The 144,179-nt window shown below is 44.1% G+C and overlaps 5 protein-coding genes and 1 long non-coding RNA gene across 8 annotated transcripts in view; 3 read left to right on the plus strand and 3 right to left on the minus strand.

Annotated features, from left to right (window-relative positions):
- Window positions 1-31,825: 31,825 nt before the first annotated feature.
- LOC308408958 lies at window positions 31,826-32,808 on the minus strand. The gene is made up of 3 exons (XR_013973882.1): window positions 32,642-32,808; window positions 32,300-32,477; window positions 31,826-31,927 (listed from the first exon to the last, which is right to left on the minus strand). It is a non-coding gene; the product is annotated as an uncharacterized lncRNA (long non-coding RNA).
- A 22,359-nt stretch (window positions 32,809-55,167) lies between these two features.
- polr2b (RNA polymerase II subunit B) lies at window positions 55,168-87,780 on the plus strand. 2 transcript variants are annotated; one of them, XM_080901802.1, is made up of 25 exons: window positions 55,168-55,303; window positions 57,156-57,228; window positions 65,279-65,429; window positions 65,830-65,942; window positions 66,026-66,245; window positions 66,443-66,601; window positions 66,781-66,945; window positions 67,024-67,220; window positions 67,308-67,427; window positions 67,595-67,781; window positions 67,882-68,025; window positions 68,111-68,250; window positions 68,331-68,442; window positions 69,634-69,788; window positions 69,885-70,083; window positions 70,176-70,344; window positions 70,420-70,516; window positions 70,589-70,683; window positions 72,403-72,653; window positions 72,727-72,816; window positions 72,999-73,106; window positions 76,071-76,184; window positions 76,263-76,423; window positions 76,529-76,724; window positions 86,552-87,780. In XM_080901802.1, the coding sequence occupies exons 1-25, from the start codon at window positions 55,285-55,287 to the stop codon at window positions 86,639-86,641; spliced, it is 3,525 nt and encodes a 1,174-aa protein (XP_080757928.1). In that variant the 5' UTR covers window positions 55,168-55,284; the 3' UTR covers window positions 86,642-87,780. The 2 variants fall into 2 exon arrangements, with proteins under 2 accessions (XP_080757928.1, XP_080757927.1); XM_080901801.1 differs by lacking the exon at window positions 86,552-87,780 and adding an exon at window positions 85,904-86,499.
- Window positions 87,781-92,212: 4,432 nt separating this feature from the next.
- igfbp7 (insulin-like growth factor binding protein 7) lies at window positions 92,213-100,607 on the minus strand. The gene is made up of 5 exons (XM_080901783.1): window positions 100,154-100,607; window positions 99,646-99,763; window positions 96,766-96,856; window positions 96,565-96,691; window positions 92,213-92,524 (listed from the first exon to the last, which is right to left on the minus strand). Exons 1-5 carry the CDS (start codon window positions 100,572-100,574, stop codon window positions 92,502-92,504), a joined length of 780 nt encoding a protein of 259 aa, XP_080757909.1. The 5' UTR covers window positions 100,575-100,607; the 3' UTR covers window positions 92,213-92,501.
- Window positions 100,608-106,827: 6,220 nt separating this feature from the next.
- Window positions 106,828-116,639, minus strand: cox18 (cytochrome c oxidase assembly factor COX18; the record flags this gene model as incomplete). Its single annotated transcript, XM_080901179.1, is given in 8 exon segments — window positions 106,828-107,262; window positions 110,837-110,944; window positions 111,021-111,136; window positions 111,589-111,743; window positions 111,853-111,953; window positions 115,841-116,158; window positions 116,162-116,222; window positions 116,500-116,639. Coding segments are annotated over 8 exon segments (1,161 nt in total). The 3' UTR covers window positions 106,828-107,100.
- A 6,983-nt stretch (window positions 116,640-123,622) lies between these two features.
- On the plus strand, window positions 123,623-135,418 carry selenot2 (selenoprotein T, 2). Its single transcript, XM_080900363.1, has 6 exons — window positions 123,623-123,867; window positions 124,310-124,420; window positions 124,491-124,617; window positions 127,266-127,353; window positions 134,664-134,793; window positions 135,173-135,418. Exons 1-5 carry the CDS (start codon window positions 123,644-123,646, stop codon window positions 134,783-134,785), a joined length of 672 nt encoding a protein of 223 aa, XP_080756489.1. The 5' UTR covers window positions 123,623-123,643; the 3' UTR covers window positions 134,786-134,793; window positions 135,173-135,418.
- A 1,406-nt stretch (window positions 135,419-136,824) lies between these two features.
- The window catches only part of rnf4 (ring finger protein 4), an 8,321-nt gene continuing 966 nt past the window's right edge, over window positions 136,825-144,179 (plus strand). The window contains exons 1-7 of one of the 2 annotated variants that reach the window (XM_080901895.1): window positions 136,825-137,084; window positions 140,238-140,330; window positions 140,440-140,581; window positions 141,537-141,628; window positions 141,777-141,789; window positions 141,881-141,992; window positions 142,194-142,245. In XM_080901895.1, the coding sequence (XP_080758021.1) occupies window positions 140,319-140,330; window positions 140,440-140,581; window positions 141,537-141,628; window positions 141,777-141,789; window positions 141,881-141,992; window positions 142,194-142,245 (423 nt within the window). In that variant the 5' untranslated portion in view covers window positions 136,825-137,084; window positions 140,238-140,318. The remainder of the gene's footprint in view (window positions 137,085-140,237; window positions 140,331-140,439; window positions 140,582-141,536; window positions 141,629-141,776; window positions 141,790-141,880; window positions 141,993-142,193; window positions 142,246-144,179) is intronic. The other variant, XM_080901894.1, reaches the window with a different exon arrangement.

A 144,179-nucleotide genomic window follows, 5' to 3' on the forward strand; every position in this document is an offset into this window, starting at 1 on the left:
GCTTGGAGCTACCTGCCAGAGAGCAGCAGGTAAGCGCATGGTCCCTCCTGCTAGCCCTCAATGTCTACGTGTATTTAAAATTGAGAGGTGGGCAACGATGCCAGGGGTGGGGTGTACACCCTGATGGTACTTTGGACTCCGTGTATCGTGCCCACCCCCAAGATCCTATATGTATGTGTAATGAGAGTGTGAGTAATGTGAATGTCTAAGTTGTGGGATAAAATTGAGGCAGAGGCAGCCAGAAGGGGACAGAGGGGGGGGTAGCCTCCTCTGCACCCTGGTGACATACCCCTACTCCAAGGCCCTGCATGTGTGGGTGGTTGTGGTAGAGCGGGAAGAGGGCGGCAGCTGGAGATGGGGAGGGAAGGAAGGGAGGGGCAAGTGACCCCTCCCTGGGGCCAGCTCCCCCGCTGACCCCAGTAGGCACCCCCATACTCCGCGACCCGCCAGGGAAAGGGGGCCCAGGCCCATCCAGACCGGGCCCAGTGCAGCAGCGCCGCCCGGCCCCACAGAGCCCGGGACAGTCCACCCAACCCCACCACAGAGAAAACTGCACCCACCCCACCAGCCACTCATCTTCCAGACTACATAAGACAATAAACACCCAGGCTGAGATCTTCCTCCACCTCTCCTGTATCTCCCCCTCCTGCAGAGGGAGCTCCTGAGGAGAGGAAAGCTCCTGCAAGATGTGACAATCTCCCCCACCAGTTGAAGAGCCCCCCAGGTGGCTCGACGCACCGGCGGCACCCTGCTCCAGGGCTGGGCCCCCATGCACCCACCCGCCCACAACCCCGGCAACACACCAACCAGGACCCAAGCCCCCGAGGCCCGGTCCGGGTCCCAGCCCAGAGACGGAGCGCCCCCAGAACCTCACGCCCATCCCGGACCCACCCAGGGGCAGCCAGGCTACCAGGTCAGTAACCCACGTCCGTCAGCACAGACCCTCCCCTAGCCCCGCTGCACGCAGCCGCGAGGAAACAGTCACCTGAGAGTCAACAGATCCCCTAACCGGACATGACCGCTACCCCGGGTTGAGCCCCCCAAGGAAGATGCCTCCGGGGAACCCCCCGACGCCCTAAGCCTGTCCCTACCCCCACACCAATCACAACAGTGAAGGCGGGACCAAACTATGACCCCCCACCCCCACTAGGTGATGGAGCTGATCAAAGGAGCCCAGAGCAATTGATCTGATGTGGTGGCAGAGGCTGTATCAAGACTAATGTAATCTAATAGATAATTTCTATATTGGTTAGAATTAAGATTATTTTTATTTTTCCAGTTCATGAGGACTGTTTTCTTGGCTATGCATAGGGCAGTGAAAACCATATGGGCGATATTCTTTTCTGAAGTGACATTATCTAAGCTGCCCAACAAACACACTAAGGGGGAAGTTGGAATGTTACATTTCAGACACTTCGATAAGTCTTCACATATCTCGCGCCAAAACTTCTGAACTGGTGGACAGAACCAAAGAGCGTGGATATAATTGTCCGGTGAATTGGTTTGGCAGTGTGAGCAGTTGTTGGTAGACGTAAAGCCCATCTTGAACATCCGATGACCTGTATAGTGCACTCTATGTAATATTTTGTATTGAATTAATTGAAGACTGGGATTTCTAATTAGATGAAAGGTTTTTAAGCAAATCTGAGACCAGAAGTTTAGGTCTAAGTTAACTGATAAATCCGCTTCCCATTTTGCAATAGGAAGTGATATTGATTCATCTGTTTTAGAAAGCATTCTGTATATTTTGGATAGTAATTTGGGGGGTTTAAGAGTAAGAAATTGAACCACACTTGGTGGTGTTTGTAGTTCAACTTGACCCGGTTTAAATTTCTTTTTTACTATGGATTTAATTTGTTGATATTCTAAAAATCTTTTCTTGTTGATCCCATATTGTGTAACTAGTCCGTCAAATGAAATAAATTCTGTTCCTTCTAGTATATGTTCTAAATATTTGATTCCTTTATCACTCCAATCTGAAAAGTTTATCATATTATTGTTTTGTAATATGTCAGGGTTGTTCCAGATAGGTGTACGTTTGCATGGGATTAATGAAGACGCCGTCAATTTTAGAAACTCCCACCATGCTGTCAGAGAAGAGCTGATGTTGATGCTTTTAAAGCATTCATGTCGTTGGATGTTTGAGCTGATAAATGGTAGGTCTGAGATCTCTAGATTATTGCAGAGTGCTTGTTCTACATCTAGCCAAGGTTCATCTAAGAGGGTGTGTTTTAGCCATCCTGAGATAAACTGAAGCCTGTTGGCTAAGAAGTAGTGCTGAAAGTTAGGCAGTTCTAGTCCTCCTTTATCCTTGGTCTTTTGTAGTGTTTTTAAGCTTATACGTGGGGGTTTATTTTTCCAAAGGAATTTGGACATACATGAATCTAGAGATCTGAACCAATCTTGTGGTGGTTTAGTTGGGATCATTGAGAATAAATAATTTATTTTTGGTAAGACCATCATTTTTATAGCGGCAACCCTTCCCATGAGTGATATGGGTAGACATTTCCATCTAGCCAGATCATCTTCTACCTTCTTTAAAAGTGGGATATGGTTTAATTTAGTTAGATCTGCAAGCTTGGGAGAAACATTAATACCTAAATATTTTATATTTCCCGATTGCAGTGGTGTAGAAGAGGAATTATGGAAGGAGCAATTAATCGGTAGGACTGTAGATTTTGACCAGTTAATTGAGTAATCTGATATTCTTGCAAAAGAGTTTATCAATTCAATCACCCCAGAGATATTGGTTTGTGAATTTTGGAGAAAGAGTAACACATCATCCGCATAAAGGCTGATTTTATGTTCCACGTTCTTGCATTTTATGCCCTTAATTACTGAATTCTGTCTAATTGCTGCTGCTAGTGGTTCAATAAAAATTGCAAATAGTGAAGGGGAGAGTGGGCATCCCTGCCTGGTGCCCCTCAAGAGACAGAAGCTGGAGGATGTCTGGTCATTTGTTCTAACACAAGCTGTTGGGGAATTATATAATATTTTTAACCAGTTTATGAAAGAGGATCCAAAACCAAATTTGTGTAAAGTTGCAAATAGAAATTTCCAGTTAACTCTGTCAAATGCTTTTTCTGCGTCTAGAGAGAATATTGTAGTTTCTAGGTTTTTACTGTATGAGTAGTCTATCAAATTAAGTAATCTACGTGTATTTGTTGATGAGTGCCTACCTTTTATGAAACCAGTTTGGTCAGGATGAATTAAGAAGGGGGTTATTTTCTCCAGTCTCTTTGAGAGAGCTTTGCAGATTATTTTAAGGTCTACATTTATAAGGGATATTGGACGATAGCTTGAGGGATATACAGGGTCTTTGCCTGGTTTTAGCAGGAGATTAATGTTTGCAGAATTCATATTTGATGGAAGTCTGCCCTTTTCTTTAATTTCCAACAACGTTCTGTAGAAAACTGGTGCTAGAATCGACCAGAATTCTTTGTAGAATTCTGCAGGAAAGCCATCTGGACCTGGAGCCTTATTATTGTGCATACTTATCAGGGCTTCCTGGAGTTCACCTGGTGTCAGTGGTGAATCCAGTGCCATTGCTTGAGTGTCCAATAATTTTGGAAGAGTTATGTTGTCCAAAAACTGATCAATTTCTTTTTTAGATGGGTTTATTTGTGGTGAATACAACGTTTTATAGAAATCCCTGAAAATGTTGTTTATTTGTATCGGTTCATATAATGTGTTCCCAGATGAATCTTGAACAGCACATATAGTTGTTTTTTCTTTATTTATTTTTAGCTGGTTTGCTAGAAATTGACCGGATTTATTACCATGTTCATAATTTTGTAGGCGTAGTCTTTGTACTAAGAATTTTGTTTTTTTTATCAATTATCTCATTTAATTCTAGTTTTGTTTTGCGTATTTTGTTCAATGTTTCCTGATCTTGGTGGGACGCGTAGGCTTCTTCTAGTGATTTGATGTTTTTTTCTAATTCCTGAATATTTTTGTTTTCTTTTTTCTTATTATGTGATGAGAAAGAAATTATTTTACCTCTCATCACAGCTTTCCCTGCTTCCCATAGAACAGAAGCTGATGTTTCGGGAGTGTCATTATAGTCCAAATATGAAGTCCACTCTTTTTTAAAATATTTAATAAAGTCTTCATCTTTAAGTAGTGATATATTAAATCTCCAGTTTTTTCTTGGCGTAGTATTATTCTTGTGCATTAGTGTTAAAGATACAGGACCATGATCGCTGACAGCTATAGGGTGAATCTCAGTGTCTGAAATGTCGTTCAGCAGTGAGCTGCTGACCAAAAAATAATCCAGACGAGAGTAGGAGTGATGGACATGTGAGAAAAAAGTATATTCCTTACTGGTGGGGTGAAGGGAGCGCCATGCATCGCAAAGACCAAAGTCGCTCATATATTGTTTGATTATATTTGTGGACTGCCAATTACGCTGAGTTCCCGCTGTATTGAGCCTATCCATGTCTTCATTTAGTCCAAGGTTGAGGTCACCTCCAAGAACAAGTGTGCCATCTAAGTGTTCAGAGAGTGCACTGAAAAAACCGTGAAAGAATGAGGGATCATCAACATTTGGACCATATACACTTGCAATACATAGCTTTTTATCACGTATAGATAGTTTAATGATTAAGAATCTGCCCTCTGGATCTATAACTGTATCGATTACTGTGAAATTAATATTTTTATGTATTAAAATTGCTGCTCCCCTTTGTCTAGAATTATAACAAGCTGAGAACACATTGGGAAACTCAGGTGTTTTAAGTTCATTCGAACCTCTAAGAGGTCTGTGGGTCTCTTGTAATAGGACAACATCCGCCTGTAGTTTTTTGAGTTGGTTAAATATTTTTAACCTCTTTTCTCTGGAGCCAGCTCCATTTATATTCCATGTAATGAACCTCAGTGTACCCATAGATGTTTGTGTATAACTAGGGATGTATGCTGTGTGCGTCGCTTAGACAGGTGGAGAGAATACGTCACTTGTTCATAAATAAAGAGAAGGAGAGAGAGAAAAAATGTGTGGCGAGATGCTCCCTGAGTCTGACTTTGTGTATGCATAGTTACTAATATGAGTAGGCTTGGCTTAAGTGTGTGTGTATCTTATATGACTGTGTGCGCTGTCTGACTGATGTAAATGTGCTGCCGTTGAGCGCATGGTGCGTATGTGTCGAAATAAAGGATGTTTGTGGATGAGTGTCGAAGCAGGTGATCGAGGCAGTGAAAGGAATAAAGAAAGAAACCAAGGACAGGGGTGAGCAGCATAAAACCAAGAGGGGGAAAAGAGAGGAGGAAAAAAAAAAAAAAAAAACGAGAAGAAAAAAAACGAGAAGAAAAAAAAAAACAGAAACAAAACGTAAACATTCCAATTAAATCACTGACGGAGAGTGACGGTGTTAATTCTGCTATGAAATCACACTTTAAGATGCGATTTGATACTGGTAAGTTAAACAGATGTTAATGCAAGTTAGTGTGAGTGGATAGGGAAATGGTGTAGCTGATTCTTATCTGGTGTGAGGTTAATACAGCCACGGAGTGATGTTGGGGTCGCGGTGGAGCTGTCCGTCCACGTACAGCCGGTCCACAGCGATGACAGCGCGGGAGCCCTTCTGGATGAAGCCGCGTCAGATTGGGAAAAGGACCCTGCGTCGTTCCAAGATCTCTTTGGGGAACTGGTCGTTCACGCTGAAGTCCGTTCCTTTTAATTCCCTGCCGCGGCTTTTCACATGTTGCTTTTGTTTGAAGTGGCCGAATTTGGCCACGATAGGACGTGGTCTCCCGGCCGTAGCCCGAATGGGGCCGAGGCGATGTACCCGATCAAAGACGATGTTCTTCACAGTGTCCTCCGGCAGCTTCAGGTGGGTTTTGATGAAGCTTTTTACCGTGGTCTCCGCGTCCTCTCCAGCGGCTTCTGGAATACCAGAAAATACCCGATTATCACGCATGCTACGAGCTTGTAGATCGATAACTGTTTCTTTTATTTTTTTATTTTCTCTATTGAGCTGGGTAACATTATCTGTGAGACATTTCACCGACTCCCTTAGCGTGGCATTTTCAGCAGCAAGCGTTTCCACCTGCTGCTGGCTGTACTCCAGGGATTCTCGCAAGCATTTAAATTCTCGGTGAAGAATCTCCACCAAGGACAGCCTTGCGTCGAAACTGGACAATCGCTTGTCGATTGACTCCAATATGTTGGCAATATCTTTGCCGGCTGGCGATGTTGAGCCGGGGAAATCTGCCGGGCGTTGTCTTTTCGACGACGGCGTCTCAGCTTTGGCCGGGGAAGCTGCACACGGGGTCTTCTTCATCACGAGATCCTGAAAGCACTGATCGATGTAATCTTGGAGAGTCTCTAAACTCTCCTCGTTGTTCTCCAGGGTGTTGGAGATTATTTAGACAAATAGTGTTAGTTATAAGACAATTGATAAGTGTATTTGGTAATGCTGAAGCTTAAATGAATTTGTTCAAATCTAAACTACCATTTGCTTTAATTTTCCGCCAAAATCTCCGGCGTCTGACGTCAGTTACAACATGAGTCGCTTACCTTGTCCGTCACTTCCGTCATTTACTCACCTGCTGCCCGTCCTCCTGTCTCCTGTCCTCCTGTCTCCTGAACGGCCCTTGTGTATTGTGGATCGCATCAGCCAGCAACACAAGCCCTCGTGAAATATAGGTGGCCTCAGACAGCAGCGCAGGCCCTGCTGTCGTGAAGTGGGCCTCAGAGGGAGCACTAGCTATGGTATAATGTGGATGGCCTCATTCAGTAGCACAGGCCCTGTTGTAATCAGGATGGCCTTATCTACCAACACTGTCCCAGGTGAAATGTGGATGGTAATGGCCAGCACCACAGACCTTGGTGTAATGTGGATGGCCTTAGCCAACACCACTGGCCCTGGTGAAATGTGGATGACATCGGCAAGAACCAATGGCCCTGATGTAATGTGGATGGTTTCAGCCAACAGCACAGTCCCTGGTGTGGTGAAGATGGCCTCACAGGGAGCACTAGCCCTGGTGCAATGTGGATGGTCTAAGCCAGCAATACAGGCCCTTGTGTATTGTGGATCACATCAGCCAGCAACACAGGCTCTGGTGAAATGTGAATGTCCTCAGCCAAAACCCTGGTGTAATGTCGATGGCATCAGCCAGTAGCACAGGCCCTTGTGTATTGTTGATGGCATCAGCCAGTAGCACTGTCCCTGGTGTAAAGTGTATTGCCTAAGCCAACAACAGTGGCCCTGGTGAAATTTGGATGGTATTGGCCAGCACCACAGGCCCTGGTGTAATGTGGATGGCAACAACGAGTAGCACTGTCCCTGGTGTAATGTGGATGGCCTCATCCAGCACCACACGCCCTGGTGTGGTGATGATGGCCTCAGCCAAAAGCACTGTCCCTGGTGTTATGTGTATGGCCTCAGCCAACAACAGTGGCCCTGGTGAAATGTGGATGGTATTGGCCAGCACCACAGGCAATGGTGTGGTGAAGATGGAATCACAGGAAGCACTGTCAGTGGTGTAATGTGGATGGCCTCAGCCAACAACACTGGCACAGGTGAAATGTGGATGGTATTGGCCAGCACCACAGGCCCTGGTGTAATGTGGATGGCCTCATCCAGCACCACACGCCCTGGTGTGGTGATGATGGCCTCACAGGAAGCACTGGTAGTGGTGTAATGTGGATGGCATCAGCCAGTATCACAGGCCCCTGTGTTTTGTGGATGTCATCAGGCAGAAACACAAGCCCTGGTGAAAAGTGGATGGTTTCGGACAACACCACAGGCCCGGGTGTAATGTGGATGGCCTGTGCCAGTAACACAGGCAGTGGTGTGGTGAAGATGGCCTCACAGGAAGCACTGTCCCTGGTGTAATGTGTATGGCCTCAGCCAACAACAGTGGCCCTGGTGAAATGTGGATGGTATTGGCCAGCACCACAGGCCCTGATGAAATGTGGATTTCCTCATTTAACACGACTGGCCCTGGTGAAATGTGCATGATATTGGTCAGCACCACAGGCCCTTGTGTATTGTGGATGGAATCAACGAGCAGCAGAGGCCCTGGTTGGGTGAAGATGGCCTCAAGGAAAGCACTGTCCCTGGTGTAATGTGGATGGCCTCAGCTAAGAACAGTGGCCCTGGTGAGATGTGGATGGTATTGGCCAGCACCACAGGCCCTGGTGTAATGTGTATGGCCTCATCCACAAGCACACTCCATGGTGTGGTGAAGATGGCCTCTGTCATGAGGCTGAACTGAGGGTGACACTGGAGACTGAACTGAGGGTGACTCTGGAGACTGAGCTGACAGTGATACTGGTGACTCTGGTGACTGAACTGACAGTGACACTGGTGACTCTGGAGACTGAGCTGAGAGTGGCTGCGGGGTAGCTAACCGAGCTTAGAGTGGCTGCAGGGTAGCTAACCGAGCTGAGCGTGGCTGCTGGGTGGCTAACCGAGCTGAGCGTGGCTGCTGGGTGGCTAACCGAGCTGAGGGAGGCTGCGGGGCGGCTAACCGAGCTGAGGGAGGCTGCGGGGCAGGTGACACTGGGAGCTGAGCTACTGGAGACACAGGTGACACTGGTGTACTGGGGTGAAGGCAGCGAGGATGCAGTTTCTCTCTTAAGGGAGGATCGAATGATTTAGTGATAAATCTTGATGGGAAAGGATGTTGATGCTGAGAATACCAGGCAGCGAGGGATTCCAGGAGGGTAGCTGACCCTTCCTTGCCTGGACCGCCCATGCCAAACAGTTCGAAGCAAATCCTGGCCCTCAGAGCTGTTATTAGTTGTTTTAATCTGTTAATGTCCAAAAAACCAGCTGTGCAGAGGGTGGAAGACAAAAAGTTGTCGAAAAAGACCACCTGAATGAGTCTCTTGGGGGTGTCCTCAGCGTGGATTACGCCCCGGCAGTAATTCCACAACTGCGCGAGATACTGAGACTGTGAGTCCGCAGGATCCATTTGATGGTTGCGTCGTTCTGTCATGTTTGGCTGTGTGGCAGGCGGGCAAGCAGGAGTGGTGGATCCAAAATGCAGGACTCAGACACAGAAGTTCAACTTAAAGAGCAGCTTTATTGCTGGAAACCCTCTTACTAACTAAAGGCATCAAAAGACAAACAAAAACGCTGGTGGACTAAAACACTGAAGCAGAAAACACTGAACTGGAAACAAAACACTGAACTGGAAACAAAACACTGGCAACACGGAGGCAAAACACACACACAGCTTGTTGAGGGTACGACGCAACACTGACTCAGAGAAACACAGGGTCTAAATACACTGGGAAGTAACGAGGAGAATGAGACACAGAAGGAGAGCACAGCTGGGGGAAATTAGAACTGACGAGACAAGCAAAGCAGGACACATTCACATAAGTCACGGACCTTCAAAGTAAAACAGGAAGGATCACACAGAGACGCGAACTTGACACCGTGGAGACAGCAACTAAGAAACACAGAGACATAAACCATAAGGCAGAGGACTCTAAGAACCGATAGACACGGAGGGGAACTCAAACATGCAGACACAGACTTACAGAACAGAGGGGACACAGAGAAACGAGAAGGGCAAGGGATCGAAACTAGAAACCATTGAATACCTCAAACCAAGTACAATAATACAAAAATCACAAAGAACTAGTGTATTTTCGATGGCATCAGCAAGCAGCACAGACCCTGGTCTAGTGAAGATGGCCTCACAGAAATCACTGGCCCTGGTGTATTGTGGATGGCATCAGCCATCAACACAGGCCCTAGTGAACTATAGGTGGCCTCAGCCAGAAGCACAGGCCCTACTCCAATGTGAATGGCCTCAGCCAGTAACACAGTCCCTGGTGTAATGTTAATGTCTTCATCCAACCCCATGGCCCCGGTGCAATGTGGATGGCCTCAGCCAGCAGCACAGGACCTGGTGTAATGTGGATGGCATAATCTAACAACACTGGCCCTTGTGAAATATGGATGGTATTGGTAAAGCACCACACACCCTGGTGTAATGTGAATGGCCATAGCAAACACCACTGGCCCTGGTGAAATGTGCATGATATCGGTCAGCACCAGAGGCCCAGGTGTAATGTGGATGGCATCAACGAGCAGCAGAGGCACTGGTGGGGTGAAGATGGCCACACAGCAATCAATGTCCCTGGTGTAATGTGGATGGTAGAAGCCGGAATCACAGGCCGTGATGTAATGTGGATCGCCTCAGCCAAAAGCACAGGCACTTGTTTCCTGAAGATGGCCTCACAGGAAGCACTGTCCCTTGTGTAATGTGTGTGGCCTCAGCCAACAACAGTGGCCCTGGTGAAATGTGGATTATATTGGCCAGCACCACAGGCCCTGGTGTAATGTGAATATCCTCAGCCAGTAGTAAAGGCCCTTGCGTTTTCTGGAACGCATCAGCCGGCAACACAATCCCTGGTGAAATGTGGATGGTATCATCGAGTAGCAGAGGCCCTGGTGTAATGTGGATGGCCTCTTCCAACAGCACATTCCCTGGTGTGGTGAAGATCGCCTCACAGGAAGCAGTGTCCCTGGTGTAAAGTGTATAGCCTAAGCCAACAACAGTGGCTCTGGTGAAATATGGATGGTATTGGCCAGCACCACAGGCCCTGGTGTAATGTGGATGGCATCATCCAGCACCACGGGACCTGGTGTGGTGATGATGGCCTGAGAGGAAGCACTGTCCGTGGTGTAATGCGGATGGTATTGGCCAGCACAACAGGCCATGTTGTAATCTGAATGTCCTCAGCCAGTAGCACAGGCCCTTGTGTACTGTGGATCGCATCAACCAGCAACACAAGCCCTGGTGAAATGTGGATGGTATCAACGAGTAGCACAGGTCCTGGTGTAATGTGGATGGCCTCATCCAGCAACACCACAGGCCCTGGTGAAATGTGGGGTTTTTCGGCCAAACACAGGCCCTTGGGTAATTTGGATGGCTAGCAGCACAGGCCCTGGTCTGGTGAAGATGGCCTCACAGGAATCACTGGCCCTGGTGTATTTTCGATGGCATCAGCAAGCAGCACAGACCCTGGTCTAGTGAAGATGGCCTCACAGAAATCACTGGCCCTGGTGTATTGTGGATGGCATCAGCCATCAACACAGGCCCTCTTGAAATATAGGTGGCCTCAGCCAGCAGCACAGGCCCTACTGCAATGTGAATGGCCTCAGCCAGTAACACAGTCCCTGGTGTAATGTTAATGTCCTCATCCAACCCCATGGCCCCGGTGCAATGTGGATGGCCTCAGCCAGCAGCACAGGACCTGGTGTAATGTGGATGGCATAATCTAACAACACTGGACCTTGTGAAATATGGATGGTATTGGTAAAGCACCACACACCCTGGTGTAATGTGCATGATATCAGCCAGCATCACAGGCCCTAATGTGGATGGCATCAACGAGCATCAAAGGCCCTGGTGGGGTAAAGATGGCCTCACAGGAAGCACAGGCCCTGGTGTAATGTGGATGGTAGAAGCCGGCATCACAGTCTCTGGTGTAATGTTGATGGCCTAAGCCAACAACAATGGCCCTGGTGAAATGTGGATGGTGTTGGCCAGCACCAGAGGCCTTTGTGTAATTTGAATGGCTTAGGCCACCAGCACAGGCCCTCGTGTGGTGAAGATGGCCTCACAGGAAGCACTGTCCCTGTTGTAATGTGGATGGCCTCATCTAACAACACTGTCCCTGGTGAAATATGGATGGTATTGGTCAGCACCACACACCCTGGTGTAATGTGAATGGCCTTAGCCAACAACACTTGCCCTGGTGAAATGTGGATGGTATTGGCCAGCAGCACAGGCCCTTGTGTAATGTGAATGTCCTCAGCCAACACCACTGGCCCTGGTGTAATGTGCATGTCCTCAGCCAACAACACTGGCCCTCTTTAAATGTGGATGGTATTGGCCAACACCACAGGCCCTGGAGTAATGTGGATGGCCTCAGCCAACAGTACAGGCCCTGGTGTAATGTGGATGGCATCAGCCAGTAGCACAGGCCCTTGTGTATTGTGGATGGCATCAGCCAGTAGAACAGGCCCTGGTGTAATGTGGAGGGCATCAACAAGCAACAGAGGCCCTGGTCGGGTGAAGATGGCCTCACAGGAAACACCGTCCCTGGTGTTATGTGGATGGTAGAAGCCAACAACATTTGCCTTCGTGAAATGTGGATGGTATTGGCCAGCACCAAAGTACCTGGAGTAATGTGGATGGCCTCAGCCAATCAGTACAGGCCCTGTTGTGTTGAAGATGGCCTCACAGGGAGCACTGTCCCTGGTGCAATGTGGATGGCCTCTGCCAGCTACACAGACAGTGGTGTGGTGAAGATCGCTTCACAGGGAGCACTGGCCCTGGTGTAATATGGATGGCATTGGACAGCACACACTCTGGTGCAATGTGAATGGCCATAACCAATACCACTTGATCTGGTGAAATGTGCATGAAATGGTTCAGCACCACAGGCCCAGGTGTAATGTGAATGTCCTCAACCAACACCACTGGCCCTGGTGTAATGTGAATGGCATCAGCCAAAATCACAGGCCCTGGTGAAATGTGGATGGTATCAGCCAGCAGCACAGGCCCTGGTGTGGTGAATATGGCCTCACAGGGAGCATTGGCCCTTGTGCAATGTGTATGGCCTCTGCCAGCAACACACAGTGGTGTGGTGAAGATGGCTTCACACGGAGCACTGGCCCTGGTGTAAAATGGATGGCCTCAGCTAACAACACTGGCCCTGGTGAAATGTGGATCGCATCAGCCAGCAACACAAACCCTGGTGAAATGTGGATGGTATCAACGAGTAGCACACACCCTTGTGTAATGTGAATGGCCATAGCCAACACCACTTGATCTGGTGAAATGTGGATGATATCGTTCAGCACGACAGGCCCAGGTGTAATGTGAATGTCCTCAGCCAAAACCACTGGCCCTGGTGTAATGTGGATGGCATCAGCCAGTAGCACAGGCCGTTGTGTATTGTGGATGGCATCAGCTAGTAGCACTGTCCCTGGTGTAAAGTGTATGGCCTCTGTCAACAACAGTGGCCCTGGTGAAATGTGGATGGTATTGGCCGGCACCACAGGCCCTGGTGTATGGCCTCACAGGGAGCACTGTCCCTGGTGCAATGTGGATGGCCTCTGCCAGCAACACAGGCAGTGGTGTGGTGAAGATGGCCTCACAGGGAGCAATGCCCCTGATGTAATGTGGATGGCATCAGCCATTAGCACAGTCCTTTGTATATTGTGGATGGGATCAGCCACCAACACAGGCCCCGGTGAAATGTGGTTGGCCTCAACCATGACCACAGGCCCTTGTGAAATGTAAATGTCCTCAGCCAGTATCACTGTCCCTGGTGAAATGTGGATGGTATTGGTCAGCACAACACACCCTGGTGTAATGTGAATATCCTCAGCCAACACCACTAGCCCTGGTGTAATGTGGATGGCATCAGCCAGTATCACAGGCCCTTGTGTAATGTGGATGCCATCAGCCAGTAGCACAGGCCCTGGTGTAATGTGGATGGCATCAACAAGCAACAGAGGCCCTGGTCGGGTGAAGATGGCCTCACAGGAAACACCGTCCCTTCTGTTATGTGGATGGTAGAAGCCAACAACATTTGCCTTGGTGAAATGTGGATGGTATTGGCCAGCACCAAAGTCCCTGGAGTAATGTGGATGGCCTCAGCCAATCAGTACAGGCCCTGTTGTGTTGAAGATGGCCTCACAGGAAGCATTGTCCCTGGTGTAAAGTGTATGGCCTCAGCTAACAACAGTGGCCCTGGTGAAATGTGGATGGTATTGGCCAGCACCACAGGCCCTGGTGTAATGTGAATGTCTTCAGCCAGTAGCACAGGCCTTTGTGTATTGTGGAACGCATCAGACAGCAACACAAACCGTGGTGAAATGTGGATGGTATTGGACAGCACCACAGACCCTGGTGTAATGTGAATAGCCTTAGCCAACACCACTGGCCCTGGTGAAATGTGCATGATATTGGTCAGCACCACAGGCCCAGGTGTAATGTGGATAACATCAATGAGCAGCAGAGGCCCTGGTTGGTTGAAGATGGCCTCAAGGGAAGCACTGTCCCTGGTGTAATGTGAATGGCCTCAGCTAAGAACAGTGGCCCTGGTGAAATGTGGATGATATTAGCCAGCACCACAGGACCTGGTGTAATGTGGATGGCCTAATCCAACAGTACAGGCCCTGGTGTGGTGAAGATGGCCTCACAGGAAGCACTGTCCCTGGTGTAAAGTGTATGGCCTCAGCCAACAACAGTGGCCCTGGTGAAATGTGGATGGTATTGGCCAGCACCACAGGCCCTGGTGTGGTGATAATGGAATCACAGGAAGCACTGTCCCTGGTGTAATGTGGATGGCCTCAGCCAACAACACTGGCCCTCGTGAAATGTGGATGGTATTGGTCAGCACCACACACCCTGATGTAATCTGAATAGCCTTAGCCAGCACCACTGGCCCTTGTGAATTGTGCATGATATTGGTCATCACCAAAGGCCCAGGTGTAATGTGGATGGCATCAGCATGTAGCACAGGCCCTGGTGTGGTGATGATGGCCTCAGAGGAAGCACTGGTAGTGGTGTAATGTGGATGGCATCAGCCAGTATGACAGGCCCCTGTGTTTTGTGGATGTCATCAGGCAGAAACACAAGCCCTGTTGAAATGTGAATGGTTTCGGACAACACCACAGGCCCGGATGTAATGTCGATGGCTTCTGTCAGTAACACAGGCAGTGGTGTGATAAAGATGGCCTCACAGGGAGCGCTGGTGTAATGTGGATGGCATCAGCCAGTAGCACAGGCCTTTGTATATTGTGGATTGGATCAGCCACCAACACAGGCCCTGGTGAAATGTACTTGGCCTCAGCCATGACCACAGGCCCTGGAGAAATGTAAATGTCCTCAGCCAGTATCACAGGCCCTGTTGTAATGTGGATGGCCTGATCTAACAACACTGTCCCTGGTGAAATATGGATGGTATTAGTCAGCACCACACACCCTGGTGTAATGTGAATGGCCATAGCCAACACCACTGGCCCTGGTGAATTGTGCATGATATTGGTCAGCACCACAGGCCCAGATGTAATGTGGATGGCATCAGCAAGTAGCACAGGCCCTGGTGTGGTGATGATGGCCTCACAGGAAGAACTGTCCCTGGTGTAATGTGGATGTCCTCATCCAACAGTACAGGCCCTGGTGTGGTGAAGATGGCCTCACAGGAAGCACTGTCCCTGGTGTAAAGTGTATGGCCCCAGCCAATAACAGTGGCCCTGGTGAAATGTGGATGGTATTGGCCAGCACCACAGGCCCTGGAGTGGTGATGAATGAATCAAAGGAAGCACTGGAAGTGGTGTAATGTGGATGGCCTCAGCCAACAACACTGGCCCTGGAGAACTGTGGATGGTATTGGCCAGCACCAAAGGCCCTGCAGTAATGTGGATGGCCTCATCCAGCACCACAGGCCCTGGTGTGGTGATGATGGCCTCACAGGAAGCACTGGTAGTGGTGTAATGTGGATGGCATCAGCCAGTATCACAGGCCCCTGTGTTTTGTGGATGTCATGAGGCAGAAACACAGGCCCGCGTGTAATGTGTATGGCCTCAGCCAACAACAGTGGCCCTGGTGAAATATGGATGGTATTTGTCAGCACCACACACCCTCGTGTAATATGGATGGCATCAACGAGCAGCAGAGGCCCTGGTCGGGTGAAGATGGCCTCACAGGAAACACTGTCCGTGGTGTAATGTGGATGGTAGAAGCCAACAACAGTTGCCCTCTTGAAATGTGGATGGTATTGGCCATCACCAAAGGCCCTGGTGTAATGTGGATGGCCTCAGCCAACAGTACAGGCCCTGGTGTGGTGAAGATGGCCTCACAGGAAGCACTGTCCGTGATGTAAAGTGTATGGCCTCAGCCAACAACAGTGGTCCTGATGAAATGTGGATGGTATTGGCCAGCACCACTGGCAATGGTCTAATGTGAATATCTTCACCCAGTAGCACAGGCCCTTGTGTATTGTGGATCGCATCAGCCAGCAACACAAACCCTGTTGCAATGTGGATGGTATCAACAAGTAGCAAAGGCCCTGGTGAAATGTGGATGGTATTTGCCAGCACAACAGGCCCTGGTGTGGTGAAGATGGCCTCAAGGGATGCACTGTCCCTGGTGTAATGTGTATGGCCTCAGCTAAGAACAGTGGCCCTGGTGAAATGTGGATGGTATTGGCCAGCACCAAAGGAACTGGTGTAATGTGGATGGCCTCATCCAACAGTAGAGGCCCTGGTGTGGTGAAGATGGCCTCTCAGGAAGCACTGTCCCTGGTGTAAAGTGTATGGCCTCAGCCAACAACAGTGGCCCTGGAGAAATGTGGATGGTAATGGTCAGCACCACAGGCCCTGGTGTGATGATGATGGAATCACAGGAAGCACTGTCCCTGGTGTAATGTGGATGGCATCAGCCAACAACACGGGCCCTCGTGAAATGTGGATGGTGTTGGTCATCACCACACACCCTGGTCTAATGTGAATAGCCTTAGCCAACACCACTGGCCCTGGTGAATTGTGCATGATATTGGTCAGCAGCAAAGGCCCAGGTGTAATGTGGATTGCATCAGCAAGTAGCACAGGCCCTGGTGTGGTGATGATGGCCTCACAGGAAGCACTGTCCCTGGTGTAAAGTGTATGGCCTCAGCCAACAACAGTGGCCCTGGTGAAATGTGGAGGGTATTGGCCAGCACCACAGGCCCTGAAGTGTGGTGATGGATGAATCAAAGGAAGCACTGTCAGTGGAGTAATGTGGATGGCCTCAGCCAACAACACTGGCCCTGGAGAAATGTGGATGGTATTGGCCAGCACCACAGGCCCTGCTGTAATGTGGATGGCTTCATCCAGCACAACAGGCCCTGGTCGGGCGATGATGGCCTCACAGGAAGCACTGGTAGTGGTGTAATGTGGATGGCATCAGCCAGTATCACAGGCCCTGTATTTTGTGGATGTCATGAGGCAGAAACACAGGCCCGCGTGTAATGTGGATGGCCTCTGCCAGTAACACAGGCAGTGGTTTGGTGATGATGGCCTCACAGGAAGCACTGTCCCTGGTGTAATGTGTATGGCCTCAGCCAACAACAGTGGCCCTGGTGAAATATGGATGGTATTGGTCAGCAGCACACACCCTGATGTAATGTTGATGGCGTCAACAAGCAGCAGAGGCCCTGGTCGGGTGAAGATGGTCTCACAGGAAGCACTGTCCCTGGTGTGATGTGGATGGTAGAAGCCAACAACATTTTCCCTGGTGAAATGTGGATGATATTGGCCAGCACCAAAGTCCCTGGAGTAATGTGGATGGCCTCAGCCAACAGTACAGGCCCTGTTGTGGTGAAGATGGCCTAACAGGAAGCACTGTCCCTGGTGTAAAGTGTATGGCCTCAGCCAACAACAGTGGTCCTGGTGAAATGTGGATGGTATTGGCCAGCACCACAAGCCCTGGTGTGGTGATGAATGAATCAAAGGAAGCACTGGCAGTGGTGTAATGTGGATGGCCTCAGCCAACAACACTGGCCCTGGTGAAATGTGGATGGTATTGGCCAGTACCATAGGCCCTGGTGTAATGTGGATGGCCTCATCCAGCACCACAGGCCCTGGTGTGGTGATGATGGCCTCACAGAAAGCACTGGTAGCGGTGTAATGTGGATGGAATCAGCCAGTATCACAGGCCCCTGTGTTTTGTGGATGTCATCAGGCAGAAACAAAAGCCCTGTTGAAATGTGAATGGTTTCGGACAACACCACAGGGCCGGATGTAATGTGGATGGCTTCTGCCAGCAACACAGGCAGTAGTGTGGTATAGATGGCCTCACAGGGAGCACTGGCCCTGGTGTAATGTGGATGGCATCAGCCAGTAGCACAGGCCTTTGTATATTGTGGATTGGATCAGCCACCAACACAGGCCCTATTGAAATGTAGTTGGCCTCAGCCATGACCACAGGCCCTGGTGAAATGTAAATGTCCTAAGCCAGTATCACAGGCCCTGTTGTAATGTGGATGGCCTGATCTAACAACACTGTGCCTGGTGAAATATGGATGGTATTGGTCAGCACCACACACCCTGGTGTAATGTGAATGGCCATAGCCAACACCACTGGCCCTGGTGAATTGTGTATGATATTGGTCAGCAGCAAAGGCCCAGAGGTAATGTGGATGGCATCAGCAAGTAGCACAGGCCCTGGTGTGGTGATGATCGCCTCACAGGAAGAACTGTCCCTGGTGTAATGTGGATGTCCTCATCCAACAACAGTGGCCCTGGTGAAATGTGGATGGTATTGGCCAGCACCACAGGCCCTGGCGTAATGTGGATGGCCTGATCCAGCACCACAGGCCCTGGTGTGGTGATGATGGCCTCACAGGAAGCACTGTCCCTGGTGTAATGTGGATGGCCTCGTCCAACAACACAGGCCCTGGTGAAATGTACTTGGCCTCAGCCATGACCACAGGCCCTGGAGAAATGTAAATGTCCTCAGCCAGTATCACAGGCCCTGTTGTAATGTGGATGGCCTGATCTAACAACACTGTCCCTGGTGAAATGTGGATGGCCTCGTCCAACAACACTGGCCCTGGTGAAATGTGGATGGTATTGGCCAGCACCACTGGCCCTGGCGTAATGTGAAAGTCTTCATCCAGTAGCACAGGCCCTGTTGTAATGTGGATGGCCTCATCTAACAACACTGTCCCTGGTGAAATATGGATGGTATTGGTCAGCACCACACACCCTGGTGTAATGTGAATGGCCCTAGCCAACCCCACTGGCCCTGGTGAAATGTGCATGATATCTGTCAGCAGCCCAGGCCCAGGTGTAATGTGGATGGCATCAACGAGCAGCAGAGGCCCTGGTGGGGTGAAAACCACCAGGGCCTGGTGGTGAAAACCATCACAGGCCACAACACCAAGAAAAGCACAGTGGGGGGGACTGTGGAGAAGGCAAACGAACTCAACAACTTCTTCAACAGGTTTGACCAGCCCACAACCCCCCCACCCTCACCTTCACTACAGAGTCCTCTCCCCACTCTCCTGCCTCCCTCGCTTCCCCCCCCCCCCTTCCTGACACCATGACACCCCCCTCCTCCAATCCCTCTCTCAGCAGCAAGACATCTCCCCCCCTCTCCTCCTCCCAAACATCTCCCAGTGTCACAGTGGATCAGGTCAGGAGGCAACTGAGGAAGCTTCGCCCCAGAAAGGCAGCAGGCCCAGACAAGGTGTGTCCTAGGATGCTTAAGGCGTGTGCTGCTGAACTTGGGGAGCCGCTACAACGAGTCTTCAACCTCAGTCTGCGACTGGGGAGAGTGCCCGCCCTATGGAAGACATCCTGCATCGTCCCGGTCCCTAAAAGGAACCGGCCCAATGAGCTGAATGACTTCCGACCGGTGGCACTGACGTCACATCTTATGAAGACTCTAGAGCGGCTCTTCCTCAACTTCCTCCGACCACAGGTACAACATGCCCAGGACCCACTACAGTTTGCATACAAGGCGGGTGTCGGAGTGGAGGATGCCATCCTGTACCTCCTACACAGAGCCCACTCACACCTGGATGGGGGAAAAGGCACGGTCAGGATACTGTTTCTTGACTTTTCCAGTGCCTTTAATACCATCCGGCCCAGTATGCTTCAGGAAAAACTGAACAGGATGGAGGTGGACCCCTGCCTGGTGGCTTGGATCTCCGACTACCTCACCGACAGACCACAGTACGTCAGGCTGAAGGACATCACGTCTGACACAGTGGTCAGCAGCACAGGAGCACCACAGGGAACTGTGCTGTCCCCTCTTCTCTTCACCCTGTACACCTCTGACTTCTGCTACAACTCTGAATTATGCCATATTCAGAAGTTTGCAGATGACACGGCCATCATGGGGTGTATCTGGGATGATCAGGAAGAGGAGTACAGAAGTCTGGTGAGGAACTTTGTCGCATGGAGTCACACAAACCACCTGCAACTCAACACCTCAAAGACTAAGGAACTGGTTGTGGACTTCAGGAGGTCCAGAGAAGGTCCACTGCCGGTTCAGATAGAGGGGGAGGAGGTGGAGGTGGTCAACAAGTACAAGTACCTCGGGCTGTGGGTGGACAATAAACTGGACTGGTCATGCAACACAGAGCACCTGTATAAAAAAGCCCAAAGCCGACTGTACTTCCTCAGGAGGCTGAGGTCTTTTAACATCTGCAGGAAGCTCCTGAGGATGTTTTACCAGTCGGTGGTTGCTGGAGTACTTTTCTATGCTGTGGTGAGCTGGGGGAGCAGCACAGCAAAGAGGGACTCATCCAGGCTGGAGAAACTGATCAGGAAGGCTAGCTCTGTGGCCGGCATGAAGCTGGACACTATGGTGACAGTGGCAGAGAAAAGGACATTAAAGAAACTGCTGGACATTATGAACAATGCCAGGCATCCTCTGCACACGGCCATTAACAACCAGAAGAGTCTGTTCAGTGACAGGTTGCTTCTCCCCAAGACAAGAACTAACAGACTTAAAAACTCCTTTGTCCCACACGCCATCAAACTGTTTAACTCCTCTCTGGAGGGGAGAGGGAGGGGAAACAGGAAACAGGAGGACAAAGGAGGGGGGAACAACTAAGCTGTAGTGCTTCTTCACCTCACTGTACAATACCTTGTGCAATACTTTTTGTAAATAGTCAACAGTGCAATAGACTCAATACTTGAAATGTGCAATTCACTTGTATTTTTATTTTTTATTCCTATTTATTCTATTTATCCCCTTTGTATATTTTATTTATATTTGTCTCTGTATTTATATGTGTGTGTGTGTGTGTGTGTGTGTGTGTGTGTGTGTGTATATATATATATATATATATATATATATATATATATATATATATATATAACAATTCTGTAACTGTAACTTCGGTCGTTGCTGTGCTTTTTTTGGAAGTCGAATTTCCCAGAGGAACCCACCCGAGGGATTAATAAAGTTCTATCTTATCTTATCTTATCTTATCTTATCTTATCTTATCTTATCTTATCTTAGCCAACACCACTGGCCCTGGTGAAATGTGGATGGCATCAACGAGCAGCAGAGGCCCTTGTGGGGTGAAGATGGCCTCACAGGAAGCACTGTCCCTGGTGTAATGTGTATGGTAGAAGCCGGCATCACAGACCGTGATGTAATGTGGATGGCCTCAGCCAACAACAGTGGCCCTGGTGAAATGTGGTTGATATTGGCCAGCACCACTGGCCCTGGTGTAATGTGAATGTCCTAAGCCAGTAGCACAGGCCCTTGCGTATTGTGGATGTCATCAGCCAGCAACACAAGCCCTGGTGAAATGTGGATGGTATCATCGAGTAGCATAGGCCCTGGTGTAATGTGGATGGCCTCATCCAACAACACTGGCCCTGGTGAAATGTGGATGGTATTGGCCAGCACCACAGGCCCTGGCGTAATGTCAAAGTCTTCAGCCAGTAGCACAGGCCCTTGCGTATTGTTATCACAGGCCCTGGTGTAATGTGGATGGCCTCATCCAGCACCACATGCCCTGGTGTAATGTGAATGGCCTTAGCCAACAACACTTGCCCTGGTGAAATGCGGATGGTATTGGCCAGCAGCACAGGCCCTGGTGTAATGTGAATGGCATCAGCCAGTATCACAGGCCCTTGTGTTTTGTGGATGTTATCAGGCAGCAACAACAATTCCTGGTGAAATGTGGATGGTTTCAGACAGCACCACAGGCCCAGGTGCAATGTGGATGCCATCAACGAGTAGCACAGGCCCTGATGTAAAGTGGATGGCATGAGCCAGCAACGTAGTTCTGGTGAAATGTGGATAGCCTCAGCCAGCAACGCAGGCCCTGGTGAAAGGAGGAATCACCCAGCAGCACAGGCCCCTGTGTGGTCAATATGGCCTAACAGGCAGCACTGGCCCTGGTGTAATGTGGATGGCCTCAGCCAACAACACTTTTCCTGGTGAAATGTGGATTGTATTGGCCAGCACCATAGGCCCTGGCGTAATGTGCATGTCCACAGCCAACACCACTGGCCCTGGTGTAATGTGGATGGCATCAGCCAGTATCACAGGCCCTGGTGAAATGTGGATGGTATTGGCCAGCACCACAGGCCCTGGTGAAATGTGAATGTCCTCAGCCAACAACACTGGCCCCGGTGTAATGTGGATGGCATCTGCCATGAACACAGGCCCAGGTGAAATGTAGTTGGCCTTAGCCATGACCACAGGTCCTGGTGAAATGTGAATGTCCTCTGCCAACACCACTGGCCCTGGTGAAATGTAGTTGTCCTCAGCCATGACCACAGGCCCTGGTGAAATGTAAATGTCCTCAGCCAGTAGCACAGGCCCTGTTGTAATGTGGATGGCCTCATCTAACAACACTGTCCCTGGTGAAATATGCATGGTATTGGTCAGCACCACACACCCTGGTGTAATGTGAATGGCCTTACCCAGCGCCACAGGCCCTGGTGTAATGTCAAAATTTTCAGCCAGTAGCAAAGGCCCTTGTGTATTGTGGAACGCATCAGCCAGCAACACAAGCCCTGGTGTAATGTGGATGGTATCATCGAGTAGCACAAGCCCTAGTGTAATGTGGATGGCCTCATCCAACAACACTGGCCCTGGTAAAAATGTGGATGGTAACCGCCAAAACCACAGGCCCTGGTGCAATGTGCATGGCATCAACGAGTAGCACAGGCCCTAGTGAAATTTAATTGGTCTAAGCCAGCAACACAGGCCCTTGTGTAATGTAGATGGCCTCAGAAAGCAGTACAGGCGCTGGTGTGGTGAAGATGGCCTCACAGGAAGCAGTGGCCCTGATATAATGTGGATGGCATCAGGCACTAGCATAGACCCTGGTCTGGTGAAGATGTTCTCACAGGTAGAACTGGATCTGGTGTAATGTTGATGGCATCAGGCAGTAGCACAGGCCCTGGTGAAATGTGGATGGCATCATCCAGCAACACAAGCCCTGGTGAAATGTGGATGGTTTCGGACAGCATCACATGCACTGGTGTAATATGGATGGCATGAGCCAGCAACGCAGGCCCTGGTGTAATCAGAATGGTATCAGCCAGAAGCACAGGCCCTGGTGTGGTCAATATGGCCTCACAGGGAGCAGTGGCCCTGGTGCAATGTGGATGGCCTCAGCCAGCAACGCAGGCCTTTGTATATTGTGGATGGGATCAGCCACCAACACAGGCCCTGGTGAAATGTAGATGTCCTCAGCCAGCAGCACAGGGCCAGGTGTAATGTGGATGGCATCAATGAGCAGCAGAGGCCGTGGTGGGGTGAAGATGGCCTCACAGGGAGCACTGTCCCTGGTGTAATGTGAATGTCCTCAGCCAACACCACTGGCAGTGGTGTAATGTGAATGGCATCAGACAGTATCACAGTCCCTTGTGTTTTGTGGATGTCATCAGCCAGCAACACAATTCCTGGTGAAATGTGGATGGTTTCAGACAGCACCACAGGCCCGTGTGTAATGTGGATGGTATCATCGAGTAGCACAGGCCCTGGTGTTGTGATGATGGCCTCTTAGGAAGAACTGTCCCTGGTGTAATTTGGATGGCCTCATCCAACAGTACGGGCCTTGGTGTGGTGAAGTTGGCCTCATCCAGCACCAAATGCCCTGGTGTGGTGATTATGGCCTCACAGGAACCACTGTCCCTGGTGTAATGTGGATGGCATCATCCAACAACACTAGCCCTGGCGAAATGTGGATGGTATTAGCCAGCACCACTGGCCCTGGCGTAATGTGAAAGTCTTCAGCCAGTAGCACAGGCCCTTGCGTATTGTGGAACGCATCAGCCAGCAACACAAGCCCTGGTGAAATGTGGATGGTATCATCGAGTAGCACAGGCCCTGGTGTAATGTGGATGGCCTCATCCAACAACACTGGCCCTGGTAAAAATGTGGATGGTAACCGCCAAAACCACAGGCCCTGGTGTAATGTGCATGGCATCAACGAGTAGCACAGGCCCTGGTGAAATTTAATTGGTCTAAGCCAGAAACACAGGCCCTTGTGTAATGTAGATGGCCTCAGAAAGCAGTACAGGCCCTGGTGTGGTGAAGATGGCCTCACAGGAAGCGGTGGCCCTGATATAATGTGGATGGCATCAGGCACTAGCAAAGACCCTAGTCTGGTGAAGCTGTTCTCACTGGTAACACTGGATCTGGTGTAATGTTGATGGAATCAGGCAGTAGCACAGGCCCTGGTCTGGTGAAGACGGCCTCACAGGGAGCACTGGCAGTGGTGTAATGTGGATGGCCACAGCCAACAACACTGACCCTGGTGAAATGTGGATGGTTTCAGACAGCACCACAGGCCCGGGTGTAATGGGGATGCCATCAACGAGTAGCACAGGCCCTGATGTAAAGTGGATGGCATGAGCCAGCAACGTAGTTCTGGTGAAATGTGGATAGCCTAAGCCAGCAACGCAGGCCCTGGGGAAAGGAGGATGCATCACCCAGCAGCACAGGCCCTGGTGTGGTCAATATGGCCTCACAGGGAGCACTGGCCCTGGTGTAATGTGGATGGCCTCAGCCAACAACATTTTTCCTGGTGAAATGTGGATGATATTGGCCAGCACCACAGGCCCTGGCGTAATGTGCATGTCCCCAGCCAACACCACAGGCCCTGGTGAAATGTGGATGGCCTTAGCCAGCAACGCAGGCCTTTGTATATTGTGGATGGAATCAGCCACCAACACAGGCCCTGGTGAAATGTAGATGTCCTCAGCCAGTAGCACAGGCCCTGTTGTAATGTGTATGGCCTCATCTAACAACACTTGCCCTGGTGAAACGTGGATGGTATTGGCCAGCAGCACAAACCCAGGTGTAATTTGAATGTCCTCAGCCAACACCACTGGCCCTGGTGTAATGTGAATGGCATCAGCCAGTATCACAGGCCCTTGTGTTTTGTGGATGTCATCAGCCAGCAACACAAATCCTGGTGAAATGTGGATGGTTTCAGACAGCACCACAGGCCCGGAGGCCCGGGTGTATTGTGGATCAGAGAAGAAGAGCAAACCCATCATCCTGACTGATCGGATGAATGGCACTGTGTTTCCAACAAGCTGTGCATGTGAAGAAAACTTTTGAGGAGAACTGAGGAGACTGTTGGAGTTTGACATTTGCCACCTTTGGAGTAAAATGGCAAGAAGAGACAGTGGAACACAGGACAAAGCTGAAGGAGAACTGCCGGCTATTGGACTGTTGAAGTGGGAGAGGATAACAGAGTGAGAGGACAACAGACAACAGAGAGGAGTGGTGAGAACACATAGGAATTTTGTTATTCAATGTGGGAAATCAAAATTTGGGTTAGCAAACCTGGGGAAAAGAAAACTGACTGCTTAAGTTGGAAAATTGAGAAGGAGTCTGAAACACTGCAAAAAAGAAACATACAAAATCACACACACAAGCAGAACATGCATTAACCCTACTAACACTTCCAAACACAAAATAACTCATGAATATTAGACAACATCTTAAGCGTGTGAGTCTGTTTATCATCTTGTCCAAGTCACTTAGTGTGATGCAAAAACCAGTGGACTCATAGCACATTAGTTAAGAAATGATCAAATAATAGCAGAGAAATGTGTAGGAAAGGCAGCTTTAAGAACAAGCTTGTTAACTTTCATCAGTGTTAAAATAGTGTCAATTTAGCAGACACTTGTTATCAAATGCTGAATTTATCCAATGCAAAAAATTGACTCTCTGGGTTGCAGGACAACAGTTTAACTTTCGTGGGAAAAAAGATTCTGGTTTGACCAACCAGTGATCAGACAATAAATTTAGTTGTTGATATAGTAAATTGGGAGATGCTTCCTGCTTGATTGATGCAGCACAAGTAATTTACTGTATGAGGGAAATTGTCTTTTGGGATACATTTTGAACATACATTTCTGTTGCCCTGTCATCTTAGTGGGTTAATAGCTGATATGCAAATTAGTTGATCGTTCTTAGATTAATGAAAGGTGATTGAATTCTAGCACGAGTGAATGGGATGTGTTGGAGTTTGTTGTGTGTTGAGTGGAGACTCTAAAACACTGAGTTTCCTGTTTTGATGTGCGAGTGAATCCTGTACCTAGATACACAACTCTGAATACGTCGGAACAAACTTCTTTTGTGAAGTTCATGACAACATGTCACATGTTTTATGATGACGGAAAAAGAAAAAGGAAGATTGAATAAAATAGATCTGTGGCCTAAATGAGTGAAAAGCACAGACCTGGGGATTAAACTCATAGCTAATAAGACTTTAGGCTTATGTTGTGTGTTGTGCAGCTGATGGTTGGTTTGGAGTTAATCTAGCTGATGATTTTTCTTTTGTTGTGAAGTTGAGCCTGCCAATTAGTATGATGGTATGATAAACCATGCTAATGGTATGATTTACCCTCCTGAGATGAGGAGCTTGTGTCATGACTTAACAAGGCCTTTTTATTTTGATACTTTCACAGTGCACTGAAAGTTTTGTTTGATAATCTCTGTCATTTGAGCAGATCTGCACGATTAGAACAGAAAGCGCTGTACGACACGTCGTCGAGGAAATTGTTACAAGTGAGTTTCTCCACATTAAAATGGGCTCAGGAGAAAGCCACTTATTTGGGACAATTAGAAAGTAAGTTCCTGTCCAAAAAGGATTCAGCGATGTAATCCAAGCTAAAGTTCTTCTTTTTCTTTTTGAAATGACGTCATTTTGCTGAGAGTGGAAACTAAATGCAACAATGGGTTCCACTATCAGCAAAGAAAGAAAGAATGAATGTATGAATGAATGAATGAATGAATGAAAGAGAAAAAAAACTGACTGACTGGTAAAAGCTGACAAAAGCTGACAAGACTTTACTGATGTAACACGACTGTGCGAAGTTAACCCCCACCTGACAAAGGTGCAGATGAAATCTATGTGTGTTTCCTTTTACAGGAGCAGAAAGATGACAGCAACATTCGAGGTTGCGTGATCATTTAACCTTTTAAGTGCCACTTTCTGTGTCGGTGCATCTACCAGGGGTGTTATTCACTACCTTGTGTTGCTCACAGAGGAAACTGTGAGAAAGTGTGTATACATCTGCGCAGCGCTAACTTTTGCATTTCTTTTCTACAGCATTTCAGTTCTTCATGTGATTTATACCAGGACAACTGGTTGATGGGTTTTTTTTACTACAGGATTTCTGGGTTTATGTGTGAAGAAAACTGTGTTTACAGGTTATGAGTGGTGATGCTGTTACACTGTGTTGTTGGGAAAATGTGAAGGTTACTTTGACAATGTGAATAACATGTGAGAAATTTCCTGTGTTGAAAACTAGTGTCACTTCTTTCCACAGCTATGGATGGCTAACTTTATGGTCTTTTTATGGCACCCCTGGAACCTGTCGACCTGCGTCTGACCAACGATGGTCACTGTGTATTGCTAATGTTTGTTTTTCTATGACTGCATGTAGAGGATTCGGCAGAAGCGGACAAGTGACATGAGAAAAACAAATAGGAGATGCAGTGTTTATGGAAAAGTTTAATATGGAGCTCATTAGCTGGCCACTTTTGAAGCTCCTAGTGATATATGAGTGGAGTGACTTTGCTTAAGGGAAGTCACCGATTACATTAATGTTGACTGAGTACATGGGATGATCCATGTCTGAGGCAAATTAGGGTAATAGTTGTAGTTTACTGATTTGAGAAAACCTGCACATGACACTTGTCTTGCTGATGTTGAATGCTTATTGCTCTTATGATACAATTGTTTACAGGTATGAAGTTTGATTTCACTTCCAGATTTTGCTTTCCAGGCCATGATGGTGTGTATGCAGGCTCCTGGGAGAGCAAGGTGTTAAGCAAACTTAATATGCAAGACACACTAATATCTTTTATTGCAGGGTTACGGAGCTACTCCAGCGGAGATGCCCTGATGTTGCCTGGGACATGATCTAGCTAACCTTTTTCTTTAAGACAGGGATCCAGGTTTGATGAGTTGACGCGTGGGAGTGTCCATGCGTCAAGAGGTGGAGTCCAAGGATTAACATTAAACAATGTTTTCTATTATTGTTGCAGTGATTTGTGTGATTAACCGTTTATTTACAGGTATTAAACCTATGCAAGTGGTGCATCCATGTTCAGATGAGGCTTTGATGGCCTATAAGTGAAGTTCACTGAACTAAAGAATGTGGTTTGATGATTGTTGACATGCTCTCCAAATAGAAGTTTTTCCTCCTGGCAAGGAAATACAGGTACAGCAGTAATCTCCTGAGGAATCTTCAGAGGCCCAGTGAGAAGCGAGAACCATTCCAGGCATAGCTGACAGCCCAGGCAGTGGTTGAGGTCAAAGGTCAAGCTGGTCGGGGCCCATCATGAGATCAGACCTTGGAGCCACAGCAAGGACCATGAAACTGCATTGGAATGAGAGCTGTGCCAAGGGGGATTTCCAGAGGCCAACAGAGGAGATTGTGGACAACGGACGGGCACCTGAAGGATGAGGGGAGCGTGCCAAGCTCCATCGACAACGCAGAGGGAGTCTAAGGATGGCATCATGATTCTGTGAAAGCACAGGAACCAGAAGCTATGATGGTGATGACAGCAGTTTCCTATGAACATCACCTAATGCTGTGCCACTGCACTGTGCATACGATGACACTGTGAAGGCTGCTGGGATCATAACAGCAGTAAGATAACTGAACCCAGCACCCTTTCCACAGAGAGGTTTTTCTGCAGAGCGTGGACAGTGGAGGATTCATAAATATCCCCCTCACAAGACGAAGGCCTGAAGTGAGGTGATGGGGTTGGTAGAGGCCATAAAACTTGAGTGCTGAGAGGTCTGCAGCTTTGGAGATAGCTGAGACCCATGTTGACAAACAACAAAACCAACTGGTATGTTTGAATGTTTATTCTACATACATTTGGACTATGGACAGTGATGGAAACAACTGGAAGAGACATTCATGATGCCCTGCAGAACTCAAACCACTCTGCAGAGAGACATGTGATTTGCACACCCGGAGGAAGCACCACCAAGCTGAGATGTTTTTGAAAATGTTACTTTCTTATTTTAACTGTTAAATTAACAATTTCTTTGTTTGCTTGTAGGATGCAGTTTGCCATTGGATGAGATCAATGAGGAATGGGATAACTGCTAATACATTTGTTAAACTGTGTACTTTTTCAGTAATTTAGGGTGATTTGACATATGCTGAGTATAAAAATGTTTGCATTGAAACTATCAGACATGAGGTATTCATACCTGGGAACTTTTCTAGCATAAAGGTCAATAAAGGGGGGAATGTTAGGTTTTGTATTGTTGATTGTCATTTATACTTAGAAATATTTAACCATATATGCTTAGAGGTGTATAATCATTTGTAGATTGAAAGAATGTCTCATCCTAGGAGGTCTGTAACAACTCTGTGTAGCATGAAGAGGGGAGTGCGTTCACTCCTCTACAGAGTGTTCTGGCATAGATCACACACCTCCTAGGAGAGGTCGTATCTTCTCTTGCTGATATATGGTTTAGCAAACACACGTGTATTTCTTTAAGTATAAGAGCCTTTTGTTCAGATGGAGCCCTAGACTCCTGGCACCAGCTTTGGGGAGTCTTCACAGGGTCACATCTTGACCACACACACACACACACACACACACACACACACACACACACACACACACACAGTACTCTTTGTGTGTATGTAGACGTCATATGTTAATGAACCTATGCATATTCATGTAACCTCAATAAAAGAGCAGTGTTACGGGAGAACGGACGAGAGCAACTGGGGTCAAGCGAAGGAACGGCGTTTGTCCGGTTCTCTCCCGTGCACGAGAAACATGAAGAACTTTGCCTACTCGTGTCTTGCTTTGCTGTGTAATTATATTGTCCTCAACGTTCCAGCGGATAGGTTCAAGCTACAAACCTATCAACCTGTTTGCCCAGCACGGGTATATTGAATTCTATAAGATGAAGCCATGAATACGTATATCTGAATCTTCTATCAAAAGTTACAGCTATTTATATGAAGTTGTACAAGAACGCTTTCTTTCACCAAGACAGTGGGTTTCTCGCTATTACATACATTTGAATGGGGAACTCGTCCGACAGAAAGTATAGGTTTTCATTATGTGAATAACTTGAAAATCTTAGCTCAAACAGCTGCAAAAGCTGTTTTTCCAACACGGGGATATTAAATTCTATAAGATAAAGCCATAAATATGTGAGTCTGAGTCGTCTATCAAAAGTTACAGCTATTTATATGAAGTTGTACAAAAACGCTTTCTTTCACCAAGACAGTGGGTTCAAGGTTCAAGGTTCTTTATTTGTCACATGCATAGTTATACAAGTATAACACACAGTGAAATGTAGCCTGACACGCTCCTCGACATGTGCAAAAATTGGGGGGGGGGGGGGGGGGGGTTGTAGAGGAAGAACATTATATATATATATATATATACATATACATATATATACATATAGTATATACACTGGGTGAATGTGCAGTAGTAGCAGCAAGCAGGTGAATTCTGTACATTAATATGAATAGACATCTGACTATTTTACAGGATAGACAATATAAACATATTTAAAATTAAAGGAATTGAAGTGTACATTGTGCCTTGGTTTAGAGTGTCTGGAAGAGTCCTGTCTCAGTCAATTATAGATGATGTGAGAGGGCGGGTGTGTGTGTTTAGGGCACGGATGGCTTGGGGATAGAAGCTCCTCTTGAGTCTCTCTGTCCTTGCCCGGAAGATGCGGAACCTTCTACCAGATTGCAGAAGTTGGAACAGTTTGTTGCCTGGATGGGACGGGTCCTTCAGTATCTGCGCTGCTCTAGTCCGGCATCTCCTGGTGTAGGTGTCCTGAAGCAGGGGGTTTCTCGCTATTACATACATTTGAATGGGGAACTCGTCCGACAGAAAGTATAGGTTTTCATTATGTGAATAACTTGAAAATCTTAGCTCAAACAGCTGCAAAACCTGTTTGCCCAGCACAGGGATATTGAGGTCTGCAAGATAAAGCCATAAATATGTGAGTCTGAGTCGTCTATCAAAAGTTATATGAAGTTGTACAAAAACACTTTCTTTCACCAAGACAGTGCGTTTCTCACTGTTACATGCATTTGAATGGGGAACTCGACCGAAACAAAGTATAGGTTTTCATTATGTGAATAACTTGAAAATCTTAGCTCAAACAGCTGCAAAACCTGTTTGCCCAGCACGGGGATATTGAATTCTATAAGATGACGCTATGAATACGTATATCTGAATCTTCTATCAAAAGTTACAGCTATTTATATGAAGTTGTACAAAAACGCTTTATTTCGTCAAGACAGTGCGTTTCTGACGATTACATGCATTTGAATGGGAAACTCGCCCGAAACAAAGTATAAGTTTTCATTATGTGAATAACTTGAAAATCTTAGCTCAAACAGCTGCAAAACCTGTTTGCCCAGCACGGGGATATTGAATTCTATAAGATGAAGCCATAAACATGTGTGTCTGAGTCGTCTAGCAAAAGTTAAATCATGACTGGAAATCTACCTCTCTTTATAGGTATTTTAACCAATACTAAACTACTGCATGTTTCCATCAATAGTTAAACCACCTAAACACATAATTGTACTTATTCCTCAAATTGGAAACCCTTTATAAATAAAAAAAACCCCAAATGTCTCACAATGTATCATGTCAATATTAATATCCTAAAATAAGAAAGCATTGCATGTGATGTAACAGAGAAACAAACTAAACAAAAAAAGGACAATAGGCATGTTTCATTTGCTGAATACTTTATTAAAAGACAGTTTCCTATTTACATTTATATGTTTCACAGAAGTTTGTAATTTTTACTCTGGGATGGGGATGCATGATGTGCGTCCTGCGCCACCCAAACGATCTGAAGCGTATCGGAGCCATTTCTGCACTGCTTGTGCAAAGACAAACTCGGACATAGAGTTTGCCCCTAACTGCTGCGTCAGGCCATCTAGGACAAAAATACACACACACACACACAAAAGTGAATTAGAGCACATGAGTAAGCTCTTTTTAACTGTCTTCAGCGGGGAGAAAGTATGTAAACTCCTAGGCTGATAAACATGAAAGTCACCAGGCGTAAATCTACAAACTGCTGCATTTGATTCCCAAAGAGCTATGAGCGGAAAAAGTGATAAGTCTTAACATGGTGTGCCGTGTATCCTTTAAAACAAAATAAACATGGGGTCCTCGGGCTGTACAAACTACAACCCGAGGACTAAACAAGCCAAAGACCAAAGACTCCATCTCCAGATTAACCGGACATGAAAGTCTTGTTATTGAGAAAGACAAAGTAATATAGCAAAAAAACGGTAAAGCTTACCAAATATGCATCTGCAGAGCACTGTATCTTTAAATGCCATTTTTTGCTTTGTCTGGTCCTTGGTTTTTTTCCCTGCCCAGTTTAGTACCGAGGCCAGCTGGTTTGTAATGGCATAAGCCATTACACGGCGGACTCGCACCTCCAATGTGGTCCCTCCAATCAAGGCAAAGCGTCTCACCTATAGACACATTTTAAGAGATGGAATTAGCGTGTCTCATGTCTTAAATGTGTACACAAGTGCTTGTGTGTTTTAATCAACAGGCCGTCTTTATGTATTTAAATCACATCTGACAGCTATTATACTTTATAGTTACAAAGTGTACATAACCTTTATATACTTACCATTGCCTTATTTGCCTCTTGTGATTGAAGAGATGCCTCTGCATTGTTTAGCTCCTCAATGTTGTGCAAGGGCAAATCCAGAGGCAGTACCCCAGCATCTACCGATTCATTGCAGCCAGTATTGCGGATGGCTCTGACCTCCTCACGGAGTTCGTTAACAGCTCTCATCAGGTCTGACAGAAAAAGATAATTTTTTTTAAGTAAGCTAAATTTAGCTGATCCGTGCAGGTGAATGAATTTACCCTGTCTAAAGAAATCAAGAGAAACGCCCCGGACTACTCAGTCACTAATTACTGTTACTGTACTTTTATTACAAGTATTATACTGTAAAAGCAACAGGACGCACCCTGCTGCAGCTCCTGTGCAGAGCTGAGTATTAAATATGTGCAAACAACAGCATGTTTTCAGTCTCTTGCCACATCTGTAAAGACAGTAACATTTTTTTTAAAAGCTTGTGCTTCAGTAACTCCTCATTAATCAGGAACTATGGATTAAAGTACTGTAGTGTACTGTAATACTGAAAAAATTGTAAGAGAAGAACTTCAGATCCTGAGTGTGTGAGGACAGAAGAATCAGCTTTATTTCAATTTTGAGGGATAAAATTTACATTTGAGTTTGATGGTTCTGTTCTCTTTGTGATTACAGGAGCTGCCCTCAGATTCAGACCTCAGCACCACCCAGTGACAGCAGACAGATCATCCAACATGTTCACATGTTAACTGCAAAACGAACTGATGAAAACAATACAAAGGTTAAAGTACCACACGTGCTATAGTGAAAGCTGCAGCTGTTTTATTAATAAAGTTAAAGACAAAAAAACAAAAGGATTAATCACCCCTGTAACTGTGTCACTATATATCAGCATTAACAGGACCTCAGTTTGGTGTTTCACAGAGCTGCTGATCTCAGACCTGCATAGCTTCCGTTTTAAACACTTGATGTACTCAGCTGCATGAAGGGCAGGTTTGAGTTTTCTGACACAATTAAATAAAACCTGATGAAGGTCAAAGGTCGTCACTTGTGTGTTGAACTACAAACTTGTGATCTGGAATTCTTTCACAGTTTTTTGCAGATAGTGTGTTATTTACCATAAAGTAATTCAGAGTTATTCATACCAGAGTAACCAGAGAGGATCAGATATTTTTAAATATGTAGCCGAGTGGTAAATTAATAATAATATTTTCCATTTCAGTTAACCAAATATCCATTTAAGGTTCAAAAAGGGGTCTTAAAATGTTGTTTCTTTGTTTCCATGTATGGTAAGGCAAGAATGTTATTGGGTAATTTAATGTTATTGCTTGTGCTATTTCTTTGGTTATCTGCATGTTGTGTGCACTTGAAGCTGTTAATTTTATAGGTTTGTGTAGTTGCATATTGTGGTCACTGGGGGGGGGGGGGGGGGGGGGGGGGGCAGTGCTTAAGGGTTAACTGCAGTTTTCCAAAAAAAACTTAACAAGAAATGCATCTTGGGACTTCCTGTTTACTTTTCTTTTTGTTGTGGATGTGGAACGGGAATGTTGTGAAGGAGTTAAATTGTTGGTAAGGAATTGTTAAATATGCACATAACTCATTGAAACATATTGTTATAATTGTAGTGCAGTGGCAAAACGTCAGTATTTTAACAAGATGATGTATTTCTTAAATGTATGGTGCAAAGGACCTGTATGTGCAGCGTGGAGCGGCCATTTTCTCCATGCAAGGGATAAGCTGCGAGATCATCTGTGTGCTCCAGTATTGCAAGTGAGCTGAGATTTCTGTGGAATGTAAGTGTTTATAAACATGTATGTAACCCTTCCACATTTTTTTAAAGGAGCCTTGTGTGATTTAGTTCTTTGTATTTTGTTCTGCACAGACAGAGGCCACTGCCGTATTTTTGTATTTTGTATTTCATTTCATTTCTTTTATTCCTTGTATTGTAGTGGCGCATCTTTGTTTAATAGGTTATTCTGTTACTTTGCCACGTTACCTCTCGTGCTGTAGATGTTCAGTACAAGTCCATATGGCCGCTGTTTGACAAAAGTAAAGGTCAAAGGACATTTTTTTTAGTTTATTCAGTCGTCATTGACAATAAAACTGCACATTAAGAACCCCAGTAATTGTGTCCTGCGTGGCTAACCATTTCCCAGGCTACATAATTTTGGTACCAGGAGTGGGGTGTGCAGCAGAAGGAGAGTTTTAGTTCACTAACTTTTAACTGGCGGCACAGTGGCATGTTATTTCCTTTTTATTAAAAATACAAAAAATACGGCAGTGGTGAAGACTACAGGGATTAACCATCACTGCGGGAGGACGTGCGGAGGTGGTGATTCTGCAGAGTTGCTGGTGCGGCGCTTGGGACAGAACCCATCTGGACCTGGCAATCGGATAGCAGCGAACAAGATTAGTCTTGTTCCTTGAACTGGACTTTTCCCATAGCATCCTTATTATAGCTAATCTATACTTAAGCTTGGACTGTGGACTGAATTAGAAGCGCCATGTCAAGTGCTCCAGATGCTGGGGATAATGCCAGTGGTGGGGATTTATCCAGTCAGGGCCCATTAGAGCCGGCAGGACCAAGTAGGGCTCCAGATGATGAGATACAAAACCAGCTTCAGGAGCTGACGAGGTTGAGGGATGACCTTATCAGATTAACTGATGAAACAAGGGCTCAAAGGGACAGTGCTGGTCGTGCCCTTAACCGTTCATACATTTGTGTTCCACGTGAACGCCAGGTCCAAGTCTTTACAGGGGAATTGGGAAAGGACGGGAGGTCTGTTGAAGAATTTATTGAAGAGGTTGAAAGAGTGACAAGGTCCAGAGAACAGAGCACCGAGGAACAGTGTGATTTTATACTTTCATTGTTGCGTGGGCCAGCACTTGAGGAAGTGAGGTTATGTATGAGGGGTCAATCAGTTGGGCCAAGTGATTTATTCGCCTATCTAAGAAATGCGTTTGGTGAGAGGCGTAGTGTCACACAGCTTCTGCAGTCTTTTTACAACCGTAAGCAGGCAGATGGAGAAGATCTCCGTGATTATTCCCATGCACTTTCTCAGATACTGAGCTCTGTAGTAAAACAGTCCACAAATGCAATATCTGATGAGAACACTGTCCTAAGGGATCAGTTTATTGAAGGGTTAAAGAATGCCACTCTGAGGCGTGAACTAAGGAAAATGGTCAGGGAGAAACCACACTCTAGTTTGCTAGAGGTGAGGGATGAGGCTCTCCTTTGGGAAATGGAGGATTACCGATCTCATTCCACGAAAGGGTTGAGAAGCCACATGGTTCAATCAGAAGCCTTAGAGGCCCAATGCTCGGTAACTAAAACAGCTCCGAACAACGATCCCCCTTCAGTGTTAGAGGAAGTGCAACGGGCTGTTGCCCACCAGGGAGAGCAGTTAGCAGAATTAGGAAAAGCACTGACTGCACTATCAACTGCTGTAGCGGAACTGTGTAGACGTGCCCCACAGACTCCCCCAGACCCCAAGCCAAGAGTTAAACCACAGCCTGCATTTACACCTGATGGTCAGCCAATTTGTTTTAAGTGCAGAGGGGTTGGGCATATTGCCAGGATATGTCCACAAATCAAACTCGGGTCTAGTGATGCTGCTCCTGTGTCTCCAATAGGGCAGGAAAACTGGAGCCCTCGGTTGTCATGAGCCAAACAATTCGAGGGGAGGCAACTGGCTCACAAACTAAAACACTGAACAAAGATGTAGTTTTAGAGAGGGCCGTTGGGGAATGTAGGACTGTAGAAATCAAACTACAGGGAGTGGAGGTATCATGTCTCCTCGACACTGGCAGTCAAGTGAGTACCATCTCAGAGGGGTTTTTCAACGAACACTGGTCAGCAGAAGACACCAATATCCATTCTACCTTTGAATGGCTGAAGATCACGGCAGCTAATGGACTGGAGATACCTTATGTAGGCTATGTGGAGCTGGAAGTAGAAGCGATGGGGCTGACAATCCCAGAAAGGGGGTTTCTTATAGTCAGAGATTCAGCACAGTCTTGCTCTGTGCCTTGTCTCCTTGGAATGAATGTAATTAAAAAGTGCCAAGAACTAGTACATGGAGAGTTTGAAACCACAATGAAGGGTAACCTTGACAGTAACTGGAGGCAGGCTTTTCAGCGAGTACAAACGGTTAGTGTAGCAAACAGACTTTCATGTGCCAGGCTCGCTGGGAAAGATGCTGTCCATGTCCCAGCCTCATCTGCGGCTACCATCATGGCCAAAGGGCTAAAAACTGTCAGTGAAAAAGGTCCTTTAATGCTTCTTGAACCTGGCAATGCCCCTTTACCTGGAGGTTTGGTAGTTGTGCCAACCTTGATAACATCAGAGAGGCATATTTTTCCTGTTCAGGTCATGAACTTGTCTGATGAAGACATCTGGTTGCAACCCAGGACTAGACTTGGACTTTTGACTGAGGTTGACACTGTAGACAATGACCAGTTGTGTAAAGTTCAGTTTCAGAGAATTTCAGCAGATACAGATGAAGTGAGTGTAAGCACGCGGCCTGAACCACCCACAGATGTTCAATCCATTCTACATAAACTTAAGGTTGGTGGTACTACAGACGAGCAGGCACAACTAGCTTTGCTGTTAGGAAAATATTCATTTGTATTTGCAACAGAAGATGAAGACCTAGGGTACACAGACAAAGTGCAACATGAAATACACCTCACAGATGACATACCTGTGACACAGCCCTACAGACGGATTCCCCCCACACAATACAATGAAGTGAGAGAACACATTGGCAAGTTGTTACGGAAGGGAGTAATCAAAGCGAGTTCTAGCCCATATGCTTCCCCAATAGTGCTAGTCAGAAAGGTTGATGGTAGTCTGAGGCTGTGTGTCGACTACAGGAAGCTCAACTCAAAAACCAGGCGGGATGCTTTTCCCCTCCCAAGAATCGATGAAAGCTTTGATGCGCTGAGGGGTGCTAAGTTCTTCTCCACAATAGATTTAGCAAGTGGGTATCACCAGGTAGCCATGCACGAACGTGATAGGCCCAAGACAGCATTCACAACCCCTTTTGGCCTTTATGAGTACGTAAGGATGCCCTTCGGTGTGTGTAACGGGCCCGCAACATTTCAGCGACTCATGCAGGCAACAATGAGTGACCTCATTTTCCAGATGCTACTTGTGTATCTTGATGACATTTTAGTTTTTTCTGAAACATTTGATGAACATCTCCAAAGACTTGAAACTGTACTCAGACGCTTGGCTGAAACTGGTCTTAAGGTGAAGCTCGAAAAATGTGCCTTTCTTCAGGACACAGTGAAGTTCCTGGGACACCAAGTGTCAGCTGAGGGGGTGGGGACGGACCCATCCAAAGTGTCTGCTGTTAAAGACTGGAAGGTTCCAACCACTGCCAAAGAGCTTCAGTCTTTTTTAGGGTTTTGTAGCTATTACCGGAGGTTTATCAGAGGCTTCTCACAGACTGCAGGGCCACTACATGACCTGGTGAACAAATGCTTAAGTGCAAAGAAATCTGGATGGGCAGGCCGCCATTTTGATGCAATGTGGACTCCCACGTGTAGTTCAGCTTTTGAGGGGTTGAAGGAAAAACTTACCTCTGCCCCTATTCTTGGTTTTGCTGATTTCACACAGCCTTTCGTACTGGAAACAGATGCCAGTCAAAATGGTTTAGGGGCGGTATTGTATCAGCAACAGGGTGACACAAAGCGAGTCATAGCCTATGCCAGTCGTCGGCTACGCCAGGCTGAGAGGAATGACCGTAATTACAGCAGCATGAAGCTAGAGTTACTAGCTTTGAAGTGGGCTGTTGCTGAGAAATTTAGGGGATACTTACTCGGTTCGAAGTTTGTTGTGCTCACTGACAACAATCCCCTTTGCCATCTTAAAACGGCTAAGTTGGGCGCAGTAGAGCAGAGATGGGTCGCCCAGTTGTCAGTTTTCGATTTTGAAGTGAAGTATCGACCTGGGAGTTCTAATGCTGCTGCAGATGCCCTCTCAAGGCAGAAGTTTGCAGGGGAGCCGGAGGTTGATCCAGATTCAGAATTTGATGACTGTGTCCCTGTCTGCAGCCTGGTAAGGCGAGGGACTGCTCTGGAACCAGATCTTGTAGCTAAAGGTCTTGAATGCTATGAGGTGAGACAGATACGTGCTTGGGAGTCAGGCTCAGGAGTGGTGACAGAGCAAGGGAATACTCCTACGCTCCCAGGCTATACCAGAGAGGAATTATTAGCATTTCAGGGCAGTGATCCTACCATCACAGGGTTCAGAACCTTTTGGGATCGTGGAAAGAAACCTAGTTACAAGGAAAGGGCAGCCTTATCCAACCTGGTGAGACGACTTTTAAAACAGTGGAACCTTATTCAGGAAAGGGAAGGTTTGTTGTACAGGGTTGTTCCAGAGTCCCTCCATGGGCCAGTATGGCAGTTGCTTTTGCCTGTTTGCCTCAAAGGTCAGGTCCTAGAGAGTGTCCACAACAAGATGGGGCACCAGGGGATTGAGCGCACAGTGAACCTGCTAAGGGGGAGGTGTTTTTGGGTAGGTTACTATGAGGATGTGGAGAACTGGGTTAAGAACTGTGAAAGGTGTGTCTTGTCTAAGATGCCGCAGCCAAAGATTAATGCCCCATGCAGGCCTTTCTGGCATCCAGGCCATTGGAGGTAGTAGCTGTGGACTTTACTGTCCTTGAACCAGCATCAGATGGTCGGGAAAGTGTGCTGGTTGTGACTGACGTGTTCACAAAGTTCACACAGGCATTTCCGACTAAAGATCAGAAAGCCGACACTACAGCTAAGGTTTTGCTCAGGGAATGGTTTATGAAGTATGGAGTGCCAGAAAGACTCCACTCAGATCAAGGACGAAATTTTGAGAGCGAGATTATAGCAGAACTTTGCCAGTTGTATGGTGTTAAAAAGACCAGGACGACTCCATACAGACCACAAGGAAATGCTCAGTGTGAAAGATATAACAGGACTCTTCATGATTTACTGAGAACGCTTCCACCTGAAAAGAAAAGAAGGTGGCCAGAATATCTACCTGAGCTTGTGTATGCTTATAATGCTACTCCTCATTCAACAACAGGGTACTCACCCTACTATCTTCTTTTTGGTTTTGAGCCTCGCCTTCCAGTTGATGCACTGTTAGGCCGTGAGTGTGTATCAGACAACGGTCAGAACTGGCTCTCTGTTCACCAAGAGAGACTTAAGCAGGCCCACACGCGAGCCAGAGAGTATTCTGAACAAAAAGCAGCAGAACGGATTTCATTTCAAAACAAGAAAGTCCATTGCCCCCCCGTTTACATTGGGCAGTTTGTTTTTCTTCGCCATCGGCCCTTGGGGAGGCATAAAATCCAGGATGCTTGGGGGCCCACTATTTACAAAGTAGTGGATGTCCAAGGCACCACACACACTGTGGAACCTTTTGAAGGAGGGCCAACGAAAAATGTTCATAGGTCAGAGCTGCGACCATGTGCAGCCCCGGGTCAGAAGCCCAGAACTCAAACCAAACTACAAACCAATGCTCACCCAGTGGTTGGAGAGGAACCAGTGGTATCTGAACCAGATTTTGTCATTGTTGAGGAAGTTGATCGTCTACCTCGGTTAGATGTGCCACAAGTGTCCTTATGGTCAGAGAGGGACATTTTTCCAGTGTCAGCACAGGCAGATGGTCTCGGGTCAGAGGGACCTGAAACAAGTTTTACTGATATGACTAGGAGAGAGAGAGACTTGGGGACTTGTTCCGATGGCGGAGGCAGTGACTTCCCTGATTCCGACTGCATTGGGCCAGAGTTCAGGCCCAGGATTGAGGTGGAGGGTAGCAAAGGCTCTAAGCCTGTTTCCGCTGTCAGGAAAAGTGAGTGGAGTACTGCAGGGTCACATTCAAACCTGTTTCATTTGCCCAAATCTGCCTGCAATGCTGTAGCAATTAGCACTGACGTGGCATCTCAGATTTGAACAAGTCTAGGGGCAGCTCTGTTTGGAAAAAAAAACAAAACAAAACAAAACACAACACTGCGGGGGGATTTTCCATTCAGTCGAGGTTTAGTAGTCACCGAGGGCGTTGACTGATTGCAGGGGAGAATGTAGCCGAGTGGTAAATTAATAATAATATTTTCAATTTCAGTTAACCAAATATCCATTTAAGGTTCAAAAAGGGGTCTTAAAATGTTGTTTCTTTGTTTCCATGTATGGTAAGGCAAGAATGTTATTGGGTAATTTAATGTTATTGCTTGTGCTATTTCTTTGGTTATCTGCATGTTGTGTGCACTTGAAGCTGTTAATTTTATAGGTTTGTGTAGTTGCATATTGTGGTCACTGGGAGGGGGGGGGGGGGCAGTGCTTAAGGGTTAACTGCAGTTTTCCAAAAAAAACTTAACAAGAAATGCATCTTGGGACTTCCTGTTTACTTTTCTTTTTGTTGTGGATGTGGAACGGGAATGTTGTGAAGGAGTTAAATTGTTGGTAAGGAATTGTTAAATATGCACATAACTCATTGAAACATATTGTTATAATTGTAGTGCAGTGGCAAAACGTCAGTATTTTAACAAGATGATGTATTTCTTAAATGTATGGTGCAAAGGACCTGTATGTGCAGCGTGGAGCGGCCATTTTCTCCATGCAAGGGATAAGCTGCGAGATCATCTGTGTGCTCCAGTATTGCAAGTGAGCTGAGATTTCTGTGGAATGTAAGTGTTTATAAACATGTATGTAACCCTTCCACATTTTTTTAAAGGAGCCTTGTGTGATTTAGTTCTTTGTATTTTGTTCTGCACAGACAGAGGCCACTGCCGTATTTTTGTATTTTGTATTTCATTTCATTTCTTTTATTCCTTGTATTGTAGTGGCGCATCTTTGTTTAATAGGTTATTCTGTTACTTTGCCACGTTACCTCTCGTGCTGTAGATGTTCAGTACAAGTCCATATGGCCGCTGTTTGACAAAAGTAAAGGTCAAAGGACTTTTTTTTTTTTGTTTATTCAGTCGTCATTGACAATAAAACTGCACATTAAGAACCCCAGTAATTGTGTCCTGCGTGGCTAACCATTTCCCAGGCTACATAATTATATAACTTTCTACAGGACTGAATGTAATATCTTTATGTAAAAGTCCAGAGCCTCTGGGGAGTGTCCGAGTATTTATAACATTACACAAACCAAAAGTCTCCACCACAGTGTTCATGAAATGCTGGGTTTATCCATCTTCTGGGGTGGGCCTACGGAGGAATGCAGAAGATTTCCCTGTGAGGGAGCTGCTGGTGAAGATCATGAGTCCTGCTTGATCAATGCAATGAGCTTCAGTATTCCTGTTGTTTCTTAAACGATGCCTCTCTCAGTGGGTCAACAGAACATCTGGCACAGGACAGCTGTGATGAAAGAAAAGTTTCTCCAAACCTCTGGACCCAGGAAACCCAGCTTGGTCCTGATGGTCTCCCTCACTAGTTTCTCCCCAGGGTGAATGTAGCTGTTGATAAAATATGGATTCTATTATGAAATGAAAAGAACAAATTACACTACACTACTGAAACATTCTGCTGATGTTTTTAAAGTTTCCATGTTACCAGGCTGTAGAGGGCTCTGAAGATTTAAACAGTTTTAGATCCATTACACTCACAGTCTTATGTTAAAATCTCAAAGGACAGCATTATATTTTTGATATTAACAGCAACGCTGGGCCTCTGTAAAGTGTGCAGCTGATCTCATCGCTGTCTAAAAATGGATAAAAAAAAAACCTAAGAAGTGCTGAATCCTTCAATAACACAGACTATTAGAGTAACAGGTATGTAGCATCGCTAACTAGCTAGCAACAAGCCTCCAACACAGTGCGTATGCTAGCGGCTAATCTAGCGAACGAATTAACAACAGAGTGATTTTAGAACTATACGCTGTGTCTTTTTTATAAGAGTGACATGGTTGTATTTACCTTAATTAAACAAGTCGTCAGTCGCGATAAACCAGCAAAAAACTCGAGTTGCTGGGCTAAGTAAAAAGTGTAGAGGGGCGGGTTTGCGGTCACATCCAGCGGGTGTGTGGGCGGGAGCGTTACACAGTCGCTCCACCTCAAGTCACTACTGCGCAGACTCTGGCTCCAAATTTGAAAGAAGGCAGCCTCCACAGGCGGGATATTTTGGCTTCATTTTTGCACAATGGGAGGAGGCGGTGTCACGTCGTCCATCTTTTATACAGTCATTTGCGGGCTACCAGGGGACCTAGAAGAGAGAAATACATCGCCCACGGAGGATGCCGAAGCACGCTCCAATAGACGCACACACACACAGTACTCTTAAGGTAAGCACTCTTTCGCACACACATACAACGGCTGTCTCCCAATTCAGGGTCTGCAGCCTTAAAGTACGCATTTCAAGGCCGATTACGTCACAGCGGCGCGCCCAAGGCTGTCCCAATTCAAAATGCAGCCCTGAAATGCGTCCTTCATTTCCCTGAATTTTAAGGCTGTGGCAGTGTAGACTTCGTGGTCCCGTATATCCCACAATTCATAGCGCGGCAGTCGGTGTGGAGAATTCTGCCGCAGACGGCAGAAGCGGAGCGGCCGAAGAGTAAACTGTGAAAAGTAAGTACTGAATATTATGTCACTTATTTATGTGCAAATGTTTAATAACGAAGAAAATTAAACAATATTGTTGGCCACATGTCGGCAAAGTTATGTGACATTAGTGACGTTTGTACTAACTTGGTGTTAAAGCCTTTACTTTAAAATATACACCTGTGGAGGACCACCAGGTGGCTCCACTCACACCCAAGTTGAAGGGAAGTGTTGGGGTGGAGATTTTGGCGCTCACTATGTGTGAAGTTCTGAGAGTCAGTTAATAAAGTTGGAGTGAGACACTGAGACCTCTCCTGTCGTTATTACATACCTCCACATTGGTGACCCCTGTAGCGAACATGCTAAGGCTCGACGACGAAGCCAGCTCCGGCCTGGAAGCATCGGCTGCCGCCGGACTTTCACCTCCGCCGATGGCTGCGTTTGCTGTGGCGCTTAAATTGCCGGATTTTTGGCTTCACGATCCTCCTTCATGGTTCGTGCACGTAGAAGCTCAGTTTGCTCTTCGTGGAGTCAGCTGACGATACTAAATACCACCATGTGGTGGCCTCACTTGACCCGCTGTCAACCCGCCGCATGATGACTCTCCTCCGGGACCCCCCAGCCCAAGGCAAGTACGCCGCCCTCAAGGCGCTGCTGCTGCGGCGTTACTCCCTCTCTGATGCTGAGCGGGCCGAGAAACTCCTTTCCCTCGCGGGCTTGGGCGATGGCACCGCTCTCGAGCTGGGCGCGGATGACGGAGGATTTCTCTTCACCCACCTCTTTCTCCGACAGCTGCCGGCTCCAGTCCGCGCTGGCCTTGCCAACTCCCCGCTATTGGCCACGAAGGATTACTGCTCCCTTGCAGAAGAGGCGGATCGCATCCTCCTGGCTACCAGGACTTTCGGCGTCCAGGCAATTGTTCAGGACTCACCAGCGTTTTCCCCCGCCCCCTCACCCATGCTCCAGGGGCCCTCCGACTCGTCCACGGTGGCCGGAATCGCTGCACGGCGGCACCGCGGCACCGCGGAAAGGGGCTTTGTTTTTATCACCAGCGTTTTGGAGCGAAGGCACGGCGCTGTCTCCCGCCTTGCAGTTTCCAGACCCAGGGAAACGGGCATGTCAGCACTCTGTAGCAGCCGCGACTGCTGGCAACAAGGAAAGGCTGCTTTTCTTAGAGGACTCACGCTCGGGGAGGCGTTTCCTGGTGGACTCCGGCTCACAGAAGAGCCTTCTTCCCCCCGGCTGGCTCGGACAGGCTAGCTGAGGGCTGCGGGCCATTGCTAACAGCGGCTAATGGCTCTTCCATCAAAACCTTCGGTGAAAGGTTGGCGACTGTTTGCTTTCACGACCGTGACTTTCAGTGGAACTTTGTTGTTGCTGCTAGCTCTGTGCCTATAATAGGCGCTGATTTTCTTTGTGCTCACGGACTGCTGGTTGATGTTGCTAACAGACGTTTAATCGATGCTGTGTCATTTTCCTCATTACCCTGTTTGACTCGGGGTGCTCAGCCCGTCGTACATGCTAACTCAGTAGATTCGGGTGACGTTTTTCAGTGTTTGCTTTCTGAGTTTCCCTCACTCTCTGTCCTCACTTTCTCGAGCACGGTGACGAAGCATGGGGTGGAGCATTACATAACTACAGTAGGGCCCCCGGTGTTTGCACGCGCGCGCCGCCTCGACCCTGCCAAACTGGCTGTCGCTCGGGAAGAATTTGCCACCATGGAGCGTCTGGGCATCGTGCAGCATTCGAACAGTGCCTGGGCTTCTCCGTTACACATGGTGCCTAAATCTGATGATCGGTGGCGAACTTGTGGGGATTTCCGTCGTCTTAATAATGTCACAGAGAACGATCGTTATCCCATTCCCCACATCCAAGATTTTTCCGCCCATCTTGCGGGGACCTCGGTATTTTCGAAGATCGATTTGGTACGGGGATATCACCAGGTTCCCGTGCGCGCGGAGGATGTCCCCAAAACCGCCATAATTACACCTTTCGGCCTTTTCGAGTTTCTGCACATGCCGTTTGGCCTGAAAGATGCCGCCCAAACCTTCCAGCGGTTGATGGACTCGGTCTTGCGCGGGCTGCCCTTTGTTTTTGTATATCTTGATGATATACTGGTGGCCAGCAGCTCGAAGGAGCAGCACATGTTCCATCTGCGTCAGGTTTTTCAGCGTTTGGCGGAGCATGGACTGATTATTAATCCGTCTAAATGCCAGTTTGGGTTGCCCGTTCTCGATTTTCTTGGGCAGCGTATTTCCGCCGAGGGCGCGGTTCCGTTGCCTGACAAAGTCCGAGCTGTTTCGGAATTTCCGCGTCCCACGAATGTTAAGGCACTGCAGGAATTTTTGGGGATGGTGAATTTTTACAACCGTTTTCTCCCCAAAGCGGCACATCTGCTGAAGCCCCTTTATGGGGCGTTAAAGGGTAAGAAAGCTAATGACTCCGTTGACTGGTTTCCGGAAAGCATCCAAGCGTTTTCTAATGCTAATGCTGCCCTTCTGGCCCACCCATCCCCCTCAGCGCCGATTGCGTTGACCACCGATGCGTCGGACATAGTGGTGGGTGCAGTGCTGGAACAGCGAATCTCGGGTGTCTGGCAACCGCTCGCCTTTTTCAGCCGTACGCTACGTGACAGCGAACGCAATTACAGCGTTTTTGACAGGGAGCTACTGGCGCTCCACCTGGCGACTCGTCATTTCTGTTTTTTTCTCGAGGGTCGTCACTTTACCGCATACGTGGACCACAAACCCTTGACGTTTGCCATGTCCAAGGTTTCTGATCCATGGAGTGCACGCCATTTCTGAGTTTACCACGGACATTCGGCACGTGGCTGGTAAATCCAATCATGTGGTTGACTGTTTGTCCCGTGCGCTGGTTTCTCCCGTCTTTCTCGGCATAGACTACTCCGCCATGGCTGCCGATCACAGCAGTGACCCGGACATCCTCGCGCTTAAATCCACCCAGACGGGCCTCATACTAGAGGACAGACCTGTGCAGGACGGTGGTCCCCTCCTCGTCTGTGACGTTTCCACCGGCCGCCCTCGCCCAGTGGTTCCCGCTTCCTGGCGTCGTCAAGTTTTTGACTCGGTACATGCTCTCTCTCATCCAGGGGTCCGGGCCTCTGTTAAACTGGTCAGCTCTAAATTTGTTTGGCCAGGCCTTCGCAAATCTGTTAAGGAATGGGCGTCGGCGTGCATTCCCTGCCAGCGTGCGAAGGTTCATAAACACACCAAGGCGCCCCTGGAGCCGTTCTTCATACCCGGCAAACGTTTCGATCATGTGCATGTCGATCTGGTGGGTCCTCTGCCGCAGTCACAAGGTTTTACGCACCTTTTGACTGTTGTTGACCGGACCACCAGGTGGCCGGAGGCGGTCCCCCTGGCGTCCACTACTGCAGCAGTGGTGGCCAAGGCGTTTTTGTCAAGCTGGGTCTCGCGTTTCGGCCCACCTGCGGACATTACGTCAGACAGAGGCCCCCAGTTCATTTCCGTGCTTTGGTCGGCCATGGCTGATGGACTGGGGGCTAAAGTCCACCGCACAACCGCATACAACCCGCAAGCTAATGGGATGTGTGAACGGTTCCACCGGTCGCTTAAGGCTGCTTTTCGCACCTCCTTAAAGGATGGCAATTGGGTTGACCGCCTCCCGTGGGTTTTGCTTGGGCTGCGCTCTGCGGTTAAGGAGGACCTCGGTGCTTCCCCAGCTGAGCTAGTGTTTGGTCAGCCCCTCCGCGTGCCTGGAGAATTCTTGCCCGAAAATCCTTTTCCTGACACCGTGCCTGACACCTTTGTTCCAAAGACTTTAGAGACTGCTAAGTTTGTTTTTGTCAGGCACGATGCCCACAGGACACCGCTGCGGCCGCTGTATGACGGCCCATTCAGGGTTATTGAACCGGGCCAGAAACATTTTGTTTTGAATTTTGGAGGTCGAAGGGAGACTGTGTGTGTTGACAGACTTAAACCTGCACATGTTCTTCCGGACAGTAATGTAGTGCCGGCCCAGGCCCCTCGCCGTGGCCGCCCTCCTTCGATGGGGTTGACAGACTCTGGTTTTCCCCCCAGGACTACCCCCGGACCACCGGCGTTTGAGCCTCCTCCTGCCTTTCCTGCTCGCCTTCACCAGCCTCATTCACAGGATGGACCTTCCTCTGCCTGTTCTCTCCCTCCCAGGTTCAGTCGTTCGGGTCGTTTGCTTAGACCCAGGGTCCTGGACTGAATAGAGACCTAACTGTGTGTTCGGGGGGGGGGGGGGGGGGGGGGGTGTATGTGTGGCAGACCACCAGGTGGCTCCACTCACACCCAAGTTGAAGGGAAGTATTGGGGTTGAGATTTTGGCGCTCACTATATGTGAAGTTCTGAGAGTCAGTTAATAAAGTTGGAGTGAGACACTGAGACCTCTCCTGTCGTTATTACATACCTCCACACACCGTTCAATAGCTGAGCTTAATCTTACAGAGAATGATTGTTAGAGATATTCTTTTATCAAGTACTCAGATGCAATGAAATATCACTCAGACACTTAATAAGGGTTTTATCAGTCACTGCAGTTTGTCCGGCGCCTGGACATTTTTTCTCTAGCCACCCATTTTTCTTTCTTATTATTTTTTATTAGCTCATAGATATATTTACGTTTACACACACACATACACACCCGTGGTGCTTTCTCTGGCACGAGGAATGGGAGAGGCTATTGACACGGCCTTCTACTTTCAAGCTAGCCTTGAAAGCGGTGTCAATTTTATGTGATGAAACGCAACCTTTTCCCGTTCCACCAGAACTCGAGCAACCAACGATAAACAATTCGGTGGAGTAGTTCAGCCTCCTTAATGTGCTGTAAAATCAACTTACTCCACCAACAAAACAGTAAAACAACAGATCATACGCGTAATGAGTATTATTCTGGGCAACACTGTGTCTTTCTACATTGCTCCAAGCCCTCTTTCAGGCGAGCTGTGTGTAACTTTTCTACCAGTCCTTTTTCAGACGAGAATGTTACTATCCTGTCGTATTTTGACATAAAGCTTGCTCCAAGCCCTCTTTCAGGCGAGCTGCGTAACTTTTCTACCAGTCCTTTTTCAGACGAGACTGTTACTAAGCTGTCATATTTTGACGGGAAACTATTTTATGTACAGACCACAGGTTGCCTCAGTCGTTTTTCGCAAGATGTGAGTGAGTGCTAAATATTCACCTGAGTTATTGTGTGGTTGCTTTGGTTTCCTTCATCAACCCCTGAAGTCGTGGACCTCTTATAAGAACGCTGGCCAGAACCCGAACGTCACGTCTCTGGACTTTATCCTCTGCCTGGAGAGGAGTTGACAGCGTGGGCTTCTCACAACGTCAGGACTTGATGAAGGTTTCCTATTGGAGCATTGAAAAAATATCAATGTCCCTCCGGCTCGAAGGACCAATTAAATGTTAGAGATATTCTTTTATCAAGTACTCAGATGCAATGAAATATCACTCAGACACTTAGAGCAGTTTTAAACGTGCACGGGTGAGAGACTCAGGGAGAGACTCACACACCTCCTTGGTGCAGTCTGGCTTTATTTATACACATCATGAAGCATACAAAAAAGGAAATATCATCCTTATCTTGTCAAGAAAACAGGTGTGGTTGATCAAAAAACTTCGTGTTCTCTACAAGGTTGTTTCTTACTCGTGGGTGGCGGTTTCCTGCTAGTGTGAAGGCAAACAGTGACAATGTGAAGGCAAAGACTGATAATGTGAAGGCAAACAGTTTCCGTTATAGAGTAGGGAGCCAGCAATTAAAATATGCAGCTGGTTGAGTACAGAACAGAAATATAAACACTCTTAGCTGATTATTATATGAATAATAAAACCTTTAAAAACAAAAATACTCTGACAATGATCAAAGCTCATGTAGAAACAAACAAACAATTTTCTCCTTCATTTCTGTCAAACAAAGCTGTATGACACGTTTCCAGTGATTAGTATCATGGTTGCTAGGCAACCTGCGCAGCGCAATGGAGGCTTTTTTTTTTTAAACTTTATTGACAAACAACAGTATCAGCGCAACGGAGGCTAGACTGTCCCATTTCACAAGCCTCGCACTTCCGGCCTTAGCGGTCTTTGAGTACGCGGCCCTTGAGGATCGTTGAGGCTGCGTACTTTAAGGCTGCAGACCCTGAATTGGGAGACAGCCAACAAGTGGAGATCAACGATCACCGGTGTCACGTCTGCACAGCTGTTTTATACGTAAGCTGTGGGACGTAGCCGGGCGTGCCAGGGTGTCTTAAAGAAATATCCACACGCCACGACCAAGGGGGGTCGTACCCCGTACATATGGAATATGTAACAGTGTGGTCTCGATATGCTAGAGAACCTCATAATTCATGCGAAAGTTAAAAATTAATTTAAGGGAAACGGTAGAACTTATAGAAAAGCTGAATTAGACAGAAGTAAAAGAAGAACAGGAGAACAGTTTAAAGGTGGAATGGTGGTTCTAGGAGAAAGTATGTGGAAGCAGTTAAGCTTCAAAAATATGCCACTTAGAGCATTTTATGGGATGTCTGCTATCCACTTCAATGGGAGCAGAAACTGCATGAAAAAATTAACATAGCAAAAAATATAACAGTTATAACCACCAAAATTTATAGCTGGAAAGAGCAGAATTGACAGAAACTGTAAAAATTTGAATGGGCATAAAATGGTAAATGGTAAATGGCCTGTATTTATATAGCGCTTTACTAGTCCCTAAGGACCCCAAAGCGCTTTACATATCCAGTCATCCACCCATTCACGCACACATTCACACACATTCACACACACTCATAAAAACTGAGGGACTAGTTAAGCGGCACAAAACGTACGGAAGCAACTAGAAAAAGAGAAATAAAGAGAAACAGGATCTCAATAAAATCTCTAATAATCGGCTATGTACCACAGGCCTTCAAGCTGGCTGTAGTTAAACCTTTACTTAAAAAGCCATCTCTAGACTGTCTCAGCTATTTATAGGCCAATCTCCAACCTTCCTGTTAAGTCAAATTGTTGAATGTTGTCATTGAGTTTCTTAAATTTGTAAAGTCTTGGTTCAAGCAGTAGGATCAAAGACATTCTTTTGTCTCTGACCATCTCTCCAGTCACTCTGGTGCTGGGGTGAGGTTTTATTAAAATTTTCAAATTCAAATTCAAATTTTATTTGTCACGTACACAGTCATACACAGTACGATATGCAGTGAAATGCTTGGACAACTGCTCGTGACCTAAAGAAAACAAAAAAGGAAAAGGCTATGAATAAGATAGGAAATAAATATGAAAAATTAAAAAGGGAAATAAATATGAAAAATTAAAAAGGGTAAATTTTACTAGGAAGGAATAAAATATAAATTAAGGTTAAAAAGGAAATAACTGTACAACACAAATTAGAATGAAGGGTAAATTTAACTGGGAAAGAATAAGATAAAATATATAAATTAAAGTTGAAAATAAAATAACTGTACAACAAAATACACAATATAGAACTATATAAGAATGTATGAAGAAATATAAATAAATATATATACACAATAACAGCAGCTGTACAAGTATTAACTGGAAATGAAGAATATAATGTCCAGTGTTGTGCAATCCACATTATGTCTTCTGCAGTGCAAATATGCTTAAAGTGATTTAAGTGATGAAGTGAAAACAATGTCCAGAATGTCCAGTGTGTGTGTAAGAACTGTATGTGTATATTATTGATACATCCTATTTGAAAGATCTGTTTCTTGTGTATAAGCTTCCTGCTTTTATGATCCTTTTGGTGAGCAGGAGGTCTCACACACACACGCACACGCAGTACCTTGTCTTTTGCAACCAAGGGGGTTCTACGGTGGGAGTTGCTTGTGTTTTATTGTGTAAACTGTAACTATCATGGGAATAAATAGCTGCGAGGCGAGCTGCTCTTTAGGGATGGGTACCGGTAATGGCACCGGTTCTGACATAAACTGTAGTAACCAGACCCAAAAGCACACACATTTCAGTGCTTTATTTTGGTGCTTTTTTTTTTCTGAGATGTCATCCACTTTAGATTCTAGCCAATCATTTTACCTTTCCGAGGATAGTAGGCGGGCCCAGGTACGTACGTTCTTTTAGAGCAGAGCTACAGATTAAAAACGCCCAAGGCGAAGCAGTTAAGAGTCTGTCTGTACTTCACAGCAAAAGATGCAAACTCAGCAGCCTGCAACAAGTGCTTTATGGTGATACTGTGCAAAGGAGGTAACACCTCGAATCTGATGAAACACCTGGCAACGTATAGCATTTTGTTAAAAGCCGAGAAATGCACCGTATTTGATAGCTTGCTGCGAGACCTCACACTGAGCACATCTACTGCGGGTGTGGTGCCTGTTATCAGATGTGAAGTTAGCAACATCCCCCAAGAACCCGAAGAGGAGAGTCCTGGCCCCTAGCGCTGCCAGTGTAGCAGAAATGATGACGGATGATGATGGCAGCAGCAGCCGTTCTTCTCTGCGTGAGTAGCTTAATGTTGTTCGTGTGTAATTTACGTTGAGTAGGCTAACCACGTTATTACATTAATGCATGTAAGGTGAACTAGCAAACACCGTCGTAGTTACATGCGCCTGTCTTCTTTTTTGATGGCAGATGCTCCCTTCACTCTGGCCAAAAAGGCTAAAATGACCAAAGAAAAAGTGGGAAACAGCTAAACATGAGAGGTTTTTGGACAAAGTTGGTGTTTTTTTCCCCCATTGATTAAGCACTGCTTCCAGCCAAGAGTGATACCATAAATCCCCTATAGCTGCAGAAAAGGCTAACATTGTTATCTTTTTACAAAAAACAAAACAAAAAAAAACAGCTGAACATGAGAGGTTTTTGGACAAAGTGTGTGTTCTCCATTCTTTAAGCACCAGTTCAAGCACCGTTTAAGCACCAGCACCGTTTCAAATGTACCGGTTTGGTACTGGTATCGGATAAAACCTAAACAATACCCATCCCTATTGATGTCACAGGACCATGACAGAGTGATGTAGATACACAGGTACCGGAAACTGATGATCAGGGGCTCATAATTCCTTGCCTGCTTTGTAGTGAAGTCTATGATCAGCTCCTTAGTCTTGCTGACGTTTAGGAGGAGGTTGTTCTCCTGGCACCAGTTCTCCAGGTTCTTAATCTCCTCCAGGCAGGCCTTCTCGATGTTCTCAGAGATCAGGCCCACAACATGTGGGAGTGAATGTGAGTGCGATTGGTTGTCCCCTGTCTATGTGTCAGCCCTGCAACCGACTGGAGACCTGTCCTGGGTGTACCCTCCTTTTCGCCCTAAGATAGCTGGGATAGGCTCCAGCAAACCTGAAAAGGAATAAGCGGAAGTGAATGAATGGGTAGGTTAAGCTATGAAAGGGAAAAGAAGTGCCCTCCTTGAAAGCCTGGATTTCCGTGCTGACAGATACTCTTCACCTGGAAAGGAACCGCTTCATTATAAAGGACAAACTGGAGGACTTGGATCAGATTTGGGGGCCACTTATTGAGCATCTGGAAATTATGAACAAGTGAGAGCTACTGTGTGGACTTCACCATAGGTTACAATAAGCTGATAGCACTCTGGGATAAGGTAATTGTGTGGGAGGGGTTTTTCCCCCTTGTTTTTTGGCTACCCTTTTTGTTACTTTCCACTTTCTTGGTTGTGTGTTTTGTTTTTTGTTTGTTTTCCCCCTTTCTTGATGATAAAAATATAAAAAGGAAGCAATGTCAGCCTATGGGGCAATTTGTAATTGTGTGGATGCTTTAAGCATCCACACTATTGAGTTCCTTCTTGGTGTTTCCGTACACTTTTCGCCGTGGATCTACTTCCACAATTTTTGTGCTATTTTCACCGTTCAAATTTTAAACTATTCTGCTATTTCTGTTAATGATGGCTATATCTTTTGGTATTTTTCACTATTATACTTTTTAAAATATTAAGCTTTTTTCCTTTAATTTGAAATGAATGGGAAACTTCTGCAATTCTGCTAAAATTTGCTTGTTTTTGAAACTTAACTACTTCCTCATATTTTCACGTAGAACAACCATTCAAACTTTAAAATGTTCTCAAATTATTGGGCTATTCAGGTATAAATCAGCTTTTTCAAAGCTTTTACCGTTTTACTTTTATTCCTCTTAAAGTTTTGAGTTGCCAAATTGTGATTTTTCACAAAATACATGCGTTGTTATGGTTGCTATACTCTTGGCTTCCAGTGTGCCACTGAAGGTTTTGCAGTTTTCTCTTCATGTCCGAACAACTTCTTGCTACTTGCTCAATTTTCACTCAACTTCCACGAATTATACATCAAAATGTAGGTATTTTTGCTGGCTTTCAGGAAATGTCACTATCATTGTTGTGGGACTTATAGGATCTTTGCAAATCTCCTCAGACCAACACAAAGTCGGAAAACTCTCCATAGAAAGTCAATGGAGAGTTTGTTCAAAATCACCGCTTGATTTCTGTAATGAGAGGCATATTCGAATCGTCATATCTCCTTAACGAAACAAACTTAAGACATGAGGCTTGTCCCAGTATATCTTCAGACACTCCTGACGCTCACAATTCAAGAATTTCTTTCTCACCTATTACCGTTCTGAAATGAGTTAGACTTGTTTGAGGGTAGGAAATTTGTCCTTCGCTCAGATTTCAAACTCTGGAAATGAACCACTTTTTTCTCTTGTCATAACTTTTTGTTGGATTTCCACAGAGACCTGAAAATTTCCATGACTGTTCACCAAAGCCTGCTGTCTCTTACGGTGAAAGAATGATATTGATACTCCAAATAGATTTAGAGTTAGAAAGCGTTGTTTGAGGGCAAGTCAAGGCAGTTTTTGCTTCGCCTCTACTCAGTTATGGTGCATTACAAGTCAAATATCTTTAATAATTCAGATTTTAATGATAAATTGTCAACACTGGAAGATTCCCCCATCTCTTCTGAACAAAATGGTCTAAGAATGACCGTTCTAGCCTCTACGGTTAGGAAATTACGGCCATTTGTTTGAGGGGAGTCCGCACTACGAGAAATAAACTGCAAAAATCAGCTGTCCATTTTGCTTTTCCAATTTTTCTGTTTAAGTTATTACTAGTTCTGCTATTTTATAAGATTTGTGCTAAATATAGTATTTCTGCCAAATATAGTATTTCTGATTAATTATAGTTTTTCTACCAAATCATAGTACAGTATTTTTGCTTTTTAAAGGATTTTTATGGGATATTTATATTGCTTAATATAGTATTTGTGCTTTTTATAAGATTTGTGCTTAATATAGTATTTGTGCTTTTTATAGGATTTGTGCTTAATATAGTATTTCTTCTTTTTATAATATTTGTGCTAAAACATAGTATTTCTACTAAATGTAGTATTTATGCTTAATCATACTATTTGTGCTTTTTATAGGATTTGTGCTTAATATAGTATTTCTGCCAAATGATAGTATTTGTGCTAAAACATAGTATTAATTTAAAATTACAATATTCATACTTCATCACAGTGTCTCTGGTAAATCACAGTATTTCTACTATGTTGTACTATTTTTCTAAATCATAGTGTTTCTGTAATGTTCAAGTATTTTTGGCTAAATATATTCTTTCTGTTATCTTATACTATTTCTCCTAAAGTCTTGTATTTTTGAGAAGTTATCATGTTTCTGGTAAGTTACAATATTTCTGCTAAGTTCTGCTATGCTATTGTATTTCTGCCAAGTATTATGTTTCCTCTAAGATATTGCAGTTCTGCTAAGTTATTACATTTTAGCAAAGTTCCTTTGCTTCTGCAAAGTTTTTACAATTTCTGCAACTTTTCAGCTTTTTCAGCTAGTTTTTGCATACAGCTTCAGCTTTAAAGCATCCACACAGCATTTTCGCAGGAAATGCAAATTTTTCTAGTTGTTACTTGTGCTTCACAATAAAATATTTGAAGATAAATAAAGAACGTTTTTTGGAAAACCAAACAAATAAAAACACACACGACATTGACTTGAGAGCAAGCCTGAGGATTTGTGCAGTTGTAGCATCCAGCCTGTGAGGGGCAGTAGTGTTTCACCTCTGCCTATTACTAACAAAGAAGAACAAAGCAGAAGTGACCTACGTTTCCGGGGCGCGCGGTGATCGCAACGTTTTGTGGTTGTTGTTTTTATTTTTGTTGTTGTGGTTTTAAGTTTTCAGGAGATAAACATGTATGACCAGGATGAAGGTGAGCTGCACAGCTGTAAAACGTCATTACGTCACATGGTGGATAATTTTATTTGCATTTATTTGGTAATTTTATTAACAGGACGTGACAGAGGAGCTAACCCGTGCTACAGCTAACCATTTTAGTAATTTCTGAGAGAACAAAAGCTAGTATCACTCATCCAAACAAACACCTGTCACACAGGTACGCGTCAGCCTCACGCAGATCACGAGCCTCACCTGATTCGTGTGCTAACATCAGCTAAAAGCAGCGGGGCTTTGTGTGAGCTAACAGGCTAAATGCTGCTAATGCACGAGGACCCTTTATTTAACTTGATTATCGCTGCAGACGTTTACACTCAGCGTTACTGTGACACTACACCCACAAATACTACAATATATAAACAGTACCACAGTATAAAAGCGAACACTTATATTATGTGTAAATTCTGCGGTATAAAAACTGTGTACAATCCGCCATATTTACACAGTATAAACACTGCATAAAGAAAGCTGGACCGTGATCAGAGATTGATCAGCAATGGAAGTAAATGTTGACCACAAGATAATTGACCGATCTATCTTTAAGTTAAAGGTGAGAGGTCATTACCCAGTTTCTCAGGGAGGCAAAGCTACAGGCAGCAGGTCAGTTCATCCTGTCTTCTCCTCCTTTTAACCTGTAAAGGTCATGAAATGAAAGAGATGATGAGAAAAATAGACGTGTGGTGTGCTGAGACACACTAGTCTCCTTAATTACGTAAGGCTGAAGGGCTGCGGTGTTAAAACTACAAAGTGCAGAAGATGGACTACAAAATGTCTTCCTTCATCACAGGTGTTTTACAGGTTGTGATAATGAAAATGTCCCTTCAAAGACAGGACAGGATGTCTGCAGCAGCTCAAAACACTCAGCTGTCTTTATAAATTTCCTGGAATAACTGAAGAGGCTCAGGTTTAGGACTCAAAGACAGGGACAAAGTGTTTTTGCAGTAGACTAACAACACAAGTATTTGTAAGAGATTACTTTCAAGAGCAGAATATTTAAATGAGCCACAATAACTGGATTTGTTCCACAAACTTTAACTCTTAGTAAATAGTGTGTTAAGCAGAGTGTAATAGCTGATTTGATCATTTATGATTCATTGGAATGAGGGGGACGAGAGAATTGTAATCAGCTCAAAGCTGTGAGAGTAGGGCCAAGACTCATCACTTAAGTGTTTCAAAAGCCAAGCTTGGATTTTATGAAACAGTTGTTTGAGCTCACAGGGAGTGTCATCTGTAGTGTGACAAATGAAAGTCTGTCAGACTGCAGCTGTTAATTAGATTCTGTGTGGGCTGGAAAACACTGAACGTTGGATTTAGCCATGTGTCACCTCCATCACTTGTGATCTGACAGTAAATCATCACCATCGTGCGGTCAGCAGTTTGGAATCAGCTCTCTGATGAACCCTGAGGCTCAGTCTTCAGGACCTCTCACAGTTCATATCAACAGAGTTCTCCTGATATCACCAGCTTCAGGCTGTGTGCTGCATTTGCCTGCACTCAGACAGGAAGTGATGTCATTACACTCGACTCACACAAACAGGAAGTTGACTTAACAGATCAGTTGTGTTGCTTCTGATTGATCAGTTTGCGTGATCAGAACCAGTGAGTTAAAAACAGAACGATCAATAACTTTCCTGTGAGATTGTTATCTGTTTTTATTGATGTATCTGATCAATTCACCAGTTGTTTAAACTGATCATTAAACTCTATGTGCAGTTATCTGTGAAAAGGAAGTAACCTGAACCGACAATCTGTCATTGATTGATCGGTGAAGCTTCAACGTCTCAGTATGTGTATTGCTCACGTATATTTATCCCTGCTGTCTCTGTCAGATAATCAGTATGATGAAGATGATGATGAGATCACTCCTGACCTGTGGCAGGAAGCGTGCTGGATCGTCATCAGGTAAACTCACCTGTGTGTCCTTGTGGAGATGTAGTGATCATCTGTTCTTACAGGAAAAATATTATGGTGAGTCCACACAAAGCGCGGACCGAACGGCACGTACACGGACCCGCCATCGGTGTTCAAAGCTGACAGCTCAAAGGTCTCTGATGCTGCAGGTGTTGTCTCTCTCTGAACCAGCAGAAAAAGAAGATCAAACTATGTTTCTCGTTTGATAAACATCATTATTAATTCCCTCTGACTTTGGCTAGTTTTCCATCTCAGATCTCTGTTTTTTGCATTATTCACCCAACAGCAATGTTCCCTTTAAACTGCGCGCATGTTAGAGCTGGGCGATAGAATGATAACGATATGTATTGCGAAATAACTTTTTCTCGATAGAAAAATTAAACTATTGCGATAGACCTCGCCGCGCTTGTCCTCTTTAAAAAGAAAAAGAAAAAAAAGAACAGCCAATCCAAATTAAGTAGTAGCAGAGCCGAACCAATCACAGCCGCAGCGTCACGTCACGTGACTTGTTACGTACAGCACAAGTGCCAAGCCGCACATGTGTATTTGTTTGGGAAGCAGCCAGCCACCGTGCCGCTGGGTAATGGAGGAAATGAGTGTGCCGACTAGAGAAAAATCAACCGAGCATGACCGAAGGTTACCGAAGAGACAACAGATGATGGTTCCAATGCCGGAGAGATTGTCGAACGGAAGAGCCATAGAAGTTCCGTAGTGTGAAGGTATTTCGGCTATTTCAAGTCTGACAAAAAACAGAGTAGCGTTCACTGTAAACTGTGCCGAAAGCAAGTCTGGAAATACAATAAAGCGGTGCATGCTCAATCTCTGACTGGAAGCGCTAATTCGTCATTCGGCTTTTGTCAGACTAAAGTAACTGTTAAAACTGGTTGAAAAGCTCAGCTATACAACAAGGAGAGATTGAGAATTTCCTTTTAGTTCTCAGTTTATTTGATATTGACAAAAGTTAGTCAATTTTGTCTGTTCTTCTGTAAAACTAAGATTTATTTTTAGAATTAATATTTTGTTTCTAAGTGGAATTGACAATTTAGTAGCCTGTTTTGTTTGTTCTATTTTGAAACTTAAACGCTTTAGCGGCTGCCTTTTGTGTAGTTTGCAATATTTGCCTTTATTTATCTGAAAAAGTCTCATGTTCCTTAAGTACATCTACCCTGTTGAACTTATTATGGGAAATAAATATATAAAATAAAAACAAGCTGCTGATTATTTCACATTTTACTTGTGAGCAACGGCACATTTAAATCTTACAAATATAGTTATTTGGCTTATATCGTGATATATATCGTTATCGCCTGAAATGGAAAAAACCTATCGTGATATGAAAAAATCTTATATCACCCAGCTCTAGCGCATGCGCAATTGCGCACTGCTGGCACGGTCTCTGTGCACAGAAAACAATCTAACCTGAATTTAAATTAAAATAAATACGTTAACAATTCTGTTTTGCAGTGTTAGTCAGTGAGTGACTGAACGATGCCACCTTATCCCATAGTCCAGCCAATGATGTGATTCACATTCATATATACGTAGCTAATCAACATCGTTGACAGGCTATGACAGCGTCCTTATGGGCCGACACCGGTGTTTTAGCTAGCAAAGCGGCGTGGCTGATGTGGAGTGAAGCCACGTTAATGACAAAGTGTACAACCATTGGAGATGTGAGCAGGACAGACGGAACAATTGACGGTGTGTGGACTTTATACCAGTTTTAATTTTGTGTTGATAGGCCACGTAAAACCAGAATTATGATGAAAATATCTGCAATGTTTGGTTTTCTTCCTGAATACTGTCGTTGTTTATATTTACTGCGGGAAGAAATGGTAAAAACGGCGTTTTATAAGGAAAACGCTCGAAAGCACTTTCCGCCTGTGAGCAAAGACAACACCAAAAAAAACCCCACCCTTTCCTATTGGTCGAAAAAAGTACCATGTCGACCAATCAAAAAATGATATGGCAACATGGCATTTAGTTGTTTAGGAAGGGGGAAGTTTTAGGAGTGACGGCGGTGTTTTGAGATGTGAGAGATTTGCGACGTTTAGCTCAAATCTTGTGTAGTTAGCGTGTAGTGTAGTCAATAGTTTTGTTGTGTGTGTCAGAACAATGAGGCGACTACTGAATGTTACAGGTGTTACAGCAGTGATACATCTGCTGCTGTCAGGCCTGCAGGTATCAGGCTGTTGTTCTCCTTTATCTCATAGTGGACAGAAATTATTTTTGGAGTGGCACAAATAATTTGTGTGGCATTAGATTTGATGCAGAACAGCTGATTGTTCTGTAAATAGTTTGTTTATTTAAAAAACGCCTTGGCTGCATTTTTAGGTAAACAGCTGCAAAAATCTTTGTTGTTTGCAAAACTCAGTTACTTTTTAAAAGAAGTAACTATATAATTAATAGCCCAACATTGGTCATTATTTACTGTATTTTGCAGACAGAGTTACAGGACTCTCTCCCAGACCACAGACACAGACTCATAATACAAGTCAGAACTTTGTAAAAAAGAAGAAAGTTTTGTTTTCAAAATTGGAGTTCAAGTTATTTTTACTTCCAATAGTGTTAACATGCTACACAGGTCATGAAATAAATTTTTTAATTTTCATTGTAAGTGGGCTAAAGCAGTTAATTAAAAGTAGTCTAACATAAATGTACATGCTGTAATTTGATTATTTTAATAAACCATTGTTATGACCCGTCTAGGGCCAGGCAATAACATGAGTGAGGCACTCGCTTCCCCCCCCCAAGACCCAAGCAGCCACAAGAAACAAATCCGTTAGTTACAATGTGGTTTATTTACAATGTGAAATAAAGGAACCAAAACGGGAGTGTCAACACTTCAGGGTGAGCCAGGGCCAAAGCAATAAACAAAACAAATCTACACAAATCCCGCACCCCTGACCTTACCAAAACAAAGTCAAAAATAAAGACAGTCTGACCTCCTTAACTAACTCAAAACAGGAGAAAACGGGTGATCAAAAGAAACGGCAGCTCACCCCTACCCACTCCACTTCCACAACTTTTAAGCGCACTGCAACCAGCGGCTGCCACAGGAATACTGCTGGGTCATGAGGAGAAACGCGAGGACCTCTCCCACTGTAGCACTCCAGCCTCCTTTTAATGGGCGGGTCCTCCTGCTGGAACCAGTCACGTCGGGGCAGTGTATCCACGCACCAATCGGAGCAGGGCCCTGGCACAGCTAAATTAACATAAAAAGACACAACACCTGCACAAAACAAACACATGGACATGCAAGTTCGTAACACCATGTAACTTGGATGGATTCGATGCTGGCGTGACCACAGTGCACACGTCTGCTGTTGCTCACAGTGGTCCAAGGGACTACTCAGGGAGTTTGTGTGTTCGCTTAGACACATGAAAAATTAGAGGGAACATTGCTCACCAGTCTACCGTTTTTTACAGCGCTGGCGGCTGCTGTGTTAGGTTTTTTTTTTTTTTTTGGGTTTTTTGCAAGCAGCCGTTTTAACGCCATGCAACCTCAGGTTTTTGGCCTGCTTGGATGTTCTATCAAAAATTGTGCTCTGTTGTGTATCTGATGAATGAAAGCCAAACCAGTAACACACCACTGAAGTTGCAGCATTTTTACAAACCAATTCTGGTTCATCTGTTTCATTTAACGATCCGCTTTCCCCCTTCTCATTCTCCGTCGCCGCCATGCTTTTTCCACCATTTGCGTATGAAAACAAAGGCACTGTCTTTTGCTAACCTGGCAGATTGCGCTGCAGCAGTCGCAGCTGGTTTGTAGACACAAGTATGCGAACGTGCCATTTCCCCCCGCTATTTTAATGATAATCCTGCACAGAAGCTCAGAGACAGACTCACACACACATGGAGATGTTGCAACTGTTTGAAGATTTGAGTTTGTGGAAAGAACTTTGCAAAGACACATTTGACAAAGTCTCTGCTTCCAGTTTTGACTTCTTCTCCTCCTCATCAGGGTGTATGATGCAATATTGTCTGAGTGGCGACACCTATAGTTTTGGAGAATACTGCAGCGCCTTCCTGCGCCTTAAGAGCAGGTAGAAAAGGTTGCATCTGACGCAGGGGTGAGTGAAGCCACCACTGCAGGGGGGATATATTGGCACCTTAACTATTTACACCCCAATTTTGTGCTTTGGTGCTTCATCTAAACTCTGTAGCACTTATTTGTCACACCAAATATACCTGATCCTGGAGATAAAATACTGTGAGAACCTCCCTTAATAATGTCAGAAAGCCTTCCAAGAAAACAGAATATCAACGTCGACTCTGCATTCACCAACGAGCTGAATCAGTTCTACGCCCGTTTCGAGGTTAGCCAGGCGGCTAATGCTATCTACCGCCTAACTACCGAGGACAGTGACGTCATCAGCGAGAGACCGGTGACCAGCATCGCGGAGCATGACGTTCGAGTGGCATTGAGGAGAGTGAACACAAGGAAAGCGGCGGGGCCAGACGGCATCACCGGCCGTCTGCTGCGCTGCTGTGCTGACCAGCTAGCAGGTGTGTTCGCTTACATCTTCAACGAGTCCCTGGCGAAGTCTGTGGTCCCCACATGCTTCAAAAGATCCACCATCATCCCTGTGCCCAAGAACAGCAAACCATCATCCCTGAACGATTACCGGCCAGTTGCACTGACCTCTGTAGTAATGAAGGTATTTGAGAGGCTGCTGAAGAACATAATCTCCTCCTCCATCCCAGACACCACAGATCTGCTGCAGTTCGTCTACAGATCCAACAGATCCACAGAGGATGCCATTGCCCACGTCCTACACACTAGTGATGTGCGATACCACTGATTTCCTTTCCGATCCGATACCAAGTACTTTTCAGGGTGGTATCGACGATACTGATCAGATACCGATACTTTATACAAAAAAACTTATTTTATTTATTGTATCTCAAATTATAGCGTCATAATGATTACAGGACATCAGATTACTTGTTCTTATCACTTAATAATGCAGAGTTCATCATATAGAAATAAAAAAAAACTGAAGTTATGCGCTATTTGAACACGTTGCCTGCCTGCAGCACTAAAGGACTCTGTGAGAGACGTGTGTCTCGCCCTAGCAGCACCTGTCCCTCTCCTCCTCTTCAGTTCGTCTCAACATACGCGCCTCATATTCTGTGATATGATTTACTCTGAGGTGTTTGACAAGGTTAGTGATGTTGCCACAACCAAACATGCCAACCCTCCCGATTTTTCCGGGAGAATCCCGGAGCCACCATTCTCCCGAATTTCCACCTGGACAACAAAATTGAAAAACCATATTGCAGAATTCATAGCGCAGCCGAGCCAATTCCAGTTTCCAACAATGGTGGCAGCTACTTAGTTTTAATATTACTCTTCTTTCTCTTTCTGGGTCGCAAAAAAACCCAACTTTTAACATGTTTTCAGGTGAGAATGTAGCTGTGTAAACTTCAAATATCTGAGCCGATCAACACATCGTCTTCAAACCCCCGCAGGCTTTCACTACTTGGGTTAAACATGATATATAAGTCACTTTGATAACTTAAAAATGTTATTGTTTGGCTTTTTCAGTGTTTTGTTTGTTCGTGAGTAAATCGGTTTGGCTGAGATTAAAGTTATTAGATTAGATTAAATTAAATTTAACTTTATTAATCCCTCAGGTGTGTTCCTCCGGGGTTTTCACACTGCTGAATAAACATCAAACAGAAAACTAATTAAAGAAAGTGTGAGACGCCAGCGCCCGGTTATATTTTAGATAGCAAGGAGCAGACGGCTGAGTTTCACTCCACCGAGGGAACTCAAGACGTACTACCCGGCTTTCTTTAGACCGGGAAGGGCGGGTCCTCAGGTGGAAGCAGCCTCTGAATTTGGACACCCCCGCTGTTTCGGTGACATTTAACGTATTTTATCTGATAAATAAACCCTGTAAAATGTGCCCTTTTGATTGTCTCCCTAATTCTGAGGTCTCAAGGTTGGGAAAGTATAGCCACAACACCTCACTCTTGGAGCACTTTTTTGCCACATGTATCGCAAACCATGTCTCAGCTGTTTGTGGAGGTAAAATACGTCTGCACAATTAGGCTCAGCCATTGTTGTGAGTGCGCGCGCCAAGGGACTGCGAGTCATTTATACAGCCGTATTTCGCACATGACTATGAAAGGCAGAAGAGGAAGTAGTTCCTTTGAATGTAGACAATCCGAATGTTATAGTTTCCTTCCACTGTGTTGCTGTTAATGATAAACTACAAATTAACCCTAAATTACTAAAAATATCGATATTTTAATGTGAGAATCGATTCTAGAACATAAATGACTGGTATCGGAGGAATCTATATTTCAGGATCGATCCGCACATCACTACTACACACCACTCTCAGCCACGTGGACAAGAAACAGGGTAACTATGTGCGAATGCTGTTTGTTGATTACAGTTCAGCGTTTAACACAATAGTGCCCTGCAGACTGTTCACAAAGCTCAGGGATCTGGGACTTAACAGCCGTCTGTGTGCATGGGTGTTGGACTTCCTCACTGGCAGAACTCAGGTGGTGAGGGTGGGTAGATGCGTCTCTAACAGCATCACCATCAACACAGGAGCACCTCAGGGATGTGTCCTCTCGCCACTGCTCCACTCCCTCTACACTTCAGACTGTGTGGCCACCCATGGCTCCAACACCATTGTGAAGTTTGCTGACGACACAGTGGTGTTGGGTGCCATCTCCCACAACGATGAGGCGGCCTACATGGATGAAGTGAAGATTCTGGCATCATGGTGCCAGGACAATCACCTCCAGCTGAACGTCGGCAAGACCAAGGAGCTGGTGGTGGACTTCAGAAGGAGTCAGCACAGAGACAAGGACAGAGAGACTCAAGAGGAGCTTCTATACCCAAGCCATCCGGGCCCTAAACACACACACCCGCCCTCTCACATCATCTATAATTGACTGAGACACGTGTGTGTGTGTGTGTGTGTGTGTGTGTGTGTGTGTGTGTGTGTGTGTGTGTGTGTTGTGTGTGTGTGTGTGTGTGTATATATCTTTGATTGTAATTGTGCAATATTAAAATTTAAAAAGGTCACACTAATAATATTAATATATATATATTAATATTATTAGTGTGACCTTTTTAAATTTTAATATTGCACAATTACAATCAAAGAGTTAATTTTTTTGTCAGCTGTTATATGCAGTAAACTATTTAAAAACCCTGCAGTTACTGAAATGGAAACCAATGAGCAGCTCAAATTGAAAATTCTTGTTTTTCCCTCTTTTGAATATTTATTATTGCTCATTTATAAGACAAAGTTATTTCTTATCTTACCGGATTAGTAAAATAATCCATAGCTGCAGCCCTAATCCAGAATAAGAGTCTGGTTAGATCCTATATATCTACGACTGCATGTTCTCCCCATGTTTGCGTGGGTTCTCTCCGGGTACTCCAGCTAGTGGGGATAGGTTAACTGGAAGTTCTAAATTGTCCGTATGCGTGAATGGTTGTCTGTGTCTATCTGTCAGCCCTGCGAAAGACTGGCAACCTGTCCAGGGTGTACTCTGCCTCTCGCCCTAAGACAGCTGGGATAGGCGCCGCCATTGTGGACCCTGAAAGGGATAAGCGTGTGTTATCTGGCTTCATGGATAGATAGTTGGGCGTATCGAACGCTGCACTGAGGTCTAGCAGGACAAGCACAGAGATAAGTCAGAGGCTATAAGAAGATCTGTTGCCACAAATCTGAAACTGAATTAAATGATCATCTGCTCTGTAGAACAGTTCATGTCTGCCATTTTGAACTCAGCTGCAGGTAAGGAATCAAAGTTGTACCAACACCAGACCAGCGCTGGTCTAGTGATCAGTCCACTGATCAACATTGAAGTATCGATCAGAGACTGGACAGGTAGATGTTAAGCTTGGGTCATGCGATGGCCTGACAGGGTATTTTTTTTTAATTTTTTTTACTGAGTGCAGAATCTGGCATGAGCCTGTGAGGTTCTGACGGGGCCAGCACAGCTCTTATTTTGATCTCTCTCTCTCTCTCTCTCTCTCTCTCTCTCTCTCTCTCTCTCTCAGCTCTTATTTTGACGAGAAAGGGCTGGTGCGGCAGCAACTAGATTCCTTCGATGAGTTCATTCAGATGTCTGTTCAGAGGATCGTGGAGGATGCTCCGCCCATCGACCTGCAGGCTGAAGCTCAGCACACCTCAGGGGAGGTGGAGGAGCCGGTGAGTACCACCAGGTGTGACTGAGAATGGGGGGGGGGGGGGGGGTCGCTCTGTCACATGGGGCGACGTGGCTCAAGAGTTGGCAGTTCGTCTTGTAATCGGAAGGTTGCCGGTTCGAGCCCCAGCTTGGACAGTCTTGGTTGTTGTGTCCTCGGGCAAGACACTACTGCCTACTGGTGGTGGTCAGAGGGCCCGGTGGCGCCAGTGTCCGGCAGCCTCGCCTCTGTCAGTGCGCCCCAGGGTGGCTGTGGCTACAATGTAGCTGCCATCACCAGTGTGTGAATGGGTGGACGACTGGATGTGTAAAGCACTTTGGGGTCCATAGGGACTAAGTTAAGCGCTTTACAAATACAGGCCATTTACCATTTACATCACCGACATCACTGTGTTTTTGGTGTAGCCTCGGTATCTCCTGAAGTTTGAGCAGATCTACCTGTCTAAGCCCACCCACTGGGAGAGAGATGGAGCACCATCTCCCATGATGCCCAACGAGGCACGGCTGAGGAACCTGACGTGAGTTTTACCTCTCGCCTGTCTTTGCTGTCATTTCCTGTTCACCCCTTCTCATATCCTGTCCCATTTCACCTGCCCCTCAGGTACTCTGCGCCACTGTATGTGGACATCACAAAGACAATCATCAAGGAGGGAGAGGATCAGCTGCAGACGCAGCACCAGAAGACCTTCATTGGGAAAATTCCCATCATGCTTCGCTCCACGTACTGCCTGCTAAGTGGCCTGACTGACCGAGACCTGTGCGAACTCAACGAGTGCCCATTGGACCCTGGAGGTTACTTCATCATCAATGGGTCAGAAAAGGTGTGCTTTGACATCATTGCGTGGCGAGCTGCTTACTCGAGAGAACGATGATTCTGCTACGCCCGCACGCCGTGTCCTGCTTACAAGCTAACAGGCGCACATTCATGTCTTTGCATTGTTTTACATGGAGCGTCATACACTGATACCGCATCAGTGGCATCAGGCAGCCGTGTAAACAGATGTGTCACTGTTTCCAGGTGCTGATCGCTCAGGAAAAGATGGCCACCAACACGGTGTACGTGTTTGCCAAGAAGGACTCGAAGTATGCGTACACCGCAGAGTGCCGATCCTGCCTGGAGAATTCATCCCGCCCAACCAGCACGATCTGGGTCAGCATGATGGCTCGAGGAGGGCAGGTGAGTTACCTGGAAGCAGGAAGTGAAGTGAGCACCCAAGCCGGGCTGCGATTAACTGAGAAGAGCTCATAACATTGAGTTAGAGAGATGAGCGATGCTCTTATTTCTGTTGTTGGAAACAGAACGTTGTCTGCCAATTGACCCAGACCACTGATTGTTGATTGCTGTTAATCTCTCAGGGAGTGAAGAAGAGCGCCATAGGTCAGAGGATCGTCTCCACGCTTCCCTACATCCGACAGGAAGTTCCCATCATCATCGTGTTCCGGGCACTGGGCTTCGTATCGGACAGAGACATCCTGGAACATATCATTTATGACTTTGATGACCCTGAGATGATGGAGATGGTCAGTCTGCGACGCATTAATGATTTTTTTTGATTGTCTCAGTCTGCAGGTAGTAACTTTTAACCCCGCCTACTTCAGGTGAAGCCCTCTCTGGACGAAGCTTTTGTGATCCAGGAGCAGAACGTGGCGTTGAACTTCATTGGCTCACGAGGCGCAAAACCCGGTGTGACGAAGGAGCGACGGATTAAATACGCAAAGGAAGTCCTGCAAAAGGAGATGCTGCCACATGTCGGCGTAAGCGATTTCTGCGAGACCAAGAAGGCCTACTTCTTAGGGTGAGTCACACCTGAGGCTGACTGTCGCACCTGAGGCTGACCTGAGTCACGCACTTGACAGGAATCCTTCTGTGTTTGTGTTTTCAGGTACATGGTGCACAGGTTGCTGCTCGCCGCTCTCGGCAGGCGGGAACTGGATGACAGAGATCACTATGGCAACAAGAGGCTGGACCTCGCCGGGCCATTACTGGCCTTCCTGTTCCGAGGGTGAGGACTCTCTGTTGTCGACCATGCAGATTTTGTGTACACGCAGGTTCTGTTACTCAAAGAAGGCTTTCCAGTGTGACGCTGTTATTGTTAATCAGCTTTCTGTTTGGAACTCGCAATCTGATTGGATGAAGGAATGACATCATTCTTCTTCTCCTCCTCATCAGCATGTTTAAAAACCTGCTGAAGGAAATCAGGATCTATGCTCAGAAGTTCATCGACCGCGGGAAGGATTTCAACCTAGAGCTCGCCATTAAGACGCGTATCATCTCTGACGGGCTCAAGTACTCTCTTGCCACAGGTAACTGGGGTGACGTGAAGAAGGCTCACCAGGCCCGAGCCGGCGTGTCACAGGTAAGCCTACCTGTAAACTGATGCTCACTCTGAAATACAAATGAGAGCCTGACACCTGCCGCTCTACCTCCACTGATGCTCATCATTTTTGTGTTCACAGGTGTTGAACCGTCTCACCTTCGCATCCACACTGTCTCACCTGCGCCGGGTCAACTCTCCTATCGGTCGAGATGGAAAACTGGCGAAACCTCGACAGCTGCACAACACACTATGGGGGATGGTGTGTCCGGCCGAGACGCCCGAGGTAACGCTCACCTGGCAAGTTGTAAGATTGGTTCACCTTTAACACAGCGATCCGGCGTATTGATTGTGGAGTTGATGGTTTGCAGGGTCACGCTGTGGGGCTGGTGAAGAACTTGGCCCTGATGGCCTACATCTCTGTGGGCTCGCAGCCATCGCCCATCCTGGAGTTTCTGGAGGAGTGGAGCATGGAGAACCTGGAGGAGATCTCACCTGCGGCCATTGCAGAGTCCGTGACCATTTCATAGTCAGACGAGGTTATTAATTACCCTGCAGGTGTGTAATGTGTGTCCTGCTTTAACATTTTAGTGCCACTAAAATCTTTGTGAATGGCTGCTGGGTGGGAATCCACAAAGATCCAGAACAGCTGATGAATACACTGAGGAAACTCCGCAGACAGATGGATATCATCGTCTCTGAGGTAACCACCGTTGCACACATCCACACGCGACCAGTAATCAATACTGGAATGTTCACACGGTGGATGGTGACAGAAGGCATAAATCTGTTTTCTGCTTGTGAGACGTCACAAACACTTTGATTACGGCTGCCGCCTCTGCTTTACCTGATAGAACAGGTAAGCTGGTTGTCTCCCCCTGCTCTCTGCTCTCATTGGTCATTCTCTCTGAGACTTGTAGTAATCAATAACTGTTTCCTGTTCATGCAGCCTGGATGCAATTGATTTAGCGGTGTGTTGTGTATACCGAACAGTACACTTCACCGATTTCCATCACACATCAAAAGTAGACAGTAGGGCTGCCACGATTAGTTGACTATCAAAATCGTTGACGACTAATTTAATAGTCGCCGCGTCGTTTGAAGCTTTGTAAGATCCCGAAAGACGCAGGAATAAGTAGTAGGATTTAAGCGTGTAATAATGGACTGAAACAGAAGATGGCAGCACTGCATGTACAAGGATGCCAGCTGCCGTTAAACCCTGAAGAAGAAGCTGTGTCCAAATTCGGGGACCGCATCCTTAAGAGGCTGCATTTACTCAGGTTAAACATGATATATGAGTCACTTAGATAACTTAAACATGTTATTGTTTGTTTTTTTTCAGTTTTATTTGTTCCTGAGTAAATCAGTTTGGCTGCGATTAAAGTTATAGTTTTTACACAGCTGAATAAACGTCAGACAGAAAACTGATTATACAGAAGTGTGAAATGGTCGAGAGTTTACTCCAGTGTCCTGTTATATTTTAGATAGCAAGGAGCAGACGGCTGAGTTTATTAAACTCCACCAAAACAATCTGCAAACTTCATTGAAAGTTTAATAAATTATCTTCTTGTCTTTATTTTTAGTTAGCACATACCTGAAACACTATAAGCTGTAAGCTAATGATAGTTGTCTAAGAGCAGATGCTGCTGGTGCAATAAGCTGTACGTTTCACGTCCAATGGATGCATGATCTGATTAGTCGACTATCAAAATAATCGTCTGTGGCAGACAGGATGTTAACACAAACCTTCAGAATTTGAGTTATTGATTGGCGGGGCAGCGCTTGGTCATTCAAACGGTTTACCTGATCAAATATTTGATGGTATTTAATTGAAATCCTTGTTAGGCCCACCAGGCTGTTGATCAATCACTGAGAACTCGCCTGACCGTTTCAGGTGTCGATGATCAGAGACATTAGAGAGCGTGAGATCAGAATTTACACGGACGCTGGACGAATCTGCCGACCGCTGCTGATTGTCGAGAAACAGAAACTGCTGCTGAAGAGACGCCACATCGACCAGCTGAAGGAGCGCGAGTATAACAACTACAGGTGAGGCAGAATACAGACAGTTGAGATGGTGCTGAAGGTTGGCAATTGCTGCAGATGCTTCAGGTGGTGTTGACATAAATGTTCTTTGGCACTTAGCTGGCAGGACTTAGTGGCCAGCGGTGTGGTGGAGTACATAGACACCCTAGAAGAGGAGACCGTCATGCTCGCTATGACCCCAGATGACCTCCAGGAGAAAGGCGTGGCCTATTGTTCCACCTACACCCACTGTGAGATCCATCCATCTATGATCCTTGGAGTGTGTGCGTCCATCATCCCATTCCCTGATCACAACCAGGTACTCAGACAAAACAAACTAATAAACAAGCAAACAGATAAATAGATAAGCAAGCAAACAGGAAGCTTGGGCCTGAACACGCATGTTTTCAGTCTCCCAGGAACACATATCAGTCCGCCATGGGGAAGCAGGCCATGGGTGTTTACATCACCAACTTCCATGTTCGAATGGACACGCTCGCTCACGTGCTGTACTACCCTCAGAAACCACTCGTCACCACCCGCTCCATGGAGTACCTGCGCTTCAGGGAGCTCCCCGCAGGTATGCTCAACTGCCCACTGAGATGCTCAACTGTCCACTGAGATGCTCACGTATAAAAGTTCTCACACCTTTCAGGTATTAACTCGATTGTGGCGATCGCCTCATACACTGGCTACAACCAGGAAGACTCTGTGATCATGAACAGGTCAGCCGTGGATCGAGGCTTCTTCAGGTAAGTTGTTGGCTGATGCACCTGTGACCACATGTGTGACAGGAGTGTTAAAAGTGTGATTTCACCTGGCAGGTCTGTGTTCTATCGGTCATACAAAGAGCAGGAGTCTAAGAAAGGCTTTGATCAGGAGGAGATCTTTGAGAAGCCGACGCGTGAAACCTGTCAAGGTGAGAACTCATTAATTCATCTTGGTTCAATTCAGTTTTATTTATACAGCACCAAATCACAACAACAGTTGCCTCAAGGTGCTTTATATTATAAGGTAGACCCTACAATAATACATACAGAAAAAAACAACAATCATATGACCCCCTACAGGGCTCTAGAGTGCGACCCATTTGGTCTTAGGTCGCACCGGTGCGACCAACTGTTCAAAAAAAAAAAAAGTCTCTTGGACACTTTCAGAGTTGCAGAGACTTTTTTTTATTTTACTTTATTCAGCGTGGTCAGCGTCAACAACAGACACACATTATGCCCATATTGTGGTCTAAATCAATCAGAGATGGTCAGGGACATTAATTAATGGCAGGACTTCTTTGAGCAGTTTTGTAGGAATGGGGTCTAAAAGACACGTTGATGGTTTGGAGGAAGTAATTATGGAAGTTAACTCAGAAAGATCAATTGGAGAAAAAGAGTCTAACTTAACATCAACAGTACTAAAAGTAGCTGTAGATAATATTACATCTGTGGGATAGCTAGCCGGGGTTCAAGGCTCACTAGAGCCGGCAAGAACAGCGAACTCCGGGCACATCATTTTCAAACCCCCGCTGTCTTTCTCTACTCAGGTTAAACATGATATATAAGTCACTCAGATAACTTAAAACTGTTATTGTTCCTTAGTAAATCGGTTTGGCTGAGATTAACGTTATAGTTTTTACACAGCTGATTAAACAGAAGTGTGAGATGGTCGAGAGTTTACCCCAGTGTCCTGTTATATTTTAGATAGCAAGGAGCAGACGGCTGAGTTTATTAATCTCCACCGAAACAATCTGCAAATTTCCTTAAAAGTTTAATAAATTATCATCTTGTCTTTATTTTTAGCTAGCGCATACCTTAAACATTTAAAGCTGTAAGCTAATGATAGTTATATAAGAGCAGATGCTGCTGGTGCAATAAGCTGTACGTTTCACGTCCAATGGATGCATGATCTGATTAGTCGACTAATCCCAAAAAAAACCATTGGTGACTATTCGACTATCAAAATAATAGTTTATTGCAGCACTATTAGTGAGGAGGTGAAATTATTAACAAGATGATCGACCTCTGTTGGAGTAGCGTTCAGATAGCTGCTCTGCTCTGTGTTAGTACAGCGCTTTCAGAAAGAAATCTACTGTGATGGGCCCTGGAAGACAATCGATTATGATTGCAGGTTTCTAGTTTGACATGTCTCAAAACAAAATCAACACTTACTCTAGTGTTTATTCCCCAGGGTGTGTGTCACAGTGTGGGGAAAAACATTTAGACACATAAATAGGTTGGTGGTGTACCCAGGGCTTCTGTTTAACACTACGCTTCCTCCTCACGGTCACCCAGCCATCATGTTTTCCCAGCTGCTTGGTACTGTCTGCTGGAGGAGAACTAACAGAGCCTTCGCTACCTTGGTACAGAGCTGCAAACACTACACTACAAGTATCATTGTGAATGTAATCAACAGAGTGCGCTTTGGATAAATCATGTGAAGCTGCAGTATGAAATAAGAAGTTTTCTATAAGCTTTAATTAAATTGGTTACATAGATAACCTATACAAGCTGTGTACTGGAACAGGAAGTGATACTCTACTGCAGAGAGAGCCACACCCAGTGTGCCATTTACAGAAAAATACCTCGGGTCTGACAACCGGTCAGGTTTTAGGAGGCGGGGCTAATCATATTCTTATCACGCCCAGGGATGCGACATGCCATCTATGACAAACTGGATGACGATGGACTCATTGCACCTGGCGTCCGTGTTTCTGGCGAGGACGTGATCATTGGGAAGACGGTGACACTGCCAGAGAATGACGACGAGCTGGATAGCACGAACCGCCGCTACACGAAGAGAGACTGCAGCACGTTTCTGAGGACCAGTGAGACGGGCATCGTGGACCAGGTCATGGTGACCCTGAATCAGGAGGGCTACAAGTTCTGCAAAATCAGGGTGAGCGCACACCTGAGACACCTGAGAGGTCAGATGACACGGCCACAGTTTAACAGCTTCGTGTTTCCGGCAGGTACGCTCTGTCCGAATTCCTCAGATCGGCGACAAATTTGCCAGCCGACACGGACAGAAGGGAACCTGTGGGATCCAGTACAGACAGGAGGTAATCCCAGCAGGTCACGTACCTATCATCAGGGCACCGCTCCCCATACACACGAAGGATTCATTAAAGTTATATTTTTTAACACAACAGGAAAGGAAACAGCAAAGATGCTCAAAGTACAAAAACAATCAAAACTGAGATTTTATTTTTGAAGGCTCTCATTGATTTGCTTTATTTTGAAGGACATGCCATTCACCTGTGAGGGGATCACTCCTGACATCATCATCAACCCTCACGCCATTCCGTCCAGAATGACAGTCGGCCATTTGATTGAGTGTCTGCAGGGGAAGGTAACGATAATTACACATCAGTTTATTCACATAGTGCCAGTCACAACAACAGTCAAATTGTAGCAGATCTTTAATTAATTTATAACAACTGATCTTTAAGGTAAAGAAGTCTAACTCTGTGACAAAGTACAAGGTTTTTGTCATAATAAGGCTTTTATTTTGACAGTTGTGCTAGCGTGTGTCTTCCTGAAAAGATTTCTGAAAGCTGTTAGCTCAGGCTACTCTGCAACCCTGTGCTAGCTTTAAAGCCCAATTTCAGATCTCTTGCTTCTCTTACCTGATGACAGGTAAATGAAGAGAAAAAAAATGGCCTGTATTTGTATAGCGCTTTACTAGTCCCTAAGGACCCCAAAGCGCTTTACACATCCAGTCATCCACCCATTCATACACACATTCACACACTGGTGATGGCAAGCTACATTGTAGCCACAGCCACCCTGGGGTGCACTGACAGAGGCGAAGAGTTTGGGTTATTTCACACCTTTCATTTTGACACTGTGGGGATCAGCTGCTAGCTGATGAAGCCTTCTGCACTATCAGAGGCTCAGGTACCCAAGTACACTTTTACTTCACCGTAAAGACTCATCTGAGCACCAGGTGTGGAGTTTTGAAGCTAACGCTGCTCATTTGGATGTGGAGGACTGAAGATGGTGTGCAGTTAAAATAAACACCTGTGCATTCGTGGGCCTCATAATTAGAAATCTCTGCAAGAACGATTGAAAAGAACGTATGAAACGATGCGATGAAAGCGTGAATAAAGTGTTTGCTAATTATGTTAGCAGCTCTGTGTTTAAGTAAAATCTCTTGATGTTGGGCAGAAAATGAAGTGAAGTGCACACATACAGTCGTGGCCAAAAGTTTTGAGAATGACACGAATATTAGTTTTCACAAAGTTTGCCGCTTCAGTGTTTTTGGATCTTTGTGTCAGTTGTTTCTATGATGTATTGAAGTATAATTACAAGCACTTCATAAGTATCAAATGCTTTTATTGAGAATTACATCACGTTTATGCAAAGAGTGAATATTTGAATCAGAATCAGAATCAGAATACTTTATTGATCCCTGGGGGAAATTATTTTTTGTTACAGTGCTCCATTTTAAACCAACATTAAGACAAGACAGACAATACGCTAACTAAGAATAGTACAATATATACATATATATACATACATACATACATAAGTCACTTATAAATAAATATTTGGAAAAGAAACATGTGTAGTTGTAGCAGCAAACAGTGTGTTAAGTGGATGCGTTGTACAGGGAGATGGCCACAGGCAGGAATGATTTCCTGTGTCGTTCAGTGGTGCTTTTCGGTAATCTCAGTCTCTCGCTGAACGAGCTCCTGTGACTGACCAACATGTCATGGAGTGGGTGGGAGGTGTTATCCAACATTGTCTTTATCTTGGACAGCATCCGCCTCTCCGACACCACCTTGAGGGAGTCCAGCTCCATCCCCACAACATTGCTGGCCTTACGGATCAGTTTATTAATTATTTATTATTATTGCAGTGTTGGCCCTTCTTTTTCAAGACCTCTGCATGTTGCCAATCAACTTCTGGGCCAAATCCTAACTGATGTCAACCCATTCTGTCATAATCAATGCTTGGAGTTTGTCAGAATTAGTGGGGTTTTGTTTGTCCACCTGCCTCTTGAGGATTGACCGCAAGTTCTCAATTGGACTGAGGTCTGGGGAGTTCCCTGGCCATGGACCCAAAATGATTTGTTCCCCGAGCTACTTAGGTATCACTTTGGCCTTATGGCATGGTGATCCATCGTGCTGGAAAATGCATTGTTCTTCATCAGACTGTTCTTGGATGGTTGGAAGAAGTTGCTTTCAGAGGATGTTTTGGTTCCATTCTTTATTCATGGCTGTTTTTGGCAAAATTGTGAGTGAGCCTACTCCCTTGGATGAGAAGCAGCCCCACACATAAATGGTCTCAGGATGCTTTACTGTTGGCATGAGACAGGACTGATGGTAGCGCTCACCTTTTCTTCTCCGGACAAGCCTTTTTCCAGATGCCCCAAACAATCGGAGAGGGGCTTCATCAGAGAAAATGACTTTATCCCACTCCTCAGCAGTCCACTCGCTGTACTTTTTGCAGAATATCAGTTCGTCCCTCATGTTTTTTTTGGAGAGAAGTGGCTTCTTTGCTTCCCTTCTTGACACCAGGCCATCTGCCAAAAGTCTTCGCCTCACTGTGCGTACAGATGCGCTCACACCTACCTGCTACCATTCCTGAGCAAGCTCTGCACTGGTGGCACTCTGATACTGCAGCTGAATCATCTTTAGGAGGCGGTCCTGGTGCTTGCTGGACTTTCTTGAGCGCCCTGAAGCCGTCTTCACAATAATTGAACCTCTTTCCTTGAAGTTCTTGATGATCAGATAAATGGTTGATTTAGGTGCAGTCTTAGTAGCAACAACATCCTTGCCTGTGAAGCCATTTTTATGCTACACAATGATGTGTTTCCTTGCAGGTAACCATGTTTAATAGGAAGAACAACAATTTCAAGCATCACCCTCCTTTTAATGCATCCAGTCTTCTATTCTAACTCAGTCAGCACATAATGATCTCCAGCCTTGTGCTTGTCAACATTCTCACCTGAGTTGATGAGAACATTATTGAAATTATCTCAGCAGGTCCCTTTATGGCATGAAATGCTGAATGATGAAATGCAGTGGAAATTGAATTTTTGAGATTAAGTTCATTTTCATGGCAAAGAAGGATTTAGCAATTCATCTGATCACTCTCCATAACATTCTAGAGTACAATGAAATTGCTATCATAAAAACTGAAGCAGCAAACTTTGTGAAAACCAGTATTTGTGTCATTCTCAAAACTTTAGGCCACGACTGTAGGTGTGATGGAGCCTCATCGTTGTTGCTTATGTTGTGCAAACAAAGATAAACATGTACCCGAGCTTTTGACTTGCAGGCTGACGGGTGACTCTGTCTTGTTTCAGGTGTCTGCCAACAAAGGTGAGATCGGTGACGCCACGCCATTTAACGATGCCGTCAACGTGCAGAAGGTGTCAAACTTGCTGTCTGAATATGGATACCATCTCAGAGGGAATGAGGTCAGCGCAAGGTCACACTTCCTACTGGCGGAGTCTGATGCTTTTGAATATTTATATTGAGTACTGGTTTGTGATCAGGTTCTGTATAACGGCTTCACTGGGAGGAAGCTGACGTCTCAGATCTTCATCGGCCCAACTTATTACCAGCGCCTGAAGCACATGGTGGACGATAAGATCCACTCGAGAGCCCGCGGCCCGGTCCAGATTCTCAACCGACAACCCATGGAGGGGCGCTCACGGTGAGTAACGCACCTGTCCGTGGCTGCGCATGTCTGCGCCCGGCATCAGCCTGCCTGTGCTCAGTAAAAAGAGATTAATGTCTGATCTCGTCCGTCCATCCTCAGTGATGGTGGTTTGCGGTTTGGCGAGATGGAGCGTGACTGTCAGATTGCTCACGGAGCAGCTCAGTTCCTGAGGGAGCGTCTGTTCGAGGCATCTGATCCCTACCAGGTGCACGTTTGTAACCTGTGCGGACTGATGGCCATCGCCAACACACGGACACACACGTACGAATGTCGTGGTTGCCGCAACAAAACCCAGGTAAGCATGATCAATATTAAGTCCATCAAGGTTTCTGGCACAGCTGTGTTGAGCAACCTGTCTCAGACTTGTGTTGACCTGTCCACGGCGCTCTGCCTATACTTTTTTTTTTTTTTTCTTTTTCTTAAATGGCTGCTTGTGTCTCCACGTGTACTGTGTTTCTGCATTTCTACCGGTCGTGTAAATTCATGTGACACTTTGCTGCGGGTAGAGGTCATCAGCATGCGTGTTTGCCCTGAGTTGTGCTTTGTGTGACACAACAGAGCAGCCATGGTACCATAGAAATGCTGTTTAAGTGCTTGATTTAGACATAACGATCGGTTCTTACCATGTGTCTAGATGCGCAGCCGGTACCTCATTGGTGGATATATACAGGGAGTGCAGAATTATTAGGCAAATGAGTATTTTGTCCACATCATCCTCTTCATGCATGTTGTCTTACTCCAAGCTGTATAGGCTCGAAAGCCTATTAAGCATATTAGGTGATGTGCATCTCTGTAATGAGAAGGGGTGTGGTCTAATGACATCAACACCCTATATCAGGTGTGCATAATTATTAGGCAACTTCCTTTCCTTTGGCAAAATGGGTCAAAAGAAGGACTTGACAGGCTCAGAAAAGTCAAAAATAGTGAGATATCTTGCAGAGGGATGCAGCAGTCTCAAAATTGCAAAGCTTCTGAAAGCGTGATCATCGAACAATCAAGCGTTTCATTCAAAATAGTCAACAGGGTCGCAAGAAGCGTGTGGAAAAACCAAGGCGCAAAATAACTGCCCATGAACTGAGAAAAGTCAGGCGTGCAGCTGCCAAGATGCCACTTGCCACCAGTTTGGCCATATTTCAGAGCTGCAACATCACTGGAGTGCCCAAGAGCACAAGGTGTGCAATACTCAGAGACATGGCCAAGGTAAGAAAGGCTGAAAGACGACCACCACTGAACAAGACACACAAGCTGAATCGTCAAGACTGGGCCAAGAAATATCTCAAGACTGATTTTTCTAAGGTTTTATGGACTGATGACATGAGAGTGAGTCTTGATGGGCCAGATGGATGGGCCCGTGGCTGGATTGGTAAAGGGCAGAGAGCTCCAGTCCGACTCAGACGTCAGCAAGGTGGAGGTGGAGTACTGGTTTGGGCTGGTATCATCAAAAATGAGCTTGTGGGGCCTTTTCGGGTTGAGGATGAAAGGAGCAAAGAAAGGTGGCTATATTGGTCGCTGATTTGGTTTTGTTTTGTTTTTGAATGTCAGAAATGTATATTTGTGAATGTGGAGATGTTATATTGGTTTCACTGGTAAAAATAAATAATTGAAATGGGTATATATTTGTTTTTTGTTAAGTTTCCTAATAATTATGCACAGTAATAGTCACCTGCACACACAGATATCCCCCTAAAATAGCTAAAACTAAAAACAAACTAAAAACTACTTCCAAAAACATTCAGCTTTGATATTAATGAGTTTTTTGGGTTCATTGAGAACATGGTTGTTGTTCAATAATAAAATTATTCCTCAAAAATACAACTTGCCTAATAATTCTGCACTCCCTGTATGTTGGATTTATTGATTGGCTGCTTTTTAGATAGATCTGCAATGACCCTGATGAGACCACAGCTACAGGGTTGAGTAGTTTATAGTTAAATACGTTCTTCAGTTAATTAAGTTGTTCATACTGAAAGTGTTGCCAGACCTTTAACCTTTGCTTTACTTTAAATGGCCTGTATTTGTATAGCGCTTTACTAAGGCTACGTTCACACTGCAGGTCAAAATGCTCAATACCGATTTTTTGATCAAATCCTATTTTTTGTCTGCTTGTTTACACTACAAATAAAATGCGACAGCAAACGCTCTCTAGTGTGAACGCTCAAAGCGTAACAAGTCACGTGACGTGACGCTGCGGCTGTGATTGGTTCGGCTCTGCGCTACTTAATTTGGATTGGCTGACCTTTTTTTTTTTTTTTTTTTTAAGAGGACAAGAGCGGCGAGGTCTATCGCGATAGCTTAATTTCTCTATCGAGTAAAAGTTATATCGCGATACATATCGTTATCGTTCTATCGCCCAGCTCTAAGATAACCTAATAATGATCCTTATAGCTGTTTTAGAGGAGCGGTGCTTCAAAGGATAGTTGCAGATTTGTCAGAATCTGCAGATTATACAGTACAAATAAAATGTTCACGTTTCTCCAACGTTGTCTTCCCAACAGTTTCACTGACATCTACACGGGATGGCCAGGAAGCGTTCGCGATGTCTTCTCGGGCACTGATAATTGGCGTCTGTCTTGTGTCAGTGACGTAAAAGACTGATTTAATGCGACATGACCGTTCAAACAGCAGTCGCTTTCTAAAACATCGGATATGTATTGGATTCAGTACCACATACGAAAGTGACCCAGGTCAAATTTGAAAATATCGGATTTGTGCCGTTCACACTGTCATACCATGATCGGATATGGGTCGCATAGGGTTAAAAATAAATAAATAAATAAAAAAATCTGATTTGATGCGCTTTCGCCTGCAGTGTGAACGTAGCCTTAGTCCCTATGAACCCCAAAGCGCTTTACACTACATCCAGTCATTCACACAAACACTGGTGATGGCAAGCTACATTGTAGCCACAGCCACCCTGGGGCGCACTGACAGAAGCGAGGCTGTCGGACACTGGCGCCACCGGGCCCTCTGACCACCACCAGTAGGCAACGGGTGAAGTGTCTTGCCCAAAGACACAATGACCGAGACTGTCGGATAGGCCTGGGCGATATGACCCAAAATTCCTATCTCGATATTCTTTAGCTGGATGGCAATATAAGATATGTGTCAATATTTTTTTTTTAAAGCCATAAAGTGAGAACAAAAAGAGTTCTTAGTCAAAGCTGTGTCCCAGCTTTCACACAGGCACTTTTATTAACATACAGCGTAGATGTACAAGAAAAAATTACTCAGAAATAAATTATGAGCATTTACTGGATTACAATTACTTTTTTCAAGTAACAAGTAAAGTAAGGGATTACTGTTGCAAAAACGGTAATTAGATTACTGTTACTTTCCCGTAAGCACACTGCGTTACTAAAACCATGATTTCTTTTTTGCGAGTGTGACGTTCGTGACAACAGCTGTGTGCAGATCAACAATGGATAATATATTGAGTGCGGAGAGAGTATGAGCATGTAGCGTTTAAAGCGTGGAAGTACTGACCTTACTTTGAGTTTGATTCCATAAAAAGTGACAAAAACATTAGCGTCTGCTGTTCACTGTGTGGGAAGAAAACTTCTTTTTACAGCGAAAAAAACCCCCTAAACTTCCGAGCAAGCACCGAGTGCGCTACGACGTAATGGGAAATTCAGAGAAACTCGCGGATTCTTCCACTGACCGATGCGGCAGACCTGCACCAGGGTAAACCTCCGCCTAACCCACTCCTGCTATACAGGAGAAAATAGAGCAACAGGACCGCTGAGTCTTTGATTTTATTTATTTTCAGCTGTGTTTTACTTGCATCTATTTGAAAGACTGAGTGTAAACACAAATATTTTATTTTATGTACTGGAATGTGCAGAAAATGGGTTTAAATGTTCAACAAATTTCTTCCAGTCAGAGAATGGTGCATATAATAAAATTTTTGCTTGGTGCATAAAGTTAAAAGATTAAAACTGATAAAACGTTTTTTAAAAGTTTTAAAAAGAGACTTCCATTTGGTTACATTTTGTATGATGGGTTATGCAGAAAAGTAGAATTGGGCTGAAAGATCTATCACTTCTATCAATCGTGTTTTTAAAAAGTAACTAAGTAATTAATTACTTTTGAAAATAAGTAATCAGTAAAGTAACGGGATTACTTTCGGGGAAGTAATCAGTAATTAGTTACTGATTACTTTTTTCAAGTAACTTGACCAACACTGGTCCTTATACACACACATTACGGTAATATTACGTTGAAGCAGAGTACGTATAACTCTGCGAGGCTCCTCTGTAATGCTCCAACAATCCATCAAGCAGTTTCGTAGCTTACCAAAGTCGTACCAAAACATTTTTGAAAGGTTTCTGAGCGCCGTGTGCCACATACAATCGGTTTGCGGTCAGTAAGCACAACCAGAATTCATACATAAGGCGCACTGTCGATTTTTGAGAAAATGAAAGGATTTTAGCCCGGTCAGCTCATTAATGCGTTGACACCGTCCAGCCCCATGCATGGGGCGATCCGCGGTAACTCGTTAAGAGATTTGCCCTGTTAATGCAGTTATGTCGTTTACCGACCAGCTCTTCTTTGATAGCTGCCGTGTCCATCTTGTCATTGCCTGCAGGTGAAGCGATGGGGGAGGGGGAGTTGTGTTCAGTGAAGGAGAGGCGAGGCCGATTAACGTTGCGTAGAGACAAAAGTGGACGAAAGAGAGGCAAACTTGCGGCTCCACAAGTATAGTTCAAACGTAACATAGACTATATCGATATAAACAATATTGTCACATCTCATATCTCATATAAAAATATATCGATATATTTAAAAATTCCATATATTGCCCAGTCCTACTGTCGGAGCTTCCAATTACAAGACGAACTGCCAACTCTTGAGCCACGATCTCCCCACACACTGTGACAGAGATTTCAATCCTGAGCTCACGATAAATCCACCAATAGAAACATCTGCAAATGTATTCAGTCTGAGCACTGAATACATTTTATATATAACACAGTAGTAGGCTTACAAAACAGTAAGCGCTTACTGTTTTGTTTTTTGAACTTTTTATTTAGAATTTTCATTCTGACAGGAGTATGACAAAAAACAAATAAACAAAAAAACAGCAAAATTAAAAGAGGAACAAAATGTTCCAATCATCACACAAAAAGAGAGATAAGCAAAATTAAGTGACAGAATTTTCAAGCCTTTGCTTATATTTATGCCATTTAGTCCAACGTTGTTGAAAGAGATGACCTTTTAGTCGTAGAAGGAAAGTCAGTCTCTCCATAAGATGCATTTCCTCTATAATCTCTAGCACTAACTCAGGGAGGATCTGTCTTAAGCCAATTCCTTGTTATGGCCTTTTTAGATGCGATCAACTGGATTTTAAAAATATATCTGTCATTTTTTAGAATCAAATCTCTGGGTAGCAAGCCCAGTAATAAGATTCTGGGATCCTTAGGGATGGCATAGGACATGATGTTATCTGTTAACTTGGATATACTGTCCCAAAAGGAAGTCAATTGTGTACATGTCCAAAAAATATGAGAGTGATTGGCGTTCAGGTGGCCACACTGTCTCCAACATTGTTGCCGGTGCCCTTGAAAGTTGTTAGTAATATGTGGAGAAATAAAGAATCTAAAAGTTTTCCACCTGAATTCCCTCCACCTTTAGGAGCTAGTTGATGTTTGTTGTGTGGTACACATTTAGAGCCAATCACCCTCTGACAATCCAATTTTCAACTCTGCTTCCCATTTTGACTTCACATATAGTGTGTTGTTGCCATATTGTTTTTGTAGCCCTTTCTAGTGTTTAGACACTGTTTTGGTGGGCAGACATTTGTAGGCATTTGTAAAGACTTTGACAAGATCAATTTCTGGGGAGGAGGGGCCCTTTATTTCTGTATTGGAAAAAAATGACGAACCTGCAGATATCGCAACAGATCCGTATTTTCCAGATTGAATTCTGTTTTCAATTTTTTTTTAATGATTTAAAGGTGCCTGCTTCTACAAACAGACACAGAGCAGTTAAACGTTTTCCAATACAACCCAAGAATGTTGGATCTAACCTTCCAGGTGGGAACTTCTGTAAGTAGGAAGGCCATGACAAAATGTTAATATTGCTCCCCAGATTGTATTTGTTAATAACTTCATGCCAAATTAAAAGAGTGTTTTCCACTATATGGTTATCTAAGTTACTTATCCTTGATTTTTCTACCAACCGTGTTTGGGGAGGAGACATGCTAAACTCAATTTGTTTCCATTGGGTCCCCACTGCCGGGGAACATCAACAAACAATGTTGCTGCCAAGTAATAAGTTGGGGAGGGCCAGTCCGCCATGATCTCTATCAATTTGAAGGGTTTTAAATTGTATCCTTGGTCCAGCTCCTGCGCATATAAAGTGTGATATTAACTTGTCTCAGGATTTGAATTGAACATCTGGGATTTTAATGGGAAGAGCCATAAAGAGATATAAGAATCTGGACAACAGATTCATCTTCACAATCTCTATTCTTGTACTAAAGTCCGGAGTCAGTGAAGACCAGCGAGTTGTGTCCTCCTGAATTGAGTTCAGCAGATTATCAAAGTTCAGGACTTGTGTTTTAGTAATATTTAATTTATAACCAGACAGGGCCCCAAACTCTTTCAGAGTTGACATGAGCTCAGGGGGTGACATATCAGGATTCAGGCTCAATAAACAAAGCGAAGAGCGAGGGGCTGAGCATCCTTGCCGGGTGTCTCTATTCAATTGAAAACTAGAGGATAGATGTCCATTGATCTTTAACCTGGCCACTGGGCTACTGTATAATGATTGTATACATTTAATGATCTTGTTGAATCCTAGACACTCTAGTACCTTATAAAGAAAGGGCCAGCTGACCAGGTCAAAAGCTTTTTCTGCGTCTAGGCTTACTAGTGCCATATTCAGTTTCTGATTCTTTGCTTCTTCTATAATATGAAGCGTTCTTCTGATACTGTCATGTGTTTGACGCCCTTTTATGAAGCCTATCTGATCTTCGTGTATTAAATCCAGCAAATGGACTTCTAGTCTAGAAATTATTGACGTAAATAATTTATAGTCTACATTCAAAATAGAAATGGGGCGGTAAGATTCACAGTATTCTTTATCTTTACCCTCTTTAGGTAGGACAGATATTACTGCCTCACGCCAGGATGGAGATATTTTAGCATTGTCGAGGGTCAAGTTAAAGGATTCGAGTAAAGTAGGGGCAAGTTCCTCTTTAAATATTTTGTACCACTCATTTGGAAATCCATCACTACCAGGGCACTTATTTGCTTTAAAGTTACTGATTGCAGTATCTAATTGTTCTCTAGTTATGTGTGCATAAAGCTTCATTCTGTAATAATCCAAGAGAAGGAAGAGCTAAAGAGGATAAATATTTCTGCTATTGGAGCTAGACACGAATATAACGATTGGTAGTAGTCATTAAAAATTGTGTGAATTTCTACCAGATCATAAATCAAGTTAGCGTTAGAGGGGTCCCTGATCCGAAGGACAGCATGCTTTTGTTCCTGCTTCCGGAGCCGCCTAGCTAGAATTTGTTGCTTTCGGGGATGATTCGTAAAGGGATTGCTTGCAGAATCTTAATCTCTTTTCCAATTCGTCTTGCACTAACACTTTTATCTTGTTTTTAGTTACTCTAATTTGGTTGACCAAGCTTTGATCTTTGCCGTTTTGTTGTAGTTTGATTTCTACGTTTCTCAGATCTTTTTCGAGATCATCATATGCTGCCCTTTTACCTTTTTTTTTTTTTTTTTTTTTTTTTTTTTTTTTTTTAGATGAGCCACCCTTGAAATCAGTCTACCCCTCTCACTGCCTTAACCGTGTCCCACACCACAATCGCCTTAACCTGACCATCGTTATTATCTCCTGTGCAACTGGTTATTTCCCCCTTTAACTCCTTTATAGCAGACTCTTTATTGAGGATACCTAAGTTCCATATTGTAGATTTGGCAAAACTTGATAATTGAACAGATAAATAAATCATATTATGATCTGATAAATCTGAAGTACCGATCGACCACTCCTTTCCTCTATGTCAGTCAACAACGTTCATTAGGAAGAAATCAAGTCTGGAATGAATTTGGTGCGAGAATGAGCAGTGGGTGTAATCCCTGTTTTTAGGATGGAGGGCTCTTCAAACATCGAACAGACCAGTTTCTTTCATCAAGATATTAAGATCCTTTGAACTATGTTTTTTGTCTCTTACAACTTGTCATATCCAGGGAGACGTTAAGAATTGTATTCCAGTCTCCACCACAGAATAAAATCCCTTCGCCCACTCTAATTAAAGCATCAAAAAAAATGACTTAAATAATTTTCTATCACATTCGAGAGGAATATACACATTAGCTAGTGTGATAACAATATTATTAACTCTCCCTTTGATAGATATCTGCCCACCTTGTCACCAACCTCATCAAGGAAATCAAAGTTTAATAGATTAGAAATAAGAGTTGTTACTCCTCTTTGTCTGCTATTGCTACAGGTGCTATAAAAAAGTGGAATATCTGGGAAATTAAAATTTAGCGTGTTCCTTTTTTTGACAAATGTGTCTCTTTTAGAAAAGCCACGTGTGAGCCATCCTTTCTTCAATTTCTCCAGAACCCTTTTTTTCCTTTTAAGTGGATTGCCCAAACCATTAACATTCAGGGAGGCTATTTTAAAACTATCCAACATTGAACAAGACAGTAAAAATAAGTGAAACTGGAACAGTGGCCCCCGAAACCATAGCAAAACAGATATAGGGGAAACAATGAAGAACTGACTTCTAGAGGAGACTCTTGCTCCCCAACTAAGACCCCGTTGGTGGGTCGGGGGGAAGCCTCTCAAAGTGAGAGGGCCTGGAAAGGAAAGTAACTGTCTATAGACATAAACACCACCATCCTAAAAGTCCCAACGTATAAGAACGTAAACGGAGAACCAACTCTCCCACCTGGCTGGTGAATGAAGTGAGGCCAAAAGGGAGCGGAAAGGAGCTTCCTCATTAAAACTAAACCACTGGATCTCTTTGGAAACCCTGTAGCTTTTCCTTTGCTCTCATTGCCGTGGCTAGGCCGTTGCCTTTTGCTGATTGCCAGCCCAGAAGCTCTCGAAGTTGCGACACTGCATTCGGCTGATCTTCCTCCTCTGAAACCAAATGTTTTTCTCTTTGAGCAGCTTCTTTATGGCTGTATTCTTTGCGTTTTTTTGACAATTTCACATGGATAATCATGGTCGAAATAGATGAAGCTGGCACCTACTTTGATTTTTTTTTTTTTTTTTTTTCCATGCTCTCAGGACCATGTTGTTGAATATTCCTGAAAGTTGATGACAGGTCCCGGAGGTGCCCCCGGTAGGGGTTTACTTGCCAGCGAACGATGTGCGCGTTAAATTTTCATGTCAAAATCCTCCGGTATTTGCAGGTGGGTCCATGAATTATGGAACCGGGTTCTTTTCTCCCCCCTCCAACAAACCGAATAGACGAATATTGTTTCTCTGTGACCTTGATTCCAGATCAGTAATCTTTTGCTGAAGACTTTTCCGCTCCTCCAGACTCGTGCACATGGCCATGGTCACCTCTTCAGCCCAGCTCTCCAGCTGGGTGATCCTGGACTCCGCCTCATCCACCCGCTCTGATAGGCACTGTATGTCCCAGGCAATGTTATCCAGCTTGCATTAATTTCATGGCTCAGTTTGCCCATATTTTGTCTGCTGTCCTCTCGAATCTCCGCTTTTGGCTTTACTATAGCTGAGTATCTCCGAGTCTTTGCTAGCGGCTGCGTTGCTGCTAGCATTAGCTTGGTCCGGCTGAGAGTTAGCTTTAGCGGTCGAAGCGCTTCTATCTTGTTGTTTCGGCATATTCTCCCACTCCCTTAAGGCATTTTAGGGGTTATAACCCTTTCGATGTTGAGTGAGTAGAAAACAATCCAAGATAACGAGATTAGAAGGAATAACTAAAGGTAAGGTGGGAGAGCAACTCCTCAACGTGACCGGTTACTCCATTGGCTGAAGCAGAAGTCCCTAGGCTTACTGTTTTTCAAGAACAGAAAAGCCAGAGTTTTATGTCAGGGTCCAAGCATGTTTCAGAAAACCAGCTGAAGAGATGCTTTGGTTGTCTTTGTTCTTATGTGTTGTTTACCTCACTTTGTTTGTTGTTGTCAGATCTCTCTGGTGCGGATGCCATACGCCTGTAAGCTTCTGTTCCAGGAGTTGATGTCAATGAGCATTGCTCCTCGTATGATGACATCATAAAGTAATCAACCGGATGCAGAGAACATTGTGACGTCACAAGAAAGTGAAAGTCGAAGTTTAGTTGTTGTTTTTTTTAGTTTTTTTTGTCTTGCTTTTTGTAAAAGTCAATAAATCAGTTCCTGATCATGTGATGATCTGTGTTTTGTTCTTCATGTGACTATCCTGACGGGTTATGACTTTAAGGTACAACTGGTGAGTCTCCAGTATTGATCAGAGATGTTTTTGAGTCAGGTGATCGATTTAAAAACTCAAGTTAACTGAATCCTCTCTCACTCTGAGCACGCTCACGTTACAGGCATTTGAAGGGTCATGTTACCTGCATATAAGAATATTAATATATACACTACCAGTTAAGTTTTAGAACACCCAGTTTTTCCAGTTATTTGTTGCAATTCAAATTGTGTAAGTCCAGTGAACAGCTTGAAATGGTACAAAGGTAAGTGGTGAACTGCCAAAGGTTAAAAACGGTAAGGTTACCCAAAACTGGAAAAACACGTACATGTCAGAATTATATAAAAAGACCTTTTTCAGGGAACACAACATGAGTTAACAATTTAACCTCCTAAGACCCAAAGTCTTCCATGGCACGCATTTTTAATTTCTCTTTGATATTTGGGCATATTGGGACCTGATGAATGTAAAAACCATTTTTAACCTGATTTTTGTTTCTAAGAAAAATGAGATCCACATATGAGGATATTCGTTTAAAATTTCGATAGAACAGTAGCAGTATGTAACCGAGGACAAGGTATGAGTAAATGGGGCAAAGAAATAAATTGATCATTTATTTATTACATCAATTAGACAGGACTTACAACACATTCTGCTGATATCCCAGCTGCACATGAGACTTACCACACCAACGGTGCGAAAATAACACTGCAACCCGTCACACCCTGCTTAGCGACACTGCAATCGTGGCACGCACTGCAAACAATTCGGGTCTCAGCGCAGCTGGGAATCAGTGCTATGCATGACCTGCGATCTGGGAGATAAAGGGAAGTGGCACAAACAATTAAACAAAAAACAAAAAGGGAGGTTAGTCCGCCCTTACACAACTCACTCTCAATCAATACCCGCCTTTACGGCTGGACAACTAACCAAAACAAAATTACAAATCAATCAAAAGAACAAAGAAAGGACAGCAGAGACTATCGAGATTATCGATTAAAATATTACCCAATAAAATATCAGTTTTATGAAACCATTCAAAACAAACACTCAATATACCTACAATATTGATCAGTTTCCCTGCGCACCGTCGATCTAGGGCTTGATCAATTCTTCTATTAAAATTCGTGGTGTGGAGCAGGGAAATTATTTTACTGCTATTGTTAAATAATCATCATTATTACCATTGCATTAATAATATAATCTGGAGTTTATATTGCATTCAGGGGTTGAACAGTGTGTGTCTTTCAGAAAGGCTAAAAGTCACAGGCTGACAGGAAACAGGCTTGCAGAGAGTTTGCAGAAGCAGGAAGTTATTTTGAGCAGCAGGCTAAGACGAGGCTTTAACAATGTAACAGATAGCTTTAAGAAGGCTTTAAGATGTTATGCATACAGTTATTATGTTGACCTTGTATTTCAGGTGCAGTTATGACTATTTTATACACAATGCATATCTGTGCTTATTAAAGAGTTGGAGCTCGGTCAATTAATTGGGGGTTGGAAGCTTTGTTCGGCGCGATGTCCGGACAATCTATTGTGCAAGTGACTTGGAGCCATAGAAGGAATTGCAATACATGCTTACAAAACACTTATATCAGGTCATTTTATATTAAGGTTTTAGTAGAAGTTCTTGGTTAAAACATTTATTTAGTAGAAGACATACATATAGTCTCAGTGAGCTTCTGGTCTGGTGAAAGGTCAGAAGTGCAACAGGTGAATTGAGAAAGAGCATTTGAGGACGAGACACAGACAGTTAGTAGGTGAAGAGGTGACACAGAGAGCATGTGAGGTCAACATACACACACACATGAGTTAGATTTATTTAGAGGAGAGATTAGTCATGTCTCGGTAAGAAAGAGGAACAATTCACTTTAAGACAAGAACGGAAAGTACCAGCCATGAAAATAGAAGATGATCTTCTGGGTTAAAAGTCATTGTGGTGTTGATCTGATCTATGTATAAAATGTATCTGTGACGCATGAAGGGGCGTCAGTAAATCAAACCCTGATGCTATAAAATATCTGTTCATGCTTTGATTAAGTTGAAGACTACTTGCTGTCTGCATACAGAGTTGTCTTCCCACACGTGTGTATTCATTAAAATCATTGTTTGACCAAGAGCTCCTGGACCATGGGTGGTTTGTATTCTCCTTCCTCAATTTTGAACCTTAACAGTGGTCACACTAAAAAAGTCCAACAACACATTAAAAATAGGCACATACAATAGCAAATGATCCAAACAAAAATGGCAAAAGTCTCTTACCGACAGTATACCCACTCGCACTCGAGTGAATTAATTGCCTCTGTTTTTTTCCACAGAAGAGCGCTGACTTCACCCCACAAACCCACTACCTTTTCACAGCTCTTCAGCCAATCACCTGGTAGAGAGCAACAAACTGCCAGGTGACACTTGTTACAAGTATAATATCCTCCTAAGTGGATATTTGGCCCTTGTAGAGCGAAATTGAGTGTTTTGGTCTAAATACCCAAAATGTGATGTCGCCAGGTCCTAGGAGGTTAAAGCTGTTCTGCAGTACTGGAGATTGATCAGCCTTGAAAGTTGGTGCTACTAATTCCTACAGGTGTTCTAACTGTTCTGGATTACGTCCCCCTCTGTCTGCATGAAGCAGTGTTGGAGCACACTGTGGTACCATACCCTCGTGGGCATCAGCTGAACAGTACTGTACTGTAGTGTGTTGATACAAACATGGCGAGAATAACAGTGGAAAAGAGACAGACCATCATAACACATAAATGTCGGTCTGTCCGACAGAGAAACTGCAAACAAAGTCAAGATGTCAGTGAGTCCAGTTTCCTTTAGCATCCAAAGGCTCAGAAACAAACTGACAGGAAGAGGTCTGCAGACCCAAAGACACGACTGAATCAGGCTACGTCCACACAGCTTAATAGTGGTCGTAGTGAGCAAGTCTCAGTTTCAGGTGTGAAGAGAAGGCTTTGAGCTGCAGGTTTGACAGGACGAGCTGCAGCAAGAAAGCCAGACGTCAGAATAAGACAAAGGCTGTGTCCCAATTCAGGGTCTGCATGCTTGAAGTACGCATTTTAAGTGCAGTTACATCACCGCCACGCGACGACGGCTGTCCCAATTCGAAGTGTACTTCAAATGCATACTCCAAATGCGCCGTCGATTTCCCCAAATATCAAGCGTGGTCCAGTGCACGCTTCGTGGTCCCATATATCCCACAAGTCATAGCGTGGCGGTGGATGTGGAGAATTTTGCCGCAAAATACGGCAGAACGGAGCGGCCGAAGAGGGGTTTTTTTTCCCCAAACTTTATTGAAATTATAAAGCGAAAAGTCAGTCATTCCAGTTCAGTTTGTACAGCAGACATACAAGGCAAATAAGAGTAACAATATACAGTACAATGAAATAAGAAGGATAAATAAATAAAGGAAAAAAACAAAAGAAAAAAAAGGGGGGGGGGGGAATGTGACAGACTTCATAACAACTTTGTATTTGAAAGTTGTGACGGCTCATTCGTTAAACATTTCTGAATGAATTTCAATCAATGATAAACCTTTTTTATTGGAAGTTAATTTAAGAGAGTTTAAGTAATATTCAATTTCAATCAAAAACAAATTAAATGATGGGGTTGAGTTTTGAAATTTACATTTATGTATGTGGAATTTCCCTAATAAGATGGAGCGGCCGAAGAGTGAACTGTCAAAAGTACTGAATATGACGTCACTTATTTATGTGCGAATGTTTAATAATTAAAGTCAGTCATATATCCACAAACACAACAAGCTGAAAGTCAGTGATATATGTATGTATATATATATATATATATATATATATATATATATATATATATATATATATATATATATATATATATATATATATATATATATATATATATATATATATATATATATAAAACATAACAGCAGGGTGCAAGATGCTAGCAGGCAAGGCATACATGGAACGCCATAACCAAGTGGCCGGCATAGTGTACAGGAACATCTGTGCCGAGTATAACCTGGAAGTCCCGAGGTCAAAATGGGAGATGCCCCCAAGGGTGGTGGAGAATGACCAAGCTAAGATCCTGTGGGACTTCCAGATACAGACGGACAAAATGGTGGTGGCTAACCAACCGGACATAGTGGTGGTAGACAAACAGAAGAAGATGGCCGTAGTGATCGATGTAGCGGTTCCGAATGACAGCAATATCAGGAAGAAGGAACACGAGAAGCTGGAGAAATACCAAGGGCTCAGAGAAGAGCTCGAGAGGATGTGGAGGGTGAAGGTAACGGTGGTCCCCGTGGTAATCGGAGCACTAGGTGCGGTGACTCCCAAGCTAGGCGAGTGGCTCCAGCAGATCCCAGGAACAACATCGGAGATCTCTGTCCAGAAGAGCGCAGTCCTGGGAACAGCTAAGATACTGCGCAGGACCCTCAAGCTCCCAGGCCTCTGGTAGAGGACCCGAGCTTGAAGGATAAACCGCCCGCAGGGGCGTGCTGGGTGTTTATATCATAATCAATATCATAATAATCTGACAATACTATAATATTGGCCATATTATATTTACATTACCACAGTGAGATGACTTTAGTCTCATGAACAACATTAACTAATTGTTATTTACTAACTAATCTTAAATGACTGTTCAGCACAGAAATGAAGCCCAACAATCATGTTTTACAGTCCCGTGGTCTCAGCCTCAGATACTCAACTAATCAAAGTGATGTCATGACAAAAATGAATGACTGACAAAACATTCTCCTTCGTTTCTGTCAAACAAAGCTGTATGTAACGTGTCTCGCGGTTAGTATCATGGTTGCTAGGCAACCTGAACAGCGCGACAAAGCGTATACCGTCCCATTTCACAAGCCTCTCACTTCCGCACTTCTCGTACTTATAGTACGCACCGTACGTAGTATGCGTAGTGCGCGTACTTCAAGCGTGCAGACCCTGAATTGGGACACAGCCAACGAGGCTTGTCTGGACCATGAAACGCCACCATTGCACTACTGAAGACTGGAAGGTTTTATGGACTGAGGAATCAAACTTTGAAATCTACGGTTCATCGCGCAGGATCTTTGTACGCCGTTGACTAGGTGAAAGGATCTGCCCCAGGGCCTCCTCTCAGCTGACCTAGGAACAGCTTGATGTTCCACTGGATCAGCTGGGGAGAGGGAGGTCTGGGCTTCTCTGCTTAGCCTGCGGCCACCACGACCCAGCCGCAGATAAGCAAAAGCAAATGGATGAATGCATGTTTGTATTTAATGAAAGTTCACATTGATCACAAGGAATTAGTTGATCTTTCCATTTTTCTCTTTTTATTTTTGAAAATATAATGTTTTTCTGGGACCTTCACAGTAGAAACATTGATTATTTAACTGAAAGAGTTGAAATATTGATTAGATTCAAACAACACACAAACATTATTATGGTTTATTAAATTGAGAAGAAAAACATGCAGTTTAAGGTTCATATTTAATGTGTAGACTGCAACAAACAAATACACCTGTTTCACCATTTCAAACTTCCGCTGGTGCCCAGAGGAGGAAAAATACTTTAAAAGTTACAAATATAACAAAAGATATAACATGTAGAACAAAAGACTGAAGTTTGAAAAAGGCTGGATTAAAACTAAAAACGACTGAAAGGAAACAAATTCAGGTTTTAGTGGAAGTTAAAAGTCTGGGATTCCTGAGACGATCAGCTGATCACAGGTTGACTTCCTTTGTCACTGAAAGAAACACGACATATTTACTTTCAGATATGTTTCTTTTCTTGTTCAACAAATTATCATTTTAAAATGTCAATAATGTAAAGGCGGTGTCCCAGGCCCTGTGCTTCGTACGTCGCTTACTACATCCAAGATCAAATGAAACATCCAAGACCAAATCATCGCGCTAACTCTGAGCTCGCTATTCCGGTTCCCCGAACACACCTGTTGTTGACGATTAGTATAGCTGGATGAAGTAATGTGAGATCACTGGGTGGCCCAACAGGGGCTACGCATCGATAGTAGAAACATTGATCGGCAACCCTTTGATTGGTCGGCGAAAATGTCGAAGGAGCGCGCTCAGTATTTTTCGGCAGCAGAGCAAGAACTCTTGAGTGAGGGATTTCAGGAGTTTCAGAGTTTAATTAAAACGCAAGGGAACACTGCAAAGGCTGCAAAAGCAAGGAGAGAGGGCTGGCAGAAAGTTGCTGACAAATCAAACTCGTAAGTAATTCAATAATAACAATAATAATGGAGTGGATTTATATAGCGCTTTTCAAGGCACCCAAAGCGCTTTACAATGCCACTATTCATTCACTCTCACATTCACACACTGGTGGAGGCAGCTACGGTTGTAGCCACCGCTGCCCTGGGGCAGACTGACAGAAGCCAGGCTGCCATATTGCGCCATCGGCCCCTCTGGCCAACACCAGTAGGCGGTAGGGTAGATTTATCATATCACACCATATTATCCAATATTATATTACATTATATTATATTATAATATGTTATATTATATCCCCTTTCACATTAGAGCCACAACAGGACCCACTAGAACATGGGAACAAGTAAAAGTGAAATATAAGAATATTCTACAGAATGGTAATATTTATCACTTATATTGCTTGTCGTCTCTTGGAAAGAGACCCTGGAATACTCTGTTTGTTTGTTCATAACAGCAACCAAGAAAAGGGCAGAGCAAAAAAAAAGACAGGTGGTGGTCCTGCACCCCCTCGTCAACAAGTTGGTTAAGTGAATAATACCCTCACGGGAAAATCAATATCTTTCTATGAGCACACTGTCGCGCTGAGCTAAAGGATCCTGTCTGTCCCGCAATATACGCTGAATTCTGAGGACTCTCCTTATCAATCTTGCACCTTCCGCAATGGGTTGCTCGCGTAAACGGACAGGATATGACTGCGACAGACTTCCCAAATCCACCTTCGCTTTTATAGCCGTGGTCTCTCATCTTGATTACACGAAGTAATTTACAATTACTACTCTGAAATATGAATTACATCTGTAATAATCACATACATGTAATAGAATGTTAATAGTACATTTCCCTTTTTTAGGGAATGACCTGTATGTATCTGTGTGAAATCAATAAAAGGATCAAGTGCTGCATTATCTTTAGTTACATTGATGTTATTTATTTATGGTGAAACAGTGGTGGAATATCGCTGTTGCTTTCGTATGAATGACGCGGACATACCTGCGTGGCCGCGATCTAATCCTGTTTACATAAAGTAAACCTGCTCCCCAGCAGGTTTACGCTTACGGCTCTGTTGCTATGACAGCAAGTCCCGGATGGGCTTCGGGGAACCGAACGATCCAGGATCACGCGAAATCATCAACAATCTCATCCAGCTAACTCACTTAGCGCGGTACGAAGAACAGGCCCCCAATCTTTTGATATATTGTTTATATACAGTGGTGCGAAAACATGTTTGCTCGTGGGTCTGCTCATGTCAGATCATGAAAGATAACACAAGTAAAAAATTAAAAACATCATGCATATTCTAAATAAAGGTGTTTGTTCATCTTTGGGGAAAAAATCCAAACCCATGTGTGAAAAAGGTGATCGCCCCACTCCAATTTATAACATAAATTACCCTAAGAGTGGAGCAACGGCACATCCAAAAGGTCACAAAAGACCCCAGAGCAAGATCCAAAACACTGCACACCTCACTTGCCTTAGTTAAGGCCAGTGTTCATGACTCCACCATAAGAAAGAGACTGGGCAACAATGGCCTGCATGGCAGAGTTCCAAGACAAAAACCACTGCTTAGCAAAAGGAACAGAAAGGCTTGTCTCGGTTTTCTAAGAAAACATCTTGATCCCCAACATACTCTGTGCTCTGGCAAGACAAAACTTTTTGGCAGCTGTATGTCTTGCTGTTGTTAATGGAGTCGTGAATTCTACCAAAACATCTTGAAGTGCACTTGTGTTCTGCAGCAGGATGATGATCCAAAGCACACCAGCAAGTCCATCTTTAATTTGGAGTGGCCTAGTCAAAGGCTACGTTCACACTGCAGGCAAAAGCGCATCAAATCCGATTTTTTTGACACTATGTGACCCATATCCGATCATGGTATGACAGTGTGAACGGCACAAATCCGATATTTTCAAATCCGATCTGGGTCACTTTTGTATGTGGTACTGAATCCGATACATATCCGATGTTTTAGAAAGCGACTGCTGTTTGAACGGTCATGTCGCATTAAATCCGTCTTTTACGTCACTGACACAAGACAGACGCCAATTATCAGCGCCCGAGAAGACATCGCGAACGCTTCCTGGCCATCCCGTGTAGATGTCAGTGAAACTGTTGGGAAGACAACGTTGGAGAAACGTGAACATTTTATTTGTACTGTATAATCTGCAGATTCTGACAAATCTGCAACTATCCTTTGAAGCACCGCTCCTCTAAAACAGCTATAAGGATCATTATTAGGTTATCTACATTATTATGTGAATAACAAAATAACTTAAAGCAAAAATTGGGAAACGTAAAGTCCGAAGTCTCTATATTAAGGGCCATCAGTCAAACAATACTGTTTGCTCTGGGTCTAAACAGAGCGCGTTGTGTGTGACGTCTTCTTTTGTGCATGCGGGCCGCTTTGAGTGTTCACACTAGAGCGCGTTTACTGTCGCATTTTATTCGTAGTGTGAACAAGCAGACAAAAAAATCGGATTTGAACAAAAAATCAGAATTGAGCATTAAGACCTGCAGTGTGAACGTAGCCAAAGTCCTGACCTGAATCTGAATGAGATGCTGTAGCATGACCTCAAAAATGCGGGTGATGCTGATAAGAACAATTCTCATATGATGAGTGGACCAAAATTCCTCCACAGTGTGTAAAAGACTCATTAGCAATGATCACAAACACTTGGGTGGCATATATACATGTATGTATGTATAAATGTAATACTTTCATACATAGACATATACACGTCATCCCACATACAGTGTTTATTAACATTTCTGTTTTTTAAAAGGGTCCCAATCTTTTGATTTTCCTGTATATTCAGTTCATTTCATCATCTCCTTGTGAATGTGATGTTACGTTCTCTGTTTGCATTTGTTTGACGTGTCATGTACAACACATGTTACTTGTATGTAACTTAACCATCACCAGTCACTTCTAAATCTGGAATGAAGAATTTAGAAGAATAATGAAGCAGCCTGGGCTGCTTCATTATTCGTTTATGTTAGAGACTTTTGGCAATGCTGGATTCTGATGGCTATGCTTTATTTTGTCAGTAAGGTTGCAGTGCTCTCCATCTAGACCCCACATTCCTGTATGATATATCTGTGATTAGTGAAGAAAAAAAGACTGATTATCAGAATAAATTGGCAGGAGCCCAGCAGTCTGTAACTGGATGATCTGGGCATGCTTAGAATCATCTCTGGATCATTTTTCTGCTTACTTTGTAATGGGATAAGAAGAGAACAGGCCTCAGGTAATAAAAGCTGGATAATGCCTCTGCAAATGTTTTATTTATCATTTTAAAAGTTTCAGTAACAGGAGCTCTGATTCCACTGCCGCCCTAAAGCGTGTTTCACTGACATGGATAAGTCTGCTTCTTGGACTAGAAACATTTTTCTTCATTTAACAGTTTATAGTTATGGAAGAAGTGGAAGAATCTACGCCTGAAAAACTGAGCTGAGTCTGATGGTGTTTTTGAAAGGCTGACAAAGGCTGAGGTAAATCCTCCAGAGACCAAGGTCAGTGATGACCATGGGGGATGTTTCATAAGGTAATTTTAGATGTTACCTTTCCTGGCAGTGAGCTCATCGATGGACTCAACCACATGAATTGCTCCAACTGCTGAAGCTTCTCCTTTGGTGTTTGTGGCGTGACACTCGTACGATCCTTCTTCTTCTTTGGTCAGAGGCGAGATCTGAAACACAAACACCATGGTCTATTTTGATTGGTCCCACTGCAGCAGTGACATAACATAGTGTTTGTACTGACCAGCACCCAGCCGGTCACTTCATGCTTCTCCGGTCCTCCTCGAGTCTGGATCGCCAGATTGTCACGGTCTCCAGGAAGAAGCTCCATCCAACTTCAAATACCTTATTGACTCTGTGATGTCATCACAGAGTTGTCTAACCCCTGTGGTCTTCTAACGGGTTTCTCACTCATACTCTGACTGTGGTGGAGGAACCACCTGACATCCCCACCTGAAGCTGAGACTGATGATTGGACATCCTGCTTCACCACAGCTCTGAGCAGGTCTTAGGGCTTAAGGTCTGTAAATTCTCTTCAAACAGGCCGTTACTTGCCACCCTGATAGACACACCTGAACATACCTGAGCCCTTAGTGTACAAGCCGTCAGAATCAGTTTTTAAGCCCTGATTAAAAAAAAATAAAGAAAGTTCATGAAACATGCTGATATCTCTGAATGCTGTAAATTAACCTATTTATTATATTACTGCCTTGAGGCAGCAGCTGTTGTGAAGTTAAATTGAACTCCTCACATAGCCAATCCAGTCTTTAAGTCTGACGTTATTAGCCATGTCTGGGCCCAAACTCCGCTGCAGGTCCCAAACAAACACTGCAGCATCACTGAGAGTTTAAACTGTCTAAATTCTTTCATCTGTAATAAAATGATCAGCGTTGCTGCTTTACCAGGTGTAACTATGAAGTTTAACATCCAGGCATCCATGAAAACAGGATTTATGATATTTAACAGAGTTAGAAGTTAGCAGGGAGTTAGCTCACTAGTTTCCACCTAAACATGATATAGCATGTTCTGACTGAGAGATTTCTGAAAAATTCAAACGTACAGCTCTGCTGTCACTTCCAACATAAATGAAGACAGAAAACTAAACAGCAGTGACGTTTGAAGGGTTACTGAAGTTGGGCTAGCTGGTATATAATGTTGTGCTACGTGATCGCTAGCGACACAGCTATGTTAGCATAGCATAAACACAGTGAAGCTGGAGGATGAATACTAACTTTTTTCCACTCCATAAAAGTTAACGTGAGGGTTCCCAATGGTTAGAGACAAATACAATTGCATGGCAGGATGCTGTAAACGGACCAAACTTCAGTCAGGAGAACAACTGAGATAATCCATCCACAATATGAGGTTAGTCATTCTACTGCTGCTTGGGCTGGGCTGTAGTTACATCGTAAGGGTTTAAAAACTGAGTTTTAAAATGAACAGCGGTAATAAAAACCAAGAGAGGCCGACAGTGATCACAGACTGTTTTTAGGGTTTTTTGAGATTAAATACAACAAGATACAAAGCATTAAAACATGTTAAAAACACAAAAAGCCTTATTAAACGCAGGGTAGTTTGGGCCCGGAAGCATCATGTCATAACTTAAAGACCGGATTCCAACGATAACAACGATTATCATAATGATATGTTGGAGACACAGGCCAAGACGATCTTCATCTCTAGCTTATCAATCAACAATAGAGCCAAAAACAATTTAAGTTTTGAAAGGCCGACTCTGAGCCTCATAACACGCTAACCAAAAAACTGAATTGTTATCTATCATGCAGCTGACCCATACTCAGACTTTCTCTACCATTTCTCCTTTACTGAAAATAACAGCCTCAACATGGAATTTAATCTATTATTAGACTCAATTGAGTTCACACCCTTGTTCTGACATATCCCACAGAAAGTGAACATTTAACTGTATTTCTTGAAAACTGTCTTTCGTGATCATTTTTAATAACATTTAAGTTTACAGTAACAGATTACACAGCAGTGGGTAATACACTGCATTACATGTCCTTCTGAAGGTGCAGTAACAAAGTTTAAGGATAGAATTCATCCGTGTTATTCTCTCATGTTATTGAAGAAGCATATCATCCACTCCCACAGAAGTTGGTTGTCTTTTAATACTGTTACATCCTCACCAGAGATTTTCAGTAATGCATTACTGCAATCTGATTACTTTTCGCAAGTAACGAGTAAAGCAAGGGATTACTATTGCAAAAAAGTAATTAGATTACTGTTGCTTTCCCCTAAGCATGCTGCATTGCTGTGGTACTAACCTGTGATTTTGTTTGTGAGAGTGTCTCATGACAATGATGTAAGCGTGTGGTAACAGACGTGTGGCGATCAACAATGGATAATATGGAGTGCGTACGGAGAGAGTACGACCATGCAGCGTTTAAAGCGTAAACATTTTTTCATAAAAAGTGACAAAAACATTAGCGTCTGCTGTTCACTCTGCGTGGGAAGAAAACTTCTTTCTACAGTTGAAAAAAACCCTAAACTTCTGAGCGAGCACGCTGCCACGGGAATGTGACATTCACAGAGAAACCCCCGGATCCCCTCACTGACATGACTGCTGTGGGCAAACCTCCACCCGCCCCACTCCTGATAAACAGCTGACAATAGATTTAAGAGCTGCTGAGTCTTTGATTCTATTTATTTTCTGCCATTTTACTTGCATCTATTTCAAAGAGTGTAAACACAAAATATGATTTTATTTTATATGCTGGAATATGCGGAACATAGGTTTAAGTGTTAAGCAATTTCTTCAAGTCAAAGACTGTTGATATAATTTAATTTTTGCTTGGCGTCCCTCTAATACTGCGGGGTCTGTTCCTTGCATGTTAAAGTACCTCAAGGTGACTATTGTTGTTAAGTAGTGATGTAAGCTGCTGTTCAGGGAAATGTTTAAATCAGGATAATTTCCTGTTTTATGTTTCCAGGTGGAGAACTTTGATTGTTTCTATTGGCAGCGGCAGGAAACAGGAAGTCAGCAGCAAAGAGGAAGGCAAACACTTCTGTGGAGTCACGCCTGAACCTTTGAGTGTTTCTTTTTATGGAGAAAAACAAAATACATCTTAAATGTGTGACAAACTGCTGAATGATGGCACACAAACTCACCTTCTTCCAGGTTAGCACTGGTGTGGGCACGCCCACCACCTCACAACTCAGGTACACCTGAGAGCCACTCACGTTGTACACCTCACCTGGAGGAGTAACAATGAGTGGAGCTGCAGACAGAAAGAAAAGATGAATGTGGGTGAAACAGGTCCAGACAGGAAGTCCTCAGTGACCTCACAGGAATTCAGTTTGCTCTGAGCACACTCAGTGGGTGTTTTCATGTAGAAAGGAATGTGATGTTTGGGATGGAGGAGGATTATCAGAGGCGACATCAGTCTGTAACTGACAGACTGCCTCATAGTCCGCTGGACCACAGAAGGGGAAAGAGACGTTTAGGTTTTTTTAACTGCTCTACATTTACATCACAGCAACGTATAAATACATACGTATATATGTACGTCAGCTGCAGGTTATTTCTCCAACTGTATCAAGCCACATATCAGAATAAGTGACCCCCTTCTGCAGGCTACATAGATTGATACCATGACCTGCGACCTCACCTGAACCACAGCGACCTTTGTTCTGCATGTTGACAGATTCTTTTCCCTCACTCTGGGCTCGCAGGCCTGCAGTTTTCAGTGCACAGGTGTTCGTGTAGGTCACTCCGTTTGTCCCGCAGACCTCGTATTTGCTCTTACAGACACAGACTCCCATCTTGTTCTTCTTGTTCTCGCCGCTTCTCACGCACTCCAGACCGGAGCCACAGCGGCGAGCTGCCGACCGGCGACCTCCGCACAGCTCACCCTCTGCGGCAGCGCAGACAGAGCAGCAGCCACAGGAGTCCACCAGAGAGCCAGCAGCACAGCCCTCCGCTGGGAGAGGAGCACACTGAGCCAGATCACAAGATCCACATCCCAAAGGGGCAGAGTCCTGGACTGAGAGGACCGGGAGGATCAGAGAGAGGAGGCAGAAAGACTTCATGTTTGCGAGCAGCTCTGAGTCAGTCTGAAACTGAGGGGCTGAAACACAGCTGCTCCAAGGGTGGGACTCCGCCTCCACCCACAGCTGATCCCACCCTCAGCCTAGAAGATAATACGACCCTGTAAAGTAATACTGCATTACTGTACTGTGTACTACTGTACTTTACACTATTTCCATACAGTATTACATGCACAGAGACCTGCCACCTTCAGAAAATTTCTGATGACTCCTTTGTCACGTGATGCGAGCAGAATCATCTGCAGCTCAACGTGACAAAGACCAAAGAACTGATTGTGGACTTTAGGAAGACCAGGAAACTCGTGACCCCCGTTTCAATCCAGGTGGTCAATGTGGACATTGTGGAGGAGCATAAATACCTCAGAGGACACACTGATAATAGGCTGGACTGGGTTAAAAATGCCACTGCACTCTACAGGAACGGCCAGAGTCTCTGAGGTCCTTCAACATCTGTCAGACAATGTTCAGGATTTTTCTATCAGCCTGCTGTGGTCAGTGCTATCCTCTGTGCTGTTGCATGCTGGGACAGCAGGTTGAGGGTAAATAAACTGGTCACAAGGCCAGTAATGTTGTGGGAATGGAGGCCATCTCTGTACAGCTCCATCAGCACACAGTGCAGTAGTTATACTCTTTGCACACGCTCTGCAGTAAATAACAAAGTTTTACATTTTAAAGTAAAATGTGAATCGTATATATCACGTATTATTCTAGATATTTATAATTGAGTTATTTTTATATATTAGAGCTAGTTCTTATTTTGTAAACTTTGCATTATAGTGTATTATTATTTAGTTTGGTCTGTTACTGTTCTTATTGACTTTGTACAACTGACACCACATACTTTCCTCAGGGATCATTAAAGTATTCTGATTATTACAACTGTGCTGTATTCTGTGTTATAGTATTACTGTGGGAAGCAGTCTGACTCGAGTATCAAGGAAGGGGGTAAGGTAAGCAGACATTTTGGGTTCCCAGAGACGGGCAATTTACTTACAGTGACCTCCATTATTTGTGAAACTTAACAAACGCACATGGAATCGGTAACACAGCTTACCTCTCCTCCTTCACCTTAATCAAGCAGAGACTGACTATAGCTGTGTCCCAATTCCTAGGCTGCATCCTTTGGAGGACCTGTCCTTCGTAGTCTACGTGGGCCGTGTCCTCCAAAGACCGGGTAGGCCTGAAGTGAGTGGCTGTGAAATTGGCCGTCAGATTTGCGTCACCGCTGTCTCGGTGGGGTTTAATACACTCAGCCGTCTGCTCCTCGCTATCTAAAATATAACAGGACACTGGAGCAAACTCTCGATCATCTCACACTTCTGTTTAATCAGTTTTCTGTTTGACGTTTATTCAGCTGTGCGAAAACTAGAATTTTAATTTCAGCCAAACCGATTTACTCAGGAACAAATAAAACAGTGAAAAAAACAAACAATAACATTTTTAAGTTATCTGAGTGACTTATATATCATGTTTAACCTGAGTAGCCAAAGATCGCGGGGGGTCTGAAAACGGTGTGCCGGGAGTTCGCTTTCTCTAGTGATGGGAATTCCGGCTCCCAACCAGCTCTTCAAGTTGTTGGTTTAATTAATTTATTATCAACAGTAATATAAAATTATGCACAAAATGAATTACTAATGTAAAACAACAACAACATGTTTTTATTTATATGTTTATATATAAATATGCTTTTATTTATTCACTCCACATAAAATGTAAACAAATCAATTATATAATAAAAAAACAACCATTTACATTTCAACTTTTAACTGTGTTATGATCCAATGTTGTCAGTGTTTGTTTTATGTGTGACTCCTCCCACCAGAGGATAGCTGTGGGTTTTTTTTCCCCTTTTCTTTCTTAGGGGGTGGATACCTGGGCGTGTCTGCTGAGTTGTTGGGTGGAGTCTCTGATAATTAGATAATTGATTGATCACCTCCAGTATTTAACCACCAGATGACAGCCTCCACCATCCAACAAAGCGCAAAAGTATTCGGCCCCCTTGAACTTTCCCACATTTTGTCACATTACAGCCACAAACATGAATCAATTTTATTGGAATTCCACGTGAAAGACCAACACAAAGTGGTGTACACGTGAGAAGTGGAACGAAGATCATACATGATTCCAAACATTTTTTACAAATAAATAACTGCAAAGTCGGTGTGCGTAATTATTCAGCCCCCTGAGTCTTTGTAGAACCACCTTTTGCTGCAATTACAGCTGCCAGTCTTTTAGGGTACGTCTCTACCAGCTTTGCACATCTACAGACTGAAATCTTTGCCCATTCTTCTTTGCAAAGCAGCTCCAGCTCAGTCAGATTAGACGGACAGCGTTTGTGAACAGCAGTTTTCAGATCTTACCACAGAGTCTTGATTGGATTTAGATCTGGACTTTGACTGGGTCATTCTAACACATGGATATGTTTTGTTTTAAACCATTCCATTGTTGCCCTGGCTTTATGTTTAGGGTCGTTGTCCTGCTGGAAGGTGAGCCTCCGCCCCAGTCTCAAGTCTTTTGCAGACTCCAAGAGGTTTTCTTCCAAGATTGCTCTGTATTTGGCTCCATCCATCTTCCCATCAACTCTGACCAGCTTCCCCGTCCCTGCTGAAGAGAAGCACCCCCAGAGCATGGTGCTGCCAACACCATATTTGACAGTGGGGATGGTGTGTTTAGAGTGATGTGCAGTGTTAGTTTTCTGCCACCAGAGATGGGCAGTAACGCGTTACTGTAATCTGATGGTGGTGGTGGTCAGAGGGCCCGGTGGCGCCAGTGTCCGGCAGCCTCGCCTCTGTCAGTGCGCCCCAGGGCAGCTGTGGCTACAATGTAGCTTGCCATCGCCAGTGTGTGAATGTGTGTGTGAATGGGTGAATGACTGAATGTAGTGTGAAGCGCTTTGGGGTCCTTAGGGACTAGAAAAGCGCTATACAAATGCAGGCCATTTACCATTTACCATCTGATTACTTTTTTCAAGTAACGAGTAAAGTAAGGGATTACTATTGCAAAAACGGTAATTAGATTACCGTTACTTTCCCGTAGGAACGCTGCGTTACTGCGTTACTAAAACCGTGATTTTTTTGGGAGAATGTCTCACGACAGTGACGTAAGCGAGTGCACCGTTAGTGACAACAGCCTTGTGCAGATCAACAATGGATCACATATTGATTATGGGAGAGAGTATGAGCGTGCAGCGTTTAAAGCGTGGAAGTACTGACCTTACTTTGAGTTTGATTCCATGAAAAGTGACAAAAACATTAGCGTCCATTGTGCGTGGGAAGAAAACTTTACAGCGAAAAAAAACCCTAAACTTCCAAGCAAGCACCGAGTGCGCAACGACGTAATGGGGAATTCAGGTCCAGACCAAAAAGGCTAGGCAGCGCCTGTATCACCTACGACAACTGAGGAAGTTCAGGGTCTCTCCAAAGATCCTCAGGATTTTCTATACAGGCGCTGTGGAGAGCATCCTCACACAGAACATGACATCGTGGTTCGGGAACAGCTGTGTGAAGGACCAAAAAGCTCTCCAGAGAGTGATCCGTACAGCAGAACGCTGCTTCAGGACACCTACACCAGGAGATGCCGGACTAGAGCAGCGCAGATACTGAAGGACCCGTCCCATCCTGGCAACAAACTGTTCCAACTTCTGCAATCTGGTAGAAGGTTCCGCATCTTCCGGGCAAGGACAGAGAGACTCAAGAGGAGCCTCTATCCCCAAGCCATCCGTGCCCTAAACACACACACCCGCCCTCTCACATCATCTATAATTGACTGAGACAGGACTCTTCCAGACACTAAACCAAGGCACAATGTACATTTCAAATTCCTTTAATTTTAAATATGTTTATATTGTCTATCCTGTAAAATAGTCAGATATCTATTCATATTAATGTACAGAATTCACCTGCTTGCTGCTACTACTGCACATTCACCCAGTGTATATACTATATGTGTGTGTATATATATATATATATATATATATATATATATATATATATATATATATATATGTAATGTTCTTCCTCTACACCCCCCCCCCCAATTTTTTGCACATGTCGAGGAGCGTGTCAGGCTACATTTCACTGTGTGTTATACTTGTATAACTATGCATGTGACAAATAATAAAGAACCTTGAACCTTGAACCTCACAGAGAAACTCACGGATTCTTCAACTGACCGCGGCACACCTGCACCAGGGTAAACCTCCGCCTACCGCAGTCCTGCTTTACAGGTGAAAATAGAGCAACAGGACCGCTGAGTCTTTGACTTTATTTATTTTCTGCTGTGTTTTACTTGAAAGAGTGAGTGTAAACACAAAAAATATTGTATTTTATGTGCTGGAATGTGCAGAAAATAGGTTTAAATGTTAAACTAATTTATTCAAGTCAGAGAATGTTGCATATAATTAAATTTTTGCTTGATGCATAAAGTTAAAAGATTAAAACTGATAAGACAAGTTAAAAAAAAGATACTTTTCCATTTGATTACATTTTGTATGATGGATTATGTAGAAAAAGTAGAATTGGGCTGAAAGATCTATCGCTTTATCACCTCTTCAGGTTGTAAATCGTGTTTTTAAAAAGTAACTAAGTAACTAAGTAATTAATTACTTTGAAAATAAGTAATCAGTAAAGTAACGGAATTACTTTTTTGGGGAAGTAATCAGTAATTAGTTACTGATTACTTTTTTCAAGTAACTTGACCAACACTGTCCGCCACACATAGCGTTTTGCATTTGGGACCAAAAGTTCCATTTTGGTCTCATCTGACCAGAGCACTTTCTTCCACAGGTTTGCTGTGTCCCCCACATGGCTTGTGGCAAACTGCAAACTGGACTTCTTATGGTTTTCTGTTAACAATGGCTTTCTTCTTGCCACTCTTCCATAAAGGCCAACTTTGTGCGGTGCACGACTAATAGTTGTCCTATCGACAGATTTCCCCCACCTGAGCTGTAGATCTCTGCAGCTCGTCCAGAGTCACCATGGGCCTCTTGGCTGCATTTCTGATCAGCGCTCTCCTTGTTTGGCCTGTGAGTTTAGGTGGACGGCCTTGTCTTGTAGGTTTTCAGTTGTGCACTCTATTTAGTCATTAGCACTCATCAGGCAATGTCTATGGGCAACTGACTGCACTCAGACCAAAGGGGGCTGAATAATTACGCACACCCCACTTTGCAGTTATTTATTTGTAAAAAATGTTTGGAATTTGACCACAACCAGTAGGCAACAGCTGAAGTGTATTGCCAAAGGACACAACAACCGAGACTGTCGGCGTTAAAACTAAGTAGCTGCCACCATTGTTGGAAACTTGGCTGGGCCACGCTATGAATTCTGGGATGTGGTGGGCCACAAAGGATACACCCGACCCATCCTTCAAATCTGGGAAAATGAAGGACATATTTGTTGGCCCCATTTGGAGCAGCCTTCGTCACGTCGCTGTAACTAATCGGCCTTCAAATCCGAAGGACGAGGCCCCTGAATTGGGACGCAGCTCAAATCAGTTTACCTTCAGTTATTCTAGCCAGTACCATTGGCTTGAGCTGAGGAATCTAAAACTCAACAGAAATGACTGAGAATTACAAAAAGCTCCCCAATCTTTTGATTAACACATTTATGACTAAATGGCTCTATATAAGAAAAAATATGCAACAAATCCCTTTGTATCATGAGACAAACAAAAGCAAGCAAGCAAGCAAGAAACCCCTCCTCCTGGTTTAACCTGCTGATGACAGATCATCAGTAGTAGTCAGGAGATGCTGGGCGGGCCTTTCCCGCACATGACCTGTGTGCAGATTGAAAACAAGAAAACAAATGACTTAATTCTGTGACATAATAAAATATAAAACAACATGTAACGGAGTATTTGCTTTAATTTGCTGGCTGTTTGTTTTTCAGGCGACTGAATGCTCACACAAACAAAGCCAGGAGAGTCAGTGCATAGCAAATCATAGCAAATAAATATATAGAAAGAATAATGTAGACAAAGTCAGTACTTCTGGGACAAGTGCAGAGTATCACAACAGCTCATCCACTTTGTGTCACACTGTGTGACAGAAGAATCAGAGAAGACACTATTGATCCACACAGGTATAAATACGGGAAACATCTGATCAATAAGTAGCTGATCTGTAATCCTTCCTCTTTAACGGTTTCTAAGTTTAGAGAGTGTCTGTGGGAAAATAAACAGGCGGTCAAAGATCATGCATTCACTGTTATTGTTCAGAGATGAACTTGAACACAGAGCATTCACAGTCTGAAGTGACTTTATTTATGACCAGACAGACACATCTCAGATTAACATCAAACACTTTAAATATCTGAGGTGATCACATCATCGCAGACGTTTATCTGACTTTATAGGACTTTAAACTCTGACAGGAAGTTACAGTCAGCTGTTTTTGGTTTTTTTTTTTTTTCCATCAGGTGGACCCAGGCAGCTAGTAAATATTAAACTGAGTCAGTTTGCTGTCCTCAACTTGTTTTGTAGGTGTTTGCAGCTGTATTATCTGACAGCGCGGTCATTTGCGGTATTTGGCGAAGAAGGCGGTCAGTAGGTCTCTGTATGGAGATGTCGAGTGAGGAGTCGACAGTTGCAAGAGTCGGCAGATTGAAGGAGAGCGAAGGAGGAGGTTGTGACTGAATCCCACCAGACTGGAAGCAAACCAGTACAGAGCCATGGACTGTGAGGAGAGACACAGTGAGACACTTTCAGAATAAAACACCTTAATCTGATTAATACACAGGAACATTCTTTCAAAATAAAACCCTGAACAGACACTTTAATCTGATGACCTGACAGGAATGCGGGAGCGACTCAACACGTTCAAACATTCGTTGACTTGGCAGATCTGAACATGAAACATTCCTCAGTCAGAGCTGTGTTTATGAACAGGAAACGAGGCAAATGCTGCTTCACTCACAAATGTCGGGAGAACGAGCTCACCAGTGTAAAGCTCGTAGGTGGCAGTACCGACATTTCACAGACTGTGGAGAGATTAAAAACTTTCACTTATATACAGATCAACTTAATCACCTAAACCATTCAGTGGCCATAATAATCTTTTACCTGTAAGAGATATAAGCCAATTAGAGCTCAGATCAGGCTCAGAGAGGGCGGGGCTATGACACTCATGATCAGCTGATGTGAAGGATGAAGAATGCCTTAGAATGCTTAGATTCCATCAAACGTTGGATGGCTGTAAATTTCCTCCAACTCAACGAGGGGAAAACTGAAGTCCTCGTATGTGCTCCGGACAGATTTGTATCCCAGATAGTGAAAGCCCTTGGTCCTCTTCCTGTGTATGTTAAATCCTCTATCAGGAATTTAGTTGTCACTTTTGACTCGACTCTCACATTGGATGGGCATGTGAATTCTCTGGTCTGGTCTTGTTTTTATTATTTAAGAAATGTGGCTAAGTTAAGCCCTATTTTATTTTGCCCTGAACTGGAGATAGCTATACATGCATTTATTTCCTCACGCTTGGACTATTGTAACTCTTTGTTTATGTGTCTAAGCAAAGGTTCTCTGGATCATCTGTAGGTTGTGCAAAACGCTGCAGCTAGACTTTTGACAAGATCCTCCAAGTATTCACATGTGACACCATTGCTATTTCAGCCACACTGGCTTCCTGTTGAATTTAGAGTACATTTTAAGGTCCTGGTCTTGATATTTCAATGGTCAATGGTAACTTTATTGTCCCTAATGGGAAATTGATTTGCAGTATGTCCGTACAAACAAACAGACAACCAACACATCACATACACTCACCAAAATAATATAAGCCTGATAAAACAACCTAGATTTTTCATCAAAAAAGTGCAATGTGCAATGGCAACAACACTTATGGTTTAGTGTTATTAACTATGATAATAGCACTAGGTACAAAAGACAATCTATATCTCTTTGTCTTCACTGCAGGCACTTTATAACGACGATCTCATGGAAGCAGTTGAAAATCATTAAAGAGTTGTGTTCAGGACCTCTGTCCTGAACACAACAGGACAGAGGTCGCCTTCCTCAGTACCTGCCTGTTATAAAAGTCCACAACCTGGACCTGAGACCTCCCTGAAATATTGCCAGCCACTTTAACCAGGTTGTTAAGTCTGGTCTTATTATTCAGGGACATATTACCGTACCAAGCAATGATACAGAAAGTTAAAACAGATTCAATAAAACTTTTATAAAAAAAGAGTCATCATTTCAGATGAAACATTAAAACCTCTCAACCTCCTTAAAAAGTACAGTCTTTGTTGAACCTTTTTCACTGTAGCAGCAAGATGTGACTCAAAGGACAGGGTCTTATCAAGAACAACCCCCAAATACTTATAACTGTCCACTAGGGCTGCTCAATTAATCGAATTTTAATCACGATTACGATCTGGGCTTTCAACGATCATTAAAAATGACTGAGCCGATTATTAGCCCCTCCCTCATTTATCCGCGACACCTTAAAGGCCGGTCCGTGAAAAGATTGTCGGGCATAAACCGGTCCGTGGCGCAAAAAAGGTTGGAGACCGCTGATTAAGAGGACCCGAGGGAAGCTCGGAAAGCTAAGCAGAAGTTATTTGGAGAGTGACTGCCGTTGGTTGAAAAGAGAGTTTAAAAAAAAAAAAACTTCAGTGGTGTTGCACACTATTTTATATTATTTTTTTAAAGTCATTGTTAACCCTTTAAAGCCGGTCAGAGCAGCACGCTCCGTTTTGCGTAACTATTTTTAAATCCCTGTAGAACCTGAACCGTGTAAGCTAGCGCAATAATTTGTTTTGCATATGAAACCGGAGGAGTTGTACTTACATCTTATGCCATCAGCTTGTCCTCGGTCACGGTTTCGTTCCACATATAGCTTTGCAAAAATTGCATAAAAAGCGCTTGCAGGAACAAAAACATAATATTCCAGAAACACGCTTTGCCGTTCCAATCAGCTGTTCGTAACACTTCCCACAGTGAAATGATGCACATGCTGTTTTCTTTGCAAATTTGCATCATAGGATTGTTTTTTGTTTTTCCTGCAGTGTATATAAAAATTGCTGTATCTCCAAAATAAAACTATGAAGACACTCAAAATAAATTTCCTGTGGTGGGAAACTATTTTTTGCAACTTTATTGTATTTAAAGTTTTGAGGGATAAACCTCTTAAATTTCTCCAAGTAGAAATATATGTAAACAAAACAAAAGCAATTTTCAGTTTTTTTTGTAGTTTATTGCACTTTTTTGCAATTTATGTAATTACTATGGACTTAATGCATACATATTATTAAAATATGGGCTATAACAGTTGTATTGATGTATAGCAACTTGAAATGCTCCCACAAATGGCACTACAGCATGTAAAAAAAATAATATAAGCTCTGGTGGACTTGGTTCTATAGTAGGTCTTAAAGGGTTAAATAAATATCGTCAAATAATCGTGATCTCAATTTCAGTGAAAATAATCGTGATTATCATTTTTGCCATAATCGAGCAGCCCTACTGTCCACCAGTTCAATGGTTCAGTTTAGAGCCTTGCATGGACTGGCACCAGCCTACATCTCCGATCTGCTACAGCCCTATATCCCTAGCAGGTCCCTGAGGTCATCTGATCAGGGCTTACTTGCTATAAAACAGACTAAGATGAGAACTAAGGGTGACAGAGCTTTTGCCACTGTGGCCCCGAGACTGTGGAACGCTCTCCCTCATACATTAAGATCTGTGGACTCGGTAGTTGTTTTTAAAAAACTCAAAACTCACCTTTTTTAAGACTGTTTTTGGTTAAATTTCTGACTGTTTTATATTGTCTGTTTTACCCTTTTATTATTTATTATCCTATGTGCAGCACTTTGTGACTCTGTCTAGAAAGGTGCTATATAAATAAAATTATATTTATTTATTTATTTAATGCCATTTTTGTCTCATGTTAACCAGCTTACTACACCTTCATCACCTGCATATTTGTGCTGTGTGAATGAATAAGACTCAGTCTCCATGTGTCCCATGGTGTCCCATTTGATCACAGATCAAATTCAAGTTCTTGTTCAGGTTGAATGGGACGTGTAGTGGTCGGGAAATGAGGGCGGTCCAGGTGTACACATGTCTAAGTGGGCTGTAATGTGTAAAGGTTATTTTCCCTGCAGGTGTAGTACGCATGTTTTATGATTAAAATGTTTTTCTTTTTTGTAAATTTCAGCTTGTAACTTTTTTCCTGAATGTCAAATGGCTGTTCTGACCTGGTCTAAGACCTCAGGCAGACAATGTGATGGACTACACCTTAAACTCACAGAGGGCACCGTGGCAGCGATTGGGATCATCAGCAGAGAAAATCCTCTAACGGTGTTCAAGACCAGTCGCTGGGTTCGAGACGCTGCGACTCTCTGCAGAGAAAAGACCTGAAGAAGAAGTGCACAGGAAGCTTAGACTGATTACACCACTGATCAGCTAATTACATACTGCTGACAAACTGACCTCTACGATGAGCAGGTTGGCGAGTCCCAGACAGACAGGTAGGATCAAGGTGGAGTCCGGTATGGTGAGGTCAGGGAACCACAGAGCACCTCCTGCTGCCAGCGCCCCCTGCAGGTCTGCAGGAAAAACAGAGGTCCTGGATTGGGAGTGGTGTAGACTACATCCTGGACCAGGTAAAAGTCACGGTACTATGCATGACTCTTGAGCAGGTGCACCAATTTTTCGAAGTTTGCAAACATATAGGTAAATATATTATGCAGCCTGTTTCAGTTGTTTTTTTCTCTGTGCCTTAAGCATTTCTCTTTGTCTCTTATTCATGATATCAGCCTGTTTGTGTGCAGTTTGTCACGCAGTATGTCTGCTAGCTGAAGCTCCAGCTGCTGTACGTCGCAGGGAGGGAAAAGAATGAGCGCGTAAGAGAACTATCGCACAAGAGCACTTAACAAAAATACAGGAAAGTCAAAAATTTTAAGACATGAGGGGTGGCTCAAGACTTTTGCACAGTACTGTATCCTACCTCATAATTTTGGGCTGGGTTAGGTTAGTTTCATTTGGTCCAGGTTCTTACCAGACTGATCCAGGCTCAGATTTCGGAGGGCCAGAGACAGACTGATCCAGAGTGGCAGCTGAACCCAGACCAGCAGACTGGCTTTGAAGGGGTGACAGTTATCTCTGACGTAGAGCTGAGAGACGATCCGCCGCAGGTTCTTCTTGAACTGGAACCTGGCAGGAGGACAGACTGACTGGTTGTATGCTGTCTATTGGATGTTTTTTTTTGTTTCTTTGAATGTATTTGTTTGTTGTTGTTTTAAGTCTGTTAGTTGTGTCTCACCGGCTCTCTCTCTCCGTCCAGCTTCTCTCTCTTGCTGTGACTGACACTTCATAGCGTAGTCTCTTGGCCAGCTCAGAGATTTCAGCCTGTAGTGCCTCCACCTGCACATCACCTGAAGGTTACTATGGTTAGATTCTGGGGGGTTGGTTAATAATAGTTAGTTTTGTGGGTTTTTCATTGCAGGAACTAAGGGGCTGCTTTAGATAAAGCTTACATCTTTGCTCTGACCAACTGGAACTTTTTTGGGACATCTCACAGGGGAAAAAAGCACCTTAAATAAACGGATGCTTCTGACTAGATAAACTCAGAGGCAGCTGCAGAGTATTCCTCCAAAACATGATGAGGTAAAGTAAAGTAACTTAAAGGCGGTTAAAAGCTGATGTGTCAGCTGAGATTCTCAGAGGCTTCCTTTTTCATTTCAGTTTAAAAGGACACGAGGAGGAGGACGAGGAGGACAGAATTCGTGGGAGAGAAGGGGGAGGGAAAAATGTCTGGATTCCTGAAATATTTCTTCTCTCTGAGGACAAACTACAGTCTGATTTAAGGTCAGATGTAGAGACGTGGGAGTGCTGGATTTTCTTTTAGAAGCACAAAGATGGATTAGAAGCGGCAAAAACATCATGAGACCCTCAAACTCTGACCTGAGATCATGTGACCAGCATTAAGTATGTTGGATGAGTCTGTGGACACAGACAGACCTTTCCCCTCTTACTGACCACTCAAAGTATTTTAAACCATCAAACATGTTTAAGTCTGCTTTCATGCAGTGAAAGAAAGGGTCTGCACTCTGCACTCATCCGCCTCACCTACAGCCAGAAACAGGATCACACAGGAAGAACGAGCTGAAGCAGCAACCTTGTCATTGTGAGGTGACTCTGGTAACTACTGCAATGACACTGCACAGATGACCTTCAACAGCTACAGTGGGGCAAAAGAGTATTTAGTCAGCCACCGATTGTGCAAGTTCCCCCACTTAAAATGATGACAGAGGTCAGTAATTTGCACCAGAGGTACACTTCAACTGTGAGAGACAGAATGTGGAAAAAAAAAAAATCCATGAATCCACATGGTAGGATTTGTAAAGAATTTATTCGTAAATCAGGAAAATAAGTATTTGGTCAATAACAAAAATACAACTCAATACTTTGTAACATAACCTTTGTTGGCAATAACAGAGGTCAAACGTTTACTATAGGTCTTTACCAGGTTTGCACACACAGTAGCTGGTATTTTGGCCCATTCCTCCATGCAGATCTTCTCGAGAGCAGTGATGTTTTGGGGCTGTCGCCGAGCAACATGGACTTTCAACTCCCGCCACAGATTTTCTATGGGGTTGAGGTCTGGAGACTGGCTAGGCCACTCCAGGACTTTCAGATGCTTCTTACGGAGCCACTCCTTTGTTGCCCGGGCGGTGTGTTTTGGATCATTGTCATGTTGGAAGACCCAGCCTCGTTTCATCTTCAAAGTTCTCACTGATGGAAGGAGGTTTTGGCTCAAAATCTCACGATACATGACCCCATTCATTCTGTCCTTAACACGGATCAGTGGTCCTGTCCCCTTGGCAGAAAAACAGCCCCATAGCATGATGTTTCCACCCCCATGCTTCACAGTAGGTATGGTGTTCTTGGGATGCAACTCTGTATTCTTCTTCCTCCAAACACGACGAGTTGAGTTTATACCAAAAAGTTCTACTTTGGTTTCATCTGACCACATGACATTCTCCCAATCCTCTGCTGTATCATCCATGTGCTCTGTGGCAAACTTCAGACGGGCCTGGACATGCACTGGCTTCAGCAGCGGAACACGTCTGGCACTGCGGGATTTGATTCCCTGCCGTTGTAGTGTGTTACTGATGGTGACCTTTGTTACTTTGGTCCCAGCTCTCTGCAGGTCATTCACCAGGTCCCCCCGTGTGGTTCTGGGATCTTTGCTCACCGTTCTCATGATCATTTTGACCCCACGGGATGAGATCTTGCGTGGAGCCCCAGATCGAGGGAGATTATCAGTGGTCTTGTATGTCTTCCATTTTCTGATGATTGCTCCCACAGTTGATTTTTTCACACCAAGCTGCTTGCCTATTGTAGATTCACTCTTCCCAGTCTGGTGCAGGTCTACAATACTTTTCCTGGTGTCCTTCGAAAGCTCTTTGGTCTTGGCCATGGCGGAGTTTGGAGTCTGACTGTTTGAGGCTGTGGACAGGTGTCTTTTATACAGATGATGAGTTCAAACAGGTGCCATTCATACAGGTAACGAGTGGGGGACAGAAAAGCTTCTTACAGAAGACGTTACAGGTCTGTGAGAGCCAGAGATTTTCCTTGTTTGAGGTGACCAAATACTTATTTTCCACCCTAATTTACGTATAAATTCCTTACAAATCCTACCATGTGAATTCATGGATTTTTTTTCCACATTCTGTCTCTCACAGTTGAAGTGTACCTCTGGTGCAAATTACTGACCTCTGTCATCATTTTAAGTGGGGGAACTTGCACAATCGGTGGCTGACTAAATACTTTTTTGCCCCACTGTACAAGATGGTGGCTCTGACATCCCACCTGACGAAGACCCTGGAGCGGCTGGTCCTGGCTCAGCTTCGGCGCCTTGTGAGCTCATCACTGGACCCACTTCAGTTTGCCTACCAGCCTGGCATTGGAGCGGATGATGCCGTCATCCACCTCCTACATCGCTCCCTCTCTCACTTGGAGACCGCTGGTAGCACTGTGAGAATCATGTTCTTTGATTTCTCCAGTGCCTTTAACACTCCAGCTTGTCCTGAAGGACAAGCTGGAGAACTCTGGAGTGGATCATCACCTCACCACATGATTCTGGACTACCTCACCGACGGACCAGAGTATGTGAGAACTCAGGGCTGTGTGTCGGACAGGGTCGTCTGCAGTACGGGGCCCCACAGGGAACGGTTCTAGCTCCATTCCTCTTCACCATCTACACTGCAGACTTCTCCCATAGCTCCACCCAGTGCTTCCTGCAGAAGTTCTCTGATGACTCTGCAATAGTCTGCCTCATCACTGATGGGGACGACAGGGAGTACAGAGAACTGACCCAAGGCTTTGTGGACTGGTGCCAGCTGAACTACCTCCACATCAACACCAGTAAAACCAAGGAGCTGGTGGTAGACTTCCACAGGCACAAACATCCTCCACTGCAACCACTGAACATCCAAGGTATGGACATTGAGGCTGTAGACAGCTACAGGTACCTTGGTGTTCATCTGAACAATAAACTGGACTGGATTCATAATTCAGACGCCCTCTACAGGAAAGGGCAGAGCAGGCTGTACCTGCTGCGGAGCCTCAGGTCTTTTGGAGTGGAGGGCCCACTCCTGAAGACTTTCTATGACTCTGTGGTGGCCTCAGCCATCTTTTACGGTGTGGTTTGCTGGGGTGGCAGCATCTCTGCTGGGGACAGGAAGAGACTGAACAGGCTGATCCGAAGGGGCCAGCTCTGTTCTAGGATGCCCTCTGGACCCAGTGGAGGTGTTGAGTGACAGGAGAATGGTGGCCAAGCTGTCATCCCTGTAGGACAACATCTCCCACCCCATGCAGGAGACTTTGACAGCACTGAGCAGCTCCTTCAGTGGCTGCGGCACCCACGATGTGGGACGGAGAGATTTCACAGGTCTTTGCTCCCCACTGCTATCAGACTCCACAACAAAGACTTCAACTGATCAAACACACACATCCACACATGTGCAATAAGACTAAGTGCAATGCTCTTTTTCCAACAAAGTTGTATTTCTACTCAGTTGTATAAAGCATTTGTATTCTATTTTTATCCTATTGTATATAGTATTTTATTCTATTCTGTACAGTTGTGTACAGTACCTTATTCTTATTGTGTTCCAGTGTTCTCCAGTTTTTGCTATGTAACTTTGCACTGTCCACTTTCTGCGGTGACAAAACAAGTTTCCCACGTGTGGGACTAATAAAGGTTATCTTATCTTATCTTATATGTGAAGCCCTGCGTCACTGACCTTAGAGATGACAACCAGCTGGTAGGCAGCGAGCGGCAGAGTGACGAGCGTCCTCACTGACAGCGTCGCTACGCAGATGCTAAACCACCATGGCAACCCGCTCGCCTCCTGTACGCTCACCAGGAGCTGTTCACACAGGTGAACTGGGGTCGAGTCCGCCAGGCTGCTGTACCACCCACCTGCAGCATCGCTGCTGCCACCTGACAGGGCCCGCACACCTGACACGTGTGCCCCCCCTCCTGATCTATGGAGGTAGTTGCCAGGAGAGGTGATGACAGGTGGAAGTGACTTCCTGTAGATCACAGCTGAGCAGAATCCTCATATGGGAAGGCTGAAGATCCTCGACGAGCCCCCCACACTTAACATGGTAACCCTCACAGGCCTGAAATGATGACACAGAAAGGACGGCCGTAAAATATCATATGACTGCAACAGGAACCAGGATGGAGTGAAATATGAAGTCCATGTGTAGGAGACCACGCTGAAGGGAAGGATGAGACTCCTCTTCATCTTCCATCATGAGCAGATTATTTACAGGTTATTACAATTGGTGAAGCAACTGTGAGCTCAAGGTTTTGCAGTGATCGATTTATCGATGAGAAACCTTCCTCAGAGATCAGAAACATTTCAGGACTTCACCTGTTTGCCAACAAACAAACGTGAGTGTGATCGGTGTTCCAGGTGAGCTCTCTCCGTGTTGCAGATGTTGCGTCGTTTTCACTGGATGTCGTCTCTGTCTCTGGTTCATGAGGTTTGACAAGACAAAAATGGGCTCCATGTCCAGCTCGTTCAAATGCATACCCATATCAATATTCTAGAGCTGGGCGATATAAGATTTTTTCATATCACGATATGTTTTTTTCATTTCAGGCGATAACGATATATATCACGATATAAGCCAAATAACTATATTTGTAAGATTTAAATGTGCCGTTGCTCACAAGTGAAATGTGAAATAATCAGCAGCTTGTTTTTATTTAAATATTTATTTCCCATAATAAGTTCAACAGGGTAGATGTACTTAAGGAACATGAGACTTTTTCAGATAAATAAAGGCAAATATTGCAAACTACACAAAAGGCAGCCGCTGAAGCGTTTAAGTTTCAAAATAGAACAAACGAAACAGACTACTAAATTGTCAATTCCACTTAGAAACAAAATATTAATTCTAAAAATAAATCTTAGTTTGTTTTACAGAAGAACAGACAAAATTGACTAACTTTTGTCAATATCAAATAAACTGAGAACTAAAAGGAAATTCTCAATCTCTCCTTGTTGTATAGCTGAGCTTTTCAAACAGTTTTAACAGTTACTTTAGTCTGACAAAAGCCGAATGACGAATTAGCGCTTAAAGTCAGAGACTGAGGCTACGTCCACACATACACGGGCATTTTTGAAAACGGAGATTTTCCGTTTTCGTTTTAAAAAATAATCCCGTCCACACATAAAGGCAGAAATGAAGGAAAACGCTGCTATGAACATGCCAAAGCAGCAGGTGGAGCTAGATTTCTAACCGTGCAGAAATGTTGGCCAATCAGAAGTCTAGAAGCCTCGGTGGGAAAAAGTAAACAAAGCTGGGGCATAGAAGCTAGTGATGTGCGATACCACTGATTTCCTTTCCGATACCAAGTACTTTTCAGGGTGGTATCGACGATACTGATCCGATACCGATACTTTATACAAAAAAACTTATTTTATTTATTTATCTCAAATTATAGCGTCATAATGATTACAGGACATCAGATTACTTGTTCTTATCACTTAATAATGCAGAGTTCATCATATAGAAATAAAAAAAAACTGAAGTTATGCGCTATTTGAACACGTTGCCTGCCTGCAGCACTAAAGGACTCTGTGAGAGACGTGTGTCTCGCCCTAGCAGCACCTGTCCCTCTCCTCCTCTTCAGTTCGTCTCAACATACGCGCCTCATATTCTGTGATATGATTTACTCTGAGGTGTTTGACAAGGTTAGTGATGTTGCCACAACCAAACATGCCAACCCTCCCGATTTTTCCGGGAGAATCCCGGAGCCACCATTCTCCCGAATTTCCACCTGGACAACAAAATTGAAAAACCATATTGCAGAATTCATAGCGCGGCCGAGCCAATTCCAGTTTCCAACAATGGCGGCAGCTACTTAGTTTTAATATTACTCTTCTTTCTCTTTCTGGGTCGCAAAAAAACCCCAACTTTTAACATGTTTTCAGGTGAGAATGTAGCTGTGTAAACTTCAAATATCTGAGCCGATCAACACATCGTCTTCAAACTCCCGCAGGCTTTCACTACTTGGGTTAAACATGATATATAAGTCACTTTGATAACTTAAAAATGTTATTGTTTGGCTTTTTCAGTGTTTTGTTTGTTCGTGAGTAAATCGGTTTGGCTGAGATTAAAGTTATTAGATTAGATTAAATTAAATTTAACTTTATTAATCCCACAGGTGTGTTCCTCCGGGGTTTTCACACTGCTGAATAAACATCAAACAGAAAACTAATTAAAGAAAGTGTGAGACGGTCGAGAGTTTATGCCAGCGCCCGGTTATATTTTAGATAGCAAGGAGCAGACGGCTGAGTTTCACTCCACCGAGGGAACTCAAGACGTACTACCCGGCTTTCTTTAGACCGCGAAGGGCGGGTCCTCAGGTGGAAGCAGCCTCTGAATTTGGACACCCCCGCTGTTTCGGTGACATTTAACGTATTTTATCTGATAAATAAACCCTGTAAAATGTGCCCTTTTGATTGTCTCCCTAATTCTGAGGTCTCAAGGTTGGGAAAGTATAGCCACAACACCTCACTCTTGGAGCACTTTTTTGCCACATGTATCGCAAACCATGTCTCAGCTATTTGTGGAGGTAAAATACGTCTGCACAATTAGGCTCAGCTATTGTTGTGAGTGCGCGCACCAAGGGGCTGCGAGTCATTTATACAGCCGTATTTCGCACATGACTATGAAAGGCAGAAGAGGGCAAAGAGGGTACAGTGGGGCAAAAAAGTATTTAGTCAGCCACCGATTGTGCAAGTTCCCCCACTTAAAATGATGACAGAGGTCAGTAATTTGCACCAGAGGTACACTTCAACTGTGAGAGACAGAATGTGGGAAAAAAAAATATCCATGAATCCACATGGTAGGATTTGTAAAGAATTTATTCGTAAATCAGGAAAATAAGTATTTGGTCAATAACAAAAATACAACTCAATACTTTGTAACATAACCTTTGTTGGCAATAACAGAGGTCAAACGTTTACTATAGGTCTTTACCAGGTTTGCACACACAGTAGCTGGTATTTTGGCCCATTCCTCCATGCAGATCTTCTCGAGAGCAGTGATGTTTTGGGGCTGTCGCCGAGCAACACGGACTTTCAACTCCCGCCACAGATTTTCTATGGGGTTGAGGTCTGGAGACTGGCTAGGCCACTCCAGGACTTTCAAATGCTTCTTACGGAGCCACTCCTTTGTTGCCCGGGCGGTGTGTTTTGGATCATTGTCATGTTGGAAGACCCAGCCTCGTTTCATCTTCAAAGTTCTCACTGATGGAAGGAGGTTTTGGCTCAAAATCTCACCATACATGGCCCCATTCATTCTGTCCTTAACACGGATCAGTCGTCCTGTCCCCTTGGCAGAAAAACAGCCCCATAGCATGATGTTTCCACCCCCATGCTTCACAGTAGGTATGGTGTTCTTGGGATGCAACTCAGTATTCTTCTTCCTCCAAACACGACGAGTTGAGTTTATACCAAAAAGTTCTACTTTGGTTTCATCTGACCACATGACATTCCCCCAATCCTCTGCTGTATCATCCATGTGCTCTGTGGCAAACTTCAGACGGGCCTGGACATGCACTGGCTTCAGCAGCGGAACACGTCTGGCACTGCGGGATTTGATTCCCTGCCGTTGTAGTGTGTTACTGATGGTGACCTTTGTTACTTTGGTCCCAGCTCTCTGCAGGTCATTCACCAGGTCCCCCCGTGTGGTTCTGGGATCTTTGCTCACCGTTCTCATGATCATTTTGACCCCACGGGATGAGATCTTGCGTGGAGCCCCAGATCGAGGGAGATTATCAGTGGTCTTGTATGTCTTCCATTTTTTGATGATTGCTCCCACAGTTGATTTTTTCACACCAAGCTGCTTGCCTATTGTAGATTCACTCTTCCCAGTCTGGTGCAGGTCTACAATACTTTTCCTGGTGTCCTTTGAAAGCTCTTTGGTCTTGGCCATGGCGGAGTTTGGAGTCTGACTGTTTGAGGCTGTGGACAGGTGTCTTTTATACAGATGATGAGTTCAAACAGGTGCCATTCATACAGGTAACGAGTGGGGGACAGAAAAGCTTCTTACAGAAGACGTTACAGGTCTGTGAGAGCCAGAGATTTTCCTTGTTTGAGGTGACCAAATACTTATTTTCCACCCTAATTTACGAATAAATTCTTTACAAATCCTACCATGTGAATTCATGGATTTTTTTTTTCACATTCTGTCTCTCACAGTTGAAGTGTACCTCTGGTGCAAATTACTGACCTCTGTCATCATTTTAAGTGGGGGAACTTGTACAATCGGTGGCTGACTAAATACTTTTTTGCCCCACTGTAGCTGTTGAATGTAGACAATCCGAATGTTATAGTTTCTTTCCACTGTGTTGCTGTTAATGATAAACTACAAATTAACCCTAAATTACTAAAAACATCAATATTTTCATGTGAGAATCGATTCTAGAACATAAATGACTGGTATCGGAGGAATCGATATTTCAGGATCGATCCGCACATCACTAATAAAAGCAGAACCGGGTCGTATGTGTGGAGGGACAGTAACTGTGTGTATATGTAAGCATTTAAACACTGCAGAGAGTAGAATTAACAGTATTGTAGAAATTCATTTCACCGACACAATAACGTGGCGCACAGTGTGACGTCAAAAAATGCGCACATTTTTGACGCTGTGTTTTCTCCGTTTTTCTAGTCCACACGTAAATACAAAAACGGAGTTTTCAAAAATATCCACCATGGCCGGAGTTTTTAAAAATCTTCGTTTTCAGTGACCAAAAACGCCGTTTACGTGTGGACGAAAGGTGCAAACGCATAGAAAAAATCTGCATTTTCAAAAATACCCGGGTACGTGTGGACATAGCCTGAGCAATTTACAGTGAACGCTACTCTGTTTTTTGTCAGACTTGAAATAGCCGAAATACCTTCACACTATGGAACTTCTATGGCTCTTCCGTTCGACAATCTCTCCGGCATTGGAACCATCATCTGTTTTCTCTTCCGAGCGTGGTCACGCTCGGTTGATTTTTCTAGTCGGCAAACTCATTTCCTCCATTACCCGGGCGGTACGGTGGCTGGCTGCTGTACGTAACAAGTCACTTCACGTCACGTGACGCTGTGGCTGTGATTGGTTCGGCTCTGCGCTACTTAATTTGGAGTGGCTGTTCTTTTTTTTCTTTTTTTTAAGAGGACAAGAGCGGCGAGGTCTATCGCAATAGTTTAATTTTTCTATCAAGAAAAAGTTATATCGCAATACATATCGTTATCGTTCTATCGCCCAGCTCTACAATATTCTCATCAGACCACAATTCAATTATTTGAATTTTTTTTTTTTTTTTAAATCAAAAAGTCTTCCACCTAGTCTCACACCTCTGTCCTTCTGTAACTTAAATAACAAGCCAACATTTTCCTCATGACGCTACAGACAAAGCCTCAAGTTTACCTGCAAACATCCTGTTCACCTGTCAGCTGTTTAACACCTGCTGATCACGGAGAGTGGAATATGTAAACGGATCACACCAGTTAAACAAAAACTTGTGTTTTACTGTCACAGTCTGTGTGGAGAAGAAGAGAAAACTGCCTGTTTCTGTTTATTAAGCTTCATGTCAGGAGGAAGTTCAGCTCAGCTGTTCCTCAGGTAGCTGTGAAGATCAGCTGCTATTATTTGGCACAGGGGAAAGTGGGGTGATTTGGTTTTTGATTGTTGCGTATGAACAGTTATAGAAAAGTCTGAAAACATTTCACAGATGTGTTAGAGATTTGGTAAGCTAGACTGTGAGTCGATACTCAAAACTGTTGGATGATGCCTTTTTTCAAAATGGTGTTGTTGGGGTAATTTGTGCCAAGGGGCCACACTTATGAATATTTTAAACATATTATTTTATTGTAACTGTAGATTGTATTTTTATAGTTTTCCACTGTGACATTCTTAATTTCAGACCAAAAACAGAAACAGACCCTCATGCCACAGAGTTATAATAGAGAGAGTTTACTGAGTGAATGAGGTGGAGAAGGGAAGTCCATTCGTCAGGTGGCGAGGAAGATCAACATCCAGGATGACATTAAAATGATACATGGAAAAGAAGAAGATGGATGGTGTAAAAGTGAATATGTAAAGCTAGCTAATATATAATATAACGTAATATAATGTTTGTGCTTTTGATTTAGTAACTTACTGTGTGACCAGACGTGAATGTTGCAAACGGAAACTAGCTTGATGTAACAAAAGACGCAAGAAAACTGCAAACTACTGATAATGGAGAAAAGGGAGAGAAAAACAATAGTAGAAAAATGAATGGCTCTAGCTACAGTCGACAGGGGAATAAGCTCTTACGTTGGTTCGTTGTCTGATACACGGCAAGGAATAATAAAAGTCATTCAACAACCATCAGTTCTGGCCTTCTCAGTTCGGCTGGATGCTACAGATGGAAATGCCATCAAGTCTTTGACACAACATCTAAAAGGCACTAGCAGCCTTTATATGTTCGTTTCTTTGTGAATACTCAAAAGCCAGTTCATGCACAAAGAAATTAGATTTTGATCCAGCTGGCAGGGATATCACATGCAAAAGCAGGTGTGGCTAAGTGTGCATTTATTAAGAAAAAGTAATAGAGAATATTCATAATTATTTCCCATAGAGAAAATGTGCATAAAACCATTAACCGCATCACAAAAACTTGGTGGTAGAGCCAGAAGGGAGCAGTGAGTAGCATCAACAGCTGGGATGTTATGGAGTAGGCCAGATTTGTGAAGACAACTGCAGTTAATTTCGTCTTCATTTGAATGTCATTTTGTTCTGAACATGTCAGAACATTTTTACTGCTCAACATCCTGAAATATGTGTACATGTTTTAGTTGGACATTACGGTCGCTTTAAAATCACTTTAAGTAAAAACTGGCACAACTCACCCCACTCTCCCCTACATTAATTAAAGACATCTCATGCGTTCTCCTGTTAACAGCTCGATATTGCATCTTTTTTTTTAATGAACTTTATTTAGAACAATAACAATGACAATCTCAGAGACAAGCGACATATTGAATCATTCAGAACAGAATCACACCTCCTTTTTCTTTTCTTCGATATTGCAATCTTTAACATGACCGTACAGCGGAAACGTACCTGTGTGACGTCAGCCGTTAGGTGCTCTGTGCTCGGGGTCAGAGGCTGAATAAATCATTAAATCCCCGATTTTATTTGCTTGTTCTATCACCTTGGCGCCTCCAACCACACGCTACGCTGTGTCCCACGTTTATGACGTTACACTGTTTACCACTTTGTGTCGGGTGAATGTGACGTCACTATGTGATTATAGATGAGTAAAAAAAAACAACCCCCCCCCCCCCTTCACCGCACCGCTGATGTTTCAGATAAAAAAATTTCAGATTATCTAAACACGAACCAGCTTTATCGCTCCAATCAAAATATTTAAAGCCCGCTGAATATGTATCAAAAACCGTCATTTTTCCCGCTGGACGTTTCTTTTAATGTGAAAGAGCAGAGCGGAAGCGTGGCATCAGCGAATGTAGTTCTGCTTCCGATTCATGTGTTTGACTACTGCAGTCATGGCGGAGTACAGCCAGACTGGCCTTCTGGTGGCCCTGTTCCTCTTCACGGCGCTCACCCTCCGGGACATTTATGTCGGAAGGTCGAGCTCGCAGAGTGGGCACCAACCACCCGACAACCCGGCCGTCTTCCCGGACACGGAACCGGGAAAGCCCGCTAAGGCGGCGATCTACAGCGGCCCCGTACTGCGGTTCCAGTACTGGTGAGTTAACGCAGAAGCTAACGGAGGCTAGCGGTGAGCATCCGTGAGAATGACCGAGGTGAAGAGAAACTAAAGACAGGGTGGTTGAAAATCTAAACACAAACCATCGACAATACGAGTTAAGTTAGCGTGATCTACGGCGCCAGCGCTAACTAGCGGTGAATACTTGTCGTTAACGAGCTTCGGGTAACCCAACTTTGCTCATTTGGTCGGTTGGAATTTGGAGACTACCCGGATTTTGTTGGCTGATCAAGTTCGAGTTGCTTCGCTTCTGACCATCTAATTGGACACCTTAAGGCAGGTGTTCTTGTCTTCAACGTCCGTCTTTCGGGAAAATAAAAAAAATACACCTGATAATTGATCGGCTAATGTTATTGTGTGTGACAGTGTGTGTGTGTAAGTGTGACAGATTATAATCACCTAACTGATGTGCTTCTTTCAGTATCTCCTGAGGTTACAGTAAAGTCTTCCAGGATTACTCTCAGGCCATCAGTGAGGTGTACCCGGACATCCGCATCCAAGGCGAGAACTACCCTCCCACTGGCTTCAGCAGGTGAGGTGCTCCGTCTGTAAACTCTGTCCCCAGCCTCTACAGCTGTGTCTAACCTGCCTCCTCCCGTCAGGTGTGCGGCTCAGCTGATCTCGTATCTGAAGCTGCTCTCCATTTTGGTTATCGTCAGTGGTCAGAACCCCTTCTCGCTTCTCCACCTCCAGACGCCACCTGCCTGGACCTGGAGTCAGAACAACAAGGTACCAGCACTTAGCAGATAGCACATGTGCATAGCTCCGTGATTGGCTGTTTGTTAGTGGTTCTTGATTGGTGCTGCCTGAGCCGCTGTTCAATACTGATAATGTTTAATCACAAACTGATGACACATACAGGCAAACTCCACCCACACTGTTGTTTCAGGTGGGACTTACTAATGACAGTAAATCTACCATTCCATCAACACGCTCGTCCACTGTTTCCATGTCACGCTTTGCCTCTCCAAAATGTGAAATGTACACGCTTGCAGAAGTTGCAGTAATCTGTAGTACCAGCAGAAGGAGACGTTTTATTTCAAGCCAACATGAATATAATCACAGCAACGTGTTTATACAGACATTTACATGGAAATACATATTAGCATAGTATAATGGATTTTGCTGATTAAGGACCCTGGAATTAATGTTTTTTGCTCTCTACTGACTTGACTTTAAATACATTAGCTCCCCCTGCTGGTAATCCAATTTTTACATGGGTGTGTAAATGGATACAGTGGACTAGCGTGCCTATTACACATTTTGCCGTGACATCAGAGCTACTGGAACATGCCCACCTGCTGTGAAAAAAACATTACTGGAGTCCTTTGCTCTCCATTCATTCTTCAAACATCTGCAAGTATAACTTATCCAAAGAGCCAGATAGTCGCTGTGCTATCTGATGCACTAATCAGTGCTGGTTATGGATCCAACAGGTGAGCTCAAGTCTCTTAACTCTGAAGCTCTTTTTCCATTAGTGCCTGCTCAAATCAACTCTGCACGGTTCATCACTGTTTGCCGGGTTTTGCATCAGGTCACAGCACCTGGTACTTTTTTTTTTTTTTTTTTTTTTTTTTTTTTGTAACTGCTTTCCCAGGATTCCAATCGATCCGGGCAGGTACTAAAATGTGACATCGTCTGACTGCATGCCACTGATTGGCTGGTCAGTAGTATCGTTCGATGAGTCTGAGAGTGTGTCACTCACAAAAATCTAAACCACCATATATTTTTTTTAATTAGAATTAGAATTCAACTTTATTGTCATTGCACATGCACAGGTACAGGGCAACGAAATGCAGTTTGCATCCATCCAGAAGTGCTTTAGCCATGATATAGATATATTACAATATATATTAGCAATAATATAGATATGTAAGTATATTACAGAAATGGGTCTATTGTGGTATGTTATAATGTACACGGTGTGAAGTATGTTATGAATACTGTACAACTATAAGTATGTACAGGCTGTAGTGAGTACAAGCTATGTACAGGATATAAATATGAAATAAAAAAACTATACAGAAATCTGAGATATACAGCTATACAGAAATGGGAACTATGCAAGTTGTAAACAGTTGTAGGATTAAAAATTATCAAATGTACAGAATGATTATTTACACAGAGCTATACAGTAGTGCAGTTAAGATAAGTGAGGGTGTAGATAGTTTCTACAGAGGCTATATAAAGTGCTAGTGGTTGTGAGTGGTGGTTCAGTCCATGTTATTATTGTGTGTTTGAGGGTACAGTTGTCCATTGTGGGTGTGTGTGTGTTCAGTCCATGAGTTTAACGTGGGTCAGATGTCAGGAGTCTGACAGCTGTGGGGAAGAAGCTGTTCCGGTACCTGGTGGTCTTAGTCCGGAGGCTCCTGTAGCGCCTCCCAGAGGGCAGGAGGGTGAAGAGTCCATGTGAACGGTGACTGGGGTCTTTGATGATTTTCCCAGCCCTTTTCAGACACCGCTTCCTGTAGATGTCCTTTATGGCAGGAAGTGGTGCTCCGGCGATGCGCTGGGCAGTTTTCACGACCCTCTGCAACGCCTTCTGGTCCGAGGCAGAGCAGTTCCCGTACCAGACTGTTATACAGTTGGTCAGGATGCTCTCGATGGTGCAGCGATAGAAGTTCACCAGGATGTCTGAGGACAGGTGGTTCTTCCTCAGAGTCCTCAAGAAGAAGAGGCGCTGGTGAGCCTTCTTGACCAGCTTGGAGCAGTTGGTCGTCCAGGTGAGATCCTCGGAGATGTGGACTCCCAGGAACTTGAAGCTGCTCACACGCTCCACAGCCGTCCCCTTAATGTGGATGGGTGGATGTGGGTCAGCATTCCTCCTGTAGACCACGATGAGCTCCTTGGTCTTCTCGGTGTTAAGCAGCAGGTTGTTTCTGTCGCACCACTCAGCCAGACGATCCACCTCCTCCCTGTAGGCGGCCTCATCCTTGTCACTGATGAGGCCAATCACCGTGGTGTCATCTGCAAACTTAATGATGGTGTTGGAACCATCAGCCGGTCTGCAGTCATGGGTGAAGAGGGAGTAGACGAAAGGGCTCATCACACAGCCTTGTGGTACACCGGTGTTCATTGTGATTGTAGATGAGCTCCGAGTCATGGCAAGTTGATCCCAGTAGGTAGTAATGGAAAAGGAGCTTGACAGGCCAAATCTCACCAATCCCTGTTTCTCCAGGCTGTCAGTGTAGCTCATTTAAACTGAGGAATGATTTAAATGACCTTGGAAAAACACTCATGAATAGACTGATGACTGAGGTTATGGTGTGATCAGAGCGCTAGCTTGTAGAATCGTCCGCCTATCCTGCTGCTGTTACCACGGTAATGGGTGCTGTTTACTGATTACCATGGTAACGGACACTGTGCTTCTGTTGCAGATCTTCTCCTGCCTCATGGCCTTCTTCCTCTGTAACATGATGGAGACTCACTTCCTGTCCACTGGAGCCTTTGAGGTCACACTAAATGGTGAGTTCTGATTGGACCAGACCTTTGTGTTAACATCATGCTTGTGACACAGTTTCAGTACTACAACTCAAATTACTGTAGTAGTTCACGCTTGTTTGTTTATTTGTTTATTTATAAGGAACCCCATTAGCTTCCACAACAGTGGTTGCTAGTCTTCCTGGACGCTTGTCTGCACTAAAGTCAAAGTATTCAGAGTAATAAACTGTCAGTCATCAGAAACAGAACAGCACTTCTTACTATAACCAATTACATCACTGCTGACCTCACATCCTGCTGTAATGCTGCCTGATCTGTACCAGAAACCCAGTTTGTTGTTTACTTATATGAAAGTGCTCATACTTCCTGTCACTCTGACAGCAAGCTCTGCGTACATGTCTTAGACATGATCTCTCACTCTTTTCTTTGTGTGAGTTATTAAAGAGAACATGTATGTATTCAGTCTAATTTCTATCCTGGAGCTCTGCTCAAACAAACTGTATGTGAAGCTTGATTTAAAAACAAAAAACATTCACAGATAGGGCTGTTCAATATAACGATATATATCGGATGCACACTTAGCACTTAGTTCCTCCTACGCCGAGCGGCGCATCGGGCAGCTAGTGATCTCCATCGATGTCGGTCAGCAGCGACTGCTTCAGCTTCGTCCCAGGCAATGTCGACAGTTCTCAGATCGTCCATAAATGTTCGATGACGATATAAAAACATCTATCGTTTCCTATCACGCTATCATTTGTTTCGTGGTGTCGCAAAATAAACTGTTTACAGCAATATTTTTTCATTATTTCTATGGTCACTGTAGTGACTATATTAATTTCTTAAAGCTCTCTCTTTCTCTTATATTTAATATAACCACACTATGGACGGACAAGCGCCTGTTTTTTACGTGCTGTCGTTAGCAACAATGACGGTAAAACCATCGCGTGGCTCCGCTGTATGCAGAGTGTTTACGGATGAGAAGCAAAAAGAGCCGTCAGGTGCTAAAAAATAAACTTCAGACTCAAACGTTAGAACAAGCTTTTCCCCGCAACATGCCGTGTAATAAACACTCACAAAGAGAAGGGCGGCCTTTACAATCTATGTCTAAAAATGTATAGTTTCATGCATGAGTTAAAACACTGGATTCCAGGTAAAGGACACCCAGCTCGAAACACTTCACGCAAGTCGAGCTGCCCAAGAATCACAGAATTTACAGAAAATGTTAAATTTTTTATATCGTGGTCGGGACGATAAATGTCTTATATCGGAATATGAGATTTTGGTCATATCGCACAGCCCTACAGAGTGATGTCATTTGTTTCATTGGTTGCTGCTGCTAACAGACCTAAATTAGTTTAGGTTAGCTAACGAGTGACAGAAGTGATAAGTGATAACTGAGCGGAAACCATTAGGGCTAAAAGCAAAAATGAGGCTAAGTGTTCCAGATGCTGCACCACCTTCTACTGAGGTACTTCCAGAGCATCCTAAGCAGCTGCATCACTGTCTGGTGTGGTAACTGCACCATATCGGATCTTAACACCCTACAGCGGATAGTGGGAACAGCTGAGAAGATCATTGGAGCCTCTCTTTCCTCCATCGCGGACACTTTTTGCATCCACAAAGCCACAAGAATTGTAGAGGACCCCATACACCTAATTACACAGCAGTTTGCCAACAGTAGTTATAAACCAACACAGGGAAATAAGGTTTCCTGAAAGTATATCATTTGTTCCTTGGAGGCTTCTGTTTTTGGTCCATCATACACATCAATCTACACTGGTCAAAAAAATAAAGGGAACACAACTAAACAACACAATGTAACTCCAAGACCAATCACACTTCTGTGAAATCAAACTGTCCACATAGGAACCAACACTGATTGACAATCAGTGTCACATGCTGTTGTGCAAATGAAGTGGACAACAAGTTATAGGCAATTAGCAAGACATCCCCAATAAAGGAGCAGTTCTGCAGGGGGTGACCACAGACCACCTATGCTTTCTGGCTGACATTTTGGTCACTTTTGAATGCTGGCAGTATTTTCACTCTAGTGGTAGTATGAGACGGAGTCTACAACCCGCACAAGTGGCTCAGGTAGTGCAGCTCATCCAGGATGGCACATCAATGCGAGCTGTGGCAAGAAGGCTTGCTGTGTCTGTCAGCGTACTGTCCAGGGCAAGGAGGCACTACCAGGAGTCAGGCCAGTACATCAGGAGACATGGAGTAGGCCGTAGGAGGGCAACAACACAGCAGCAGGACTGCTACCTCCACCTCTGTGCAAGGAGGAACAGGAGGAGCACTGCCAGAGTCGTGCAAAGTGACCTCCAGCAGGCCACAAATGTGCATGTGTCTGCTCAAACGGTCAGAAACAGACTCCATGAGGGCCTGACATCCACAGGCGGGGGTTGTGCTTGCAGCCCAACACCGTGCAGGACGCTTGGGTTTTGTCAGATATCACCAAGGTGCCCTGTGCTCTTCACAGATGAAGGCAGGTTCACACTGAGCACATGTGGCAGACATGACAGTCTCGAGATGCCGTGGAGAACGTTCTGCCTGCAACATCCTCAAGTATAACCGGTTTGGCAGTGGGTCAGTAATGGTGTGGGGGTGCATTTCTTTGGGGGGCTGCACATCCCTCCATGTGCTCACCAGAGGTAGCCTGACTGCCATTAGGAATGAGATGAGATCCGTAGAGCCCTTGTGAGCCTATCGTCTCACAAGGGCTCCTCCTAATGCAAGACAATGCTAGACCTCATGTGGCTGGAGTGTGTCAGCAGTTCCTGCAAGACTAAGGCATTGATGCTGTGGACTGGCCCCCCTGTTCCACAGACCTGAATCCAACTGAGCACATCTGGGACATCATGTCTTGCTCCATCCAGGAGTTGGCAGATGCTTCAGTCCAGGTGTGGGAGGAGATGGCTCAGGAGACAATTGGCCACCTCATCAGGAGTATGCCCAGGCATTGTTGGAAGGTCATACAGGCACGTGGAGGCCACACACACTACTGAGCCTCATTTTGACGTGTTTTAAGGACCTTACATAAAAGTTGCTTCAGCCTGTAGTGTGTTTTTACACTTTTAATTTTGAGTGTGACTCCAAATAGGGCTGCTCAATTAATCGAATTTTAATCACGATTACGATCTGGGCTTTCAACGATCATTAAAAATGACTGAGCCGATTATTAGCCCCTCCCTCATTTATCCGCGACACCTTAAAGGCCGGTCCGTGAAAATATTGTCGGGCATAAACCGGTCCGTGGCGCAAAAAAGGTTGGAGACCGCTGATTAAGAGGACCCGAGGGAAGCTCGGAAAGCTAAGCAGAAGTTATTTGGAGAGTGACTGCCGTTGGTTGAAAAGAGAGTTTAAAAAAAAAAAACTTCAGTGGTGTTGCACACTATTTTATATTATTTTTTTAAAGTCATTGTTAACCCTTTAAAGCCGGTCAGAGCAGCACGCTCCGTTTTGCGTAACTATTTTTAAATCCCTGTAGAACCTGAACCGTGTAAGCTAGCGCAATAATTTGTTTTGCATATGAAACCGGAGGAGTTGTACTTACATCTTATGCCATCAGCTTGTCCTCGGTCACGGTTTCGTTCCACATATAGCTTTGCAAAAATTGCATAAAAAGCGCTTGCAGGAACAAAAACATAATATTCCAGAAACACGCTTTGCCGTTCCAATCAGCTGTTCGTAACACTTCCCACAGTGAAATGATGCACATGCTGTTTTCTTTGCAAATTTGCATCATAGGATTGTTTTTTGTTTTTCCTGCAGTATATAAAAATTGCTGTATCTCCAAAATAAAACTATGAAGACACTCAAAATAAATTTCCTGTGGTGGGAAACTATTTTTTGCAACTTTATTGTATTTAAAGTTTTGAGGGATAAGCCTCTTAAATTTCTCCAAGTAGAAATATATGTAAACAAAACAAAAGCAATTTTCAATTTTTTTTGTAGTTTATTGCACTTTTTTGCAATTTATATAATTACTATGGACTTAATGCATACATATTATTAAAATATGGGCTATAACAGTTGTATTGATGTATAGCAACTTGAAATGCTCCCACAAATGGCACTACAGCATGTAAAAAAAAATAATATAAGCTCTGGTGGACTTGGTTCTATAGTAGGTCTTAAAGGGTTAAATAAATATCGTCAAATAATCGTGATCTCAATTTCAGTGAAAATAATCGTGATTATCATTTTTGCCATAATCGAGCAGCCCTAACTCCAAATCCAGACCTCCATGGGTTGCTATATGTGATTCCCATTGATAATTTTTGTGTGACTTTTTTTTTTTTTTTTTTTTTTTTGGTCAGCATATTCAACTATGTAAAGAACAAAGTATTAAGAGTATTTCATTCATTCAGATATGGGATGTTTATTTTTGTGTTCCCTTTATTTATTTTTTTGAGCAGTGTATTTTTCCGAAACACACTTGCACTAGGTGATGCTACACAAACACTAAAAACTATGAACACTTATTTGTTAAATCAGCTTTACAAATGGAGTTAAATCTGTGACCATTTCTTAGAGCAGGGCTCCATGGTGTGATTTTTCTGAAATCACGCAGAGTTTCATGGTTTTTCTAAAAAACAAAAAAAAACCCTCTTATAATCAGAGATGGGCAATAATGCGTTACTTGTAACAGTAAATTGCAGAAAAAGTAGAATTGGGCTGAAAGATCTATCGCTTTATCACCTATTCAGGTTGTAAATTGTGTTTTTAAAAAAGTAACTAAGTAATTACTTTTGAAAATAAGTAATCAGTAAAGTAACAGGATTACTTTTGGGGGGAAGTAATTAGTTACTGATTACTTTTTTCAAGTAACTTGACCAAAACTGCTTATAATATCTATAAAATGCACCACCTGTCAAACGTTTTCGAACACCACAACTAGCCTCATACCAGAGGGTGCTGCATGGAGCTGCAGAGTGCTGTGTGTTCTGGTTCAGGGAGCCTCTCACTCTGTAAAAGTCACCGACCCTGGATCCAGCAAACAGCCCCAGACCATCACACTTCCTCCTCCATGTTGATGCCACACACTGTGGAACCATCCTTTCACCTACTCCACGGCGCACAAAGATCCTGAGTGATGAAACGAAGAGTCCAAATGTTGATCCATCAGTCAATGATACCTTCTTCCAGTCTTCAGTAGTGCAATGTCGGTGTTTCATGGCCCAGACAAGCCTCTTTGTCTTATTCTGACGTCTGGCTTTCTTGCTGCAGCTCGTCCTGTCAAACCTGCAGCTCAAAGCCTTCTCTTTACACCTGAAACTGAGACTTTCTCACTACGACCACTATTAAGCTGCTTGAAGCTGTTGTCCTGTGAGTCGCCTATATCACAGCTGTTAACTCTCAGGAACGTGTCCTCTGATTCAGTCGTGTCTTTGGGTCTGCAGACCTCTTCCTGTCACAGTTTGTTTCTGAGCCTTTCGATGCTAAAGGAAACTGGACTCACTGACACTTTGACTTTCTTTGCAGTTTCTCTGTCGGACAGATCGACATTTATGTGTTATGATGGTCTGTGTCTCTTCCACTGTTATTCTCACCATGTTTGTATCAACACACTACAGTACAGTACTGTTCAGCTGATGCCCATGAGGGTATGGTACCACAATGTGCTCCAACACTGCTTCATGCAGACAGAGGGGGACGGAATCCAGACAAGTTGGAACACCTGTAGGAATTAGTAGCACCAACTTTCAAGGCTGATCAACCTCCAATACTGCAGAACAGCTTTGAATTGTTAACTCATGTTGTGTTCCCTGAAAAAGGCCTTTCTGTATAATTCTGACGTATACATTACATTTCAGTTTTGGGTAACCTTACCTTTTTTTTTTAACCTTTGGCAGTTTACCACTTTTGTACCATTTCAACCTATTCACTGGACTTGAAACACATGAATTGTGATAAATAACTGGAAGAACTGGGGTGTGTTTACTATATATAGTAAACCAAGATATTTTCACACTGTAAGCAGTAATTAAACATCAAGTTGTAGTTTGTACAGTAAATATAATAAAACAGCAAACAACTTTTATATTTATGTAAAGGACTTTTATTGTGAAAGGAGAGATCTGTTCCTGTGTGGAATCTTAATCTGCTTAAGAAGGTTCATGATTGAGCTGGAAGTATCAGCTCAGAGAGTGATGAAGGCCTGTAAACCAGAATAATCGAGTGTGCGATCGGGTTTTACAGTGTCTGTCCGAAAGCGGTGAGGCAGCTCAGACCGATACGAGGAGGCACATTGCGTGTTGTCCAATATAGTTTTATTCCACTTTAAATCTGAAAAACAATGTTACAAAGCCTGGAGGTAAATATGATGTAGGACACTCTATGCCCCCCTTTAGACTCAGCCCTGTAGGGATCACTGGAGAGTGGGCTGGCTGCCGTCAGCCTTCAGCGAGCTCTATAAATTAAACATTATATCAGACTCAGTTAACAATTCATCTGCAAATTTTGATGTAGCCTTACTTCTGCAGCTTTACTGCAGATTTTTCTGTAAACTAAACGGCGATGGGTGGAGCAGCTACAAAGTTTGCTTTTCTCCGTTGGTCAGCTGTTTCCAGGTTTTAATGGTGACTTCAGGAACAGCGCTGCTGTTTCGGAGGCTGTGCTTTCTTTCTTCCCACCTAAGCTCACTGTGTCGGTTACGCCTCTGCCTCTTTGCTCTTCACGTTGTATAAACAGACTCCGCCTCCACATTAAACTGTGCCAGCGTCATCATCGGTGCTGCTGTTATCAGTGTTTTAGGTTTAACACAGTTTATTATTCACACACTTCTGTTGTAGTCTGTAGTCAAAGTTTATTGGTCACATATCATGCACTGTGTGACATACGGCGAAATGCTTATCGCTGTGCAATTCCCGCCCATTAAAAATATTTGAATAAACTCAAGAATCAAAATGATGAAGGTGTGCAGATTAATGTATTTATTTTGTTATTAATTGTGTGTACAATGACGTGATATGAGAGAAACCAGATCAGAAGTACGTTGTTGTTATTAAAGTGCCGTCCGTTAAATGAAGAATCGAGGATTTTTTTTTTAAAATGATAAAGTTATAATCTGAGTTACTCAATGAATCGTGCCGCCCGCCTCTTTAAAACTGTGGATGACGACGAGTTCAGAACACAAGGGGAAGTAAGAGGTGCGGCCTGCCTCTGGATGTTGTAGTTTCACCATACGAGTCTGAGTTACCTTCTCCTAAACAGGAGGTGAGAGGTCATTTTTGAACTGTACAAACACACCCAGGTTTCCTTGTGGAGATCAGGTAGGGACATTCCTCTGACCTCATTTCCTGGTGTAACGCTTTCTGTCGTCCCCTCAGATGTGCCCCTGTGGTCGAAGCTTCAGTCTGGTTACGTCCCGAACATCCAGGAAATGTTTCAGATCCTCGACAACCACATAAAGATGAACCAGGTGGATCACATGACCTTCACCTCCACTTAGAGCTACAGGTGAATGCACATCAAGTTAACTGCACACAGTGACGAGACTCACAGGAAGTTTGTGTGAACTCGGCAGGTGCGATCAGAGTATCAGCTTCACCTATCTGTTAGATTTTCCTTGTACTGATGCACGGAGAAACGCCTGACAGGTACAGACTCACCTGTGACTCCAAAGACTGAATTTAGTCAATTTAAGAGGAACAAAAATTCAGTCCAGTCAGTCCAGAGAAGGGTGTGACACCGAGACAGGTGAGGCAGAGGCGGGGCCAGAGTTTGATTTACAGACAGAAACATTTCTTTAAGTACTTCAGGGAGTATGTTTTGTGAGATGGTCTCAGCTGTGCTGTATTCAGGTGTCTCTCTCTCTTATTACCTGTTCTGTGTCCAGGTGCTCCGGCTTGCTAGGCGTTCTCCTGATGGCGTTCATGAAGGCCAGGCCTTAAAACAGATTCTGAAGGGCCCGGCTGGATGTTCCTCGCCATGAACTGAGCACTCCCTCTGCACCGGCTCACCTTCAGCACTACAATACCAGAAAGCACTGCTGGCAGCCTTGTGCTAATTAGTGTGTAGACAGGAAGTAGATGGCTGTTTATGTGAAGCTTTTATTGTGAAAATAATAAAATGTTCAGGTCTGTTTCCTGCCTGTTTGTGGTTTTGCAGGTAAATGCACATGTCCATGCAGATCGAGCCTTTTATTCACAGCATGTTTACAGTGTGGCTCATTTATGACCAGAGAAGCAGCCATGACATCCCAGAATTCATAGCAACGCACTTTCACTCCAGGAAAAGAAACCTTGAAGATGGCTGACAAACTCAAGTAATAGATAGGTATGACTGACACAACTGATTCCTGTCAGGAGCTCGTCAGAGGCTTGCTGTGATCAGGCAGGATTCACATGGCTTCATTTTTACTTCAGTCACAGAAAGTCTGGGAGGGGGTAGGAACTCCAGGCCTTGAGGGGCTGCAGGTTTTAGATCTTGGTGCACCCGAATCAAATGATTACTTCATTAACAGGCCTCTGGAGAACTTAAAGACATGTTGAGGAGGTCATTTAGTCATTTAAATCAGCGGACATGTCTAAAACCTGCAGGACGTTGAGGCCTGGAGTTCCCCACCCCTGCTCTAGATTGTGTCTGCAGCAGGAACGTAGCAGAATGATTTTGGGCTTTTTTCATTATGTCTAATGAGGACAGTTTCACCTGTTCTCATTTATATGACCTGCTGGAACATGCCAACATCAGTGAGGTGAAGTGAGTTTAGTTTGTGGATGGGATTATGATCCGTCTCATGGACGCTGTTTCCATCACAGTGTTACTGAGTCCACAGAGCAACAAACTCCACAAATGCTCCTTTTTTTGTCACCTGTTTTATCAGATGACATTAAAAGTGGTGAAATGAGGCAATTTCTGCACTGAATCCAAAGAGGCCACAAAGGTGGAGCGGGCATGTGGTGATGATGTGAGCTGATCATCATTTCCTGTTTGGAGACATGAATCATCTGAAATGTGAAGGTTCATCTCCAGGCTCTTTGTGAAGGGTCTGGATTTTCCTACATCTGAGTTTCAATGGTTCAGGTAGACTGAGCGGGTCGGGCTTAACACAGTCGAAAGGTTCCATGTGTCTCTGAGTTTTAGTATCCTCATCAGTAACTACAAACAAAATAAATACAGTCATGTTTATTAAAATAAAACAAGTTCAATGTCCCAGGTCAGGTTCTCCTTTCAGGTGTTACTAATCCAATCCAATGTAACTTTGACATGAATATAGTTTGATTTCAGCGACTGACTGAGTTATTTAAACAGTTTCATTTGAATGTCCTGTGTTTTTATAGCCTTTTTCCCTGCAGTAACCACACAGTAACTGTACTTTTACTGCAGTACTTTGAAGTACATGTCAGGTAGTTCAGTCTGAGTACATAAAATAAACTAAACAAAACCATAAAGATATATATTTTTTTTTAAAAAGGTCTTCCCTTCAATCAGTGGACGCTGCGATGCACGCGGTGAGGCAGCAGGGGGCGCCAATGAGCCGGTGTTTTTGAACACTTCCGGTACAAAAGAAGCGGCTGTGAGACAGACAGTAGCTAACGTTAGCCTCTGCAGTACGTTTATTCGACTTAATTATTTTTTTTTTACTCTACTAAAATGTTTGAGGCCGGAAATCTGTCGCTGACACACACGCTAGCTTCACGCTAACGGTAGGAACCACAGTGACGAAGAGAGAGGTGCTAACGGCTAAAAGTAAACTGCTAAGAGGAGCAGTGACGGTGACAGCGGAAGCTAACAGTTTATTGCTAACAGTAAGTAAAGTTTAAGCTCAACTGCACACATGCCACGTTTAAAGTATCTGTGTGTCTGAATCTACTGTTTAAATCTTGAAGGCCGTGTTTCTAATTCTTGTAAAGGTAAAACTCCATCATCATCATCAGTGACAGCAGGGTCACTGGGTCACCAGAAGCGTTTCTTTCGGCTCCTGGTGACCTTAGTGTGATCCCCCTGCAGCTCCACGAGTTTAGCTGGTCCTGGTTTTATGTATCAGGCTCAGATTAGGAACTCTTGACTTTCTGAACAGAGACGAAGCAGCTTCTGGTACGGAGAAAAGGTGCGAGTTTCAAAGGTCCCTCCTGTTTCCTTTTCCTAACCTCTTTTACTTGCCCACGGTGGAAGGATCATTGAGGTAAAGGAAAGGTGGGTAGGAGACATACGCTGAGGAAAGGAACGGCCTCACACTCGTTTCTTTTAACAGCGTGACACTGCAGAACATGAACTACAGATTGATTTTCTTTCATCCAGATCTCTTATCTAAATTCCATCGCTGTTTTTAGAGAAAAAAAAAAAACGAGTAAAACCTGACTTTGCGCTGGGTTATTTTGGTTAGCAGCCTTCACGCTCCCTCCTTGGGAGTCACTAATTCAGCTGCTTCTGCTACCTCAGAGTAAATCTGTCCCATTGCATATAATATCCAGATGCGGCTGTCGCAGCACCTTTTGAAGAGGAATTCTGCAACTGCATTAAATTTACTCCATCACCACTGATCCCAGCTGACCTGAAGTAAACACAAACCCTGCAGTACCACAACAAAGGACATCACTAATGAACACTGATCATACAGAACCTTGAGCACACTTTGTTCATATAGATCAGGGGGTAGGCAACGCCAGGCCTCGAGTGCCGGTGTCCTACAGGTTTTAGATCTCACCCTGGGTCAACACACCTGAATCAAATGATTAGCTCATTACCAGACCCCTGGGGAACTTCAAGACATGTTGAGGAGGTAATTTAGCCATTTGAATCAGCTGTGTTTGATCAAGAACACATCTAAAACCTGCAGGACAAAGGCACTCGAGGCCTGGAGTTGCCTACCCCTGATATAGATCATAATTTTAGCTGGTACAGCGTTCTTTGTGCAACAGTACCTCAACAGGAAGTAGTTTTTATTCCAGCAGTGTGATGCTCAGCTGTGAGTTTAACCGCTGCTGTTCAAAACTATAAATCTATCAGCGGTGTATGGATGAAATGGAAAATGCAGTCAGAAGGAACATTTACATGATCCACTTTGGTCATGTTTGTTTTCATGCGTGGTCAGATGTTTTTTTTTTTGTTTTGTTTTGTTTTTTCCCCTCCCCTTTCATAAAGGATGCTCCAGCGTCTCTTATGCTAAAGGAAGAAAGATACCTGTTCCTAGTGATGGCCAAATGAAGCTTTCTGAAGCACTGAAGCTTGTATTGAAAAATGGTTCATTACTCGAAGCTTTCCAACACAGTCCTCTCCGGTGACATCTGGTGGCGAATATTTTGAAGAGCAGCTTGAATCTGCAAAATAAAACGGACTGCTCAATCATCACTGCTCACTCAAGAGTGATATTGGGCCACCGTTCCGTTGCTTTGAACATGTAATTGGTTTTGTTTTCTCAATTGGGGGGCTGAAAAAATGTAATGCGTATTTGCGTAATACATCGTCACTGATTTGTAGAATCATTTTGATTCGATACAGGATCCGATTCAATTTGATTGGAATGTGGAAAGTTTTGCCTCAGTCAGAAATATTACAATTCTGGTCATGTATCAGTATATATCCATAATTTCGTATCTATTACAAGAAAGCTGACACATGTGAGACTTAATTAGAGATGTAAACAGAGTTATGAAACCTGCAGCTGCAGAAGCCAGCGAAGAAAAAAAGAGGCAAACACAGCGCGGACCCGACGACGCACCAAAATCTGATTCTGACGAGTCGGGTCCGTGCTCTGTGTTCACGTTTGTATGCAGAATCCGTAAACCTGCTCCCAGTTACAGTTTTAGCTGTATGGTGTTTGACGACATGTTGTGAGGTTTAACCTGAGATGCTGGCGTTTCAGGCATAATAACGTTAATTTACAAATCGACACAGGATTGTAATGAATCAATATCACTTTATTCAATTTGGCATGGATTGTAATCAGAAAGGCGATAATCAAAACCCACCCCTAATCAAGAACTTGTAAAGTAAAAACATGATCAATGTAAGGTAGCCCTTTTGTTATTTACATTTAAAAAGAGGATTAGTGTTACTGTGCGCTGGCTGAGTCTGTTTCTTTTCTTAGAAATAGTTTCTCCTGCCCTGGAGAAAATCCACTTGCATGGAACAGAAGAGGCTGTGGAGTGCAGGAACCACACTGCAAGCTGGTAGATATGCAGGTATTCCTGGGTCCTGCAGACTATCACCTAAAAACAATAAACAAAATGCTTTTCTAAACTGTGTAGCAATGTAATGTACATATAGTGTCAAATACATTTTTGTAGTCTTCATTAGCTTTAATTCACATGGAAGTGTTCCTAAAGTCATATGCTGTAATGATATTTACATTATGAAAACATGATTTTGGACATTTCAAGTTTTTCACTTCGGCAGATAAAATGAATTGAGCAAAATCAACTCAAAATATTTCCACACGCCATAACGTCCTCTCTTCCTCGCTGGCTCCATATCTGTCAGTGGAATGATCACCTCTTCGCTCTCTGTCACCATCAACACACTCCACGAATCCCGTGGATGATTCACTTCCTTATATCCGTTTGAATCGGGTACCGAAGCAGTTACGTGCGTAATGAAGCTTCGGACGTCACTGGTCACGTGACTTTTGCCAAACGAAGCAAGCCTCGACACAGTGCTTCTGAACCAGTGTGTTGTTTTTTTCGACACACGCTCTGGAGCGTCAGCTTCAAGCGGGCCATCACTACCTGTTCCCCTATGAACAAGGATCAGATGGATTCATACACACCTGGCTGAGGTGTGTATGAAACCTGTGGGACTCTGTTCTTCCATGTTTATTTAGTTTTATTTTTTAAAATCTCACAGCATGGATTCATTAAAAGAATTGCCGAGGGTTGTTACTGATTGGCTGGAGGGCATCGTCACAGGTGGATCAAAGCAGACTGATTCATGTCTAAAACTGACAATCGATAACACTCCAGCTGTTACAGGTGCAGGTACCTGAGCTGTTTCTCTGGTCTCCATCCTCACCTGTGCCGTGAAGGTGAATCATTAAGTCAGAGATGAGCAGCTCTGTAAGTCATCTTCTTCTTCTGTGGTTTAACCTGTTCAGCTGTCACACTGTCAGCTGGTGTTTACCTGGTCAAGTGTGTTAAGCTCCACCTCCTGGTATTCTGTTTTCAGGTTCAGAGGAAGAGGCGGAGCACACAAAGTCCTCCGGTTTCTAGACACAACGCCAAGAGCGGGAGAGCTGCGAGTACCAGGAGGACGGCGAACGCCGACAGTGATCCCACCCCCCCAACAGAGACCATTGATGTGATGGACGGTCAGTCCCGATCAGTACACTCAGTTTCCAACTGATCGAACAGTCATTGATAGGCCTGCATCTACAGGTGTTTTCAGACCAGACCTGACTCATCTAGACACGCTCTCAACCTCTCGGCCAATCAGAGAGCTGCTTCTTTTTGAAGTAAAACTGAAGAGAAAAACATGTTCAGACCTCACCGGAAGTGATGTAAGTAGCAGGTCCTCACTGCTAAGAGAAATAAACATACCTGAGCTGTCTGCTGAAGGTGACCTCCCACACCTGAAAATACAGTCAGTGGGTTTCCTGGTGTCTCCTGATCACTGACACACCTGCAGCCCAGAGGAAACAAAATCCACCTGACAGTTAGAAATTCATCAGGGGTGTGATTAACACTTGACTTTAACACCTGAAACTCGCGACCACACGTCTGATACACAGGTGACCAAAAACGGGACAGTCACAGCTCTGTGGGGAACCTCTCTGCTCCTTAAAGTCGTTCGTGCTGGGCACCGCCAAATGGAGCCACTTTGGGTATAAAGAACCACAAGCTGTGAGAATCCAGATGTTTGACAGTGAGTGTTCATGCCCGTTTATCTCGATCTGTTTACCTGATTATTGGTTATCGATAAAATCACCAGACTTGGAGATGAAACACTTTGATCGTAAAGATGGAGCCACGTTACGTCACTGATGTCGGGTAATGTCGAGAATGATGAATAGTTGAATCTCGACACTCTGTTTCATTTCTCATCTGCTTCGCTTGGACTTCGCTTGGCTTTGCTTTTTTTTTTTTTTTTTTTTTTTTTTTAATTATCTGACTGATGCAGGCGTACAGTGAATCCATTTCATCGCCACGCTGTTGGTCTGAATGGAGACGGTGCCGCATGTCAGGCTAACACAGGCTCCTCCCCTCTGTGTAAGTGTGGGCAGAGCATGTACACGAATCTGAGTTTGTGGTTGTGTGTGTGTTCAGGTGAGGAGGAGGTGGTTGTGGATCTCACCTGTGAGAGTGGAGCAGAAGCTGCTGCTGTGGTCGACCTGACTACCAACAGTGACTCTGTGCTGGTAACTCTCTCTCTCTCTCACTCACACACACACACACACACACACACACACACACACACACACACACACGAAGTGTGCTAATGTCTAATTCTTCTTCTGTGTTTGTTTGTTTTTTTTGTTTTTTTTCCTGCTGTATCCAAAACTTCAGCTGGTGGATGAGGGTAAGTCAGACTTTGTGTTCCAAAGACTAGATTGAGGCCTGAGCTCTCACTAAGGAAGCGGTCTAATGCCTGTGTGACTGTTTTCACTCAGGTCCTCAGAACTGGAGACAACCTGTACAGAGTTATCTTGTTAGCAGCGATGAAGATGAAGACACACCCCCCGTCCTCAGTGCCACCCTCCTGCCACCGACAAACACCTCCAGGTGATACACCAACCCCTACACACTTTTATAATGTTCTTCCTCTACGACCCCCCCCAAATTTTTGCACATGCCGAGGAGCGTGTCAGGCTACGTTTCACTGTGTGTTATATACTATGCATGTGACAAATAAAGAATCTTGAACTTCTGCAGGTGATACACTGACCCTGTCAGTGACCTCACTCAAATGTTTTTGTGTTTCAGGTCAACTCCAGGGACAATCAGCTGTCCTGTGTGTCTGGACGGATACTCAGAGGTCAGTCAGAGTGTGTGTGTGTGTGTGTGTGTGTGTGTGTGTGTGTGTGTGTGTGTGTGTGTGTGTGTGTGTATTCAGACTTTTCAGCATGAATAAAGCAGAAAAATGAACTTTATTGAAACAGAGTGCCAGCAGCGAGGTTCTTTCTTTATCCTGCTGCACATGCTCAGTGTGAGCTCCGAGGACGCTTCCTTCAGGGTGAGCGTGCTCAGAAAGTATACAAACACATAACATCCTTATAGAATATGATGTAACACTATAGATCAACTCACCTCAGAATATATAAACAATTACAGCAATATGATGCAACAAACACAGCAGTACTACTAATCCAAAATACTCAAAGCTTCATAGAACTGAAACAAACATTTATTTTTAGGTCCATTCTGCTGCTGATACATACTTTAGGTTTCTGAATATTACACTTGTTGCTGCCTTTCATAGTGTGTAACTTGAAGGCCCTGAGTACTTTCTCCCACACTGAAAACACTGGAATGATAAAATTATTTGAACATTACCTAATAAGACTGATTCAGGACAGACAATTAGTTATGTTAAACTTTTCTAGCAGTCCTTCACAAACAGGGAACAGTCTGTCTATTCTCTCCATCTGTCAGCTGCTGCTGGCTCTTCCTCCTCCTCTTCCTCACACACTGCTGAGTTTGTCCTGGTGGATCATCAGGGGTGCAAAGCCTCACAGATGATGTGCAGCAGTGGGTCCCTCAGTCTGTCCTCACTCTGGACACTTGCAGTTGTCACACATGGAAATCAAATGTGTGATAAGCTGCAGGATTCAAACACAAGTGTAACTTATAAATACATGTTCATACTTTTATTCCACAATCAGAGAGAAAGAAAAAGAGAGAGTGTGCAGGACAGACAGACAGGTGAAAGTCTCAGGTGTACACACTGCTACACAACAGCACAAGAGAAGGAGGATTTAGTGTTTGTGTTATTACGAAACAAGAAGAGTTCCCAGATGGTACAGTGGACACATGTGTGACTCCTGTGATTAAAGCATCTTTCTTTCAGCTTAACGAGTGAACCGTCAGCTCGTTCAAACACACGTTAAAGTTCGTTTGGCTCGACACCGCCGAACAGAGGCAGCAATATAACATAGCTAACATTAACAGTGCAGTGAATCCTGCTTGTGCCGTGATATTCAGGACTGCAAACCGAGCAGCATTCACTAGCTGTGTCCCAAAACCTAGGCCGTATCCTCCTGAGGCAGCACTTGAACAACGTGAGGTAGGCTGTCCCAAATTGAAGGCTCCTCCAAATGCGTCCTTCATTTTCCAAGATTTTGAAGGATGGGTCGGGTGTGTCTTTCGTGGCCCACCGTATCCCAGAATTCATAGCGCGGCCCAGTCAATTCCAGTTGCCAACAATGGCGGCTGCTACTTAGTTTTAATATTACTCTTATTAATCTTTCTGGGTCACAAAATAACTTTTAACATATTTCCAGGCGAGAATGTAGCTGTGTAAAGTTCAAATATCTGCTTTATCAAGACATCGCATATTTACAAAAGTGCGACGTTTGTGGAGATGTCTGTTACCCACCAGCTTGATGGCTAGCTGGGAGGTCGAAGCTCACTAGAGAACAGCGGACACCCGGCACATCGTTATCAGACCTGCCGCCGTCTTTGGCTACTCAGGTTAAACATGGTGTGTGTGTGTGTGCCACTCACATGACTTAAATGTTATTGTTTGGCTTTTTTCACTGTTTTATTTGTTCCTGAGTAAATCGGTTTGGCTGAGATTAAAGTTATTAGATAAAATAAAACTTTATTAGTCCATTGGGAGGGTTCCTCGGGGGTTTTCACACAGCTGAATAAACGTCAAACAGAAAACTGATTAAAGTGCGAGATTCAAAGTGTTTATTGTCATGTGTGCAGAAGAAATAGCTTTTCTCTGTGCAATGAAGTTCTTCCTTT

This window comes from Rhamphochromis sp. 'chilingali' (genome assembly GCF_963969265.1).
Source record: "Rhamphochromis sp. 'chilingali' genome assembly, chromosome: 13".
In the NCBI taxonomy this organism is placed as follows: Eukaryota; Metazoa; Chordata; class Actinopteri; order Cichliformes; family Cichlidae; genus Rhamphochromis; species Rhamphochromis sp. 'chilingali'.

Excerpts from the sequence above, each read along its gene's own strand:
- polr2b (XM_080901801.1), top strand. Across the intron at positions 67,221-67,307 it reads AAGAAGGCCTACTTCTTAGG|GTACATGGTGCACAGGTTGC; the intron begins GTGAGTCACACC and ends TTGTGTTTTCAG. Across the intron at positions 68,443-69,633 it reads TGGATATCATCGTCTCTGAG|GTGTCGATGATCAGAGACAT; the intron begins GTAACCACCGTT and ends TGACCGTTTCAG.
- igfbp7 (XM_080901783.1), bottom strand. The coding sequence starts at position 100,574 with ATGAAGTCTTTCTGCCTCCTCTCTCTGATCCTCCCGGTCCTCTCAGTC. Across the intron at positions 99,764-100,153 it reads CAAAGGTCGCTGTGGTTCAG|CTCCACTCATTGTTACTCCT; the intron begins GTGAGGTCGCAG and ends TTCTGTCTGCAG. Across the intron at positions 92,525-96,564 it reads TGAGCTCACTGCCAGGAAAG|TGACAAAGGAAGTCAACCTG; the intron begins GTAACATCTAAA and ends TGTTTCTTTCAG.